General features: G+C 37.4%; 1 long non-coding RNA gene and 1 pseudogene across 1 annotated transcript; both read left to right on the top strand.

Annotated features, from left to right (window-relative positions):
* Positions 1-2,151: 2,151 nt before the first annotated feature.
* LOC147503365 (uncharacterized) lies at positions 2,152-2,642 on the top strand. The gene is made up of 3 exons (XR_015220178.1): positions 2,152-2,196; positions 2,340-2,393; positions 2,479-2,642. It is a non-coding gene; the product is annotated as an uncharacterized LOC147503365 (long non-coding RNA).
* Positions 2,643-3,560: 918 nt separating this feature from the next.
* On the top strand, positions 3,561-102,912 carry LOC147503366 (uncharacterized; annotated as a pseudogene).
* The last annotated feature ends 41,267 nt before the right edge of the window (positions 102,913-144,179 follow it).

Genomic DNA, 144,179 nt, shown 5'->3' on the forward strand with positions numbered 1-144,179 from the left:
TTGTATGAGTAGGATTAATCCTTCCCTATCTTTCTCTCTCTTTCATTTAACTATAAACAAACTTACAAATTTTAGATAACTTGTGTAAAAAAAAATCTATCTATCAAATCTTTCTCACTTAGTTCTCCAAGGTGTAGATTTCAGTTGTGATCATTTAGATTCTTGTCTTAGAAGTTGGAATGAAATCCCTACTCTAACTAGATTGGCATTCTAAAAGAAAAACATTGAGTAAGGAATTATTGAGTTTTAGCACGTAGTAAGTAAATTTCTAAAAACACTGAAAAGTGCTAAGATCACTTTCTATTGTCTAGACCTTATTTTTTAGACGGTTGTTGACAGGATGGTAATCCCAGGCTCTCATGCTTTGGTCTAATGAAGAATAGCAGAGACGGGAAGAGTTACAGTACGAACTTGGCATTTACACCTCCAGAGTACATGAGGACAGGTAAATACTACTTAACGAAGAGTACATTGTTAACTTTCTTTGCGATTTCGATTTAAAGCCTTTATGACATTCGAATTTCAGAACATGGAACCATGATCCTTTTTATCGTGATAGCTTGTGTGAAATTTTGGATGGAACATATGTATTGGTTGTTTTTGTTAATGCCACTTAAGCTAGTAAATAATTTTTAGCATGTTTGTGTTGTCCAATTAGCAAGTCTGATTCTTAAATAACCATATGACATTGTGCATATTCTTTGTTCAATCTAAGCAAATGATGTTATTCGAGAGCATATGGGTGAACAACTCTTTCTGAATAACTGTTGTGCGTTCTACAATTTATTGACTTTAGTAGAAAGGTTAAATACTGCATTACATGCGAATCTGCTTGGTTTTCAAGTCTTTATGTTTCTTATAAGCATGACCAAATCATTAAACCGTGTCTTTTAAAGCAATTCTGATTTTCAATGTTTTCCTAGATTTACATGTTGTATAGCTGAAATAAAAGTCGATCAAAATAAAGTAATGTTTTTTTGTTTATTTATTTATTTTTTTTGACAGGAAGAGTAACAGCAGAAAGTGTACTCTACAGCTTTGGAACTCTATTGCTTGACCTTCTTAGTGGCAAGAATATTCCTCCAAGCCATGTTTTTTTTGTTTATTTATTTATTTTTTTTGACAGGAAGAGTAACAGCAGAAAGTGTAGTCTACAGCTTTGGAACTCTATTGCTTGACCTTCTTAGTGGCAAGAATATTCCTCCAAGCCATGTAAGTTCCTTTTCTATCTTAGTCTTAAAAATACAGGTTCTTTTCATTATTATACTATGGTTGTTGATTGGCTATAGACAAACACTTGATAAGCATCTGACTAATGTCTTGATAGCTATAAGTAACTACTACTAGATTTCAATGCTCTTAGCTTCTGCATACATTGATATTATGTTCATTACGATGCGCAAGTGTGTTTTTAAAGTGTTATGATTGACAATGCAATATTTGAAAAGGTGAATATATGGCTTGCTACCTTTGTGTGGTTGAGGTGGTATGACAAGTTCAATACTTGTGAGGATTGTCAATTGTTAACTAAATCATCTCCTTTTGCAATGCCTAAGATGAGATATGGTGCTATATCTGAAAAATCATTGTAGTATTCCATTATTACAATGAAAATGATAATGGTCACAATCAGATAACCAAAACAAGTATGAGATCTATAAAATAAGTAGAATGAGGGAAAACAATGATATTGATCGAGAGTAAGAAAAATTATGTAGTTTTGTTCCAGAAAGAATAAAAAAGATGAAAGAGAACTCATGATGGTAACAAAATGACATGAAAACACATTAGCTATCGAAAATCCTTTCTCAGGTCTCTTGTTTCATGGTATGCTGCGCAAACTTAAGATCCTAAGCATAGAAATTGTATTGGGAAAAGAAAACTAGTTATGGTTGTTTGTCGTCTATCTGTGTTAGATAGGGGGTCAGTCACACACTGTCTTCTATTGACCTCTGTCCCTACTAGTGTCAAGCTTGGTGTTGTTTGTTCATCTCCCCAGTTTGTTAAAGAATTTGATCGCGTCCTATTTGTTAAAAGGAAATTGATTTTGACTGATTTTTTGTTTTGTTTTGAATTGGTTTGTGGTTTTGATTTTTTTTTTGTCACTCATTTGAAAGGGATTATTTCGGCTTTGAATAATTTCAAGGAGAAAAGCTCAGAAAGAGAATTGAAGAAGCATGAGGTGACGATTTCAAGGTATATTTAACTTAAAACCTGTGAATTCCAAATCGTTGAAGCTAGATTTCGTTATTTGTGCTTATTTTAACTGACAACATAATTGGGCTTATGTCTAAGTAAAAGTAAAAGTACTGACATTTTCAAATAAGTATCTTTATCAGGTTAACAGGTTTGAAGAGGTTGCCTTTAGCTTTAATGGAGGGAAAGATTCAACTGTAATTTCTCTTCCATTTGTTGTCTGAATAGGAGTTCTATTTGGGTTCTTTACACATGATTATTTGCAATTGCTTGGTTTTTCAGGTTTTGCTACATCTTCTTAGGGCTGGTTACTTTTTGCAAGTGGGAAAACCTGATGATTCAGATGGGAACGTACAAAATTGCAAACTAAAGTGTCCCATATGAACTATTTATTTTGAGACCCCATATGCTTTCCCTGAGATCAATTCATTCACTCATGAAACAGCTACAAAGTAAGAAAGCTTTTTGTTGCTTTTGATTTGTCTTTATGTCAGAGTATATTATTAACTTGTTCGACCAGTTATGGATTGAAAATAGAAACTATTCGCTTAGATTTCAAATCGGGTTTGGATGCTCTACTGAAGGAAAAACCAACCAAAGCTATATTTCTTGGTACAAGAATAGGCGACCCCAATGCGGTAAATGCATTTATTTTCACTCTTTTATTTTTCTCTCAGAAAAAATATTTCATTTTTATCCCAGCTGCATAGGCATTTCACATTGAATAACCACCTTTAATGGGATCAACATGATAAATTGGCATCCTTTGCATTTATTTTCTGTGTGCAGGTTGTCATTGTTCACAACTTCATATTACTTGAGCGGAGGGATACATATACATTTCTTCCTAGTTTGTCTGTGCAAACCTAAGAACATAGATTCATATTCATATTCAAAGAAAAGAAAAAAGAAAAAAGAAAAATCTATTAAATAGAAAGAAAGGAAGAAGAAAAAAAGTTTGTGTCAGACACATGGACATGTTGTGCATACGGTTTTTAACCAGGGGTTCTTCCATACCCTAAATGACTGGGAAAATAATCTATTAACATAGTTACAGCTCCATGATATGTTACTTTCATAAGTAATTGTTTGTAAGGACGCGTGCTTTGTAAGGTCTTTAGCCAAGAATTAGTTGTGTAACTAAAGCATGGTAAGAATTTTTTTTCCTTGTGTCCGACTTCATATAAATCGCCCAGCGTCGACACTCTCAGATCTGTGTATTGGGACAACAACATGTGTATCTGTGTCAATGTGACTTGGGTTCAGACAAATTATGAAGGTTTTAACATCATTCTATCTTTCTTACAGGGATGTATGGGCATTTCTTTTGACATGTAAAGTTCAATACTGCAGTCTTTATGATCATGGGTAAGTCTCTTTTAACTGGGCTTATAGTATTTTCTAAGTCAGTACCTCGGAAGTTCTCTTGGTGTGAGCACCACGATTTAACTTTAACCGACTCTCATTGTTTTAAATGTATATAGTGGTTCTTCTAGTTTCTTGAATTTATTTACATAGGTAATCATAAATGGTTTCTCTTTTTTACAGTTACACTTCTATCGGAAGTATATATGATACGATACCAAATTTGTTACTGTGCATCAGTGAATCTAGCAAGAGATATCACTTTAGACCTGCTTATCTACTTGTTGATGGATGATTGGAAAAAGTTGGGAGAGCAAAAAGGTATACACCTCCAGCTTCTGGAAGTGTTCCAGTTGTAAGCAATCTGATGAGTCATGCTCACCTCAAGCTCCTTGTCAAAGTAAAAACTTAAACCCCATTCTCCATTTTCTCAATTTTCAACTCATCAAGTTACTATAAGGTTTTCTTTTTATGCACCGATTTTATGTAATCATTGTTTATGTCATCGATATATGGGAGTAGACAACAAATGCTCTATCTTTAGGGGTGTCAAGTGTTTAATTAATTGCATGAATTTAATTAGTATGATTGTTTTTCTGAGTTCATTATTTGTTCTGTGATTTTTTTGGAATTAGATGGGCTTTGTGGAGCGGCACTAGGATTTATATTGAGTGAAGCCATCGTCACTAATGCTTGTTATTGCATTTTTGAAGTTAAATTTGTAACCTTTAGTAAATCTGAATTTGTAACCCTCAAAACTCTTTTGAAGTTATATATATGGTTCAATGAATAAAATATTTTTTTCAGGCGTTTGCTTGTGTTTATTTTACTTGTCAAGTGGTATGAAAAAACATTGGTAATTTTATTTGCTTCTATATAAAACCAGGAGGTGCAGGTTTAGGGCAGGATAATAACTTGTTATTTTTTCTTGTTGAATAAATTGATGTAATGAATAATTATTTTCGAATGGTTTGAAAATAAATAAGGTAGTTACTGTGGATGTTCTAGTTTTATTTTTGAGAATTTTATAGTTGTTTTATTAGTGAAATAAGTTTAAAAGTTAGGAATTGAATTACAGGTTATTATGCAGTATTTTTGGCAGGAAAAATATAATAATAATATAAATAATATAATTTAAAAAAAATAAAATAAAATAGATGACGGTTTTAGAAGAACTGTCATAGTGTAAACTATTTCTTGACATATTTTTCTTCCATAAAATGACAATTCCACAGTAGTCAATGGGCATTTCTTGACGGTTATGACATGAAGTGTTAGAAAATATTGTGAATTTCTTGACGGTTCTAACTTAATAGGAGGAACTTTTAAGATGCCTTTCTTTGAACCGTCATAATTTTAATGACAGTTTTGGTTGACTTTTTATGACACCCCCAGTAATGACAGCTAGTTTTTCAATTAGAAAGTGTCATGAGATGTATTTCATGACAGCTAAAAGCTGTCATAAAAAGCCCTTTTTTTAGTAGTGATCACAAAACTAGGGTTAAAATCCTTAATCCACTTTTAATTATGCTAAAAGACATGGACCTAGGGAAATTACAGCTAAAGCCCTCCCTGTGATTTTTTTTTTGGTCGGCAAGTAGGGTTTTTAGAGAGGTCCCTTACCCCTTTTCATATATAATAAAAAAAGCTTGTTACATGTGTAGGTATATTTTCCCATTGCCAACATCATATACCACTTTCCTAATGTCCTATGAGAAGGAGCTAGGAATAATTTCCACAAAAGTGTTATTAGTGGGTACATTAGCAGCTAATTTGTTAGTTTCTCTAAAGACGTGCTTGATCCCAAAAGATTCAAAATGACATAGGTGTCTTCTAATGCTCTTCATGATGTGTATGACCTGCCAAGGTTGCTTGCTTGTACTGTTCATAAAGGGTACCACATTTGAAGGGTCAATTTGTGCTTGAAGATGCTTTGTGTTCTCTCTGATAGCTAGCTTGAGTCCTTACTCTAGTCCTTTGATCAGTCTCCAAATGTGCATTTTATTACCTTTACAATGCTTCATATATGCCATTTTTGTGCTTAATGAACAGTCAACTTATAGCTTTTGCTACCGTAAGGACGCATATTCCTAATACGTGCATTTTGGCACAAAAAGGATGACTATTTACATTGCTTGAGAAGATTCCAGCTTCGGAGCAAAGTTGTCGGAAAGTCAAAGTCAAAAGTTAAGTTAACTGTCAAATTAAGTCAAAGACTCAAGGACTCAAAACTGAAAGCTACAGACCCAGGGACTGATAAAAGGTAAAAAGATAGTTTTACCTATGAATAAGTAACGAGACTCAAACGCAAGTAAAACTAGAACTATTTTTCTATTCTACTTATCAAAGTTTTCTACTCTCGATGCTATCGCAATAGATTTGGAGTAAAAGATTCGTTCCACTCCTAGTTTTTTAGAATTAACGTTTACTAAGATTATCAATCTATCCAAACTTAATGAGAGTATGATGGAAATTATATTAACAAGATATGACAATTCGACTACGGAATACTAAACTTGACTATATGATAAGGAATTAGGGGGGATTGATTCCACCTTAACTCAACTTAATTAACTAGCGAAGATTCGTCGTGATCCAAATTTCAATGCTTTCGCATAACAAAAATGATATTTCTAATCCCTAATTATTCATGGCAATCTCTACCAAATAATAACTAGCATGTGAAACAATCAAACTCATTCTCATGGTGAACTAATTATTTTCTAGAATTGAATAGATTATCACGACGATTTCTAAGCTAACAAAATCAAGTTTTCATCAAGGCTTCCTCAAACCCCTCTAATGGAGGTTTAGCCTTGAGTCATTAAACTATCATTTCTATACAAATTTAAGCAAGACATGATATAAAGATTGTAAATTTACTAAAATGAACTAAAACAAGATTTAAAACTAATTTGGAACTATAATTATGATTTACTAATTATCTAATGAAGACAACCTAATTTATGAATTTAAAACAACTAAAACTAAATAAGAATTTAATCAATTAAACGAAATTGAGATGAAAACTAATACTTTATTATAAAACTAATAATGATTCTAAATAATAATCTACTTTTGTTCTAACACTAATTAATTAAAAGGTAAAAACTAGATCTAAAACAAGCTATTGAAACTAATTAATGGAGTCTAAAACTAGATCTAAAATTATTGGCTAATGGCTACCTAAAAACTAGATTCTTAAGAATTAAGTCTTGTGTCTTCAAATGGAGGAGACAAGATCCACTTTTTCGTGCATGGGCTGAGGAGCCATGTTTTGGGCTGGAAAATCGAGCCCAAAACCCAATCTCTTTAGTCCACAGAGCCTTTTTCAGCTGGATTTGACTTTAGCAGACGTTTCATCTACTTCTAATCCTTTGATTTGGTCAAGACTTAGACCATTGGAAAGCTCTTTTCGAGACGGTCGTTTTGACATAAGGTAGGCCCAATTTCGAGGTCTGAGTCCAAAGATACGGTATTCGAAAGTTCTACTGACTTTTGTGAGTTGTTTCTGCCCGTGTTGACTTTGACTTTTCAACTTTGACTGGGCTTTAAAAAGACTTTTTCTCCTTGAATCTTGGCCTTTAATCACAGAACTTCTTAGCAACCAACCCTTGCTCCTTTATCTCACAAAAGTGATACATTTATGCACATAATCGACTCAAATGCCTAAAATACATAAAAGCACGTAATCAGCATTAACTCTTATTTATTACTCGCATAATTGGTCTAAAAGTATTATTGTTAAGGGGTTAAAACTACAGTTTTGGGCTCTTATCAAACCACCCCCAAATAGTATTTTGCTTGTCCTCCAGCAAATATAAGAAATTTGGATAAGTGACCAAAAATAGAGTTCTAACTAATCTCGTTTCGCCGAGTGCGATTGCATTTACCATATGCAACAAGGCTTTAAACCACTAGGAATTTCCTAGTGGACGAGTTATAGCCTCGTGAGAGTTTTCCAGTGAAGGTACTCACAAACTTCATCTATACTACAACGACTAAGAAATAAAACTATTGTTTCCTTATTTATGTCTCAATTATTTATACATCTCACTAGCAATGAATACAAAATAATCAAGTCAAAACCTAAACTAATATATGCATAATAATAAGTCATCTACGAATAAACATATATACAATGAGTAATATTATGAAATGCACTAGCAGGTCCGTTTATGAAAACTCGGAATAGCGTCCTTAAGTAGGTCCTCACATAAATGTTAAGACAAAAACCACTCTGATTTTTCCACTCAAGTTTCGCTACTCCAGTGCGCAGTGGGCACACTTTACCTTCCAATCTTAATGACACACAAGGAAGCCAAAGTCGATCAAACACATCTGCCACTTACTATCAAACTAACATATTCCTAATTGAGCTAGAGGTCTTTATTAGGTGTTGCGGGGATTAGGAGATGGTTTAAGAAGGAAGGAAATGGATATTCAAAAAGGACAAGTCTAAGATACTAAAGTCTTCATATTATGTAACTAGAGAAAACCTGACTCTTTACTTTTGCTTCTACACTTTGTTTCCATCCTTAGCCATATTTTTATTTTTCTTTGGCTTTTGACTGCTTCGATTCTATTTTTGGAGTTCTAACTCTTTATTTGCTTTTATTTATTTAATTTTATTTATTTGGATGGAAACTTTCTTTTCTTATTTGAAGCGACTAACAGATTCTTGATTTCAAATGTCTTTCTCTTTTCTATTCTTCATCTCTATTCTCAGACTCATTCAAAGAATGGGTAGGTTAGTTTTTTTTTTTTTTTTTTTTTAAAGGATTTGTGGTTATGAAAGGCTAAAGAAAGGCTAAAAAAAAATTCTTAACTAAGCGGAAAATAATTTCGTAAGGTTTGAATTTTTTGCTATATCGATTAAAAAAGGGCCTAAATTCTCGCTTAGGATATGGTATAGTGATCAAGCAAGTGGACATGTGATTTCTCTATCTGGATTTTACTTCTCCCTTATGTTATTTCTCAAATGTTTCACTCATATAAGGTTTTAGGCTATATTCTCACAGGATTTGTAGAATAAGTACTCTAGCCTAGATTTCAGAAACTTACTACCAAACAATCATAGATACTCATGTAATATATTGGCAAAGATTATTACCTACATATTAACCTAAGTTTCTAAAAACTATTCTAATGCAAACGCTACGTGAGACTTCTAGATTATTAAGAGCATAGAGAAAGAAAACAATACCAATATTCCTAAGTGTATAACATAAACTTTTTATTTATATTTTTGAAATTCTAGAATTTTTATTTAGAAAACAAGTGCATATTGTACTATCCATATCCTAACAGATGCCTTAATTACACGTGTTTCTATGCCACCCCCAAACAAGGAGCATGCTTTGTCCTCAAAGTATTGAAATAAAAAGGGTAGAAAAATACCATGGAAACGTGTGAAATTCTGGAACATCTGCAAAACAAGGTTAAAACATACTAATATAGAAAGAGAAAAACAGACGCAACTCTATATGAGTTCCACCCGTTATGGGGTTAATAAGAATTAAATTGCTTGGGACATAAGCAGACACTAACTGAAATAAAAACTTACCTTATCTCCCCCTTAAGCGTTATCCTCATCCTCATTTATAAAGAAATGAGGTTCTTTCGCATCCTGCCACGCCATGGTGATTTGCCAGGCTTCACGCCACTTATCATTTACTATAGAAAAACCTGTCAAGCGCCACTTGGTCGTATGGGGTGTAAGGTGCAACCTGATGAGGTTGTATCCTCCACCCTTGCCAAGTCATTGCACGGAAAGATCGAATAATACAATTGGTAGGTCTCACAATGTCGACCCCAACCCAATCCGTGAAACGGGCACAAAAAACAGGAAAGAAACATAGCATAATATGGCAAACTAAAACAGGCATAAGAAGGTACTTATGCCTCATACGCTGGGCTCGTGCTCAACTGGACATTAATGTCTTGGGAAGGTCATATAGCAGGTGTCCCTTAGCTAGAGCAAGGAAAACGTCGCAAGTGGCGTCATTCGCAAAAGAAAAACACCACACCCCTAATATGTTTAGTATGATAAAGAACATGACCGTGCCCACATTAAGGGACAAGCTACCAAGGGCTACGTTATATGTCCTTTGGTCCTCTACACGGAAAATGCCAGCCCCATAATTCTCATGCAAAAGCTCATAGTTGTAGGCAGAGAAATTATCAACTATGTAGGCCCATGGGTCTTGAATCTCAGCAGGCATAGGAAGGTCAACAACAAAAGCCAACAAGAACTTGGTTATTTCCATTGTTTCGTCATCAATGTTGATGGAGAACACGTGTTCTCCGTCGATCCGATAAAAGAATTTACAATGGTCATAAAAATACGAGGTATGTGCAGAAGAGTAAAATTCATCAGAACTTACCATTAAAGATTGCCATCCTGCTTGTATGATTACTTCGCGGAACCACGCACCATAGGTGTCACTTTTGAACAAGTCTTCAAAAGATTGTTCCGGTATGATATGAGGGGATGTCATCACCAAACTACTCTCTAGAATAGCTGCAAACGATCCTGGAACAACCCACAAAAAATCGGAATTTTTCGTGTCTACGGATGTAAGAGTGCGGGGAGCGCTCAAACTATGCCTTGTATGGGTGCGGGGTGCGCTATGGCTATGTTCGAGTTCCAAGCACTTAGGCATAGGGAGCGCTCACTTTTTGCTTGGGATGGGTGTAGGGTGCGCTCAGGTCTGAATGGAATTACAGTATCTTGGGTGCGGGGCGGGCTCCGATTTGGTCTGGGTAGGTCGCGGGTCGCGCTCAAGTAAATTTCGAGTTATAGGTGGTTCAAGCGCAGGTGGCGCTCAACTGAGGCACATGCATGCTTTGTGCAGCTTAAGTGTTGAAGTGAAGATGAAAAGAGGAAAAATTGGGAGTGAAAGGTGAGAGATGAAAGTGAGATGTAGTGTGGGTTGTGAGTGTAGAATGAAGGAAGTTTATATAGGTTTTGAGTTTCCAAAACGAATTAGCAAGTTGCCAAAAAGCTTTAAGGCAATTACCGAAAACAAAATATTTCCAAAATCGAAAACGGAAACAACCCATATTCTTTATTCCAAAACAAACCTAATATCTTTTAGGTTGCATTTAGGATAGTAACTGCCTAATTCATTGAGATTTCATCCTACCACAATATCTACTTATAGCCCTGCCAATATCGGCAACATTCTCAACAATCATCGCAGAATTACTTCTAAAATTGTGGATCATATAAAAACCATGCTAAAAGAAATAATACCACCCCCAAACAATTCGGGAAGGTGGGATTAACACTAAAATCAACGCATAATTTGAAAAGAACCAAATTATATTAAAATTAAAATTAAAATACAATTAACTACCGAATTCAAATTTAACTACTGAATTCAAAATCTTAACATCCGAACTAATAAAAACACATCAATCAATAAATTACCTAAACCACGCGCTACTGGTTGAAGATGGACCATGAGATGAAGATTAGGCCTGATTTCCCGATGCTCGTGCCTCATAGACATCTCCTCAGAAGAAGAACCCTCGTGGGGTGGGAAGCGTTCAAGCATTTCTTCTCGGAACTTGTGTTGTGCTTCAATCTCTGCCTTCATCTCTTCCCAACGCTCATCTTCGCACTAGGCACGAGTCTCATAGTTACGATGTATGGCAGTCTGCTGAGTGCGGAGATCTTCACAAATAGTATTAAGAGAACGCATGCCACGATGAAGCACTGACATGCGTTCTGCATCAGAAATACATCTCTCCAAGGCATCTGCATCAAAACATACCGTGTCCTCCTCATCATCTGATTCAGTCTCTCCACTACCTCTCTCCAGGCAACCTCCAAACCTTTTGAACACAGTCCATATACGTTATGACATTCCTATACAACTTAATCATAGTACGCTTAGTTTTCGGAGTTGCTCTCAAACTCATCATGATCTTTGTTATCAGAACAGGGAGAGGTGCAATACTCTTCCCAACTCCCCTAATCATATTAATAAAAAACTCGAGAATACATAATTCATAATTCCGCTCCTGGAGTATCCATAGAACGTGAAGACAGTTCAGACTGAAGTCACTGACCTTCTCTTTTCCAGTGACATTCCTACCAATCTACTGAGCTACAACCAGCTAGTTGGTTCGCAGAGACGACTGGCGAACACAATATAATCTTGCATTGTAGTTTCCCTCCAAAATTGTCTCGTTCATCAAAGGCTCGATCCCACCAAATTGGGATTCCTGCAATGTGGCGTCGAGATGGCGTCTAGGCGGGATGCCTAAAATCTTAGCCAACAACCTCCTAGATACTTCTCTCCTCATCCCAGCCACCTTAATAAAAATTTTATTCCCATCCAACTCCCTCTTCTTATATAATTATTCCACCAAATCGGAGTGGTAGAAATTATTTGTCGAATACCACAGCCTATTCCAATCCCTCCTAATCATCTCGTTACTGTAAAACGGTGCGAAATGGTCGGCCGTAAAAGCTTGTTCTGGCAAAATTCTCCATCTTTGCGCTATTGAAGTTTTGAAACGATTTGAGGGTTTAAATGCAATGTGGGCTGGAGTTTGAATCAACTCACTTAAAGTTTGGGCGGTGGCGCGGTGGTTCGGGTTTTTTCTCTAAATTTTTACTGTTTTGGTGGTTGAAATTGTTGGAGATGGGGGTGGGGATGTTGTGGGGAATGTTTGGGGTGGGTTTAAACTTTTGGCGTGGTTGTATTTAGGGTTTTTTTTTTTTTTTTTCCTATTGTTTAAAAACGTTAATGGCGGAAGTGGAAACAAAACTCGTGACTGTTTTTTTTTTGGAAGGGTGAGATTTGGGCCCAAGCCCAATTCGATTTCCGAAATTTTCTGATTTTTTTGCGCAATTTCAAACTAAAATTGCCGATTCGTTACCGGTCCGATTTTTGTGAATGAGATATGGAAACGGCCAAGAGAGAATTTCCAATCCAATGATCCGTAAAACACTCTATTCTAACTGTGGGTGACATATAAGAAGATGGAAAATGCCTCGAAGTGTGTGCGTGATGTAAGTTATGCGAACGAATGAAATCTAAATTCATAGATAATGTCAGCCCGAATCAAAATATGATTAAATGGCCTAAGTAACAAAAATGAAAAGTTTAGCAATCAAGGACGGAAAACCAACACCCCACCCCCAAACAAATTTTTGGCAACGAAGATTAGGAAATTTGTTTTAAACGGAGGTCTTTTAAAGTCAGATTCCCAAGACTTCCTAGATTACTATTTATGGTTTTAATTTTTTTAACTTTTTATGAATAAGATTTAATATAAGAAAAATGAAAAGCAATAAAGACATAATTCACACCATAGAGAAACATGACTCAAAAACTGAGAAAACATGCAAGAGTGGAAAATGTGAATTATGTTAGTCGTGGACTTAGGATCCGGTGTTTATAGCCACACACTCCATAGGGAGGGCCCAGTTACCTGAATGGTGCACTAACCAATATATGGAAGTGTAAGGAAGTACACCAAAGAATAAAATGAGTCTTTTATAGTCAGATACTCAAGACTTTATCTAACACATATGTATGTAATGAACATATAGTTTACCATATATCAATAACCAAAATAGTTGTGGATCGTTCTATAAATAATGATCACATGAAACACACTCAAACACAATCAAGCACCATGATTGCCCAAAACGTGGGGTAGCGGGATGAGAGTGAATACTAATGAATCTAGAACTTAACCTAGCATGCAAAGTCTTCTTTTTCCTCCAACGAAAAGGTGGCCTAGTGAATGAGTGTGAAAAAATGGATGGTTGTGGAAGATATGGTGGATATGGATGAATTTTAGAAGTAAGGAGTTGAAAAAATGAGAATGTGGGTTCAGCATAAAACTTATTTGTGGCATGGATTGGTATTATCACACAACTGAAAATGAAAGTGTCAGGTAGCTCCTTAGATACTATTTTCTTAACAGGAGAGTTTAGAAAGTCATGAAACACAGGAGAAACAAGAGGATCAAGTGCAAACTCTAGGTTCCTTTGAAAGGGTGGAAGGAGGGGAATCGAGGCGGATGGTGTGCAAAGTAGTTCTTGATAGGGTGAATCATTATCTGCTCTAAGAAACTCGTCGAATTCCTCATGTAGCTTGGTCACATCCACATTACTATGGTATTCCTCTATATCTTTGAGAAAGTCATCAATCTCGTCCTCATCCATAAGATGGGTATCGACTAGTGTAGTGATGAAAACATCGGAGTCTGAACTTCCAAAGGAAAGAAATTTGGGCATCTAATTATCAGGAAACGTGTTGTCGAAATAATCTTGAGAGAAGCTCTCGATCATGCTAACCTCTCCATTGACAGTCGTATCTGGGTACTGTTGAATCGCCTTAAAAATATTTATCTCAATAGAAAGATGGCCAAAGGATAAGGACATCGAACCATCGCTGCAGTTTATGAGCGCGTTGGCAGTAGCCAAGAAGGGACCCCCTAAAATGATAGGAACAGAGTCGTTAGCAACTTCTGTGTCGAGGATAACGAAGTCGGCTGGGTAGTAAAAATTTTGAACTTTAACTAGCACGTTTTCAACCACACCCTTAGGATACTTAATAGAATAATCCGCTAATTGCAACGTCATTTTCGTTGGTTGCATATCTTGTAGACCGATTTGTTTATATAAATAATAAGGGAGTAAGTTAACACTCGCCCCCAGGTCTAATAGAGCAGTTGTTGTATGATTATCCCCCAAGGTGCATTGTATAGTAGGACGACTAGGGTTCTTGTACTTAACAATTCCATTATTTTCAGATAGAGTTGGGAACTGTTTAGTTAAAAAGGCGTCTTTAGGAATATTTGTCTTACGCCTAGTAGTGCACAACTCTTTAAGAAACTTAGCATGGTGAGGTAACTTTTTTATCGCTTCAAGAAAAGGAAGGTTTATTGTTAGATTTTTGAAAACTTCCCTAATCTCATCGAAATTCGTAGACTTGGTTAACATTGCTAATCTCTGGGGAAACGGTGGTTTTTCTCTATATTTAGCATAAGGATCAATAGGATGTTTAACCTTGGCTTTTTGTTTCCTAGGTTGTGGTCTAACTGGTACCTCTACAGGGGTAGGATCTTCAGTTTCCAGTTCGGTATCTAGTAGAATATCAGGTGTAGGGACCACTAGTGGGGTAACCACAGGCATACTTATGGCGTTATCAACCACTCTGCCAGAACGGAGAGTGGTGATAGCATTTAACTCACCTACGTTTCCATTTTCATTACTAGTATTACCGATTACCTCAAAGGATGTGTTTGTTGTTTTAGGATTAGATAACGATTGACCTGGAAACACGCCTTTTGGTTGGGCTTTCTCTTGGGCTAACTGTTGGGTTAAATGATTAATGGATTGTAAAACCTGTTGGTTAGATTGAGCCATGGATTGGAAAAGTTGTTGGCTAACCTGTATGAAGGCGTCAAGACGATCCGGTTGTGTAGGTGTAGTGGTCACAAGTTGTGTGACTGGAACTATCTCACATTGATTATTAACAGGTGGTTTGTGATAGTTATTATTAACCGGAACGATACCTCTATTAGCATTATAATTATTATTGTTATAATTATTATAATTACCTTGTCCTTGTCCTTGTCCTTGTCACTGGGAACTTGGTTGTAATTGGGTGCTGGCCTAACATTTTGATTTTTATACCCTGGAGGTGTAACTTGTTGATTATTTCGCCAACCGAAATTGGGGTTTTGTCTCCAAGATGCGTTAAGTTCACTATTAATGGAATAAATATTGTTCGACTGTGCAGATGGATGTTCATAGACTAGAGGACAATAGGAGTCGGGATGCCCAGGACTCAAATAGAAATTACAGGGAATAGAGTTGACATTCATGACAGGGGTAGGCTTTTGATAAACAGAAATAGCTTCTACCTTTTTAGTGAGGGATTCAATTAGAGCTTTAAGCTCAAGATTAGATTTAACCTCAAACATACTAGTAGCCTTAACTGTTGAAGAAGAACTAGCGGAACGGGGGATATCGTCACTACCCCCAGCCATTATTACGCTTTGTTTGATCTTCTAGAAATTTATAAGCCTCTGAGGCTCCTTTACTAAGGAAACTACCCCCATTCATTATATCAAGGACTTCTTTGTGGTGGTGTAACAGTCCCTTGAAAAAGGCCCAAACTAACGTGTCTTTCGTGAGGTTATGGTGTGGACACTCTATAAGAAGATCGATGAAATGATTCCAAGCCTCTAAAAATGATTCATGAGGATTCTGTCAAAAGAAATGAATCTTGGAAAGCATTTCATCTGTCTTCAGTGGTGGGTAAAAATGTTCCATAAATAGTTGGACAAGTTCGGCCCATGAGTCCACAGAATTAGGCGCTTGGGCAGTTAACCAAGATGCCGCCTTATTGGCTAAGGTGAAAGGAAACACCCTCAATTTAATTTGTTCAGCACTAACCGTAGGATGGTGGAATATGGTAAGGACTTGTTCAATCCTACGCATGTGCTCATAAGGTTTTTCATGGTCTAACCCATGAAAAACGGGTAACAAATTAAACTTATTTGGGGGATTCGGAAATCCCCCATTGGGTCTGCAAGAACGATGCAAGATTTTGGGCTATCGTTCAAGACTTTGTAAAAGTCAGAGAGAGGAGACTCTCTTTCTTCAACCATTATTTCAGGTGTGGTGTGTGGTATACTAGCCATTATTTCAGCCAATATTATCAAGGGCATAGAGAAAAAAACAATAGCATAAACTTTTTATTTATATTTTTGAAATTTTACTAGAAAACAAGTGCATATTATACATATCTATATCCTAACAGATGCCTTAATTACACGTGTTTCTATGCCACCCCCAAACAAGAAGCATGCTTTGTCCTCAAAGTATTGCAATAAAAAGGGTAGAAAAAATACCATGGAAACGCGTGAAATTCTGGAACATCTGCAAAACAAGGTTAAAACATACTAATATAGAAGAAGAAAAACAGACGCAACTCTATATGAGTTCCACCCGTTATGGGGTTAACAAGAATTAAATTGCTTGGGACATAAGCAGACACTAACTGAAACTAAAAAACTTACCTTATCTCCCATTTAATCGTCATCCTCGTCATCTTCCTCTTCAAAGAGATGAGATTCTTTCGAGTCCTACTATGCCATGATAACTTGCTAAGCCCGCCACCGTGTGTCATCAACTCGTGCTAACCTGTCGAGTGTTGCTAGGTGTGATGGGGTGTAAGGAGCAACCAAATGAGGTTGCACCTGCCATCCCGGCCAAGTCATAACTCGAAATGAACGAACCACCCAATTGGTGGGTCTTATGACTTCAACCCTTTTCCAATCCATGAATTGGGTACATAATTCAGGTAAACAACCGCGCATGATGCGGCAAACCAAAACAGGCATAAGAAGATACTTATGCCTCATGCTTTGGACTCTCTTAAGACTAGCCACTAACACTCAGGGAATGTCATATCGGCGACGTCCCTCACCTAAAGCAAGGAAAATGTCACCAGCGGTACTATTAGCAGAATTAAACTACCACTCCCCTAAAATATTCATCAGGATAAATAACATGGTGCTGCCTACATTCAGGGACAGGCTACCAAGGGCTATGTTATATCGCCCTTGGTCCATTACACGAAACACCCTTCCCCCGTAATACTCATGGAAATATGTATAGTTATAGAGGTATGCATTATTGGTCATATATCCCCACGTGTGCATAAGATCAGGCAAAGGCAATCCCGAAACTAACGCTACCAAAGACTTACTGAATTCCATTGTCGTGTCATTAATTGCAATGGAAAATTTTTGTTCTTCGTCTTGGTTACAATAGAAAGTAATATTATTGTAGAAAAATACAGTAAGATGAGGTGAATACGAGTCGTTATCACTTACCAGTAGATGCCGCCATCCTAACTGCAAAATCCTGTCGTGGAACCAACCTCCATAAGTCTCGCTTCCCAACAAGTCTTCGGAAGACTGCTCCGGTATGACTGTAGGAGATGTCATCACAAAACTACTCTCTAGAATAGCTGCAAACAATCTTGGAACAACCCACAAAAAATTGGAATTTTTCGTGCCTACGGATGTCAGAGCACGGGGGGCTCTCAAACTATGCCTTAATTGGGTGCGGGGTGCGCTATGGCTATGTTAGAGTTCTAGGCACTTAGGCGCAGGGCGCGTTCACTTTTTGCCTGGGATGGGCGCAGGGTGCGCTTAGGTTTGAATGGAGTTACAGTGTTTTGGGCGCGGGGCGCGTGGGGCTCGCTCAGATTTGGTCTGGGTAGGGCGCGGGTCGCGCTTAGGTGAATTTCGAAGTTACAGGTGGTTCAAGCACAGGCGACGCTTAACTGAGGTGTAGGCGTGCTTCGTGCAGCTTAAGTGCTGAAGTGAAGAAGAAAAGTGGAAAAATTGGGAGTGAAAGGTGAGAGATGAAAGTCAGATATATGGCTTTTGTATGGAGAATGAAGGAAGTTTATATAGGGTTTTAGTTTCCAAAACGAATCGGCAAGTTGCCAAAAAGTTTTAAGGCAATTGCCAGAAACAAAATATTTCCAAAACCGAAAATGGAAACAACCCATATTCTTTATTCCAAACCAAACCTAATATCTTTTAGGTTGAATTTAGGATAGTAACTACCTAATTCATTGAGATTTCATCCTACCACAATATCTACTCATAGCCATGCCAATATCGGCAACATTCCCAACAATCATCGCAAAATTACATTATAAATTGTGGATCATATAAAAACCATGCTAAAAGAAATAATACCACCCCCAAACAATTTGGGAAGGTGGGATTAACACAAGAATCAACACATAATTTGAAAAGAACCACATTATATTAAAATCAAAATTCAAATACAATTAACTACCAAATACAAATTTAACTACTAAATTCAAAATTAACATCCGAATTAATAAAAACAATAAAAACAATATCGATCAATAAATTCCCTAAACCACGCACTATTAGTTGAAGATGGACCATGAGATGAAGATTGTGCATGAGTTCCCGATGGGCCCAAGCCATCCGTCCTTCGGCGACGACGCTCGTGCCTCACAGATGCCTCCTCAGAAGAAGAACCATCGTGGGGTGGGAAGTGTTCAAGCATTTCTTCTCGGAACTTGCACTGTGCTTCTATCTCTGCCTTCATTTATTCCTAACGCTCTTCCTCGTGCTGGGCACAACTCTCATAGTTATGATGTATGGTAGTCTGTTGAATCTGGAGATCTTCACAAATAGTATTAAGAGAACGCATGCCACGATAAAGCACTGACATGCGTTCTGCATCAGAAGTACATCTCTCCAAGGTATCGACATCAAAACATGTTGTGTCATCCTCATCATCTGACTCAGTCTCTTCCACTACCCTTTCTCCAGGCAACTTCCAAACCTTCTGAACACAGTCCGTATATGCTATGACATTCGTATGCAACTTAATCATAGTATGCTAAGTTTTTGGAGTTGTTCTCAAACTCATCATGATCTTTGTTATCAATACAGGGAGAGGTGCAATACTCTTCCCAACTCCCCTAATCATATTAATAAAAAACTCAAGAATACATAATTCATACTGCCGCTCCTGGAGTATCCATAGAACGTGACGACAGTTTAGACTGCTTTCACTGACCTTCTCTTTTTCAGTGACATTCCTACCAATCCACTGAGCTACAGCTAGCTGGTTGGTTCGCAGAGACGACTGGTGAACACAATGTGAGCTCGCATTGTAATTTCCCTCCAAAACCGTCTCATTCATCAAAGGCTCTATCCCACCAAATTGGGATTCCTACAATGTGGCATCGAGATCGCGTCTAGGCGGGATGCCTAAAATCTCAGCCAACAACCTCCTAGATACTTCTCTCATCGTCCCAGCCACCTTAACAAAAATTCTATTCCCATTCAACTCCCTCTTCTTATAGAATTGGTCCACCAAATTGGAGTGGTAGAAATCATCTATCGAATACCACAACCTATTCGAATCCCCCTTAATCATCTCATCACTATAAAACGGTGCGAAGCGGTCGGCCGTAAAAGCTTGTTCAGGCAAAATTCTCCGTCTTTGAGCCATTGACGGTTGTAGACGATTTGTGGAATGAAAACAATAGAGGGAGCGAGTATGAAACCAAACTCACTAAAAACAATGGGAGGTGGCGCGGTGGTTGAAATTGTTGTAGATGGTGGTGGAGGTGTTGTGGATAGTGTTTGGGGTGGGGGAATCCTAACTTCCGTGGTAGTATTTTTTTTTATTTTTTTTTTTAATTTTTTTTTCTAGGGTTTGGAAGTCGTTAATGGCAGAATATGGAGTGAGGAAGAAGAAGAACACGATGCATTCTCGGTTCGTACTGTTGACCTGGGCCCAAGTGATAAACATAAAATTAATAGTTTACCTCCTAAATGAACGATGAACTCAAAACGCAAGTAAACTAAAACTTTCTTGTGAGCCTATATTTATCAAAGTTTCTACTCTCAATTCTATCAAAATAGAGTAGAGTAACAAATTCGTTCCACTCCTAGTTCTCTAGCATAGAATGTTTTCTAATATAATTAATCAGTCTTAAGTCTAATGAGAGTTTTACGAGGGGGAATTATACTACGATGCAATATGAAATTGATTATTTGAATTTAAACTACGAATGCTATGGAAATATGATTGTTTTTGAATCTAGATAAAGGATTAGAGGGGAATTGAATCCACCTCGAATCCAACTTGATAACCTAGCATAGGTTCTTGTATCTCGATTCTTACGTTCTTATGGCAAGAATTTCGAGTTCTAATCCCTAGTGTTCATGGCATTTCTACCAAATACTAACTAGCATGTGAGGTCATCCACCCATTCTCATGGCGAATCACGACCTTCTAGAGTGGAATAGATTCTACAATGCTTCTACACTATACCACTAAGTTTTCATCAAAGCTTCATCAACCCCTCTAATGGAGGTTTTAGCCTCGAATCATCAACCCATCATTTCCCATTGAATTATAACTACACATCATATCAAAATTCTAACTTTACTAATCTAAACTAAACAATAATTGAAATCTAATTAATTAACTAAGAATGAAATAAGAACAAGAATTTAACTAGATTTATAAATGCAAATGACAAAAATCGAAATTGAATAATAATAACTATTTTATTTATCTAATTAAATGAGGAACAATCATTCAAGGAATTAAATAAAAACAAGATATGAAACTAATTAAATTAAACTAATTAAATCTAAGGAAAACTAGATCTAGAATTAATTAATGGAGGCTACTAATCTAATCTTTAATCTAGGTCTAACTATCTACTATTAACAAAGAGTGAAGCTTTGGTTTTTATACATTCAGATCCAAAAATCGTGCATGGGCTTGGAGCCATGTTTTGGGCGCAGAATCGTGCCCAAAACCCAATTCTTTCAGTCCAAAAAGGCCTCTTCAGCTGCAGTTGGCTTCAACAGACTTTTCGTCCACTTCTGCTCCTCTGATTGGGTCAAGGCTTAGACCATTGGAAAGCTCTTTCCGAGCCGGTCGTTTTGACATAAGGTAGGCCCCATTCCGAGGTCTGAGTCCAAAGATACGGCATTCGGAAGTTCTGCTGACTTGTGTGCTGTTTTTGCCCGCGTCGACTTTTCAGCTTTTGACCGGGCTTTAGAAAGGCTTTATCTTCTTGAATCTTGGCCTTTAATCATGGAACTCCTTAGTAACCGACCTTTGCTCCTTTATCTCGCTAAAGTGGCACATTTCTACACATAATGGACTTTGAAGCCTGAAATGCATAAAAACACGTGTCGGTGTTAACTCTTAATTATTACTCACATAATTGGTCTAAAAAGTACGACTGTTCTTAGGTTAAAACTACAGTTTTGGGCTCTTATCAAACCACCCCCAAACAGCATTTTGCTTGTCCTCAAGCAAAGATGAGAAATTAGAATAAGTGACCTAAAAATAGAGTTTTATCTACTCTCGTTTCGCTGAGTGCGATTGCATTGACCATATGCAACAAGGCCTTAAACCACTAGGAATTCCCTAGTGGACGAGTTATAGCCTCATGAGAGTTTTCCAGTGAAGGTACTCACAAACTTCATCTATACTACAACGACTAAGAAATAAAACTATTGTTTCCTTATTCATGCTCTAAATTAACTATTCCTCTCACTAGCAATGCATATAGAGTAATCAAGTCGAAACCTAAGCTAATATATGCATAATAATCAATCATCTACAATAAATATATATACAATGAGTAATACTATGAAATGCCTAGCAGGTTCGTTTCTGAAACTCGGAATAGCGTCCTTAAGTAGGTTCTCACAATAATAGTCAAGATACAACACTTTACCTTACAATCTCAATGACGACAAGGAAGCCGGAGTCGATCAAACACATCTGCCACTTACTATCACACTAACCTATTCCTAATTGAGCTAGAGGTCTTTATTAGGTGTTGCGGGGATTAGGAGATGATTTAAGAAGGAAAGAAATGGATATTCAAAAAGGACAAGTCTGAGATAATAGAGTTTTCATATTATGTAACTTAGAGAAAACCTTGTTATTTTCTTTTGCTTCTATACTTTGTTTCCATCCTTAGCCATATTTTTTTTTCTTTTTCTTTGGCTTTTGACTCCTTTTATTCTATTTTTTTTTTGGAGTTTTTATTTTATTTTTATTTTTATTTTTCTTTTCTTTGGATGGAAACTTTTTTTCTTTATTTTTTTTTGAAGCAATTAACTAACTTTTGTTTACACAGGTTTTTCTCTTCTTCTTTCTTCCTTATTCTATTCTCAGACTTATCTAAATTGGGTAGGTTGAATTTTTTTATTTTGTTATGTTTTGTAACAGGATAAAGGATTTGTGGTTTATGAAAGGGCTAATGAAAGGCTCGATTAGGGCTAACTAGCGGAAAATATACTTAGGTCGAATTTCTAGCTATATCGATCCAAAAAGGGCCTAAATTCTCTTTAGGACATGGTATAGTGGTCAAGCAAGTGGACGTGTGATTTCTCTATTCGGAATATACTTCTCCCTTGTGTCATTTCTCAAATGTTTCACTCATATAAGGCTTTAGGCTATATTCTCACAGATTTGTAGAATAAGTACTCTAGCCTAGATTTCAGAAACTTACTGCCAAACAATCTTAGATACTCATGTAATATATTTATAGATAGATGCAAAGATTATTACCTACATATTAACCTAAGTTTCTAAAAACTATTCTAATGCAAAAGCTACGTGAGACTTCTAGATTATTAAGAGCATAGAGAAAGAAACAATACCAATATTCCTAAGTGTATAGCATAAACTTTTTATTTTTATTTTTATTTTTTTAAGACAAATAATACGTAATATACAACCTAATATGTGCTTAACATTTACATCGTGTTTCTATACCACCCCCAAACAATTTGGGAGAAGGGGGTTCATGAAACAATTCAATAGCACAATTAAATTATGTAACTAACTAATTTTTATAATTTTTAACATTTTATAAATAAAAGTGCATAATTTACATCCTAAAAGTGTCTAATTTTTGCAAATGTTTTTATCCCACCCCTAAACAATCGAACACTTTGTCCTCAAAGTGTAAAGAGATAAAGAAAAGAATTTACCATAGAAACGCGTGGCAAAAATTGGCGACTGTAATGTAAATATTGTAAAGATGATATGATAATATGAAGCACAATTAAACTGTTATGTACTAACTAACACAAACTCTACTGGAGTAAACATGACAGGCTTAGGGTGGCAACAAGATTTGAAATGAATACAAAAATACGCCACCCCCAAACAAAATTGGAAAACTCTTTTTAAGTTTGAAATTTTTGTTTGGCCTATACTCCAGAAAGTTGGTATTGTACGAAAACTTGTGTCTTTTAAGGTCAGATTCCCGAGACTTGATAGATTACTATTTTTATAGCTTTAAACTTTTTTACTTTTTATGAATTAGGTTTAATATAAAGGAAAACAATAAGCAGTAAAGGCATAATTCACACCATAGAGAAACATGACTCAAAAACCAAGAAAACATGCAAGAGTGGAAAACGTGAATTATGTGAACCTTGGACTTATGATCCGGTACTTACAACCACACACTCCATAGGGAGGGCCCGGTTACCTGAATGGTGCATTCACCAATATATGGAAATGAAAAGAAATGCACCAAACACAAAAATTGAGTCGTTTATAGTCAGATACTCGAGACTTTATCTAAATATATGTATGAATATGCAGTTTATCATATATCAACAACCGAAATAGTTGTGGATCGTTCCATAAATAAATATCACAGAAAACATATCCAAACACAATCAAGCACCAAGATTTCCTTCGACGCAGCCTAGTGGAATGAAAGCGAAGTCGGATAGACCTATAACATAACCGAGCATGCACCTTATGTTTCATCTTTGAACGAGAGGGTGTCCTAGTGAATAAGTGTGGAAAAGTGAATGGTTGTGGAAAATATGGTGGATTGGGATAAGTTTTAGAGGAAAGCATGGAAAAAATGAGGATGTGGGTTTAGCACAAAACTCATTCATGGTGTAGTTAGGGACCGCCTCAAGTCCGAAAATGAAGGTGTCAAGTGGTTTATCCTTGGGAAGTATTTGTTTACTAGGTGGATTTAAAAAATCATGAAGCACAGGAGAAACTAAAGGATCGAGTGCAAACTCAAGGTTCCTTTGAAAAGGTGGAGGGTGGGGAATATTGGTGATGGAAGGTGAATGAATCTCAGCTAGAGCTCTTAAGTCCATATCATCAGAAATCTTGATATATGCAAGACATTCCTTAATAGGTGGGTCAAAAGGATCACTGGGATAGAGATTGAAAAATTCATCTTCCGTCCATAGCATCAAGGGATGAATGGTTGTTGGCAAGGGGACTCGCGAAAGTGGTAAAGAAGCGCAAAAAGAGTTGCGAGGAATTCTTCTTCGATTTCGCCTACTACCGTGGGAGTCATTGTTAAAGTCGAAATTTCGAAGGAAAGGAATTTGTTAACTGTTTCTCCGAAACATGTTTTTGAAGTAATCTTGAGCTAAGCTCTCGATCATGCTAACCTCGCCATTTGTAGATGAATCGATATCGCGGTCCTCGCTTTGAAAACATTTACCTCAACAGAAAGATGGCCAAAGGACAAGGACATCGAACCATCGCGGCAGTTTATGAGCGCGTTGGCAGTAGCCAAGAAGGGACGCCCTAAAATGATAGGTACAGAGTCGTTAGTGACTTCTGTGTCGAGGATAACAAAGTCGGCTGGGTAGTAAAAATTTTGGACTTTAACCAGCACGTTTTCAACCACACCCTTAGGATACTTAATAGACCGATCAACTAATTGCAATGTCATTTTAGTAGGTTGCATCTCCTCTAGACTTATTTGTTTATACAAATAAAACGGGAGTAAGTTAACACTAGCCCCCAGGTCTAGTAGCGCGGTCGTCGTGTGAGAATCTCCTAAGGTGCATTGTATAGTAGGACGACCAGGGTCCTTGTACTTAACAATTCCATTATTTTCGGATAAAGTTGGGAACTGTTCAGTTAGAAAGGCGTCTTTAGGTATGTTGGTCTTACGCCTAGTAGTGCACAACTCCTTAAGAAACTTAGCGTGGTTAGGTAGCTTTTTATAGCTTCAAGAAAAAGAAGGTTTATCGTTAGATTTTTGAAAACGTTCCTAATCTCCTCAAAGTTAGTATCCCTGGTTAGCATGGCTAATTTCTGAGGGAACGGTGGTTTCGCTCTATATTTAGCGTATGGCTCGACTTGATGTGTAACCTTGGCTTTCTGTTTCTTAGGTTGTGGTTTAACTGGTACCTCTACAGTGGTAGGTTCTTTAGTTTCTATTTCGGTATCTAGTTCGATATCCGGTGTAGGGAGTACTGATGGGGTAACTATAGGCATAGTTACTTTGTTATCAACCACTCTTCCGACGGAGAATGGTGATAGCATTTAGCTCACCTACGCTTGTAGTTTCCGTACTAGTATTACCGCTTACCTCAAAGGCTGTGGTTTGCTGTTCTAGGGTGGGTATCGCTTTGCACGAAACACGCCTTTTGTTTGGCTTTCTCTTGGGCTAACCTGTTGGTTTAAATTATTAACGGATTGTAGAATGTGTTGGTTAGATTGAGCCATGGTTTGGAAAAGTTGTTGGCTCACTTGTATGAAGGTGTCAAGACGATCCGGTTGTGTGGGTGTAGTAGTCACGGGTGGTGTGGAACTAACTATCTCGTTGATTATTTATGGGCTGATTGTGATAGTTATTATTTACCTAACGATACCTCTATTAGCATTATAATTATTATAACTACATTGACCTTGTGCTTGACTTTGTCGAGGTTGCGGTTGGTTGTTATAATTATTATAATTACCCGATCCCCGTCCTTGTTGTGGTGGAGCTTGGTTATAACCGCGGCGTTGGCCTAACATATTGATTATTGTCAGACTCGTAGGTGTGACTTGTTGGTTATTTCTCCAACCGGTTGGGATTTTGTCTCCAAGGGGCTTAGGTTCACTATTAATGGAACAAGAATGTTCATAGCCTATAGGGATTGGGAGTCGGGATGCTCGGGACTCCAAATGAAACTACATGGATTTGAATTTACATTCATGACGGGATAAGCTTTTTTAAACCGAAATGGCCTCTACCTTTTGTGAGGGATTCAATTAGAGTTTTAAGCTCGGGATCTGATTTAACCTCAAACATACCGGGTAGCCTTAATCATTTGAAGAAGAACTAGCGGAGCGGGAGTAATCGTCACTACCCCCCAATTATTATTACGCTTTAGTCCGATCTTCCAAAAATTTATATGCCTCCTCGAGGCTCCTTTACTTAGGAAACTACCCCCATTCATTATGTCTAGGACTTCTTTATGGTGGTGTAGAAGTCCTTTGAAAAGGCACCGAACTAACGTGTCTTTCGCTAGGTGATGGTGTAGACATTCTATAAGGAGATCGGTGAAACGATTCCAAGCCTCCTCGAAAATGATTCATGAGGATTCTCGTCGAAAAGAAGTGAATCTTGGAAAGCATTTCATCCGCCTTTAGGGGGGGTAAAAATGTTCCATAAACAAATGAACAAGTTTTGCCCACGAGTCCACGAAGAATTAGGCTTGGGCAAGTTAACCAAGACGCCGCCTTATCAGCTAAGGTGAAAGGGAATACCCTCAATTTAATTTGTTCCGCACCAACCGTAGGATGGTGGAATGTTGTAAGGACTTGTTCAATCCTACGCATGTGTGATACTGCCTCTTTTTGTGTGTTTAGATGTGGTATATGGATGATGTAGATAGATGATGGTCGTTGAACAAAAAGAAGCGTATCAAAACCTAATTATCCCTCAATAAGTAAAGGATGAGTAGGGTATCGTTCCACTTTTAAGTGTATGTTTATATGAAGGACAGGACTGGAAAGGGGGTTTGAGGGATTAAAAACTATAATTGTAGATATTTTAGATTCTAATGCTAAACTAAACTAAACTAACTAAACTTTTACTAAAACTAAGAATTGGAAATAAGGAGAGAATATGAGAGAGATAGATTCAAGAGATTCAAATCCACCAATGCTTTTGATTCAATGACCTTTTGCTTCATGTTGTTCTCCAAGTAGACTTCAATCGGGCAATCGAGCGAGTGCCGATGCCCTCTTGGATGAAACATCGTTAACAAATAACTCTACTCAAGGTTGTTCCTATGTTCATGTTACTAGTATCTTCTTTCCTTTTATGTGAGCTTGGGCAGCTATTCAATGAATACTTCCCTTACTCTAAAACACTACACAATTAGAAGAAAAGTAGAGAGTAATAATATAATATTCAATTACAATAAATAAAACTCTATTCTAGCATTATATTCAATTGCAATAAATAAAAGCATGTTACTAGCAAATATTCAATTGCAATAAATAAAATCCTAAACTAGCATGATATTCAATTGTAATAAATAAAAACCTTAATCTATACTTCCATCCCCTAGTGTGGGCAATGGAACTAATAACTAAAAACATAAAGAACTAACCTGATTGAAGAACACCATGAACCAGAAGAATCATTAACCCTTAAGCACTGGCTTCATCTCCTCCCTTGAAGGAGAAGATTAGCCTTCCATAAAGAAGGAAGAACACGAAGAACGAGAAAAAGAAGAGTTGAAGAACATAAGACTAGAAAGACTAATTTATTAAGACTCTCTGCCTCAAGTTCTGGAGACAAGAATATAAGTGAATTGGCCCATTACATGAGGCACTTAGGTCCTCTATTTATAGGGGTTACAATGAGTTCTAGAAGCATTCCAAACCGTCATTTGTTTCCTAATACAAATAGGTTTCTTTCGTGAGTCCGACTTCGCCTTCAAAACCGAGAAGGAATTGGCTCTGATTAATCGATTCATGCGTCCCGGACACATTATCCATGCGTCCAAGACTTAATCAATCGCGTCTGGATGCTTTCGATCTATCGTCCCGGATGCAATCAATGCGTCTGGGCCTTTCGATCCATCGTCCCGCACGATAAGCCGATTTTCTCTCTTCGCTCTATCCTTCTATCCTCTTTTGGGGCTTTGGTCCAAGCAACGAATCATTTGGCCTTGGGCTTCCAAATAGACTTTAAAATAGGTCCAAGTCGCATCTTTAATAGCTCCAATTCCTTGGCCTTCTCCATGATTGTCCACGGACCTCCCATGTGATCATTGATGCTCCGAATTGCTTCGTTTTACCCCATTTTCTCTAATATTCTACAAAACTCTCTTTTTCACCTGTAGAATCTTAAAACACAACTTATAAACACTATTAGTCCACTAAGATGGCTAAACAAGAGGCATAATCGAGGGTTAAATAGCACTTTTTGAGCACTTATCAATGTGCTGATAAGGAAACCATGAAAAACGGGTAACAAATTAAATATATTTAGGGGGATGCGGAAATCCCCCATTGGGTCTGCTAGAACGATGCAAGATTTAGGGCTATCGCTCAAGGCTTTGTAAAAGTCGGAGAGAGGAGTCTCTCTTTCTTCAGCCATTATGTCCGCCGTGGTTGGTGGAATAGTAGCTAGAGGTGTAGTGATTGGTATACTCGATAGATTTGTTTGTTGACGATGACGATTAATTACGTTCGGTGTTTTTCTCCGACCAGACCTTAATCTCATGCAAGTCTAAGTCTAAACACGACAACAATCCAAACAATCTTGATATATTAGTATGAACCTCTAACCGAGATGCGAGGTATGGAAGAAAGGAATACCTAATAAGCGTCCCTTGCTTCGCTTATGAATAGCGCCTTGTTTACGCGTGTTCGATGTAAATAACAAGTTAGAACACTGAAAAACTTAAAAATTGAAGTTCGAAACAAACCTGTAGAAATCCGGAAAATTTTGCTTAGGGCGTAGGTGCGGTCGCGCTCCGTGTTCCAGTAACTTAGTGCGGATCGCGCTCGGTATGAGGGGCTGGTCGCTGCGGGTCCAAGAACTTAGGGGTGGTCGCGCCCGTGTTCCAAGAATCTAAAGCTGGTCGCTTTCGGTATGGGCGTGGTCGCTCCGTTCCAAAGAACTTAGCGCCGGTCGTGCTTTCTGTATGAAGCTATCGCTCTCTGTGTAATTTTTCGCGAAACTTTTCAATGCTGAAATAGATAACCACAGTATGAATCAAACAAGGGTGGGTGGGTTTAATGGGACTTAAAAATGACTAATTCTACTATGAAAACAATGCTAAGGTGAACTAAGATGGCAGCGGCGCCATTTGATAAACAAAAAAAATGATAGAGTTTACCTACGAAATGAACGATGAACTCAAAACGTAAGTAAACTAAAACTAATTTACGTGTCTATATTTATCAAATTTTCTACTATCAAATCTATCGAAATAGAGTGGAGTCACAAATTCGTTCCACTCCTAGTTCTCTAGCATTTGATGTTTTCGTGTTAACTAATCAGTCTTAAGTCTAATGAGAGTTTTACGAGGGGGAATTATACTACGATGCAATATGAAATTGATTATTTGAATTTAAACTATGAATGCTATGGAAATATGATTGTTTTGGAATCTAGATAAAGGATTAGAGGGGAATTGAATCCACCTCGAATCCAACTTGATAACCTAGCATAGGTTCTTGTATCTCGATTCTTATGTTCTTACAGCAAGAATTTCGAGTTCTAATCCCTAGTGTTCATGGCATTTCTACCAAATACTAACTAGCATGTGAGGTCGTCCACCCATTCTCATGGCGAATCACGACCTTCTAGAGTGGAATAGATTCTACAATGCTTCTACACTATACCACTAAGTTTTCATCAAAGCTTCATCAACCCCTCTAATGGAGGTTTTAGCCTCGAATCATCAACCCATCATTTCCCATTGAATTATAACTACACATCATATCAAAATTCTAATTTTACTAATCTAAATTAAACAATAATTGAAATCTAATTAATTAACTAAGAATGAAATAAGAACAAGAATTTAACTAGATCAATAAATGCAAATGACAAAAATCAAAATTGAATAATAATAACTATTTTATTTATCTAATTAAATGATGGACAATCATTCAAGGAATTAAATAAAAACAAGATATGAAACTAATTAAATTAAACTAATTAAATCTAAGGAAAACTATATCTAAAATTAATTAATGGAGGCTACTAATCTAATCTTTAATCTAGGTCTAACTATCTACTATTAACAAAGAGTGAAGCTTTGGTTTTTATACATTCAGATCCAAAAATCGTGCATGGGCTTGGAGCCATGTTTTGGGCCAGAGAATCAGGCCCAAAACCCAATTCTTTCAGTCCAAAAAGGCCTCTTCAGCTGCAGTTGGTTTCAACAGACTTTTCGTCCACTTTTGCTCCTCTGATTGGGTCAAGGCTTGAACCATTGGAAAGCTCTTTCCGAGCCGGTCGTTTTGACATAAGGTAGGCCCCATTCCTAGGTCTGAGTCCAAAGATACTGGCTCGGAAGTTCTCACGACTTGTGTCTTTGCTTCTTTACCTCGCGTCGACTTTTCAGCTTTTGACCGGGCTTTAGAAAGGCTTTATCTTCTTGAATCTTGACCTTTAATCACGAACTCCTTAGTAACCGACCTTTGCTCCTTTATCTCGCTAAAGTGGCACATTTCTCGCACATAATGGACTTTGAAGCCCGAAATGCATAAAAACACGTAATCAGTGTTAACTCTTAATTATTACTCACATAATTGGTCTAAAAGTATGACTGTTACAGGGTTAAAACTACAGTTTTGGGCTCTTATCACCAAGCCCAATCAAATTCGGAAATGCCCATTTTGTCCTCATGCGCGCAAAAATTAAAATTGGAATTCTTGACTCGTTACCGGTATGATTTTTGCAAATGAGATATGAAAACGATCAGGAGAGAATTTCCAATCCAATGATCCATACCACATTCTAATCTAACCATGGATGACATATAGAAAGTGGTAAACATCTTGGAATGCGCGAATAACGTAAGTTATGCGTACGAATGAAATAAAAATTCATAGGTAATGTCAACCCGAATCAAATCACGATTAAACGGCATAAGTAACAAAAATGGAAAGTTGAACAATCAAGGACGGAAAAGCAACTACCCCCAAACAAATTTTAGACAACCGAGTTTAGAAAATTTGTTTTAAACGTGGTTCTTTTAAAGTAAGATTCCCGAGACTTCCTAGATTACTATTTATGGTTTTTAATTTTTTTTTTTGTTTAGAAAAACTAATATAAGAAAAATAAAAAACAATAAAAACATAATTCACACCATAAAGGAACATGACTAAAAAATCGAGAACACATGCAAGAGTGGAAAACGTGAATTATGTTAAACGTGGACTTAGGATCTGGTACTTACAGCCACACACTCTATAAGGAGGGCTCGGTTACCTAAATGGTGCACGTACCAATATATGGAAGTGAAATGAAGTACACCAAGCATCAAAATGAGTTTTTTATAGTCAGATACTTGATAAGTGCTCAAAAAGTGCAATTTAACCCTCGATTATGCCTCTTGTTTAGCCATCTTAGTGGACTAATAGTATTTGTAAGTTATGTTTTAAGATCTACAGGTGAAAAAGAGAGTTTTGTAGAATATTAGAGAAAAAGGGGTAAAATGGAGCAATTCGGAGCATTAAGGATCACATGGGAAGCTCGTGGACAATCATGGAGAAGGCCAAGGAATTGAAGCTATTAAAGATGCGACTTGGACCTATTTTAAAGCCTATTTGGAAGCCTAAGGACAAAAGATTCGTTGCTTGGACCAAAGCCCGCAAAAGAGGATAAAAGAATAGAGCAGAAGAGACAAAATAGGCTTACGCGTCTGGGACGCATGGATCGAGCGTCCAGACGCATTGATCAAGTCTGGGATGCATGAATAGTGCGTCCAAACGCATGAATCGACACTGTAGCCAATTCCTTCTCAGTTTTGGAGACGAAGTTGGACTCTGAAAGAAGTCTATTTGTATTAGGAAACAAATGACGGTTTGGAATGCTTCTAGAGCTCATTGTAACCCCTATAAATAGAGGACCTAAGTGCCTCATGAAGAGGGCCAATTCACTTATATTTTTGTCTCCAGAACTTGAGGCAGAGAGAGATTAATAATAAAAGACCGGTTTTAACTAGCTGAGTCTTAATAAATTAGTCTTTCTAGTCTTATGTTCTTCGACTCTTCTTCTTCTCGTTCTTCCTTCTATATGGAAGGCTAATCTTCTCCTTCAAGGGAGGAGATGAAGCTAGTGCTTAAGGTTTAATGATTTTTCTGGTTCATGGTGTTCTTCAATCAGGTTAGTTCTTTATGTTTGTAGTTATTAGTTCCATTGCCCACACCAGGGGATGGAAGTATAGAATAAGGTTTATGTTTTGCAATATTAATATCATGCTAGTGTTCTTTACTTTTCTTCTAGTAGTATAGTTCTTTATAGTTAGGGAAGTATTCTTTGTATTGCCTTAGAAGGGGTAGCTCAGGGAGTGGCTGCCTAGGGGAAGTATTCTTTGTGTTTGCCTTAAGTGGTGATTCATTGAATGGCCGCCCTATTAGGAAGTACTCCTTGATGTTGCTCTTGGTAATACATTGAATGGCTGCCCGAGCTTACATAAAAGGAAAGAAGATATTAATAGCATAAACATAGGAACAACCTTAAGTAGAGTTAATTGTTAGCGATGTTTCGTCCAAGACGGCATCGACACTCGCTGGATTGCCTAATTGTAGTCTACTTATAAGAACAACCATGAAGCAGAAGGTCATAGGTCAAAAGTATTGGTAGATTATAATCTCTTGAATTCCATCTCTTATAAATTCTCAATAGTTTAGTTAGTTTAGCTTAGTTTAGCATTTAAAATCTCTACAATCATAGTTTTTAATCCCTCAAACCCCCTTTCCAGTCCTGTCCTTCACATAACACACACTTAAAAGTGGAACGATACCCTATTCATCTTTTACTTATTGAGGTATAATTAGGTTTTGATACGCTTCTATTTGTTCAACGACCATCATCTATCTACATCATCCATACACCATCTACACACACAAAAAAGAGTGAGTGTCAAATGGCGCCGCTGCCGTTTTAAGTTGTTTATGTTTAACATTTTCTTTCAAGATTAGAAGTTTGGATCTTGAGGTAATTTTTAGCCGCATCATCCATCCTTTTAAGAAAGAGAGAAGTTTGAAGGACATCTCGAAGACAAGATCTACCATCCAGGTTAGTCGAATCTTCATTCTTTTTATTGCTTTCTTAGTATAGTTGCATCATAGTTTAGTTTTATTGCTTTCTAGTATAATTACATTTAGGACCTTTTCAACAATTGAAGTTGTAAGCCAACACAGCGAAACATCAAACTCTAGTGTTTCTTGTCTGAATCTTGACAAACGGACTATCGTCAAGCAATCCAAGTGATTCACCATAACCCTAGAAGAGACAGCTTTAGACAACGGGCGAGATACTAGCTACAAAGCCTAACCCAGTTGAAGGAAAGTAGTTTTACATTTTAGTATAACTTAGAATAATTGCATACTATTCAAGCATTGTAGGATAGTTTTTCGTTATTTTCGCATAACATTTTCTAGTGTATGCCCCGTCGTCCATATCATCGTCCGGTAAGAACACAATAGTGGATAAGGTTTAACAACCGACTCACAAGAATACTAGATGAGATTGATACAATGGCTGCAAGCAATGATGGAGGTGTTTTGGACACCAATAATCCTGAAGCTATCCCACCCATGCAAGCACAACAGAGGAAGAAGCTGAGCGATTTCTATTCGCCAATCATTGGAGACCCACCCCAAAGAAATTGTTTTTCCGAGGCGACGTAAGTTAATCAGTTTGAACTTAGAGCATCAATAATCTCTATGCTTCCAAAGTTCAATGGTTTAGACAATGTTCAACCTTATGTTCACATGAACAAATTTCTATCAGTCCTCAGAACTTTCAAGAACCAGAATATCAAGGATGAGAGTATCAAGTTAATTCTTTTCCCACTCTCACTCGAAGGTAAAGCATCTGAATGGTTAACTGCACAGCCGATCAATTCAATCAACAATTGGGAGAAGTTGAGAACAAAGTTTATGAACAAGTTCTACCCACCACAGAAGACAGATGCCATGCAGCAAGCCATCAACAAATTCAAAGGGAAGGTGACTGAAGAATATCATCAAAGCTGGGAGAAATTCAATAATCTGCTAGTCTCATGTCCACATCATGGTTATGATAAGAGCACACTGGCTCATTTTTTCTTTTGAGGACTTTCTACTATGAACAAGTAGATGATACAGTCAATGCATCAAGGTAAGTTTACATCATTGGATGGAGAGGAAGCCTACAACTTTCTCGAGAATTTAGCTAAAGACACTCAACAATGGAGTACTAGCAACGAGGACGTAGCTAGAGTGGAGGGTGCCGGGCTAATTTGGCAACCAAATTCAAGAAGACCCAAATCAAGTGATGCTATCAATTATGGCAAGCCTATCAACAGGACTTGAAAATCTGAACAAGAAGTTTGATCAGTTCTCCATGAATCCTCCAAAAGCAAACACTTTTCAAGCTAAACCTCAGCCATCCAAACCTTGTTATGCAATTTGTGAGCTATGTTCTGATGAAGGCCACACCACTGAAGAGTGTTCGTACTATCTAGATACTAATGCAGAGGCATGTAGTATCAACTCTTTAGGAAGAAATAACCAGTTCAATCAGGGACAGAATTATTGGAAGCCACAAAATACAATTCAGAGGAATTTTCCTCCAAGATTCCAGAATCAGTCAAATCAGTTCCAGAATAACCAGTATCAATTCCAAAACCGCCAAAGAACCATACGAAATCAACAAATATACCGTAATCCAAAGAATACCAAGCCAACACAAACAGAGAGTTAGTACCGGATCTTATGAGTGGATATATATATACGCCTACGGTCGCAAAGCGGTTATCCCACATCCGGAAGAAGCTATCACCACCATTGTCAATGAAATAAACGGACAAATCAAAGGACCCAAAAGTTAGAGAATAACTTTATTATCATTCAAGGCCGATAGGACAAATCGCCGCCTTGACGAAAGATCGAAAGGAACATTACCAAGCCGGTAGAGCCAAATCTGAAAGGAAGAGGTGTCCCGCAGTGGATAACCCGGAGATTACTCGGTCGAATGCCCAAGTTAATTCTCACCACACTCGAGGTCGGGCAAGAAAGTTGATAACAAGATTGTCTATGAACCAGAAAAGATTCTCAAGTGGAGCCTAAGGTAACTTATGTCCCCACCATCCCACCCAGCCTCTAACACTCCGGATATATCTAGTGTTGTGCCACCAACCCAAGTAATCGTTGAGAGAGAAGTCAAGAAACCATCTGGAAAGTAAGTAAGAAGAAGCCATCACGAGTGACTCCACCTATCACTCCACTATCTGTTACCAAGCCAAACGAAGCCGAAAGAAGAGAACCGATATTGAAGAATCCGCCAGCACCGTTTCCTTCGAAACTAGTGAATACCAGAAAACATGACCAAGATAAGGAGATTTTATGATGTATTTCAGAATTTACAGATTAATATCCCATTTCTGACTGCCATCAAGCAAGTTCCCTCGTATTCCAAGTTCCTGAAAGATTTAGTGAAGAAGAAGACCAACATTCCGAAAAAAGCTTTTATCGCTCAATGATGTTCATCGTACCTACAAAATCTATCGGTTGTGAAACTGAAAGATCCTGGAAGTCCAACTGTTACATGCAGAATTGGAGATTCTTTAGAGGAACAAGCTTTATTAGATTTGGGTGCCAGTGTGAATCTTCTACCATATTTCGTCTACGAGAAGTTGGGCTTGAAGGATCTAAAACCGACTGATGTTACTTTACAGTTGGTAGATAGATCAGTGAAGATACCTAGAGGACTAATTGAAGACGTCATAGTCAAGATCGATGATTTCTATTATCTGGTTGATTTCATAGTACTTTCGACCACGGTTACATCCGGTAGGCAGATACCAATCATTCTAGGCAGACCATTCTTGGCCACTGCAAATGCACTCATCAACTGTCGAAATGGTAATATGATGTTATCCTTTGGTAATATAAAAGTCGAGACCAATGTTTTCCATATGTTACAGCAACCATAAGAGGTGTGTACTGTGAACGAGGTATGCATGATTGAAGCGTTAGCACAGAATTATCTGACTCATTCATATCCTACTGACGAGTTATTGAAAGCTCGACAGACTCAGATTGTGAAGAACTTAGTGTTGAGGCAATCAATGCGATTTTGGATTCATCACCTGTCATGGATGACAACAAGTTCAAAGAAAAGTTTGAATCGCCTATGCCTGATGGACCACCTAAAGAGCTTAAGAAGGAGCCACCTAAGCTAGAATTGAAAACTTTACCGTCTACACTCAAGTATATTTTCTTGGGAGATTTGGGAACCTACCCAGTAGTCATTGCATCAGATTTGATTGCGGAGCAGGAATCCAGGTTAGTAGCACTTTTAAAAAAACACAAGTCAGCTATAGGTTGGACAATTGATGATATCAAGGGGATCAGCCCTATGATAGTTCAACATAGGATTCAGACTGGATGGAGAGTTTGCATCGATTACAGGAAGCTGAATAGCGCATCAAGGAAAGACCATTTTCCATTGCAATTCATCGATCAGATGTTAGAAAGATTAGCTGGACAAGCTTACTACTGCTTTCTTGATGGTTACTCAGTATATTTTCAAATCCATATTCACCCTGGGGACCAAGAGAAGACCACATTCACATGTTCGTTCGGAACATTCGCCTACCGTCGTATGCCTTTTGGTCTATGCAATGCACCAGCCACTTTTCAGTGATGCATGATGAGTATTTTTGACGACATGGTGGAGAATACATGGAAATTTTTATGGATGATTTTTCAGTTTTTAGATCATCTTTTGAGGATTGCCTACACCATCTCTCCTTAGTCCTTAAATGTTGTTGCGATACCAACTTAGTTCTGAACTGGGAAAAGTGTTACTTCATGGTAAATGAAGGGATAGTGCTAGGTCACCAAGTTTCAAAGGAAGGAATTCTAGTAGATCGAGCGAAGATTGATATTATAAAGGATCTACCCAAGCCGAGAACTGTCAAAGATATCCGTGCCTTCCTAGGTCATGTGGGATTCTACCGTCGATTTATCAAGGATTTCAGCAGAATTGCAAGACCGCTGTCACATCTGTTAGGGAAAGATATTGTCTTTGATTTTGATACATCATGTGTTGAAGCTTTTATGAAGTTAAAGGAAGCACTCACTTCAGCACCAATCATTCGTGCGCCCGATTGGAGCCAGCCATTTGAAATAATGTGTGATGCATCTGATTATGCTATAGGAGCTGTTCTAGGACAAAGAGACAAGAAAGTGTCGTATGCAATCTACTATGCTAGCAAGACTCTAAATGGAGCTCATATTAATTATTCTACCACTGAGAAGGAACTCTTAGCCGTCGTCTATTCTCTTGGCAAATTCTGACAATATCTGATAGGTTCAAAGGTGATTGTCTATACTGACCATGCTGCCTTGTGTCATTTACTCGCTAAGCAGGATTCCAAGTCTAGGTTGATCCGATGGATACTACTTTTACAAGAATTTGATTTGAAGATACGTGATAAGAAAGGAACAGAGAATGTCGTTGCTGATCACCTTTCTAGATTGCTAGTGGAGAATACGGAAGACAATTTACAAATCTGTGAGACTTTTCCTGATGAACAGTTATTCAGTATATCAGAAGTGCCATGGTACAGCCACATTGCAAATTATCTTGTGACCGACAAGGTACCATCACATTGGAGCAAGCAAGAAAAAGATTTATTCTACTCAAAGGCCATTGATAAGAGCCCAAAACTGTAGTTTTAACCCTGCAACAGTCATACTTTTAGACCAATTATGTGAGTAATAATTAAGAGTTAACATTGATTACGTGTTTTATTGCATTCCAGGTTTCAAAGTCCATTATGTGCAGAAATATGCCACTTTAGTGAGATAAAGGAGCTAAGGTCGGTTACTAAGGAGTTCCATGATTAAAGGCCAAGATTCAAGAAGACAAAGCCTTTCTAAAGCCCGGTCAAAAGTTGAAAAGTCGACGCGGGTTGAAACAGCACACAAGTCAGTAGAACTTCCGAAAGCTGTATCTTTGGACTCAGACCTCGGAATGGGGCCTACCTTATGTCAAAACAACCGGCTCGGAAAGAGCTTTCCAATGGTCCAATCCTTGACCCAATCAGAGGAGCAAAAGTGGACGAAAAGTCTATTGAAGCCAACTGCAGCAAGAAGAGGCCTTTTTGGACTGAAAGAATTGGGTTTTGGGCCTGATTCTCTGGCCCAAAACATGGCTCCAAGCCCATGCACGATTTTTGGATCTGAAAGTATAAAAACCAAAGCTTAGCTCTTTGTTAATGGTAGCTAGTTAGACCTAAAATAATATAGATAATTCTAGATCTGTTTTCATTAATTAAATTAAGTTTTAGTTCCATTTTCAATTCTTTTTTTAGATTACGTCTTTGAATCATTGTTCTTGATTGATTAGATAAATAAAATAGTTATTTTATCAATTTCGAATTGTGTTATTTCAATCTATTAGATCTAGTTTTAATTGTTGATTGGTTACCATTTCTTAGTTGTTAATTAGAATTTAATCATTGTTTAATTAGATTAGTAAATTTCGAATCTTGATAATATGTTTAGTTTAGATTCATATGTGAATGATTGCGGAATGATTTAAGGCTAAAACCTCCATTAGAGGGGTTGATGAAGCCTTGATGAAAACTTAGTGGTATAGTGTAGAAGCATTGTAGAGTCTATTCCAATCTAGAAGGTCGTGATTCGCCATGAGAATGGGTGGACGCGACCTCATATGCTAGTTAGTACTTTCGGTAGAAATGCCATGAACACTAGGGATTAGAACTTCAAATTTCTTGCCGTAGAGAACGTAAGAATCGAGATACAAGAATCTATGCTAGGCTATTAAGTTGGATTCGAGGTGGATTCAATTCCCCTCTAATCTTTTATCTAGATTCAAAACAATAATATTGCCATAACATTCGTAGTTAAATTCAACATATTGTTTTTCACATTGCATCATAGTTTAACACCTTCGTAAAGCTCTCATTGACTTTAAGATTGATCAATTAGACTAGAAAACATTCCATGCTAGAGCACTAGGAGTGGAACGAACCTCTTACTCCACTATATCTCAAGGGATTGAGAGTAGAGAAATCTTTGATAAATTAGACACATAAGATTAGTTTTAGTTTACTTACATTTTGAGTTTCATTGTTCATTTTGTAGGTAGACTATTCAAATATATCATTATCAAATGGCACAGCTGCCATCTTAGTTGCACTTTAGCATTGTTTTCATAGTAGAATTAGTCATTTTTAAGTCCCATTAAACCCACCCACCCTTGTTTGATTCATAATGTGATTATCCGTTTCAGCGTTGAAAAAGTTCCGACAAAATATACACTGAGCGCGACCGCGCCTATAAGGAGCGCGCCTGCGCCCTATACTCTGGAGCACGAGCGCGACCCACCCTCATACCAGTAGCGACCATACCTACCATACCAAAGCGACCCGCCACTTATCGGACTAGGGCCGCCGACGCCGCTATCTATGCGAGCGCATTCACTCCTAAAGCAAAAAATTTGCGGATTTCTACAGTTTGTTTCAACTTCGATTTTTTTTTTAGTTCTGCGGTGTTCTAACTTGTTATTTACACTGAACACGCGCGTAAACAAGACGCTATTCATAAAAGCGTAGCAAAACGCGCTATCGGGTATTCCTTTCTTCCATACCTCGCATCTCCGTTAGAGGTTCATACTAAATATCAAGATTGTTTGGATTGTTTTCGTGTTTAGACTTAGACTTGCATGAGATTAAGGTCCGTGGGAGAAAACACCGAACGTAATTAACCGTCAACAAACAAACATATCAAGTATACCAATCACAACACCTCTAACTACTATCCCACCAACCATACGACATAATGGTGAAGAAAGAGAGACTCCTCTCTCCGACTTCTACAAAGCTTTGGCGATAGCCCTAAATCTTGCATCGTTCTAGCAGACCCGATTGGGGATTTTGAATCCCCAAACATATTTAATTTGTTACCCGTTTTCCATGGGTTAGGACATGAAAAACCCTTACCAACACATCGTAGGATTGAACAAGTCCTTACAACATTCCATCATCCTACGGTTGGTGCGGAACAAATTAAACCGAGGGTATTTCCTTCACCTTAGCCCGATAAAGGCAAATGTCTTGGTTAACTGCCCAAGCGCCTAACTCTGTGGACTCGTGGGCTAAACTTGTTCAGCTATTTATGGAACATTTTTACCCACCCCTAAAGACGGATGAGATGCTTTCCAAGATTCATTTCTTCCGACAGAACCCTCATGAATCATTTTCTGAGGCTTGGAATCGTTCACCCGATCCGCTTATAGAGTGTCCACACCATAACCTAGCAAAAGACACATTAGTTAGGTTGCCTTTTTCAAAGGACTTCAACATCACCATAAAGAAGTCCTTGACATAATGAATGGGGGTAGTTTCCTAACTAAAGGAGCCTCGAGGCTTACAAATTTTAGAAGAACAAACTAAACGCAAATAACAATGGGGGGATGATATCCCCCCGGCCTCGCTAGTTCTTCTTCAACATTTAAGGTCACCCGGTATGTTTGAGATGAAAAGCCGATCCGAAACTTAAAAATTTAATCGAATCTCTAACTAAAAAGGTAGAGGCTATTTCTATTCAACAAAAGCCTATTCCCGTCATGAATGTCAACTCCAACCCATGTAATTTCTGTTTGAGTCCTGAGCACCCTGACTCCTATTGTCCTCTCGCCTATGAACAACAACAATTAGAGCAAGATAATGTTTGCTCCATTAATAACTATCCTATTCCTAATGCCCCATGGAGACAACATCCCAACTTTAGTTGGCGAAATAATCAACAAGTTACAACTCCAGGCTTTAATAACCAAAATGTTAGGCAAGCAAACAACTATAATCAAGCTCCACCTAGGCAAGGACAGGGACAAGGTCAAGGAAATTATAATAATTATAACAACCAAGCGCAACCACGACAAGGTGTAGCACAAGGTCAGAATAATTATAATAGTTATAATACCAATAGAGGTCTCATTCCGGTTAACAACAGTAACTATCAAAACCCACCCATAAATAATCAACGTGAGATAGTTCCAGTCGCACCACCTGTGACTACTACACCTATACAACCGGACCGTATCGACGCCTTTATACAAGTTACCCAACAACTTTTCCAATCAATGACTCAATCAAACCAACAGATCTTACAATCCATAAATCAGGGCATACAACAGTTAGCCCAAGAAAAAGCCCAACCAAAAGCGTGTTTCGGGACAAGCTATACCAAACCCTAAAATAACAAACACAGCCTTTGAGGTAAACGGTAATACTAGTAATGAAACGACAATAGTCGGTGACCTGAATGCCATCACCACTCTCCGTTCGGGAAGTGGTTGATAACAAAAATAACTATGCCTATAGTTACCCATCAAGATACTCCTACACCGGATATCGAACTAGATACCGAGGTAGAAACTGAAGAGCCTACCATTGTAGAGGTACCAGTTAAACCACAACCTAAGAAACAGAAAGCCAAGGTTACACATCAAGTCGAGCCATACACTAAATATAGAGCTAAACCACCGTTCCCTAAAAAATTAGCCATGCTAACCAGGGATACAAACTTTGAGGAGATTAGGAACCTTTTCAAGAATCTAACGATAAACCTTCCTTTTCTTGAAGCTATTAAAAAGCTACCTAATCACGCTAAGTTTCTTAAAGAGTTGTGCACTACTAGGCGTAAAACCAACATACCTAAAGACGTCTTTTTAACTGAACAATTCCCAACTTTATCCAAAAATAATGGAATTGTTAAGTACAAGGACCCCTGGTCGATCCCTATCAGAAATGCACCTTAGGAGATTCCCACACGGCGACCACTTTTATTAGACACGGGGCGAGTGTTAACTTACTCCCCAGACTTGTATAAACAAATAGGCCTACAGAAATGCAACCTACAAAAATAACATTGCAATTAGCGGACCAAAATCAATTAAGTATCCTAAAGGTGTAGTGGAAAACGCGTGCTTGTTAAGGTTCGTGATTTCTACTATCCTCGCTGATTTTGTTATCCTCGATCTGAGGAAGTCGCTAATGACTCAGACCGATCATCTTAAGGGCCCTTTTTAGCAACTGCCAACGCACTTATTAATTGCCGCGATGGTAAGATGTCCTTATCTTTTGGCCATCTCACAGTTGAGGTAAATGTTTTTAAGATGATGAAACAATTACCAGATCCGTCTATAGATGGGGAGGTTAGCATGATCGAGAGCTTAGCTCAAGATTATTTTAACAACACGTTTCCTGAAAACAATATGTACAAATTCCTTTCTTTTGGAAAGTCAGATTTTGTAAATGACTCCTACTTAGAGGAAGTCAACACCATCCTTGAGTCCACCCCAATTGTAGACACTTCGGTTGCTCCACATATTGAGTATGAAGACTTGCTACCTAAGCAAGTATTCATTATGCAAAATGAGGACCCCGGACGAAACATCTATTGATTTTCCTCCCACCCCGGTGCTTAAACCCTTCCCCCAGAGTTAAAATATATTCAACTCGATCCGATGGTAGTCATCCGTAATTATATCTTCTCTCAATCTAAGAATGAAGAGACAAGTTTAATCCGGGTGATTAGGGAACATCGGTCTGCGATTGGTTGGTCCCTAGCTGACATTAAGGGAATTGACCCTAATGTTTGCACTCATCGTATCCATTTGGAGGATAATGCGAAAACTTCTCGCGAACCTCAGCGTCGCTTGAACCCTGCCATAAAAGAGGTGGTTAGGGAAGAAGTCTTACGATTACTCGATGCGGGTATCATATACCCAATCTCTGATAGCGAATGGGTCACCCCATTCATGTAGTTCCTAAGAAATCGGGGAGTTACCATGGTTCAGAATAGCGGAAGGGTGACTATGTTGTCACACAAGGTCCTATGAAATGGAGGATCTGTATTGATTACAGATGTTTAAATGCTATGACACGAAAAGGATCACTTTCCTTTACCTTTTATAGATCAAATGCTTTCGAGCGCCTAGCTGGTCATGCTTTTTATTGTTTTCGGATGGCTACTCGGGCTATTTTCAGATTATTATTGACATTGATGACCAAGAAAAGACTACCTTCACATGTCCCTTTGGAACGTATGCCTATAAATGAATGCCTTTTGGCCTTTGTATTGCTCTGGAACCTTCCAAATGTATGCTTCATATATTTAGTGACATGGTAGAAACTTTATGGAAGTTTTCATGGATGATTTTTCTATCTATGGAGACTCCTTCACAGATCGCTCGTCTAACCCGCTAAGGGTTTTGACACGGTGTGAAGAAAAGAGCCTCGCTTTTAAACCGGAAAAAGTGTTATTTCATGGTGAAAAAGGCATAGTACTAGGTCACATTGTATCTAGTGATGGCATCGAAGTAGATAAGGCCAAACTAGATAAGATAGCGACTCTACCTAAACCACGGACCGTCCGGTGATATTAGAGCCTTTCTAGGCCATGCAGGTTTTATAGGCGATTTATTAAAGACTTCTCGAAAATAGCTAGACCTTTAACTAATCTGCTTTTGAAAGATGCAATCTTTGATTTTAATTTTAACCGTAGCGGGCTTTTGAAACTTTAAAAGTCACGCTAACCTCTCTGCACCAATTATACAGCCTCCCGATTGGTCTAAACCTTTCGAACTCATGTGTGATGCTAGTGACTATGCAGTTGGTGCGATCTTGGGACAAAAACTAGATAATAAGTCCATCACCATTTATTATGCTAGTAAAACATTAAACGATGCTCAACGAAATTATTCAACTACGAAAAATAATTCTTAGCCGTCATTTATGCTTTAGATAAGTTTCGTCCTTATTTGGTTAGTTCTAAAACTTTAGTTTACACTGCACATACGCACCAGAAGTACCTTCTTGCGAAGAAGGATGCTAAGCGAGATTAATCCGATGGATCCTTCTCCGCAAGAGTTCACATTAGAAATAAAGGACAAAGAGGGGTCGAAAACGTGGTTGCCGACCACCTATCTAGACTCACAAACGACGATCGATCGATTCTCGAGTCCATACCGACTCTTTTCCCCGATGAGCATCGATGCCATTTTTCAGCACCATGGTATCTTGACATTGTAAATTATCTAGCGGCTGATGTTATGCCTTATAATTGGCCAAGAAATGAACGTAAGAAGTTTTTGGCCGAGTTAAGTTATACTCTTGGGATGAGCCCTACCTTTTTAAGTATTGTGCGATCGATTATTCGTGGTTGTATTCCCGGTGGGAATATAATGAAGTTCTATCGTTCTGCCATGACAAAGAGTGTGGTGGACATTTTAGTGGGATGAAAACAGCCGCTAAAGTTCTTCAATGTGGATTTTATTGGCCTACCCTTTTTAAGGATGCCCAAGTGCATTGCAAGACGTGTATTCGTTGCCAACAACTTGGGCGAATTACGAAACGTAATATGATGCCAATAAATCCAATCTTGATCATAGAGATTTTCGACGTTTGGGGCATTGATTTCATGGGTCCTTTCCCAGTTTCCCACGGTTTCATTTATATTCTAGTTGCCGTGGACTACGTGTCTAAATGGATAGAGGCCCTAGCTTGCCGTAGCAATGACCATAAGACCGTTGTATTTTTTATTAAAGAATATATTTTCTCGTCGGGTTTGGCATTCCGAAGCCATCATTAGTGATGGTGGAACACATTTTTGCAACAGAGTTGTTGCATCCCTAGGGAAAAAGTATGGAGTTACACACAAAGTAGCAACTCCTTATCATCCACAAACTAGCGGACAAGTAGAAGTTTCTAATAGGGAAATCAAAAAGATTTTAGAAACAACTCAGAAACCCCGATAGGAAAGATCGGTCAAAGCGCCTATCGGATGCCTTATGGGCGATAGAACTGCTTTCAAAACTCCTATAGGTGTGTCTCCCTTTAGACTTGTATTTGGGAAACCATGTCATTTGCCCGTTGAATTAGAGCACCGTGCTCTGTGGGCTATAAAAAGCCTTAACTTCAATATTGATGAGGCAGGTGTCAAACTCAAGTTGCAATTGAATGAGCTTGAAGAAATCCGTAGCGATTCGTACGATCTCGCGAAGGATTATAAAGCTAACATGAAACGTGTTCATGATAAGCATATCTTGCGCAAAGAGTTTGTGGTCGGTCAAAAGGTTTTGCTTTACAACTCCCGTCTACATATTTTCCCAGGAAAATTAAAAACCCGTTGGTCTAGCCCCTTTCTGGTTACTGAAGTCACCCCTTACGGGGCAATCACCTTGGTAAATCCAAACGACAACAGTACCTTTCAAGTTAATGGTCAACGATTAAAACATTTTCACTTAACTTCGTCCCCTCGATGTAGAGGAAGTCCTTTTACAGACCCCTGTCTATGAGGATCGACCCTTGTCATTTGGTGTACTTACTTTCATTTCCATATACTCGATAAGTGCACCATTCAGTAACCGGCCCCTCCCTATGGAGTGTGTGGCTGTAAGTACCGGATCCTAAGTCCACGGTTAACATAATTCACGTTTTCCACTTTTGCATGTTTTCTCGGTTTTTGAGTCATGTTCCTCTATGGGGTGAATTATATATTTATTGTTTTTTCGTTTTTCTTATAATATACTAATAAAACATAAAAAAAATTAAAATAAAATTAAAATTTTAAAAAATCATAGAAATAGCAATCCAACAAGTCTTGGGAATCGACTTTAAACGACCCGCTTGTAAACAAATTTTGTGTTTAAAAATTTGTTTGGGGGGCAAATGATCTTTCCATCGGGATTGCTCGAACTTTCCATTGGTTTTGTTTAGGCCCATTACTTGTAGTTCAATTGGGTTGACGTAATCTAAACTTAGATTTCCTTTGTTCGCATAACTTACATCACACACGCACTTCGAGGCGTTCTTCCACCCTCTTATACGTCACCCATGGTTGGAATTGAGTGTTTTATGGATCATTGGATTGGAAATTCTCTACTGATCATTTCCATAACTCATTCGCCAAAATCGGGCCAGTAACGAAGCGGCAAATTGAGTTTGAATTTGCGCGAAAAATCGGAAATTTTGGAATTCAAACTGGGCTTGGGCCCAACCCGCACGCACGTTAGTGCGTCTCCTTCCTTCCCAAACCGCACGCACAGTGTTTCCACTTCAATCCCGCCGGTTACAAGTTAAATAAAATTTTGGAAACCAAAATAAAAAAATAAATATAGAGAGAGGGAAGAAAACCTAACGACACCTACAGCAAGGAAATCAAATCCACCTAAAATCTTCTCTAAACCATCATCACCACCAACCCAACTCCAAAAAACAGCAACCAATTATACTTTCTACCACCACCACCGTCACCAACGCCGTTTTTAGTAGTTTTCTTCAAACTCGCCTCCCCCACAGTCTACAAACCATTAGTAGTCTAAGAAATTTCAATGGCGCTTACGACGTGGGAATTTTTCTTTGAACACGCGTTTGCTTCCGACAGTTTCACCCCATTTTACGACGCGGAGATGTTCAAGAGACATTGGAACGGACTGTGGTACTCAACTGAGGAGTTCTATCACTATGATTTGGTAGAACAGTTTTATAAAAAGCGAGAATTGGAAAGGGATAGGATTTTCATAAAGTTAGGAGGAACGCGGAGAGAAGTAACGAGACAGTTGTTAGCTGAACTATTAGGAATTACACTTGAAAGCAACCTAGTAACGACAATTCAGGAATCCCAGTATACTGGAGTTCCTGCTTTGATGAAGGATACTGTCGTGGAGGGTGAATACAATCCGATATCCCATTGCGTCCGCCAGACCACCCTGAGAACCAATCAACTGGTTGTAGCTCAGTGGATTGGTAGGAACGTCCTCGAGAAAGACAAAGTTAGTGATATCGGCCTGCAATGTCTGCACGTTCTCTTGATTTTGCAAACAAAGAAGTATAATTTCTGCATCCTCGATTTAATGTTTAATTTGATTCGAGGAGTGGGGAAGAGTTTGGCGCCTCTTCCCATATTGATCACGAAGATCATGCTCTCCTTTAGAGCTGTCGCAAGATCTACTCCTATTAAGATCAAATTGCATTCTAATGCAAGTATCTATACGGATTGCATCCAAGAGACTTGGCCGTTGTTTGAAGAAAAAATGGATGAGTCGGAGGATGAAAGGGAGGATATGACATGTCTGGATGAAGATGCATTAGATAATTGTAATTCTAATTTAGAACGCATGCAAGTGTTGCAAACTGCCTTGCGGTGCGTTTATGGTATTTGTGAAAATATCCGAGATAGACAGAGTGTAGTTCAAAAGAAACAAGGGAACCTTCAGAGGAGATTTGAAATGCTTGAAGGGGTTCTGGACGATATCTTGTCTAACATGGAGACTATCCACCAGCAACAACAAACCCAGTATGCAGTACTCGGTACTGAGATGGAAGCCCAACGCTTGTTCCGAATAGAGATGTTACGACGCATGCCACCCGTGGAGGACTCTGTTTCAGCCGAGTCCGACAGGCATGAGCGTCGTCGCCGAAGGACAGATGGTTCAAGCCATTCTCCATCCCAGAGCCAATCTCCATCTCAGAGTACATCTTCATCACACAACTAGGTGTTCACCATCAGTTGTGTTCGCTGTTATTTCATGGTTTTGATTGTTTTATTAGTTGAATTTTAATTAGGTAGTTAAATTTAAATATTAATGTGTTTGTTTTATGTTGTTTGGATTTAAATTTTATTTTTAATATAATTGGTTAATTTCGAGTACTCCTTGTTTTTATCATTAATCCCACCTTCCCGACTTGTTTGGGGGTGGAAATATTTATACCAAGCATAAGTCGTTATATGATCATATGCTGTAAGTTGTCTTGGAGGAAAGGTTGATAATTTGGCCGATATCAGCATATCTATGATTTGTGTGGTGATAGCATGAAATCTACGAGAGTTTAGAAGTTACTATTCTAAATCCAGTATGAAAGATACCAGGATTTATAGAAACTCATGGAAATGGGTTGTTTCCGTTTTCGGTTTTGGAATTTTCCTATTTCCGGAAATTGCCTTCAAACAAATCGGAAACTTGCTGATTCGTTTTGAAAGCTCATAACCTAGTTAAACTCCCTTCTTTCTACAATAACAAACCACACTATATCCCACCATCATCCCGCACCTTCCACTCCAAGTTTTTCTTTCTTTTTGCTCTAAACTCCGGGTTCAGCACTTACGAGAGCGCCTGCACCTAATCAGAGCGCGCCTGCGCTCTTTACATTTTCGAAAAATTTTGTCAGAACGCGACCCGCACCCTCCTTGAGCGCGACCCGCGCCCAAAACACTGTAAAAGCATTAACACACGAAGAAGCGACCGCCTCCCGCCTTCGTTAACGCTGAAAATTCCAATTTTCGGATCGTCATTCCGTGATTTTTGTGGAGCTATTCAAAGAGTTATTGTGATGACATCTCCTATAGTCATACCCTGAACAGTCCTTCAAAGATGTGTTGGCACCGGTGACCTATGGACATTGGTTCCGACAAAAGAATCCTGCGATTAGGATGGCGTCATCTACCGGGTAAGTGATGACGATTCATATTCACCACGACTTCCGCTTATTTCTACGACCATGTTAAATTCTATTGTAATCGGGGATGGAGAACAAGAATTCTCTCGTCAGAAGTCGAGGACACGACACATCAATTCTATAAAAATGTGGTCGCTTCTAGTTTCGTGGATTACCAATACCGATCCTGCTCACACATGGGCGATATGACCGATAATGCATATCTTTATGATTATACATATTTCCATGAGTATTATAGGGGAGGGTATTTCGAAAGTAATGGACCGTGGGCGATATAGCATTGCCCTTGGTAGCCTTTCCCTAAACGTAGGCACCACCATGTTATTCATCCCGATGAATATTTTGGGGAATGGCGGTTCCTTTCTCGCAAACAAGATCTAGCTGGTGACATTTTCCTCGCTTTAATGAAGGGACGTCGCCGATATGACATTCCCCGAAGTTTTAGTCGCTAGTCTTAAGAGAGCCCAAAGCATGAGGCATAAGTATCTTCTTATGCCTGTTTTGGTAAGCCGCATCATCATCGTAGTTGTTTACCCTATTACGTGCACAATTCACGATTGGAAAAGGGTTGAAGTCATGAGACCCACCAATCGGGTGGTTCGCTCATTGCAAATAATGACTTGGCTCGGATGGCGGGTGCAGCCTCATTTGGTTGCCCCGTACATCCCATCGCATGATAACACTTAACAAAGTTAGCATTAGTAGATGATAACCGACGGAAACTTGGCAAATTACAATGGACCGGGGAGATGCTTAAGGAACCTCGCCTCACTAATGAGGAAGAGGATGCTTAAAAGGGAGATAAGGTAAGTTTTTAGTTTTGTTAGTGTCTGCTTATGTCCCAAGCAATTTAATTCGGTTACCCCCATAATGGATGGAACTCTTATAGAGTTGCGTCAGTTTTTATTTCCTATATTAGTACGTTCTAACTTTGTTTTGCAGATGTTCCTGAATTTCACACGTTTCAATGGTATTTTTCCTACCCTCTTTATTTACAATACTTTGAGGACAAAGCATGATTCTTGTTTTGGGGTGGGGGCATAGAAACATGTGTAATTAAGGCATCTGTGAGGATATAGATATGTATAATATGCATGCATTTGTTTCTAGTTAAAATTTCAAAAAATTTCAAAAATATAAATAAATAAGTTTATGCTATACACTTAGGAATATTGGTATTGTTTTCTTTCTCTATGCTCTTAACAATCTAGAAGTCTCAATGAGCTTTTGCATCGAGAATAATTGTTAGAAACTTAGGTTAATATGTAGGTAATAATCTTTGCATCTATCTATAAATATATTACATGAGTATCTATGATTGTTAGCAAGAAGTTTCTGAAAACTAGGCTAGAGTACTTATTCTACAAATCCTGTGAGAATATAGCCTAAAGCCTTATATGAAATTTAACATTTGAGAAATGACACAAGGGAGAAGTAAAATCCGGATAGAGAAATCACACGCCCACTTGCTTGATCACTATGCCATATCCTAAGCGAGAATTTAGGCCTTCTTTGGATCGATATAGCCAAAATTCAAACCTATGAATTATTTTCCCGCTAGTCGCCCCTCTCGAGCCTTTCTTTAGCTTTTCATAAACCACAAATCCTTTACCCCCTACAAAAACAAAACAAAAAAAAAAAAAAAAAAAATCAACCTACCCAATTTAGAATAAGTCCGAGAATAGAATGAGGAAGAAAGAAGAAGAGAAAACACGTGTAAACAAAAATTAGTTAGTTGCTTCAGAAAATAAGAAAAGAAGTTTGCATCCAAAGAAAAAAAAAAAATAGAAATAAAATAAAAACTCCAAAAAAATAGAATAAAAGAGTCAAAAGCCAAAGAAAAAGAAAAATATGGCTAAGGATGGAAACAAAGTATAGAAGCAAAAGAAAATAACAAGGTTTTCTCTAAGTTACATAATATGAAGACTCTATTATCTCAGACTTGTCCTTTTGAATATCCATTTCCTTCCTTTTTAAACCATCTCCTAATCCCCGCAACACCTAATAAAGACCTTTAGCTCAATTAGGAATAGGTTAGTGTGATAGTAAGTGGCAGATGTGTTTGATCGACTCTGGCTTCCTTGTTGTCATTGAGATTGTAAGGTAAAGTGTGCCCACTACACACTGGAGAAGCGAAACTTGAGTGGAAAAATCAGAGTGGTTTTCGTCTTGACAATTATGTGAGGACCTACTTAAAGACGCTATTCCGAGTTTTCAGAAACGAACCTGCTAGACATTTCATAGTATTACTCATAGTATATATATTTGTATCATAGATGATTGATTATTATGCATATATTAGTTTAGGTTTTTGACTTGGTTATTCTTATTCAATTGCTAGTGAGATGTATAGATAGTTGAGACATGAATGAGGAAACAATAGTTTTATTTCTTAGTCGTTGTAGTATAGTTGAAGTTTGTGAGTACCTTTCATCGAAAAACTCTCACGAGGCTATAACTTCGTCCACTAGGGGAATTCCTAGTGGTTTAAGGCCTTGTCAGTGCATATGGTCAATGCAATCGCACTCAAATAAACGAGAGATAAAACTCCATTTTTGGTCACTTATTCTAATTTCTCATCTTTGCTTGAGGACAAGCAAAATATTGTTTGGGGGTGGTTTGATAAGAGCCCAAAATTGTAGTTTTAACCCTGCAACAGTCATACTTTTAGACCAATTATGTGAGTAATAATTAAGAGTTAACACTGATTACGTGTTTTATTGCATTTCAAGTTTCAAAGTTCATTATATGCAGAAATGTGCCACTTTAGCGAGATAAAGGAGCTAAGGTCGGTTACTAAGGAGTTCCATGATTAAAGGCCAAGATTCAAGAAGACAAAGCCTTTCTAAAGCCCGGTCAAAAGCTGAAAAGTCGACGCGGGTTGAAACAGCACACAAGTTAGCAGAACATCCGAAAGCCGTATCTTTGGACTCAGACCTCGGAATGGGGCCTACCTTATGCCAAAACGACCGGCTCGGAAAGAGCTTTCCAATGGTCCAAGCCTCCAATCAGAGGAGCAAAAGTGGACGAAAATTCTATTGAAACCAACTGCAGCAGGAAGAAGCCTTTTTGGACTGAAAGAATTGGGTTTTGGGCCTGATTCTCTGGCCCAAAACATGGCTCCAAGCCCATGCACGATTTTTGGATCTGAAAGTATAAAAGCCAAAGCTTAGCTCTTTGTTAATGGTAGCTAGTTAGACCTAAAATAATATAGATAATTCTAGATCTGTTTTCATTAATTAAATTAAGTTTTAGTTCCATTTTCAATTCTTGTTTTAGATTAAGTCTTTGAATCATTGTTCTTGATTGATTAGATAAATAAAATAGTTATTTTATCAATTTCGAATTGTGTTATTTCAATCTATTAGATCTAGTTTTAATTGTTGATTGGTTACCATTTCTTAGTTGTTAATTAAAATTTAATCATTGTTTAATTAGATTAGTAAATTTCGAATCTTGATAATATGTTTAGTTTAGATTCATATGGGAATGATTGCGGAATGATTCAAGGCTAAAACCTCCATTAGAGGGGTTGATGAAACCTTGATGAAAACTTAGTGGTATAGTGTAGAAGCATTGTAGAGTCTATTCCAATCTAGAAGGTCGTGATTCGCCATGAGAATGGGTGGACGACCTCATATGCTAGTTAGTACTCGGTAGAAATGCCATGAACACTAGGGATTAGAACTCGAATTTCTTGCCGTAAGAACGTAAGAATCGAGATACAAGAATCTATGCTAGGCTATTAAGTTAGATTCGAGGTGGATTCAATTCCCCTCTAATCTTTTATCTAGATTCAAAATAATCATATTGCCATAGCATTCGTAGTTAAATTCAACATATTGTTTTTCACATTGCATCGTAGTTTAACACCTTCGTAAAGCTCTCATTGACTTTAAGATTGATCAATTAGACTAGAAAACATTCCATGCTAGAGCACTAGGAGTGGAACGAACCTCTTACTCCACTATATCTCAAGGGATTGAGAGTAGAGAAATCTTTAATAAATTAGACACATAAGATTAGTTTTAGTTTACTTACGTTTTGAGTTTCATTGTTCATTTCGTAGGTAGACTATTCAAATATACCATTATCAGCCATATATTATTTTTGGGATGATCCATACTTATTCAAGAAGTGTTCGGATCAGATTATTCGAAGATGCATCCCAGAATTGGAACAGGAATCCATTCTATCATTCTGTCATGATCAGCCTTGCGGAGGACACTTTGGCCCGTAACGTACTGCATACAAGGTATTACAAGCTGGATTCTATTGGCCTACCCTTTTCAAAGATGCAAATCTTTATTGCAAAGCATGTTCGAGATGCCAATTTTTGGGCAAGACCTCGAAAAGGTTCGAGTGGCCTCAACAACCAATCCTTATCTCAGAAATCTTTGATGTATGGGGTATAGACTTCATGGGACCATTTCCGCCTTCTTTTGGTTACACCTACATTCTATTGGCTGTGGACTATGTTTCAAAGTGGATTGAAGCAGTTCCTACAAAGACCGCCGATCATAAAGTCGTCATGGACTTTCTGAAGAAGAACATTCTACCAAGATTTGGAACACCGAGAGCCATCATCAGTGATAACGGTTCTCACTTCTGTAACCGTGTATTTGGGAATCTTATGGCAAAGTATGGAGTAATTCACAAGCTAGCTTTACCATATCATCCTCAGACTAATAGTCAAGCAAAAGTTTCGAATAGGGAAATCAAGAGTATTCGAGAAGACAAAAATCCATCTAGGAAAGATCGGGTCTCTTAGACTCCAAGATGCACTATGGGCATACGAAACAACATTCAAAACACCCATAGGGATGTCGCCCTATCGCTTGGTATATGGAAAAGCGTGTCATCTACTTGTTGAGTTAGAACATAAAAGCCTATTAGGCAGTGAAAAGAGATGAATTTCAACCTAGATCAAGCGGGAGAAAGGAGGAAGCTTCGTCGTTGAATTAAGGGGAATTGAGAAGTGATGCTTATGATAAGTCGAGGATTTACAAGGATAAGACTAAAGCATTACATGACGAAGAATTCGAAGAGAGAATTTGAACCCGACGAAGGTTCAGTCTACAACTCTCGTCTAGAAATTTTCCCTGGAAAGCTGAGATCTAGATAGACGGGACCATTTATAGTAAGACATGTCACACCTTTTGGAGCTATTGAAGTAGAAGACATAAAGAGAAGGACTTGTTCCAAAGTAAATGCTTATCGACTGAAGCCTTTTCTGGAGTTACCTACTGGAGACGTGGAGGCCATTTTTCTCAAGGATCCGGTTTATCAGACCACTGTTGAAGCGGAAAATTGGGGTAAGTTACCTACACACCTTAAAGATTACATTCTATGTCTTGCTGAACCTGTTACTCTATCTAGTTTAAGTTTTTTGCATGAAGAAGCCAAGCGTCTTAAGCTTGACTCCTTAGGATCTCATTAGTATAAGTGCCACCGATAGCTGGGCCTCAGATTTTCATAACTTTATCCTTTACTGAGATGAGTTGCAAGCGCTAGAGTCAAAGTCTCATAAATCTAGTAGACCGAGTATAAAATGTCTACAGGAAGTAAGCATGTTGTTGAGAGATCAGTTTTGAGGTGGGAGTACTAGTCTTGAGGATCTAACTATAAAGGACTCAAAAGTCTTGAGGATCTGGCTTTAAAAGACTCACATTATGTCTTGGGGATCTGACGTAAAAATACCTAAAAATTTGTTTCTTGAACTAATTCTAATATTCGGCATCAATGGTAATATCTTACCTTTTTCTCATCCATTTCATTTACTTCTTTATACATTAAGGTCAATGCATGCATAAGTAGGGGGAGGGTGTACTTGAGAAATGAATTTCGAAAATTAGTTTTCAAAAAACAAAAATATTTTTGGTTTCTATATCAGTAGCATGCGAAAAATGAATTTTAATGATGAGTCTAGGATATATATTCTATACTGCTTAGTGTTGAGTTTGATAGATAGTTAATATTATTGATTTCATTACCACTTAGACTATTTATTATGCTCGGACATAGTTCTTATTGATAGAATTCTTTATCAAGGCACCACCATAGTACTTGGTCAGTTTTGTGTACTTTTGCTAGAAAAGAGATTTAAACCCCTAGTAAACTAGAAGTAGAATTTTTAGACTTAGCTCGTGAGACTTGAGCTTTATACCAATTCTTTGGAGAGTTCTTACGAAAAATCCGAGTCTTAGTGACTCAACATCTTTCAGTTCTTTATGTCGTTGTAATATAGTCTCATTATTCGTTGATTTGGTTAATCACGAAGTGACATCAACTGGGGAGATAGCCATTAGGTCTTGTAGTTTATTCGAAACAGAGTATCATACTGATAAGTCAAGTAGTGAACCCATTCAGCCTTTATCCCACCTAGTAGGACCATCATGTTAAACCCTTTTGAGCCTTACAATAAGCCATTTTCTTTTATAAAACCCTTTACCCGTCACCCAACTCTAGACAAGTAAGGAGTATAACCAAAATCTTTATCAGCCATACCCATATATTTCTGAGAATACGAGGGGCACAAAGAGGAAGAAAGACCACAAAAGTAAGATTACAAGGAAATATCAGAGAGATACAATGAAGTCCATCATTTTGTTCAAAGTTTAAGAAGCTAGTGGAAAACAAGCATATCCAGTACTAATCAAGGATATACCACTGAGCTTTAAAAAAAAAAAAAAAAAGTTGAACATAATGGATGGAAAAGCTAAGACAAAGGAAGAATTTTCTCTGCAATACAGAATTTGAAGAAATCTTCCAAAGAAAGAAGCAAAACCCTTAGTGTTTTTCAGAAACAACCTTAGAATCCTTTTTACCTTTCCTTCATAAACCAATACCCAAGCCAAGTTACAACCCATGACTTATCACTACAGTATGGTATGAAGTCTAGAATAGGTGAGAGGATGCTAAAGTGAAGGACCCGACACTTCATATGTGATTGACATTCTTTCCATGAGACTACTTCTATTCAGAAGTCTGTTTTTCAAGGTAATATGTGGGATGTTCGTATGCATTATTCTTTTCCCCACATACATGAGGTAAAATAGTAGACCATCTTCTGAGAGATTCTTTTCTGAGAGTATGACCGGTGAGGATTGAAAGTCGAGATTATCTACCTATGGTAAACTAGGGATTCCGTTTCTTGGATAGGAGAGTATAGGAGATTGACTAAGTACACACATAAGCCTTGATTTAGAATTTTGTTAATTTTTACTATCTCCCATTATAATCTATGAGTCTTTGTAGCAATATAGTTTGCAATGGATACCGTCTGTTGGAGTAAGCACTAAGTGGGTAAGGAATTTCTCTCTCTGAAAAATACTATCATTCTTGAACATGCTATTGATTGATTTTGTGGGTATATCACCTAAAACCCTCACGAGACTATAACTCGTCCTTTTTGGGGAACTTAAAGGTTTAAAGCCTTGTTGCATATGGTAAATGCAATCGCGATGCCTGCGAAAGTGAGCTAGGATTTTATTTTTGTTATTAGGATGTGATTTTGATCACTTATCTATTTTTATCTTATTTGCTAAGAGACTAGCAAAAGGCTAGTTGGGAGCTGTGATAAGTGCTCAAAAAGTGCAATTTAACCCTTGATTATGCCTCTTGTTTAGCAATCTTAGTGGACTAATAGTGTTTGTAAGTTATGTTTTAAGATTCTACAGGTGAAAAAGAGAGTTTTGTAGAATATTAGAGAAAAAGGGGTAAAATAGAGCAATTCGGAGCATTAAGGATCACATGGGAAGCCCGTGGATAATCATGGAGAAGGCCAAGGAATTGAAGCTATTAAAGATGTGACTTGGACCTATTTTAAAGCCTATTTGGAAGCCCAAGGCCAAATGATTCGTTGCTTGGACCAAAGCCCGCAAAAGAGGAGAAAATAATAGAGCAGAAGAGACAAAATTGGCTTACGCGTTTGGGACGCATGGATCGAGCGTCCAGACGCATTGATCAAGTCTGGGACGTATGAATAGTGCGTCCAGACACATGAATCGACACTGTAGCCAATTCCTTCTCAGTTTTGGAGACGAAGTTGGACTCTAAAAGAAGTCTATTTGTATTAGGAAACAAATGACGGTTGGAATGCTTCTAGAGCTCATTATAACCCCTATAAATAGAGGACCTAAGTGCCTCATGAAGAGGGCCAATTCACTTATATTCTTGTCTCAAGAACTTGAGGCAGAGAGAGATTAATAATAAAAGATCGGTTTTAACTAGCTGAGTCTTAATAAATTAGTGTTTCTAGTCTTATGTTCTTCGACTCTTCTTCTTCTCATTCTTCGTGTTCTTCCTTCTATATGGAAGGCTAATCTTCTCCTTCAAGGGAGGAGATGAAGCCAGTGCTTAAGGTTTAATGATTCTTCTGGTTCATGGTGTTCTTCAATCAGGTTAGTTCTTTATGTTTGTAGTTATTAGTTCCATTGCCCACACTAGGGGATGAAAGTATAGAATAGGGTTTATGTTTTGCAATATTAATATCATACTAGTGTTCTTTACTTTTCTTCTAGTAGTATAGTTCTTTAGAGTTAGGTAAGTATTCTTTGTGTTGCCTTAGAAGGGGTATCTCAGGGAGTGGCTGCCTAGGGGAAGTATTCTTTGTGTTTGCCTTAAGTGGTGATTCATTGAATGGCCGCCCTATTAGGAAGTACTCCTTGATGTTGCTCTTGGTAATACATTGAATGGCTGCCCGAGCTTACATAAAAGGAAAGAAGATATTAATAGCATAAACATAGGAACAACCTTAAGTAGAGTTAATTGTTAGCGATGTTTCGTCCAAGAGGGCATCGGCACTCGCTCGATTGCCTAATTGTAGTCTACTTGTAAGAACAACCATGAAGCAGAAGGTCATAGGGCAAAAGTATTGGTGGATTCTAATCTCTTGAATTCCCTCTCTTATAAATTCTCAATAGTTTAGTTAGTTTAGCTTAGTTTAGCATTTAAAATCTCTACAATCATAGTTTTTAATCCCTCAAACCCCCTTTCCAGTCCTGTCCTTCACATAACATACACTTAAAAGTGGAACGATACCCTACTCATCCTTTACTTATTGAGGGATAATTAGGTTTTGATACGCTTCTATTTGTTCAACGACCCTCATCTATCTACATCATCCATACACCATCTACACACACAAAAAGGAGTGAGTGTCAATACTCAACACTATATTTAAAACATATGTATATAATGAACATGCAATTTACTATATATCAACAACCTAAAGTGTTGTGGGTCTTTCCATAAATAAATAACATAGAATATACCTCTAAACAGAATCAAGCACCAAGATTTTCTACGACGCAACTTAGTGAAATGAAAGCGAAGTCTGATAGATTTAGAACATAACCAAGAATGCACCTTCCTCTTCATCTTTGAACGAGAGGGTGTCCAAGTGAATGACCGTGAGAAAATGGATGTTTGTGGAAGATATATTGAATATGGATAAGTGTTAGAAGTAAGGAATCGAAGAAATGAGAATGTGGGTTTAACACAAAACTCATTCATGGTGTTGGTAGGAACTGTCTCAATTCTGAAAATGAAGGTGTCAAGTGCTTTGCCCTTGGGAGTTATTTCCGTATTAGGAGGATTTAGAAAATCATTAAGCACAGAAGAAGCAAGAGGGTCAAGCGCAAACTCAAGGTTCCTTTGAAAAGGTGGAGGGCGGGGAACATTGATGGAAGGTGAATAAGTAACAGGATGATATGAGGTAGGTAAATGGTGCTCACCTAATGCTCTCACTTCTAGATCATCAGAATCTTTTAAATATGCAAGACATTCCTCAATAGGTGGGTTAGAAGAATCACTGGGATAGAGGGTGAAAAATTCTTCTTCTGTCATGGTGTCGAGGGATGAATGGATGTTGATAAGTGGGGACTCGCGAGGTGGCAAAGAAGAGTTGCAAAAGAGTTGAAGGAAATCTTCCTCAATTTCATCTACGTCCACGGAGTCCTTGTCGAAATTAGAACTTTCGAATGAAATGAATTGGTGCATATGATTCTCAGGAAATGTGTTGTTAAAATACTCTTGAGCTAAGCTCTCTATCATGCTAACTTCTCCATTGATATTCATATCAGAAAATTGTTTCATCGTTTTAAACATATTGACCTCAACAGAAAGATGGCCAAAAGACAAGGACATCGAACAATCGCGGCAGTTTATAAGTGCGTTGGCTGTAGCCAAGAAAGGGCGCCCTAAAATGATCGGAACAGAGTCGTTAGTGACTTCTGTATCGAGGATAACAAAATCCGCAGGATAGTAGAAATCCTGAACCTTAACAAGCACGTTTTCAACTATACCCTTAGGATACTTGATAGACTGATCAGCTAATTGCAACGTCATTTTTGTAGGTTGCATCTCCTGTAGACCTATTTGTTTATATAAATAATAAGGGAGTAAGTTAACACTCGCCCCAAGGTCTAATAAAGTAGGGGTCGTGTGAGTATCCCCTAAGGTGCATTGTACAGTAGGACGACCAGGGTCCTTGTACTTAACGATTCCATTATGTTTGGTTAAAGTCGGAAACTTAGCATGGTAAGGTAATTTTTTAATTGCTTCAAGAAAAGGTAAGTTTATCGTTAGATTTTTAAAAACTTCCCTTATCTCGTCAAAATTTGTATCCTTGTTTCGATAGGGTTATATACTAAAAGCATTACTTTTGTATTAACTCTAATTCTTTATATTTTGAATGAGAATCATATGAGCAAATGTTATGCATATTATATATGTTATTAGTTATATGCATGTGTCTAATACTTTATGTTGTAGATGATATGGTGTGGACATACAGAAGATCATATCATCAGTACCTTATAAAGTATAAGTAATCGTTCACAACCTAGATGGATTTGGATAAATGATAAACATAAAAAAGATAAAGTTTACCTACGAAATGAACGATAAAACTCAAAACGTAAGTAAACTAAAAATTAATTACGTGTCTAAATTTATCAAAGATTGTTCTACTCTCGATCTATTGAACAGATATAGTGGAGTAGGAAGTTTGTTCCACTCCTAGTCCTTCCGCATGCTGTGTTTTCTAGTCTAATTACTCTACTCTAAGTTTAATGAGAGATTTATGAAATGATAACTAGACTACGATGCAACTACCCACAAGATGTAACTAGTCGACTATTTAAACAACTATGGGAATACTACGTCGATTCTATGATAAGGAATTAGAGGGGGATTGATTCCACCTTAGCTCAACTCAATCCACTAACGACGAATCGTCGTAATCCGAATTGAATCGCTTCGAGAATAACTGGTTATTCCTAATCCCTAATTACACATGGCATTTCTACCAATTCATAACTAGCATGTGAACGATTACACCCATTCTCATGGTGAACTAATCATTTCTAGAGTGGAAAGGAAATTACGACTATTCAACATTAACACGAATCAAGCCTTCATCAAGGCTTCGCAACCCCCTCTAATGGAGATTTAGCCGAGAATCATCACGCTATCATTCCCAATCAAATTCGAACAAGACATGATATAAAGATTGAAACTTTGCTTGTTTAAACTCAAATGGAAACTACTCATGCAAAAATCTATTCAATCTAATAAAGACAAATAATTGAATCTAAGAATTGAACTAAATAAGTAAATGGAAAATGAAACTAGATTACCAAGAACACTATTTTATTAATCTAATGAATAATAAAACAATGATTCAAATACTAAATTAATAATCTACTTTGTTCTAAAGTAATTAATTAAATATGAAACTAGATCTAAAACAAGATATGAAAAACTAATTAATTAACTAATTGAAATTCTAAAACTAAGTTCTAAAACTAATTAATGGAGGCTAACTAATCAAAATTTTAATATACGTCTAACTATCTACCGTTTTAGGTCTAACTAGCTACAATTTTAGGTCTAACTAGCTACCCTTAACAAAGAGTTAAGCTTTTGTTTTTATATGTTTCAGACCAAAAAATCGTGCATGGGCTTGGAGCCATGTTTTGGGCCAGAGAATCAGGCCCAAAACCCAATTCTTTCAGTCCAAAAAGGCCTCTTCAGCTGTAGTTGGCTTCAACAGACTTTTCGTCCACTTCTGCTCCTCTGATTGGGCCAAGGCTTGGACCATTGGAAAGATCTTTCCGAGCCGGTCGTTTTGACATAGGGTAGACCCAATTTCGAGGTTTGAGTCCAAAGATACGGCCTTCGGAAGTTCTGCTGACTTTGTGTGCTATTTCTGCCCGCGTTGACTTTGACTTTTCAGCTTTGACCGGGCTTTAGAAAGGCTTTATCTTCTTGAATCTTGGCCTTTAATCACAGAACTTCTTAGCAACCAACCATTGCTCCTTTATCTCATCAAAGTGGCACATTTCTACACATAATTGACTTTGAAGCCTGAAACGCATAAAAATACGTAATCAGTATTAACTCTTAATTTTTACTCACATAATTGGTCTAAAAGTATGACTGTTACAGGGTTAAAACTACAGTTTTGGGCTCTTATCAATAAACCATTGGTACGATCGTAGTATAATCTGGTATTAGTCTATCTTAACTATAAGATTACACTAGTACACTTTGTGTGTATTGAACATGACCAAGTGAGGTTGTTTCTCCTTATACTGACTATATAAGAGAACAAACGCCTCTGTTATTATGGATGCTTATCCTCCTAATCCGGATATAATAACGGGCACTTACGTGCATTGTACATTACTTTAAATTATCAATGAGTGAGATTCATTGGTGAATCAACAAACTTGATGGATTGGGTAATGACATTGTATGTAAGGTGTGCTGTTGATTATAGAAGGAATTTGTGTCCCTCAAGAAGTCGGGTTGATGATGTCCCCTTGAGGAGCTCAAAAAGATTGTCATGTAAACCCTGCAGGTGGATTTATTCCGACATGACAATGAGGTTGAGTGGTACTACTCAAGGACATAAGAAGTTGATTAATGTAGTTGTCAGTAACTTGACTTAATCAACGGACATTCGATATCTTAAACACGGGAAGATCAACGAGTATATAATATGGAGCCCATTAATGCTGACACGTAATTTGGGGTTAGGGCGGTAGTGCAACAATGGCCTTTAGTGGAATAAGCCATTTGTTGACGGACTTGGGCCGTGTGTTCGGGGCGAACATGGGAAGCCCAAGCCCGTCAGGAGACCCAACCCTAATTTCTCCTCATGGTCCCTGTTGTAGGCTATAAATAGAATACTCTCTCTCTGTCCGAAATTCACTATTCACTAGTTCTGAAAAAGAGGCAAGAAAAGTAGATATGAATTTGTTTATGATCTTAAGAGAAAGAAGGGGGTTGGTAGATCGTTGTCCACACAACGTCCAATCTATTATAAAGGAATACAACAGAAGATCAAGGGGTTGATTTTGGATTTGATAAAGCTTGGATTCTCAGAGTTATCAAAATCGGATTCAAAGGTATTTTCCAATCACAAATCGTGGACACCCATTAATTCCGCTGCGCGTGGTGTTCGCGGTTTGTAGAAATAGTCATTCTGAAATAACAGTTCCTACATGTTTAATATAGCTAATCTCTGAGGAAATAGTGGTTTCTCTCTATATTTAACATATGGATCAACATGATGTTTAACCTTAGCTTTTTGTTTCTTAGGTTGCAGTTTAACTGGTACCTCTACAGGGGTAGGATCTTCAGTTTCTATTTCGGTATCTAGTTCTATATCCGGTGTAGGGACTACTGGTGGGGTAACTATAGGCATAGTTACGGCGTTATCAACCACTCTGCCAGAACGGAGAGTGGTGATGGCATTTAGCTCACCTATGTTTGCATTTTCAGTACTAGTATTACCGTTTACCTCAAAGGCTGTGTTTGTTGTTTTAGGATTAGGTATCGCTTGACCTAGAAACACACCTTTGGGTCGTACTTTCTCTTGTGCTAACTGCTGTAAGGAAAGTTGGATGGCTTGTAATATCTGTTGTTGGGTTTGCATAAAGGCATCCAAATGATCCGGTTGTGGAGGGGTGTTAGCTATAGGTTGTGTGACAGGAACTATGTCACGTTGATTATTAATGGGTGGATTTTGATAGTTATTATTTACCGGAACGATACCTCTATTAGCATTATAATTATTATAATTCTCTTGCCCTTGTCCTTGCCTCGGTAGGGCTTGGTTGTAATTATTTGTTGGCCTAACATTTTGGTTATTAAACCTTGGAGGTTGTTGATTATTTCGCCAACCAAAGTTGGGGTTTTGTCACCAAGGTGCGTTAGGTTCGCTATTAATGGAACAAACATTATCTTGTTGTGATTGTTGTTGTTCATAGGCGAGAGGACAATAGGAGTCAGGATGCTCTGGACTCAAACATAAATTATATGGATTGGAGTTGATATTCATGACGGGGATAGGCTTTTGTTGAACAGAAATAGCCTCTACCTTTTTAGTGAGAGATTCGATTAAATTTTTAAGCTCAGGATCGGGTTTCATCTCAAACATACCGGCGGCCTTAACTGTTGTAGAAGAACTAGCGGAGTGGGAGATATCGTTACTACCCCCCCAGTTATTATTACGCTTTGTTTGATCTTCTAAAAATTTATAAGCCTTTGAGGCTCCTTTACTCAGGAAACTACCCCCATTTATTATGTCAAGGACTTCTTTATGGTGGTGTAAAAGTCATTTGAAAAAGGCACAAACTAACGTGTCTTTCGTGAGGTTATGGTGTGGACACTCTATAAGAAGTTCGGTGAAACGATTCCAAGCCTCAGAAAATGATTCATGAGGATTCTATCGAAAGAAATGAATCTTGGAAAGCATTTCATCTGTCTTCAGTGGTGGGTAAAAATATTCCATAAATAGTTGAACAAGTTTGGCCCATGAGTCCACAGAATTAGGCACTTGGGCAGTTAACCAAGATGCCGCCTTATCGGCTAAGGTGAAAGGAAACACCCTCAGTTTAATTTGTTTGGCACCAACCGTAGGATGGTGGAATGTAGTAAGGACTTGGTCAATCCTACGCATGTGCTGATAAGGTTTTTCATGGTCTAACCCATGAAAAACGAGTAACAAATTAAATATATTTGGGGGGATTCGGAAATCCCCCACTGGGTTTGATAGAACGATGCAAGATTTTGGGCTATTGTTTAAGGCTTTGTAAAAGTCAGAGAGAGGAGACTCTCTTTCTTCAGCCATTATTTCAGGTGGAGTGTGTGGTATATTAGCTAGAGGTGTAGTGAGTGGTATACTAGAAAGGCATGTTTGTTGACGTTGTCGGTTGATTACGTTAGGCATTTTTCTTTTGCCTGACCTTAATCTCATGCAAGGTTAAGACCAATCTTAACTAAACACGACAACACTCAAAACAATTATGATATGCTAGTATAAACCTCTAACAGGAGATGCAAGGAGTGTAAGAAAGAAGTACCTGAATGCCTCATTGCTTCGCTTATGAATAACATCTTGTATATGCGAGCTCAGTGTGTGTAACAAGTTAGAAACATTGAATAACTTGAAGTAATGGTAGTTTGAACTAACCTGTGGAAATCGAGCTTTTCCAGAAGAGGGCGCGGGTCGCTCTCAGAATTAGCCTAGGTAGGGCGCGGGTCGCGCTCAGGTCCAACTCAAGTTCTAGGTGCTTCAACGCGGGGGGCGCTCGAACTTTGCCTTGGTAGGGCGTGGGTGCGCTCAGGTGAAACTTAAGTTCCAGGTGCTTCAGCGCATGGGGCGCTCGAACTTTGCCTTGATAGGGCGCCGGGCCAACCTTGGCTGATGTCTAGTGTTTTAGGCGCGGGGATTGCTCCAAATTTGCCTACCAAGGGCGCGGGGTGCGCTCTGTGTATTCCTGCGAGGAAAAATTCAGTTCTGAAACAAACAACCACAGTTAGAACCAAACAAGGGTGGGTGGGTTTGATAAACGTTATCAAAATGCTAAGCTAGTTATAGCTAGTTTTATAGTATAATTTTTATCGTTTTGATAATCAAAGCGGCGCCATTTGATAAAAGGTAAAATGATAGTTTTACCTATGAATAAGCAACGAAACTCAAACACAAGTAAAACTAGAACTATTTTCGTGCTTATATTATCAAAATTTTCTACTCTCGATGCTATCGCAATAGAGTTGGAGTAGAGAATTCGTTCCACACCTAGTTCTTTAGAATTCAATGTTTTCTAAGATTATCGGTCTATCCAAAGTTAATGAGAGTATGATGGAAATTATACTACGATGTGAATTATACTAACAAGATACGAAAATTCAAACTACGGAATTTCTAATTTGACTATATGATAAGGAATTAGGGGCGATTGATTCCACCTTAACTCGACTTAATTAACTAGCAAAGATTCGTCGTAATCCGAATTGCAATGCTTTCGCATAGCAATTGGGTGTTTCTAATCCCTAATTGTTCATGGTAATTTCTACCAACTAACAACTAGCATGTGAAGTAATCAAACTCATTCTCATGGTGAATAATTACTTTCTAGATTAGAATGGAAAATTACGACTATTCTATGCTAACAACAATCAAGCTTCATCAAGACTTCTTCAAACCCCTGTAATAGAGATTTAGCCAAGAGTCATCAAACTATCATTTCTATACTAATTTAAGCAAGACATGATATAAAGATTATAAATTCACTAATTTGAACTAATCAAGAATTCAAAACAAAATTAACAACTAAGAAATGATTGATAACTAAATGATTGAAATTAGATCTAATGAATAATATTTAAAACTAGATTATGAGTAACAACTAACTTTATCGATCTATTGAAACTAAATTGAATAGAAAAAAAACTAATACTTTATTATAAAACTAAAATTGATTCTAAAATAATAATCTACTTTTGTTCTAACACTAATTAATTGAAAGGTAAAAACTAGATATAAAACAAGCTATTGAAACTAATTAATGGAGTCTAAAACTAGATCTAAAATTATTGGCTAATGGCCACCTAAAAACTAGAATACTTAAGAGTTAAGTCTTGTGTCTTGAAATGGAGGAGACAAGATCCACTTTTTCGTGCATGAGCTGAGGAGCCATGTTTTGAGCAGGAAAAATCGAGCCCAAAACTCAATTTCTTCAGTCCATAGAGGCCTTTTCAGCTTGGATTTTGCTTCAACAGACTTTTTGTCCACTTTTGCTCTTCTGATTGGGTTAAGGTTTGGACCATTGGAAATCTCTTTCCAAGATGGTCGTTTTGACATAAGGTAGTCCCAATTTCGAGGTCTGAGTCCAAAGATACCATCTTTAGAAGTTCTGTTGACTTTTGTGTGCTGTTTCTGCCCACGTTGACTTTGACTTTTCAGCTTTGACCGGGATTTTTAAAGGTTTTTTCTCCTTTAATCTTGGCCTTTAATCACAGAACTTCTTAGCAACCAACCCTTGCTCCTTTATCTCGCAAAAGTGACACATTTATGCACATAATTGACTCCAATGCCTGAAATACATAAAAGCACGTAATCAGCATTAACTCTTATTTATTACTCGCATAATTGGTCTAAAAGTATTATTGTTAAGGGGTTAAAACTACAGTTTTGGGCTCTTATCAAACCACCCCCAAACAGCATTTTGCTTGTCCTCAAGCAAATATGAGAAATTAGAATAAGTGACCAAAAATAGAGTTCTAACTACTCTCGTTTCGCCGAGTGCGATTGCATTGACCGTATGCAACAAGGCCTTAAACCACTAGGAATTCCCTAGTGGACGAGTTATAGCCTTGTGAGAGTTTTCCAGTGAAGGTACTTATAAACTTCATCTATACTACAACGACTAAGAAATAAAACTATTGTTTCCTTATTTATGCCTTAACTGTCTATACATCTCACTTAGCAATGAATACAAAATAATCAAGTCGAAACCTATGCTAATATATGCATAATAATCAATCATCTACAAATAAGCATAAATACTATGAGTAATACTCTGAAATGCACTAGCAGGTCCATTTATGAAAACTCGGAATAGCGTCCTTAAGTAGGTCCTCACATAAATGAAAAGACAAAAACCACTACGATTTTTCCGCTCAAGTTTCACTACTCCAGTGCGCAGTGGGCACACTTTACCTTACAATCTCAATGACACACAAGGAAGCCGGAGTCAATCAAACACATCTACCACTTACTATCACACTAACTTATTCCTAATTGAGTTAGAGGTCTTTATTAGGTGTTGCGGGGATTAGGATATGGTTTAAGAAGGAATGAAATGGATATTAAAAAAAGGACAAGTCTAAGATAATAGAGTTTTCATATTATGTAACTAGAGAAAACCTTGTTCTTTACTTTTGCTTCTACACTTTGTTTCCATCCTTAACTATATGTTTCTTTTCTTTTGGCTTTTGACTCCTTTGATTATATTTTTGGAGTTCTAACTCTTTATTTTATTTTATTTATTTTTGGATTTTAGCTATATTTTTCTTTTCTTTTGGCTTTTGACTCCTTTGATTATATTTTTGGAGTTCTAACTCTTTATTTTATTTTATTTATTTTTGGATGGAAACTTCTTTTCTTTTTCTTTTCTGAAACAACTAACTAACTTTTGTTTACACAGGTTTTTCCTTTCTCTTTTTTTCACTCATCCTATTCTCAGACTCATTCTATAATGGGTAGGTTGATTTTTTATTTTGTTTTGTTTTTGTAACAAGGTAAAAGATTTGCGGTTTATGAAAGGCTAATTAAAGAAAGGCTTAAAGGGGCGACTAGCGGAAAATAATTTCATAAGGGTTGAATTTCTGGCTATATCGATCCAAAGAGGGCCTAAATTCTCGCTTAGGATATGATATAGTGATCAAGCAAGTGGGTGTGTGATTTCTCTATCCGAATTTTACTTCTCCCTTGTGTCATTTCTTAAACGTTTCACTCATATAAAGCTTTAGGCTATATTCTCATAAGATTTGTAGAATAAGTACTCTAGCCTAGATTTTAGAAGCTTACTGCCAAACAATCATAGATACTCATATAATATTGTTATAGATAGATGCAAAGATTATTACCTACATATTAACCTAAGTTTCTAAAAACTATTCTCACCATGATGATTTGCCAAGCTTCACACCACTTATCATCTACTATAGCTAACTTGTCAAGCGCCACTTGGTCGTATGGGGTGTAAGGTGCAACCTGATGAGGTTGTATCCTCCACTCTTGCCACTTGGTCGTATGGGGAAAGATCGAATAATACAATTGCTGGGTCTCACATTGTCGACCCCAACCCATTTCGTGAAACGGGCACAAAAAACAAGGAAGAAACATAGCATAATACAACAAACTAAAATAGGCATAAGAAGGTACTTATGCCTCATACGCTGGGCTCATGCTAAACTAGACATTAATATCTTGGGAAGGTCATATAGCAGGCCCCCTCGACTTTGAAGCAAGGAAAAACGTCGTAAAAGTGGCGTCGGTCGCGAAAACGCCACTCCCCTAATATATTTAGCATGATAAAGAACATGACTGTGCCCACATTAAGGGACAAGTTACCAAGGGCTACATTATATGTCCCTTAGTCCTCTACACGAAAAATGCCAACCCCATAATTCTCATGCAAATGCTCATAGTTATAGGCAGAGAAATTATCAACTATGTAGGCCCATGGGTCTTGAATCTCAGCAGGCATAGGAAGGTCAACAACAAAAGCCAACAAGAACTTGGTTATTTCCATTATTTCATCATCAATGTTGATGGAGAACACGTGTTCTCCGTCCATCCGATAAAAGAATTTACAATGGTCATAAAAATACGAGGTAAGTGCCGGAGAATAAAGTTCATCAGAACTTACCATTAAAGATTGCCATCCTGCTTGTATGATTACTTCGCGGAACCACGCACCATAGGTGTCACTTTGGAACAAGTCTTCAAAAGATTGTTCTGGTATGATACCAGAGGATGTCATTACCAAACTACTCTCTAGAGTAGCTGCAAACGATCCTAGAACAACCCGCAAAAAATCGGAATTTTTCGTGCCTATGGATGTCAGAGCGTGGGGCGCGCTCAGATTTGGTCTGGGTAGGGCGCGGGTCGCGCTCAGGTGAATTTCGAGTTACAGTTTTTTGGGTGTGAGGCGTGCTCAGATTTGGTCTGGGTAGGGCCCAGGTCGCGCTAAGGTAAATTTTGAGTTACAGGTGGTTCAAGCGCAGGCGCGCTCCGTGCAGCTTAAGTGCTGAAGTGAAGAAGAAAATAAGAAAAATTGGGAGTTAAAGGTGAGAGATGAATGTGAGATGTAGTGTGGGTTGTGAGTGTAGAGTGAAGGAAGTTTATATAGGTTTTGAGTTTCCAAAACGAATCGACAAGTTGCCAAAAAGGTTTAAGGCAGTTGTCGAAAACAAAATATTTCCAAAACTTAAAACGGAAGCAACCCATATTCATTATTCTAAAACAAACCTAATATATTTAAGATTGACTTTAGAATAGTAACTTCCTAACTCTTTGAAATTTCATTCTACCACAAAATCTAATCATAGGCATTCCAATATCGGCAGCATTCCCAACAATCACCGTAAAACTACTTCTAAAAATTGTGGATCATATAAAAATCATGCTAGAAGAAATAATACCACCCCCCAAACAATTCGGGAAGGTGGGATTAACACAAAAATCAACGCATTATTTGAAAAGAACCACATTAAATTAAAATCGAAATTCAAATTAAAATTAACTACCGAATTCAAATTTAGCTACTGAATTCAACCACTTAATATCCAAACTAATAAAACAATAAAACAACTAAATAACATCAAAACAACAAATTTTTCTAAACAACTAGCCACGAGATGAAGATGGACCCTGAGATGGAGATTGGGCCTGGGATGAAGATGGGCCCGAGCCATCCGTCCTTCAGCGACGACGTTCATACCTCTCAAACTCATCTGAAACAGAACCCCAAGTGGTGGCATGCGTCGTAGAATCTCTACTCGGAACAGGCGTTGTGCTTCCATCTTTGCCTTCATCTCTGTATAATGCGCATCCTGACGCTGAACGAGAGTCTCCATGTTACACAAGAGATCCTCCTGACCCTTGTCGAGCCTTTCAAAACTCGTCTGAAGGTTCTTTTGTTTATTTCGAATTATAATCTGCCTATCCCATACATCTTCACAAATACCATAAATGTAATGCAAGCTAGTATGCAGCACTGCCATGCGTTCTAACTCAGAAGTACACCTCTCCAAGGCATTTTCATCCAAACATGTCATATCCTCCATTTCATCATCTGAATCAACCACCCTATCCTTCGGCAACTTCCAAGTCTTTTGGATACACTCCGTATAAATAATTGCATTTGAATGCAATTTTAGCATAATACGAACAAATTTTGTATTAGCTCTAAAAGACAACATGATTTTAGTGATCAATACCGGAAAGGGCACAACACTCTTTCCAACGCCTCTAATCATAGTTAAAATGAACTCGAGGATGCAGAAGTTATACCTCTTCTCCTGCAATATCCAAAGAATGTGAAGACAGTTCAGACTAATGTCACTGACCTTCTCTTTTCCAGTGACATTCCTACCAATCCACTGAGCTACAACCAGTTTCTTGGTTCGCAGAGATGACTGTCGAACACAATGAGAATTCGAATTGTACTGACCTTCCATGACAGTGTCTTTCATCAATGCAGGAACTCCCATATACTGGGATTCCTGCAAAGTGGCTTCGAGGTGGCGTTCGGGCGTAATGCCTAAAATCTCAGTGATAAATGTGAAAATTGATAAATCTACTCACAAATAAGCGATGAAACTAAATGCAAGTAAAACTAAAACCTTACGAAGACTATGTTTATCAAAGATTATTCTACTATCGAATCTATCGAAATAGAGTGGAGTAAAAGATTCGTTCCATTCCTAGTTCTTTAGCATTCAAAGTTTTCTACGACTATCAATTTATCCAAAGTTAGTGAAAGTAATGGTGAGAATTTTATACTACGATGTGAATTCAACTACAAGATACGAATAACGAAATGACGGAACACTAAGGTTTGAATCTAGATAAAGAATTAGGGGGGATTGAATCCACCTTGAATCTAACTTAATAAACTAGCATAGATTGTTATAATCTAATTCTTACGTTCTTACGATAAGAATTAGTTGTTCTAATCCCTAATCATTCATGGCAATCTCTACCAACTAATGACTAGCATGTGAGGAAGTTATATCCATTCTCATGGTGAATCAACTACCTTCTAGAGTGGAATAAACTCTTACAATGATTCTACACTACACAATCAGGTTTTCATCAAAGCTTCATCAACCCCCTCTAATGGAGGTTTAGCCTTGATTCATAAAACTATCATTTCTCATGGAATTCAAACAAGACATCATATAAAGATTCTAACTTTACTAAATTGAACTAATCAATAATTCAAATCTAAATTAACAACTAAGAAATGATTAATAACTAAGATATGAATTTAAATCTAAGTAATTTAATAAATCAAAACTGAAATTATGAAGAACTAACTATTTTTATTAATCTAACAAAGGAATAACAATGATTCAATAATCCAAATTAAAACAAGGTATGAAAACTAATTAATGGAAATCAAAACTCAAAACTAGATCTAGAAATACCTCTAATGACTCCTTGCTACCTAAAACTAAGTATCTCTTAAGAGCTAAGTCTTGTGTCTTGAAATGGAGGAGAACAGATCCACATTTTCTTGCATGGGCTGAGGAGCCATATTTTGGGCCGGAAAATCGAGCCTAAAGCCCAATTTCTTCAGTCCACAGACCCCTTTCCAGCCGGATTTGACTTCAGCAGACTCTTCGTCCACTTCTGCTCCTCTGATTGGGTCAAATCTTACACCATTTGAAAGCTCTTTCCGAGCCGGTCGTTTTGACATAAGATAGGTCCAACTCCGAGGTCTAAGTCTAAAAATATGGCATTTGGAATTTCTGCTGACTTTTGTGCGCTGTCTCTGCCCGCGTTGACTTTGACTTTTCAGCTTTTGATTGGGCTTACAAAGGCTTTTTCTCCTTGAATCTTGGCCTTTAATCACAGAACTTCTTAGCAACCAACCCTTGCTTCTTTATCTCGTCAAAGTGGTACATTTCTACACATAATTAACTTCAATGCCTGAAATACATAAAAGCACGTAATCAGCATTAACTCTTATTTATTACTCGCATAATTGGTCTAAAAGTATTATTAGGGGTTAAAACTACAGTTTTGGGCTCTTATCACTCAGCCAACAACTCTCTCGATACTTCTCTCCTCGTCGCAGCCACCTTCACAAAAATTTCTGGACCGTCCAACTCTCTCTCCTTATAGAATTGTTCGACCAAATTGGAGTGGTAGAAATCATCTGTCGAATACCACAACCTATTCCAATCCCTCCTAATCATCTCATCACAAAAAAATGGCGTAAAGCGGGTGGCAGTAAAAGCTTATATTACCAAAATTCTTCGTCTTAGCGCCATTGAAGTTTTGAAATGATTTGTGGGTTTGAATAAGGTGGAGGAGACGAGTTTGACCAAACTTACTAAATATTTGGGGGGAGGCGCGGTGGTGGTGGTGGTTCAAATTTTTGTGAATTTTTGTATCTTTTGCTGGTGCAAAAGGTCAGAATTGGTGGTGGGGATGTTTGGAGAAGTTTTTGGTGTGGGTTTAAACTTTTGGCGTGGTTGAATTTAGTTTTTTTTTTTTTTTTTTTATTTTTTATTATTATTTTTTTTTTAATTTTTGGTTAGGGTTTAAAGTTTGGTAATGACGGAAGTAAAATGAAACTCGCAATCTGTTTTGCTGAAGAAGGAAACGCACGTGCCGCGCACGTGCGTGTGGTATTTGGGCCCAAACCCAATTCGATTTCCAAAATTTTCCAATTTTTTCGCCCAACTTCAAACTAAAATTGCCGATTCGTTACCGGTCCGATTTTTGCGAATGAGATATAGAAATGATCAAGAGAGAATTTTCAATCCAATGATCTATAAAACACCCTATTCTAACTATGGGTGACATATAAGAAGATGTAAAACACCTCAAAGTGCGTGCATTTTGTAAGTTTTGGGAACGAATGAAATCTAAATTCATAGATAATGTCAACCCGAATCAAAATACGATTAAACGGCCTAAGTAACAAAAATGAAAAGTTTAGCAATCAAGGACGGAAAACCAACACCTCACCCCCAAACAAAATTTTGGCAATGAAGATTAGGAAATTTGTTTTAAACGTGGGTCTTTTAAAGTCATATTCCCGAGACTTCCTAGATTACTATTTTTATGGTTTTGATATTTTTACTTTTTATGAATAAGATTTAATATAAGAAAAATGAAAAGCAATAAAGACATAATTCACACCATAGAGAAACATGACTCAAAAATCGAGAAAACATGCAAGAGTGGAAAACGTGAATTATATTAACCGTGGACTTAGGATCCGGTATTTACAGCCACACACTCTATAGGGAGGGCCCGTTACCTGAATGGTGGACTTAAACAATATATGGAAGTGAAAAAGAATATATATATATTTAAACATATATATATATATATATAGTTTATATATATATAAGATATATATATATATCAAGACTATATTTAATGTTTGGTGTACATATATATATATATATATATATATATATATATATATATATAATGAACATGCAATTTAACATATATCAACAACCTAAAGAGTTGTGGGTCTTTCCATAAATAAATAACATAGAATGCACCCCTAAACAGAATCAAGCACCAAGATTTTCTACGACGCAACTTAGTGAAATGAAAATGTAGTCAAATAGATCTAGAACGTAACCGAGCATGCACCTTCTTCTTCATCTTTGAATGAGAGGGTGTCCAAGTGAATGATCGTGAGAAAATGGATGTTTGTAGAAGATATGTTGGATATGGATCAGTTTTAAAAGTAAGGAATGGAAGAAATGAGGATGTGGGTTTAACACAAAACTCATTCATGGTTTAGGTAGGAACTGTCTCAATTCTGAAAATGAAGGTGTCAAGTGCTTTGCCCTTGGGAGTTATTTCCATATTAGGAGGATTCAAAAAATCATTAAGCACAGAAGAAGCAAGAGGGTCAAGCGCAATCAAGGTTCCTTTGAAAAGGTGGAGGGCGGGGAACATTGATGGAAGGTGAATGAGTAACAGGATGATATGAGGTAGGTAAATGGCGCTCACCTAATGCTCTCAATTCTAGATCATCAAAATCTTTTAAATATGCAAGACATTCCTTAATAGGTGGGTTAGAATAATCACTGGGATAGAGTGTGAAAAATTCTTCTTCTGTCATGGCGTCGAGGGATGAATGGATGTTGATAAGTGGGGACTCGCGAGGTGGCAACGAAGAGTTGCAAAAGAGTTGAAGAAAATCTTCCTCAATTTCATCTACGTCCAGGGAGTCCTTGTCGAAATTAGAACTTTCAAAGGAAATGAATTGGTGGATATGATTCTCAGGAAACGTGTTGTTAAAATACTTTTGAGCTAAGCTCTCTATCATGCTAACTTCTCCATCGATATTCGTATCAAAAAATTATTTCATCGTTTTAAAAACATTGACCTCAATAGAAAGATGGCCAAAGGATAAGGACATCGAACCATCGCAGCAGTTTATAATCACGTTGGTAGTTGCTAAGAAAGGGCGCCTTAAAATGATCAGAATAGAGTTTTTAGCGACTTCTGTATCGAGGATAACGAAGTCAGCAGGATAGTAGAAATCCTGAACCTTAACAAGCATATTTTCCACTACACCCTTAGGATACTTGATAGACCTATTAGCTAATTGCAATGTCATTTTTGTAGGTTGCATATCCTGTAGACCTATTTGTTTATATAAATAATAAGGGAGTAAGTTAACACTCGACCCCAGGTCTAATAAAGCAGTGATCGTGTGAGTATCTCCTAAGGTGCACTGTATAATAGGACGACCAGGGTCCTTGTACTTAACGATTCCATTGTGTTCAGTTAAAGTTGGAAAATGTTAAGTTAAAAAAGCATCTTTAGGAATATTTGTCTTACGCCTAGTAGTGCACAACTCTTTGAGAAACTTAGCATGGTGAGGTAACTTTTTAATTGCTTCAAGAAAAGGTAAGTTTATCGTTAGATTTTTAAAAACTTCCCTAATCTCGTCAAAATTTGTATCCTTGTTTAACATAGCTAATCTCTGAGGAAACGGTGGTTTCTCTCTATATTTAACATATGGATCAACAGGATGTTTAACCTTGGCTTTCTGTTTCTTAGGTTATGGTTTAACTGGTACCTCTATAGGTGTAGGATCTTCAGTTTCTATTTCGGTATCTAGTTCAATATCCGGTGTAGGGACTACTGGTGGAGTAACTATAGGCATAGTTACGGCGTTATCAACCACTCTGCCAAAACAGAGAATGGTGATGCATTTAGCTCACCTACGTTTGCATTTTCAGTACTAGTATTACTGTTTACCTCAAAGGCTGTGTTTGTTGTTTTACGATTAGGTATCACTTGACCTAGAAACACACCTTTGGGCCGACTTTCTCTTGTGCTAACTGTTGTAAGGAAAGTTGGATAGCTTGTAAAATCTGTTGTTGGGTTTACATAAAGGCGTCGAAACAATCCAGTTGTGGAGGAGTGTTAGCTATAGGTTGTGTGACAGGAACTATGTCACGTTGATTATTAATGGGTGGATTTTGATAGTTATTATTTACAGTAACGATACCTCTATTAGCATTATAATAATTATTATAATTCCCTTGTCCTTGTCCTTGCCTCGGTGGAGCTTGGTTGTAATTGTTTGTTGGCCTAACATTTTGGTTATTAAACCTTGGAGGTTGTTGATTATTTCTCCAACCGAAGTTGGGGCTTTGTCGCCCAGGTGCGTTAGGTTCGCTATTAAAGGAACAAACATTATCTTGTTATGATTGTTGTTGTTCATAGGCAAGAGGACAATAAGAGTCGGGTTGCTCTGGACTCAAACAGAAATTACATGGATTGGAGTTGACATTCATGATGGGGATATGCTTTTCTTGTATAGAAATAGCCTCTACCTTTTTGGTGAGAGATTTGATTAAATTTTTACGCTCAGGATCGGGTTTTATCTCAAACATACAGGCGGCTTTAACTGTTGTAGAAGAACTAGCGGAGTGGGAGATATCGTTGCTACCCCCCAATTATTATAAAGCTTTGTTTGATCTTCTAAAAATTTATAAGCCTCTGAGGCTCCTTTACTGAGGAAACTACCCCCATTCATTATGTCAAGGACTTCACTATGGTGGTGTAAAAGTCCTTTGAAAAAGGCACGAACTAATGTGTCTTTTCGCGAGGTTATGGTGTGGACACTCTATAAGAAGATCGGTGAAATGATTCCAAGCCTCTGAAAATGATTCATGAGGGTTCTGTCGAAAGAAATGATTCTTGGAAAGCATTTCATCTGTCTTCAGTGGTGGGTAAAAATGTTCCATAAATAGTTGAACAAGTTTGGCCCATGAGTCCACAGAATTAGGCACTTGGGCAGTTAACCAAGACGCCGCCTTATCGGCTAAGGTGAAAGGAAACACCCTCAGTTTAATTTGTTCAGCACCAACCGTAGGATGGAGGAATGTAGTAAGGACTTGGTCAATCCTACGTATGTGCTGATAAGGTTTTTCATGGTCTAACCCATGAAAAACGGGTAACAAATTAAATATATTTGGGGGGATTTGAAAATCCCCCACTGGGTCTGATAGAATGATGCAAGATTTTGGGCTATCGTTCAAGGCTTTGTAAAAGTCAGAGAGAGGAGACTCTCTTTCTTCAGCCATTATTTCGGTGTGGTGTGTGGTATACTAGATAGGTGTGTGTGTTAACGTTCACGATAGATTTCGTTAGTAGTTTTTTCTCTACCTAACCTTAATCTCATGCAAGGCTAAGTCCAATATTGAAGAAACATGACAACAATGAAAACAACCCTGATATGCTAGTATAAGAACTCCTTTGACAGAAGATTCGAGGAGTGGAAGAAAGAAGTACCTGAATTCCTCCTTGCTTCACTTATGAATAACGTCTTGTTTACGCTAGCCCAGTGTATTTAACGAGTTAAAAACACTGAATAACTTTAAGTAATGGTAGTTTGAACTAACCTGTGGAAATCGAGCGGTTCGAATAGGGCGCGGGGTGTGCTCTGGTTAAGCCTTCGGAAGGCGCGGGTCGCGCTCAGGTGAAACTCAAGTTCCAGGCACTTCAGCGCGGGGGGTGCTTGAACTTTGCCTTGGTAGGGCGCGGGTTGTGCTCAGGTGAAATTCGAGTTCCAGGCGCTTCAGCTCGGGGGGCGCTTGAACCTTGCCTTGGTAGGGCGCGGGTCGCGCTCAAATCCAAGTCGAGTTCTAGGCACTTTAGCGTTAGGGGTGCTCGAAGTTAGCCTTGTAAGGGCACGGGTCGCACTCAGGCTTGTTCTTTGAAAAATTTTAAGTTTCTGAACCAAATAGTCACTGCTAGAAACAAACAAGGATGGGTGGGTTTAATGGGACTTTGGGAAGACTAACAATACTAAAGAACAAAAGTAAAAGGTAAAACGATAAAACTACGATTAAGTAAAATGCAACCTCCAGGACTAGCTTAGCTATCAAAACTATGAATTCTAGTTTTATCGTTTTACCTACCTTTTTTCAAAAGTAGGTAAAAAGATAAAACTAGAATTCGTAGGGAAGACTAACAATACTTCTAAGCTAACAAAATCAAGTTTTATCAAGGTTTCTTCAAACCCCTCTAATGGAGGTTTAGCCTTGAGTCATTAAACTATCATTTCTAATTGAATTTAAACAAGACATAAATATAAAGATTGTAAATTTACTTATTTGATCTAATCAATAATAATCTAATGATTCCAAATGAACTAAAACAAGATTAAGAACTAATTTGGAAGTATGATTATGATTTAACTAATTATCAAATGAAGAGAACCTAATTTATGAATTTAAACAACTAAAACTTAATAAGAATTTAGTCAATAAAATAAATGGAAATGAAAACTAATACTTTATTGTAAAACTAAATTTGATTCTAAAATAATAATCTACTTGTTCTAACTAATCTATTGCAAGGTAAAAACTAGATCTAAAACAAGCTATTGAAACTAATTAATGGAGTCTAAAACTAGATCTAAAATTCTTGGCTAATGGCTACTTAAAAACTAGATTCTTAAAAGTTAAGTCTTGTGTCTTCAAATGGAGGAGACAAGATCCACTTTTTCGTGCATGAGCTGAGGAGCCATGTTTTGGGCCGGAAAATCGAGCCCAAAACCCAATCTCTTCAGTCCACAGAGCCCTTTTCAGCTAGATTTAATTTCAGTAGACTTTTTTTGTCCACTTTTACTCCTCTGATTGGGTCAAGTTTTAGACCATTGGAAAGCTCTTTCTGAGCCGGTCGTTTTAACATAAGGTAGGCCCAATTCTAAGGTCTGAGTCCAAAGATACGGTCTTCAGAAATTATGCTGACTTTTGTACGCTGTTTCTGCCCGCGTTGACTTTGACTTTTCAGCTTTGACCGGGCTTTAAAAAGGCTTTTTCTCCTTGAATCTTGGCCTTTAATCACAGAACTTATTAGCAACCAACCCTTGCTCCTTTATCTCACAAAAGTGACACATTTATGCACATAATCGACTCCAATGTCTGAAATACATAAAAGCACATAATCAGCATTAACTTTTATTTATTACTCGCATAATTGGTCTAAAAGTATTATTGTTAAGTTATTAAAACTACAGTTTTGGGCTCTTATCAAGGACTTAAAGCAAAAATCAAGACTTCTCTTATGTGGGCTTAGGTCAAGGGCCCATAAGTTTGTTTCTAGAAGGAAGGGTATAATTGTAAATGGTGTCCTATATAAACAAAAGAGATGTAGAGAATTTCTTATCCAAGTTTTAGGGTCCAAAACATTTGGTTTGTTAGGAGTAGAAACCTTAGATCTAATCTTCGGTCATTAGGAGTAGGTTAAGTGTTTTAAAATTAAATTGTTATTTACTTATTTTCCATTTTCATGTTCTTTAAGCTTTAGTGTAAACCAAAGTTCTTAATCAATTCAATACAAGTTTTTTAATCATTTCAATACAAGTTCTAATCATTTCAATACAAGTTAATATTGAGAGTAATTCCAAAAGCCTATAGGAGAGAAGAGTTACAAAAGTTAGTGTTTTATCCATCACAAACCTTCCTCTAAACAAAGAGTCTAGGATAAACTTCAACACCCTTCTCACCACTATCAAATCACATTTTTCATCCTTGTAGTTCAATACTTGCAATCGAGGTGAATTCAGACTTGTCTTTTGTAGCTGCAATGACTCCCCTCAAATGATTTTTGATTGTTGCGGCCCAGACCCCATTACCACCCTATAAAGTTTCATCTTTATTGAGTGTGAAAGAATCAAGAGTAGGCTTCTCCCACTTGTGCTAGACATGATGTATGGTATATACTTTACCCCAACTAATCCTCCATAATTCAACGAGTCTCTGTCTTTCCATCCCCACCTCCATTTTGAAATCTAGAGCACATGATTTAGTTCAAGCATCATTAAGAATTAAGAAAACTAGTTGAGGAGCCATACAAGTTTTCTTATCAAAATTTCTATTGTTCCTCTCCTTCCATATCTAATACATGAAACCAATTAACATAAGTCTAAAGCATCTATCCTTGCTGCATCTCTTCCCAGTGTATATTCTAGTGCACTGCAGTTGTAGATTGAGAAGTTTCTTCAAAGTTGATTTGAATGTGGTTCATCCTAGATTGTTTAGAGTTTGAATGTGGGAGTTGAAAAAAAAGGAAGGTAGACTCTTAGTTTAGAACTTGTTTAGTTTTTAGCTAATGAAGAACATGAAAACTTAAGTTGTTTGAAGATTTAATGACATGAAAACATTGGAAGAAAGTGATTGAAATGATGTATTGAACCAAAGAACAACAACAAAGATTGATTGATTGATTGAAATAAAGCAAAATAACAAGATTGAAATGAAAGAAATGAAGAACAATAAAGTAAAGACTTGAAAATGTAAAAGACTAGAAATACTAGATTAAGTCTAGGTGCATTCTCTCTTCATAACTTTTAGATTATATACCCCTACTTTATGCATTTTACTGATTTGCCCTCTCTATTACATTTGAGACACCTCACACTTCACTTTATGCTTTTCCTTTTTCTTTTGCTTTTTTATTTCTTCTTGACCAAGATAGGTTTTGGAGAATGCCATATTTTGAGATAAGGGCCTCCATCTCTGGTCTTCTGAGTTGAGGGCTTTGACCTTTGACTTTGACATTTGACTTTGATTTTTTCAACACTTTTTTATAGTAGCTTCTGGTCTTCATAATAAGCGTGATTAAGGCTCCTTTCGGTGCTAAGACGTAGCTTTTAAGATAAGTGGTATGAATTTCTATGTAACCTGAAAAAGATAATAAAAGTTATGAGTTGTCTTTTCATTAAACGTAAGAAGGGCTATACTGCAGTAATATAAGGGTAATAAAACGCACATTTGGGAGATGATCACCACCCCAAAATAGCATCTTGCTTGTCCTCAAGCAAGGATGAGAGAAAAAACTAAGTTCACAAATGAGTGATTTATTATAAGTTATATTAATCTCATTTCCCAGAGTGCGATTGCATTGACCATATGCAACAAGGCTTTAAACTACTAGGAATTCCCTAGTAGACGAGCTTTAAGCCTCTTGAGAGTTTTCCAGTAAAGTTACTCACAAACTTCTTCTATTCAGTATAAAGGGTCTTGTTTCCTTATTTATTCTCAAAAGTCCATACATCTCATTAGCGTGGAATAAGGACAAGCTCCTTTAAACTTCGAATAACATATGTACAGTAATTTAATCATCTAAAGATAAATGTGCAAAATATGAGCAATGAAATGCAAAAACAGAGTTGTTTTCGAGACTTTTGGAGAGCGTCCTTAAAGTGGGTTCTCACAGGGGTGTGTTGCAATCACAACTCTTTTATATATTCACTCAAGGTTCGTTCTCGCAACTGCAGCGGGCACTTATATTACTCGCATACTCAAATAACGTCAAAAGAAACTAGGGTCGATTGATCACGCTTGCCACTTACTTTCACACCATCATATTCCTAATTGAGTTAGAGGTCTTTTATTAGGAGTTACGGGGCTAGGGTGATGGTTTATAAAGAAAAAGGAAGGGAAAAACAAAATTGGATAAGTTGAGAAGCTGGGTCTTCAAGATACTTGTAGCTAGAGAAGAACCTCATTTTGTTCTTTTGCTTCCGAACTGTGATACATTCTTTTAGCCCTTTGGCTTTGTGACTCCATATGATTTTGAATTTTTGGGAGTTCTAACTTTGCTTTTGTTTCTTTTTGTTTTTGTTTATGATATCGTCTCCCCTTCATTTTGAACTTTTGGAAAATTTGATTTTTGATTCCTTTGATTTTTTTGGAGTTTTGGTGTTTGATGGGTATTTCTTTCTTTTCTTTCTTTTTCTTTTCTTTTCGAAGAAAATAACTATCTTGTTTTTGTACAAGGACTTCTTTTCTCTTTCTTTTTTTTTTTTTTTTTTTTTTTTTATTATTATTTTTTTCTGATATCCATCCAGTCCTCAACTTGTCAGCTGGGTAAGTTTTTTTATTGTGTGTTGTAACGAGTTAGGAATTTTTGGTGAAGAATAAAAAGGCTTTTAGAAAGGGTGAAGACTCAAGAGGGGTAATTAGAGGAAAAACTATCTTTTTGGGTTTTTAACGTTTATTTGGCTATATCGATCTAAAAAGGGCCTAAATTCTCTCTTCAGATATGGCGTGGTAATCAAGCAAGTGGACGTGTGGTCTTTCTATCCAGACATCCTTTGTGTCATCACTCAATAATCATTCATATGAGGCTTTTTGCTAGATTCTCACAGGATATGTGATAAGCACGTAAATGTTACATTATTTACGCCCAATTTTATATCAGTTAGTCCGTTTATTTTATTTGTTTGATTAAGTTAGTGTATTTTCGGTGATTTTGCAGGAATTAGAATAACTTGATTAATATTGTCGATATTGAAAAGAATCGAAGATATCAGTGTGTACGTTGGTCTAGAGGTGCGAAATATATATGTTGTTCGCATTGGGGCATGGCTGTGGGTTATAGCTTACTAGCTTTGGAGCTTGTGTTGTTACTGGTGGTTTGGAATTCTTGAGTTCGGACCATGTGGGCTAAAGTCAGTTTGAAGGAATTAGTGTACCCAACTATAAAATCCCATGAGCTAAAGACCAGACCATGTGCACCAAGCCAATTCTTAGCACTTAAATAGACCAGCCCATATACACCAAAGCCCATTTAACATTTAAACCTCAACCCATTATAGTCCTTTGACCACCTGATCATTACTTTAGACTTTCTTCCCCATTCTCACGAACAGATATAGAAACTTTCCCTCCATTCAAACTTTACAAATTCGAACCAAGAGATTAAAAGCCCACATCGCTACCACTGAAGGAGGAAATCTTTAGTTTCCTTCTCCATTCATTCCGGCGAATAGGAAAGATAAAACCCAAAAACAGAAACTTTCCAAAGAGAACCAAAACTGCCGATTCCAGACCCGAACCAAAGGAGTTTCCTTTTTGAGGAGGATTCTCGCGGATAAAGGGAGGGGGCGACAGCAGTGAAAGGCTCTCGGCTAAAAGGAAAAACGCAGAACAAAAGCCAGAGAATAGAGGCTGAAGTTGGAGACCGAACCAGAGAACAGGGAGATAGCTCGAGTGGGCTGAACCAGGAGATATCTTGTGAGGCCGAGACGTTATGCGTGAACGCAAGCGACAGCAGTGAAAGGGGGTCGTTCTTGGCTGGGAAAAAGGTAGAACACAGCAGTGAAGGAAGGCTCTTGGCTGGTCTTTGAACGTGAATCGTGATGACCGCAGGAAGTGGAAGAGAAGGGAAACCTTTACGGCAGGATTTCGGTTTTGTTTTATGGGTTCTTTTACTTTTACTTTCACTGTTATATATATCATGTGTAACTAACTTTCAAACTAGGACAGACGAAGTCTAGAACAGGTTGTTTGTGTTTGGGATTGGGTATCTGATTTTCAGTATGCTTTATTTTTATATAAATTCTTCACTGTTCATGATTAATTAACAAAAGGTTTAGTCTTTCATATGGTATGTGATGCATGCGATATTGTTTGGTCACTTTTGTTATTAGTTAAACACGTTTTTACTGTTTAAGTCCAGGTTTTGTACTATTCGTGCTGTAAGAAGACGAATATTTATATGACCCTGACCTTAGTGTTGAACCGTTAGAAGATACGTATCGATTAAGAGTTACCACGTTCACGTCATCGAGACGGCAGTCAATACTCATTGCCAACGCCGCTTGTATTAAAACTAAAATAGAGAATCCAATCATACAAATACAAATAACGGTTTAAGACGGAGTCATAGTCCTAGTATTCCCTCCACGTAACAGAAACCCAATTATTTAGTTTAGTTTCGTTTTAGACCGTAGTTAAGTAAAATAGTTTTAGCAGTAATCAATTCAAATCAACAAATATTGTTCGAATTAGGATAAATAATATTTTAGTATTCAATTGTTCCTAAACAGCAATCCCTGTGGGATCGACCTCGTTCTTGCGCACCTATTACGATAGACCTCGTGCGCTTGCGAGTATTAGTATAAATAAAATAGGATTTAATTAGCCTGTTTATTTAGGCCGGTTAATTTCCTATCAAGTTTTTGGCGCCGCTGCCGGGGATTGTAGTAGTACAATTGAGTTTTAAAGTTTTATTTATCGTGATTCGTAGTTTAAGTTTAGTCGTAGTTATATTATTTCATAGTTTACGTGTCTAATTTTAGTTATTTTTGCAGATAATTAAGCATAGATTTCTTCTTACAAGGGATAGTCGTGACTTTGTTGTGGACGTTGTGAAGTGCTTGCTGTCGTCACCCGGCGTCGCAAGTAGCCCTCGAAGGCTCACGCCGGAGGTACGTCTTTTTCCTTTGTGGGGTTGAATTTTGTTTGTTTCGTGGGTTGTGCTTGTTTTATTGTTTCTTGCATTTAGGGAGGTTAAATCACATTGACCAGCCTTAGGCATCTTACATTAGGACAGGTTTTAGCCCGCTCACTAGGAAAACCTTTTTTACGCGTGGATCGAGTGACGATGCTTTTTGCACAAGAACTGGGAATTGTGTGATTTGGGTTTAGGAGCAAATATATATTAAACAAGTTTTAAAATTCAATCTGGGTTGTAATTTTTGTTTGGTATTGTTTGTGTGAATTGTCTGCATCTTTTATTAGAGTCTTAGGTTTTAGAAGTAGTTTATGGTAGTAACTCGGTCTGATAACACACCTGTTACACCGTTTGATCATGAGATTGAACGCACTCTCCTTAGGAGAAGTAGGCATCCCGAATTAGAGGTACCCGAAACTTTTGTTGGCAATACACCAATTTTTGCTGACATGGAGGGAAATAACAATAACGTGGTTGCCCAAGTTCCTAGATCTATTAAGGAATATATATATCCTACTAGGACAACCCGACCATCTTGCATCGCTCCCCTACAACCAATGCTAATCACTTTGAGTTGAAGCCCAATCTCTTTGGGGCTCCTTCCTAAGTTTAGGGGGAACGGAAGAGGAAGACCCATATCTTCATGTGAGGGAATTTGAGGATATTTGTGGGACTATTAAGCTTCAACAATTTAGTGACGGCTATAAAATTAAAATTGTTCCTTTTTCTCTTAAAAGAAAAAGCCAAGAGTTGGTTTCACACTCTCCCATCAATTCCATAACGGGATGGGAAAAGTTATGCATTGTGTTTTTAAAGAACTTTTTCCCTAATCATAAGGCGACTCGCTTTTAGAAAAGACTTGTCATCTTTTTTTGGCCAAACCGATGGAGAGTCATTATGGAAGTGTATGGAGAGGTTTAAGGACATGCTCTTGCGTGTCCTAACCACGCCTAGAAAAACGGTAGGCTAGTGCAGATTCTCTATGAGGGTCTCGATTTTAATTCTAAGGCTATGATTGAGACCATGAGTACTGGGATTTCGTGATAAGATCGTAGAAGAAGCGTGGACCTTTTAGAAGAAGTCTCCGAGAAGGTCCAAAGAATGGGAAACTAGTCGTGAGCCTAAGAAGGTGGCTAGTAGTACTACTACACGAAGGGTTTGTTCCGTGTTGACAAGGAATTCGACACGCGACGCTAGGATGGCCACTTTAATTAGAAGAGTTGAAGCTCTCGAAGCTAGAAAAAAGAGACAAAGTCTCTAGCTCCGAGCCAATGTTGAAGTCCCCGGGTGTCCGCCAGGTGAAAGTACGATCACGTTATAGATAATTGCCCCGGGTAAATGCACAAGTCAATGCTTTTAATTCATACCAAAAGCCAGCAATAATCTTTTTTCTAACACGATAACCCCCGGATGGCGTAAACCATCCCAATTTGTCTTGGTCTAAAGGTATACATCGGGGAGGCCCCGTGGTTAACTCAAACCCAAGTACCCGCGGTATGCACCTCAACCACCTAAACTTTCACCTATAGAAGAGGCCATTGCTCAATTAAGACAAAACACCATGAAATTCCAGGACACAACGCAATGACTTTATGCAAGCCACCAAACGACTACTCGGGATAATGCTCAAGCCATTAGGAAGATTGAAATCACCATAGGTCAAATTGCTAATACTTTGAATGAGAGAGACAAGGGTAGGTTTCCTAGTCAACCAAGAGCTAATCCGAGGAGTCACTGGAAATAAGTTCTAACTTAAACCAGCTCACGGGGAGCAAGCCAAGGCTATCACCGTTCTTAGGAGTGGAAAACGTGTTGACAATAGGGTTGAGATGTCTAAGGACGCTGAGGTCAGATCTGATCCTATAGAGTGTGACAAGGAGGAAGGTGAGGTGAGTGAATCTAATAGTCATAATACTTCTAGGAAGGGTGTAGAACCTCCTACTGCTGTGGAGACTAACCCTGTGCCATCTTATATACCTAAAGCTCCTTTTCCCCAACGTTTGATTCCGGCTAAGAAAGGTTCTAATCTTAATGAAATAATGGAAATGTTTAAACAGGTTCAAATAAATATTCCATTACTTGATGCTATAAAACAAGTTCCTTCCTATGCCAAGTTTCTTAAAGATTTGTGTACACAAAAACGTAAGTTGAATGTGCACAAGAAAGCTTTCCTAACTGAGCAAGTGAGTTCTATTATCCAAAACCAAACTCCACCTAAGTTTAGAGATCCAGGATGCCCTACTATTTCTTGTGTTATTGGTGATCATATGATTGAGAAAGCATTACTTGATTTAGGAGCTAGCGTTAATTTGTTGCCTTTATTCAGGTTTATTTACAGCTTGGTCTTGGTAAGGTTGAAACCTACATCAATTACTCTTCAATTGGCAGATAGGTCTATTAGGATTCCACGTGGTGTTGTTGAGGATGTTTTGATTCAGGTTGATAAATTTTATTTCCCTGTTGACTTTGTTGTTCTGGATACACAACCTGTTCAAGATCCTAAACACCATATTCCGGTCATTTTAGGTCGTCCCTTTTTAGCCACTTCTAATGCTATCATTAACTGTCGTAATGGAGTGTTAAAACTTTCTTTTGGTAATATGACTACAGAACTTAATGTGTTTAATGTGGGTCAAGAACCTCCTGAACCTGATGATTTTTGGGATGTTAATCTTATTGATAGTATAGTTCACGAGACTTTCTTGGAGGGTTATTCTGATGGCCCTCTTGAGTCTTGTTTAACTAATTCTGGTAGTGGTTGTGATGTAGATGATGTAATTTGTGAAGTTAATGCGTTGCTGGATGCAACCCCAATTTTAGAAACTGATAAGTGGAGAGCCACAATAGAGCATCTGACTCCATCTGAGTCTACCCCAGTCTCTTCAATAGAGAGTCCTCCTAAGCTAGAGTTGAAACCATTACCTGATACTCTTAAGTATGTTTTTCCGACCCGATGATTCTTTGCGGTTATTATTGCTTCTAATCTAGATAATGAACAAGAAGGTAAATTGATTAGAGTTCTTAAAGAGCATAGAGCGACTTTAGGGTGGACTATTGCGATATTAATGGTATAAGCCCAACCGATTGTATGCATCATATTCATCTTGAGAAGGATGCTAAACCAACCCGTGAGTTTCGAGACGGCTTAATCCTAACATGAAAGAGGTAGTGAGAGCCGAGGTTCTCAAGTTGTTAGATCTTGGGTATCATTTATCCCATTTTCGATAGTAAATGGGTGAGTCCTATTCGAGTTGTCCCTAAAAAGTCCGGGCTTACGAGTAGTTAAGAATGCGAGAAGGCGAAGTTAGTTCCCACCGCATGATGACTACCGGATGGCGTTTTGCATTGACTATCGTAAGTTGAATTTGGCTACTAGGAAAGATCACTTTCCTCTTCCGTTTATTGACCAGATACTCGAGAGGTTAGCCGGTCATAAATATTATTGTTTTCTTGATGGTTATTCCGGTTATTACCAAATATGTATTATCCCTGAGGATCAAGAAAAGACTACTTTTACTTGTCCTTTTGGAACTTTTGCCTATCGTCGTATGCCTTTTGGATTATGTAATGCACTGGTACCTTCCAAATGATGCATGCTTAGTATTTTTCCGATATGGTAGAAAGGTTTCTTGAGGTGTTTATGGATGACTTCTCAGTATTTGGGGATTCTTTTGATGAGGGTTTGCACCGTTTAGAATTAGTGTTAATTAGGTGCAAGGAGAAGAATCTTGTGTTGAATTGGGAGAAGTGTCATTTTATGGTTCAACAGGGTATTGTTCTTGGTCATATTGTTTCTAGTAAAGGAATTGAGGTCGATAAGCCAAGGTTGATGTCATTTCTGGCCTTCCACCACCTAAGACTGTGAAAGATATTAGGTCATTCTTAGGTCATGCTGGATTTTATAGGCGTTTCATTAAAGACTTTAACAAGATTTCACGTCCCTTATGCAATTTACTTGGTAAGGACGTCACTTTTGTCTTTGATGAAGATTGTTTGAAAGCTTTTGAGAAGCTTAAGCATTTATTGACTACCGCTCCTATCATACAACCTCCTGATTGGAGTGAGCCTTTTGAGTTAATGTGTGATGCATCTGACTATGCAGTTGGGGCTGTTTTAGGTCAACGGTTTGACAAGTTGCCCCATGTTATTTATTATGCTAGTCGAACCCTTAATGATGCACAGATGAACTACACTACAACTGAGAAAGAGTTGTTAGTCAGTTGTTGTGTTTGCTTTAGACAAATTTAGGTCTTACCTCATAGGGTCTAAGGTTGTCGTGTTTTCTTGATCATTCGGCTTTGAAATATCTCCTTACTAAGAAGGACGCTAAAAGCACGTTTGATTCATTTGGGTACTCTTGTTGCAAGAGTTTGATATAGAGATCGAGGGGATAAGAAAGGTGCGAGAGAAAGTGGTCACGACCACTTGTCTAGACTTATAGTAGAATCTTCTCGATATTTTGCCTATAAATGAATCTTTTCCTGATGAGCAACTTTTTGTTATATCACAATCGCCTTGGTATCGGATATATTGTTAATTATCTTGTAACGAAACAGTTTCCCTCTCATTGGAGACAACAAGATAAATCTAAGTTTCTTGCTGAGGTTAGGAATTTTTTCTGGGATGATCCATACTTGTTTAAGTCATGCCCTGACCATATTGTTAGGAGATGTGTCTCTGAGAGTGAATTTCATAGTATTCTCTCTTTTTGCCATGACCATGCATGTGGTGGTCACTTTGGTCCTAAAAAGACGGCAGCGAAGGTTTTGCAGTGTGGTTTTTATTGGCCTACTCTATTTAGGGATGCACATGAGTTTTGTTTGAATTGTGATAGATGCCAGCGTACAGGTAATATTTCCCTTAGGAACATGATGCCACTTTCCCCTATTCTAGTTGTGGAGCTTTTTGATGTATGGGGTATAGACTTCATGGGTCCTTTCCCTCCTTCCTTTGGTTATCTTTATATCCTTGTTGCCGTAGACTATGTTTCTAAGTGGGTTGAGGCGGTGCCATGTAAAACGAATGATCATAAAGTCGTAGTTAACTTTTTAAAATATAATATATTTTCTCGTTTTGGTACTCCTCGTGCAATTATAAGTGATAATGGTACTCATTTTACACACCGAGCATTTGAATCTTTAATGAAAAAATACTCTATTACTCATAAGCTTGCTACCCCATATCATCCTCAAACTAGTGGCCAAGTTGAAGTATCTAATAGGGAGATTAAGCGGATTTTAGAAAAGACTGTACGACCTGACCGTAAGGATTGGTCTCAACGTCTTAATGATTCTCTTTGGGCTTATAGAACTGCTTATAAAACTCCTATTGGTATGTCTCCTTATAGGCTTGTGTTTGGAAAGGCATGTCATTTGCCCTAGAAATTGGAACATCGTGCTTTTGGGCCATTAAAACGTTTAACTTCGATATGCGTAAAGCTGGTTCACAACGTAAACTTCAGTTGAATGAGTTAGCTGAGTTAAGGAATGAGGCATATGAGAATGCCAAGATTTATAAAGAGCGGACTAAGATTTTTCATGATAAATCTATTCTTCGAAAGTCTTTTGAACCTAATAAAAAAGTCTTGCTATATAATTCTCGTTTGCGTCTTTTTCCTGGTAAGTTACGTTCTAGGTGGACCGGTCCTTTCATTGTTAAAACTGTTTTTCCTCATGGTGTTTGTTGAGATAGAAGATCCTACGGATGGTCGTGTGTTTAAGGTAAATGGTCAACGTTTGAAACCATACCTTGACGGTTTGGCGGGCGGGGATGTGGAAGAGGTAAGTCCGCTTGATCCTATTTATCATGATTGATTATTATCCGGCTTGTTGATAAGCCCACATAGCACTGATCAGTTGTGTGAAGTATTCGTCTGCTAGAGACGTTAACTGTAGCGCTTGTGGGAGGCAACCCATGTTTTTAGTATTTTCGGAACTTTCAAAAAAAAAAAAAAAAAAAAATCTCGCTTCAATTTGAGCGACTTGCGCCCTAGCCATTGTCCGAAATTCAACTCTGAGCGCGCCCGCGCCCAAGTTAAGCGTGACTCGCGCCCAAAACACTGTAAATCCAAAAACTCTGAGCGTGCCCGCCGCCGGAAGAAGCGCGCCAGCGCCCGACCTCCGTGGACCGCGAAATTTTCCGGTTTTCGAGGGACCGGTCGTCGAACCCCACCAACTAAGCAAAGACAACCAAAAAGAGTTCGGTGAACGGGATGGAGCAATGAATATGGCCATAATAGTTGGGAATTTATTTTCCATTTTATTGTTCGCATTTGCTTATTATATATGCATGTTTTTATTTTTGAGTCATGTGTACCTTTCGCATATCTCATACATTCCACTTTAGCACCTTTTCTCCATGTTTTTGGAGACATGTAACTCTATGGAATGAGATATGTGCCACAGGTTAGTCGTCATAGTAAATTGGTTCCTTTTCTATTTTATCGATATTATATCTTTAGTGAGGTACTAATTTCTCACAGTGACTCGAAGTTTATTTTTTTCGTTCATGGAGCTATTGGTAACTTCTTTTCTTATTCTTTTACTTGTCCATGTTATTACTTTTTGGAATTAAGCATATCTGTCAACATTGAGGACAATGTCTGAACTAAGTGTGGGGCTGGGAACAAAATGTTTTGTTTAGCGAAAAATAAAACTTATGTATACTATGCACTTAGGGGTAGTGGTATTGTTTCCTTTTCTATGATGATTATAGTCTAGAAATCTCAGTTAGCATTAGAATTAATAAGAGTAGTTATTAAGAAACTTAGGTTAAGATATAGGTAATAGTCTCTGCATCTTTTCATAAATATCTTGCATGAACGTTATATTTGTACTTGGCAGTACTTTTCTGAGATCTAGGTTAGAGTGCTTAATTTTACATATCCGGTGAGAATTTAGCCTAAAAGCCTCATATGAGTTGATATCTGAGTGATGACACAAGGGAGAAGTTAATTCCGAGTAGAGAAAACACACGTCCACTTGCTTGATCACCATACCATATCCTAAAAGAGAATTTAGGCAATCTTTGGATCGATATAGCCAGAAATTCAAACCTAAAGAATATTTTTTCCGCTAGTAAGCCTTAATCGAGCCTTTTATTATTAGCCTTTTCATAAACCGCAAATTCCTTACCTTATATAAAAAATAATAATAATAAATAAATAAAAATAGCCTACCCATTTGATAAGTTGAGAAATAGGATGAAATGAAGAAAAGAAATGAGAAAGACTTGTAGAAAATCAAGAATTTGTTAGTTGCTTCAAAAGAAAAATAAAGAAAAGAAAGTTTCCATCCAAAGAAAAAAAAATGAATAGAAATAAAATAAAAAAGTTAGAACTCCAAAAATAGAATCAAAGGAGTCAAAAAGCCAAAACAAAAGGGCTAAGGATGGAAACAAAGTGCAGAAGCAAAGTAAGAATAGGTAGGGGTGTCCACGGTTCAGTTCGGTCCGGTTTTAAGTGAAATCTTGAGCCGAACCGTTAGTACTCGGTTCCTAAAAACAAAACCGTCAACAAACCGATGGTTCACAGAAACCGGGTGCAGACCAAACCGTAAATTCGGTTCGGTTCGGTTTAAAAACCGATGCTTAGGCCCTTTCTCCAAAAATAATTATTTACCAACGCAAGGCCTGATTTGCACCAAGCCCAAGCCCAATGTTTGGTTAATCCAAAAATAATTATTTACCAAAATAAGGCCTGATTTGCACTAAGCCCAAGCCCAATGTTTGATTAACTAACCAAGCCCATATATTTATAAACTTGTAATGTCATTATTGTTTCTAGTCTGGGCAATGTGGGACTATAAATTTACCAGCTCAAGACTTTTACGCTCATATGCTTGTACAATTATTGATGTAGTATAAACTTTTGTGCTAATACACTTTGTTTAACTCTTCAACGGTTCAACTAGCTCAGAAGCTAGAATTGTGAGCTTTGTTTTGGTGAATGTGAATTGCGACCAATATAATATACTCATCCTCTTGTCTGCATGCTTGACCAACAAAGGTTAAATGGCAATGGGTCATATAGCTTTTTTTTTAAGAAATTTTATGAAACACAATTCTCCCCTGTACTCTAGCAGGTTTAACTGCTTAAGACAAACTTATAAAACACCATCATTCTCACGTCACAGAAATGCAGAGATGCAAAAGGTGGACGATACAGAGATGCAAGATTATCAATTGAAGGTTAAGCACTTTGCCCGATCTCCCGGACTCGGGGCGTCTCATCTCCTCATTAAAATTTCGAAATGCAACCAATGAACTTGGCTCGTTTGATGAATATTCCATCCTCATAGAGTTGCAGCTCTATACAACATATGATCATCATATAAAATATCTCGTTTCACTGGTAAAGGAGCCCTCACTTCACCTCCATCCTTCCCTTCACATAAAACAACTGAATATCTTCTTCCAGCGGATTATAGAGATGGAATTAACTTTAGTCCCACATGGGCGACATGTGAGTCCATCAGAGAATAAAGTCTCAATAAATGTATTGATTCAAGCCAACTTAAAATGGTTGTCACGTGCTAAACTCTGAAATTGGTTAATCAACTATTCAACAGGCTATAAATAGTAAAATATGTTTAATATATATTCGGTTCGGTTTAAGTCGGTTAACCGAGTCTACAAACCGTAACCGAACCGGAGTCAGTCGGTTCTCATTTTTGCAAACCGATAACCGAACCGGCTATGTTAGGAGCCGACCGAACCGGCCGGTTCGGTGCGGTCCGATTCGGTTTTCCGGTTTTCCGGTTTTTGTGAACAGCCCTAAGAACAGAACTTTCTCTAGTTACGGAATTTGAAGACCTTATTTTCTCAGACTTGTCTATTTTGTTTATCCATTCCATTTATTCTTAAACTATCACCTAAGCTATACATAACACCTAATAAAGACCTTTAGCTCAATTAGGAATAGGTTGGTGTGATAATAAGTGGTAGATGTGTTTGATCGACCTCGGCTCCTTTGGATGTCATTGAGATTGAGAGGAAAAGTGTGCTCACCGCACACTGGAGTGAGCGAAACCTGAGCGGAAAAATCAGAGTATTTTTGTCTTGACATATTTGTGAGGACCTACTTAGGGACGCTATTCCGAAGTTTCAGAAACGGACCTGCCACTGCATTTCATAGTTTTGTTCATTGCATGTATGCTTATTTGTAGATGATTTGATTATTATGCATATGTTAACTTAGGTTTTAAAATGAGTATTCTTTATTCCTTACTAGTGAGATGCATGAATACCTGAGATTAAATTAAGGAAACATTACTGTTATTTCTTAGTCATTATAGTATAGATGAAGTTTGTGAGTATCTTCTCTGAAAACTCTCACGAGACTAAACTCGTCCACTAGGGTAAACCTAGGGGTTTAAAAGGCTTATTGCACATGCTAAGTGTAATCGTGATTCCTACGAAAGTGAGTTAGAATTTTTGTTTTTGTTATTAGTTTAGTTATAGTTTTGCTCGAGGACTAGCAAAATGTAAGTTTGGGGGTATTTGATAAGCACGTAAATGTTACATTATTTACGCCCAATTTTATATCAGTTAGTCCGTTTATTTTATTTGTTTGATTAAGTTAGTGTATTTTCGGTGATTTTGCAGGAATTAGAATAACTTGATTAATATTGTCGATATTGAAAAGAATCGAAGATATCGGTGTAATGCGTTGGTCTAGAGGGTGCGAGGTGCAAATATATATGTTGTTCGCATTGGGGCATGGCTGTGGGTTATAGCTTACTAGCTTTGGAGCTTGTGTTGTTACTGGTGGTTTGGAATTCTTGAGTTCGGACCATGCGGGCTAAAGTCAGTTTGAAGGAATTAGTGTACCCAACTATAAAATCCCATGAGCTAAAGACCGGACCATGTGCACCAAGCCAATTCTTAGCACTTAAATAGACCAGCCCATATGCACCAAAGCCCATTAAACATTTAAACCTCAACCCATTATAGTCCTTTGACCACCTGATCATTACTTTAGACTTTCTTCCCCATTCTCACGAACAGATATAGAAACTTTCCCTCCATTCAAACTTTACAAATTCGAACCAAGAGATTAAAAGCCCACATCGCTACCACTGAAGGAGGAAATCTTTAGTTTCCTTCTCCATTCATTCCGGCGAATAGGAAAGATAAAACCCAAAAACAGAAACTTTCCAAAGAGAACCAAAACTGCCGATTCCGGACCAACCAAAGGAGTTTCCTTTTTGAGAGGAGGATTCTCGGATAAAGGGGGGGGCGCATTGAAAGGAAAGGCTCTCGGCTGAAAGGAAAAACGCAGAACAAAAGCCAGAGAATAGAGGCTGAAGTTGGAGACCGAACCAGAGAACAGGGAGAGAGCTCGAGTGGGCTGAACCAGGAGATATCTTGTGAGGCCGAGACGTTGTGTGTGAACGCAAGCGACAGCAGTGAAAGGGGGTCGTTCTTGGCTGGGAAAAAGGTAGAACACAGCAGTGAAGGAAGGCTCTTGGCTGGTGCTGGAACGCAACTGTTGACGCAGAGGAAGTGGAAGAGAAGGGAAACCTTTACGGTAGGATTTCGGTTTTGTTTTATGGGTTCTTTTACTTTTACTTTCACTGTTATATATATCATGTGTAACTAAGTTTCAAACTAGGACAGACGAAGTCTGGAACAGGTTGTTTGTGTTTGGGATTGGGTATCGATTTTTCAAGATGCTTTATTTTTATATAAATTCTTCAATCGCTCATGATTAATTAACAAAAGGTTTAGTCTTTCATATGGTATGTGATGCATGCGATATTGTTTGGTCACTTTTGTTATTAGTTAAACACGTTTTTACTGTTTAAGTCTAGGTTGTGTACTATTCGTGCTGTAAGAAGACGAATATTTATATGACCCTGACCTTAGTGTTGAACCGTTAGAAGATACGTATCGATTAAGAGTTACCACGTTCACGTCATCGAGATGGCAGTCAATACTCATTGCCAACGCCTCTCGTATTAAAACTGAAATAGAGAATCCAATCATACAAATACAAATAACGGTTTAAGACGGAGTCATAGTCCTAGTATTCCCTCCACGTAACAGAAACCCAATTATTTAGTTTAGTTTCGTTTTAGACCGTAGTTAAGTAAAATAGTTTTAGCAGTAATCAATTCAAATCAACAAATATTGTTCGAATTAGGATAAGTAATATTTTAGTATTCAATTGTTCCTAAACAGCAATCCCTGTGGGATCGACCTCGTTCTTGCGCACCTATTACGATAGACCTCGTGCGCTTGCGAGTATTAGTATAAATAAAATAGGATTTAATTAGCCTGTTTATTTCCTATCAATATGGAACTTAATTGTTCTAACATTGGCATCGGAAACTCATTGCTATATACAAACAAATGCTGATGCATGTCATTCATGAAAAGATGCAGAAACTATTGTACCTATTTTAGTCTAAGTAAGAAGAACGAATCCTTACTCTATTGCTATAATGAGACTTCTAAACTTTTTATTCATCATAGAAAAATGAAACAAGACTTTTTAATATTAAACAGAAAAATATTTTTGGTATTTTTCAAAAACAATTTTAGAAAAGAAGAACTATACTATTATATCTACTATATAGAAAATGCATAGTTTTTGCAAAACGTTACTATATCACCTCCCAAATAGAACTATGCTTTGTCATCAAAGTATGAAGAGAAAAGGAAAGAGATTATCATAGAAACATGAGCAAAAACGGTGATGCACCTGTATTATGTTCTTCATGATGAAAATATGCCACCTCTAAATAAGTTTGGGGCGTGGGTTGTTTGATATAGAATGAGAAATACATGATTTATTATACTAAGGATAATTATTCTACTATGAAATCTTTTTGGGTTTTTGTATTTTTGAAAATATATATGAAATGCATGAAAGAAAAATGGAAAATTTTGGCATGATGTATCTGTTTTACCTTCTACTCATATACCAAATTCCACAAGCATATAATTAAACGTCATAATAAAGAAAAACAACATGATAAAACAGAAAACATAGACTATAAACTATCTATACGGACACTAGGGAGCTGCCTAGTCAGAATCCGTGCGTGACTTGTCACGACATCGAGAAGGTCCTTCTCCTTGATAACGTCGGTTCCTAGCATGTCTATCACTACGCAGGAGCACATCTCTAATGCACTGTAGTGTTCTAGTGACACTGTGCTGAACACGTCGTTGCTCCTACTAGAAGGACTGCTGCTCCTCTCTAATGGTCCGCTGTTTCGCTATAATGTTTCCCTGAGTTTCCCTGAGCTGGTGGAGGTACACATTTAGAATCCTCTGGCTTCCATGGAGGAAGTGAATTCCGTCCATGGGCTGAGTGAATTGTCGAGTGGCATCTTCATCGAACTAATCCATTTTCTCAATCGGGCGTGCTTGCTCGACGGCTCTAGCGGCAGGTGGAAGTCATAATTTCTGGACGTAGTGGGCATACATAAGACCTGTGGTAGCATCCTTGACCTCTATTAGGGCGTCTGTTTCCTCGAACCCCCAATGATGCATGATTCGGTGACTAGCACTGGTAGAGGAGTGGTGGACTTCTTGGATTTACAGAGTTTCTCCCAGACGAAGGTGACGATGCAGAAGCTGTTCTTCGATCTGCTCTTGAAAAATCCATAGAATATGGAGTATCGCCTTACCGATATCAGATGGCTTGGCTGAGTCTAGCAGGTTGTTGGCTGTCCACTGAGATACTGCCAACTGATTCCTTCGCAGCGAACTCTGAAATGCGCAATGAGACTTGCGGTTTTTCACCCCCTCGAGAAGTGTCTCTACCATCATCACATCGATGGTTTTGTTGTCTGGGGACTGTTCCGTCCGAACATAAACCTTAAGAGGAATCCCCAGAACTCCACTCACCACCTCCTTAGTAAGCTCAAGCGAGCGACTATCCTTGACAACCGTGATGCGGTCATCCTCCCTTCTAAGCATGCAGTTATAAAATGAAAGAATAAGAGATGGAGAATAAGCTGCACCTTCCAACAAAACCAAGGGTTCCCATCCTCTTCTTCTAATCTCAGCCTTGAAGTGCACTTCAAATAGATCGAAATTAAAGAGGTTTTGAAATTTTTGCTCTGGCACGATTTTAAGAACTCGAGCCATTTAGAGTACGGATTGATAAAATTGTGGTTTTGAGTTTGAATGATGGTTGAAAATGGAGCAGGCTATGAAAAAATTGGGTGGTGGTGTGTATAGGTGAATGAGAGGTTGCGTAGGCTAAAAGATGGCGGTCACGAGTGATAAGAGCCCAAAATTGTAGTTTTAACCCTGTAACAATCATACTTTTAGACCAATTATGTGAGTAATAATTAAGAGTTAATACTGATTACGTGTTTTTATGCGTTTCAGGCTTCAAAGTCAATTATATGCAGAAATGTGCCACTTTGATGAGATAAAGGAGCAATGGTTGGTTGCTAAGGAGTTCTGTGATTAAAGGCCAAGATTCATGAAGACAAAGCCTTTCTAAAGCCCGGTCAAAGCTGAAAAGTCAAAGTCAATGCGGGCAGAAACAGCACACAAAGTTAGCAGAACTTCCGAAGGCCTTATCTTTGGACTCAGACCTCGAAATTGGGTCTACCTTATGTAAAAACGACCGGCTCGGAAAGAGCTTTCCAATGGTCCAAGCCTTGGCCCAATCAGAGGAGCAGAAGTGGATGAAAAGTCTGTCGAAGTCAACTGCAGCTGAAGAGGCCTTTTTGGACTGAAAGAATTGGGTTTTGGGCCTGATTCTCTGGCCCAAAACATGGCTCCAAGCCCATACACGATTTTTGGATTTGAACATATAAAAACAAAAACTTAGCTCTTTGTTAATGGTAGCTAGTTAGACCTAAAACTATAGATAATTCTAGATCTAGTTTTCATTAAATAAAATTAAGTTTAGTTTAAATTCAATTCTTGTTTTAGATTAAACTCTTAAATCATTGATCTTCATTGATTAGATAAATAAAATAGTTTATTCTTATTCATTTCGATTTTGTCATTTACAATTGTTTAGATCTAAATTCCCTTATTACTTGTTATTCATTTCCTAGTTATTACCTGAGATTTCAATTATTGTTTAGATAAATTGCATAAAGATAGAATTTTTATATGATGTCTAGTTTTAAATCAATGGGAAATGATAGTGGTATGAATCAAGGCTAAACCTCCATTAGAGGGGTTGAAGAAGCCTTGATGACGCTTGATCTTTGTTAAACTTAGAAATCGTCGTGATAATTATGCCACTCTAGAAACGATTAATTCACCATGAGAATGGGTTTAATCGCTCACATGCTAGTTATGAATTGGTAGAAATGCCATGTATAATTAGGGATTATAATTACTATTTTGATATGCGAAGCATTCAATTTGGATCACGACGAGTCTTTCTTAGTAGGATTAAGTCGAGTTAAGGCAGATTCAATTCCCTTTAATTCTTTATCTAGATTCAAACCCTTAGCATTCTCTCATTTCGTTATTCGTAACTTGTTAATTGAATTCACCTCGTAGTATAGAATTCCCCTCATAAATCTCTCACTAGACTTAAGACCGATTAATTAGACTAGAAAACATTCCATGCTAAAGAACTAGGAGTGGAACAAATTTGTTACTCCACTCTATTTCGATAGAATTGAGAGTAGAAAACTTGATAAATTAGGCTCGTAAAAAGTTTTAGTTTACTTACGTTTTGAGTTTTATCGTTCATTTCGTAGGTAAACTATCATTTTTATGTTTATCAAATGGCGCCGCTGCCGTCTTAGTTACCTTTAGCATTGTTTTCATAGTATAATTAGTCATTTTTAAGTCCCATTAAACCTACCCACCCTTGTTTGATTCATACTGTGGTTGTCCATTTCAAGGATTGAAAAGTTCCGCGAAAAATTACACCGAAGCGACTGCTTAAAAGCGGGCGCACTGCTTAAAACGCTGGAACCTTGAGCGCGACCCGTGCCCAAACCGAGCGCGACCTGCCCTGAAACACTGTAACTTGAAGTTACACGGAGCGCACCTGCGCCCAAAGTGAGCGCACCCGCGCCCTAAGCTGAATTTTGCCGGATTTCCACAGGTTTGTTTCGAACTTCGATTTTTTAAGTTTTTCAGTGTTCTAACTTGTTATATATACCGAACAACCTAAACAAGACATTATTCATAAAGCGAAGCAGGGCCTTCAGGGTATTCCTTTCTTCCATACCTCGCATCTCCAGTTAGAGGTTTATAATAATATATCAAGATTGTTTGGAGTGTTGTCGTGTTTAGACTTAGACTTGCATGAGTTTAAGGTCTGGTCGGAGAAAAACACCAAACGTAATTAACCGTCAACGTCAACAAACAAGTATATCGAGTATACCAATCACTACACCTCTAGCTACTATCCCACCCACCACACTTGACATAATGACCGAAGAAAGAGAGACTCCTCTCTCCGACTTTTACAAAGCCTTGAGCGATAGCCCTAAATCTTGCATCGTTCTAGCAGACCCAATGGGAGATTTTTGAATTCCCCCAAACATATTTAATTTGTTACCCGTTTAGACCATGAAAAACCTTATCAGCACATCCGTAGGATTGAACAAGTCCTAACAACATTCCATCATCCTATGGTTGGTGCGGAACAAATTAAACTGAGGGTATTTCCCTTCACCTTAGCCGATAAGGCAGCATCTTGGTTAACTGCCCAAGCGCCTAACTCTGTGGACTCGTGGGCTAAACTTGTTCAGCTATTTATGGAACATTTTTACCCACCCCTAAAGACGGATGAGATGCTTTCCAAGATTCATTTTTTTCGACAAAATCCCCATGAATCATTTTCTGAGGCTTGTAATCGTTTCACCGATCTGCTTATAGAGTGTCCACACCATAACCTAGCAAAAGACATGTTAGTTCGTGCCTTTTTCAAAGGACTTCTACATCACCATAAAGAAGTCCTTGACATAATGAATGGGGTAGTTTCCTAAGTAAAGGAGCCTCGGAGGCTTACAATTTTTTAGAAGATCAAACTAAACGCAATAATAATTGGGGGGGGGGGGTAATGATGATATCACCCGCTCTGCTAGTTCTTCTTCAACAGTTAAGGCTGCTGGTATGTTTGAGATGAAACCCGATCCAGAACTTAAAAATTTAATTGAATCTCTAACTAAAAAGGTAGAGGCTATTTCTATTCAACAAAAGCATATCCCCGTCATGAATGTCAACTCCAACCCATGTAATTTCTGTTTGAGTCCTGAGCACCCTGACTCCTATTGTCCTCTCGCCTATGAACAACAACAATTAGAGCAAGATAATGTTTGCTCCATTAATAGCTATCCTATTCCTAATGCCCCATGGAGATAACATCCCAACTTTAGTTGGCGAAACAATCAACAAGTTACACCTCCAGGGTTTAATAACCAAAATGTTAGGCAAGCAAACAACTATAACCAAGCTCCACCTAGACAAGGACAAGGTCAGGGGAATTATAATAATTATAACAACCAAGCGCAACCACGACAAGGTCAAACACAAGGTCAGGGTAATTATAATAGTTATAATACCAATAGAGGTATCGTTCCGGTTAACAATAGTAACTATCACAACCCACCCATAAATAATCAACGTGAGATAGTTCCAGTCGCACCACCTGTGACTACTACACCTACACAACCGGATCGTTTTGACACCTTTATACAGGTTACCCAACAACTTTTCCAAACAATGACTCAATCAAACCAACAGATCTTAGAATCCATAAATCAGGGCATACAACAGTTAGCCCAAGAGAAAGCCCAACCAAAATGCGTGTTTCCAGGACAAGCAATACCAAACCCTAAAACAGCAAATACAACTTTTGAAGTAAACGGTAATACTAGTACAAAAACTACAATCGTAGGTGACCTAAATGCCATCACCACTCTCCGTTCTGGAAGAGTGGTTGATAACAAAGTAACTATGCCTATAGTTACCCATCAGTACTCCCTACACCGGATATCAAACCAGATACCTAAATAGAAATTGAAGAGCCTACCACTGTAGAGGTACCAGTTAAACCACAAACTAAGAAACATAAAGCAAAGGCTACACTAAATATAGAGCCATACGCTAAATATAGAGCGAAACCACCGTTCCCTCAGAAATTAGCCATGCTAACCAGGGATACAAACTTTGAAGAGATTAGGAACGTTTTCAAAAATCTAAAGATAAACCTTCCTTTTCTTGAAGTTATTAAAAAGCTACCTAACCACGCTAAGTTTCTTAAAGAGTTGTGCACTACTAGGCGTAAGACCAACATACCTAAAGACGCCTTTCTAACTGAACAGTTCCCAACTTTATCTGAAAATAATGGAATTGTTAAGTACAACAACCCTAGTCGTCCTACTGTAAAATGCACCTTAGGAGAATCCCACACAACGACCGCTTTATTAGAGTTGGGGGCGAGTGTTAACTTACTCCCGTTTTATTTGTATAAACAAATAGGTCTACAATAAATGCAACCTACAAAAATGACGTTGCAGTTAGCAGACAGGTCTATAAAGTATCCTAAGGGTGTGGTGGAAAACGTGCTTGTTAAGGTTCAGGATTTCTACTATCCTGCAGATTTTGTTATCCTCGATACAGAAGTCGCTAACGACTCTATACCGATCATCTTAGGGCGCCCCTTATTGGCAACTGCCAATGCGCTTATAAATTGCCGCGATGGTAAGATGTCCATATCTTTTGGCCATCTTTCTGTTGAGGTAAATGTTTTTAAAATGATGAAACAGTTACCAGAATCGTCTATAGATGGGGAGGTTAGCATGATTGAGAGCTTAGCTCAAGATTATTTTAACAACACGTTTCCCGAAAACCAGATGTATAAATTCCTTTCTTTTGGAACTTCAGATTTTGTAAATGACTCCTACTTAGAGGAAGTCAACACCATCCTTGAGTCCACACCAATTGGTTGCTCCATATACTGAGTATGAAGACTTGCTACCTAAGCAAGTATTCATTATGCAAAATGGAGACCCTGATGAAAAATCTATCGACATTCCTTCCACCCCAGTGCTTAAACCTCTTCCCCCGGAGTTAAAATATATTCAACTTGATCCGGATGATAGCCATTCGGCAATTATATCTTCTCTGTTATCTAAGGATGAAGAGACACGTTTAATCAGGGTGATTAGGGAACATCGGTCTGCGATTGGTTGGTCCCTAGCCGACATTAAGGGAATTGACCCTAATGTTTGCACTCATCGCATCCATTTGGAGGATAACGCGAAGACTTCTCGCGAACCTCAGCGTCATCTGAACGCTGCCATGAAAGAGGTGGTTAGGGAAGAAGTCTTACGATTACTCGATGCGGGTATCATATACCCAATCTCTGATAGCGAATGGGTAAGCCCCATTCATGTAGTTCCTAAGAAATTGGGAGTTACCATGGTACGTAACGGAAAGGGTGACTATATTGTCACACAAGGTCCTATGAAATGGAGAATCAGATTGATTCTGGACGTTTAAACGCTTATGACACGAAAGGATCACTTTCCTTTACCTTTTATAGATCGGATGCTTTCGAACGCCTAGCGGGTCATGCTTTTATTGTTTTCTGGATGGCTACTCGGGCTATTTTCAGATTATTATTGATATTGATGACCAAGAAAAGACTACCTTCACATGTCCCTTTGGACGTATGCCTATAAACGAATGCCTTTTGGCCTTTGTAATGCTCCCCGGTACCTTCCAAATGATGTATGCTTTATATATTTAGTGACATGGTAGAGCTTTATGGAAGTTTTTATGGATGATTTTTCTATCTATGGAGACTCCTTCACAGACGCTTGTCTAACCCGGGTCTAAGGTTTTGACATGGTGTGAAGAAAAGAGCCTCGTTTTTAAACCGGGAAAAGTGTCATTTCATGGTGAAAAAGGGCATAGTACTAGGTCACATTGTATCTAGTGATGGTATCGAAGTAGATAAGGCCAAACTAGATAAGATAGTGACTCTACCTAAACCACAGACTGTCCATGATATTAGAGCCTTTCTAGGCCATGCAGGTTTTTATAGGCGTTTTATTAAAGATTTCTCAAAAATAGCTAGGCCTTTAACTAATCTGCTTTTGAAGGATGCAATCTTTGATTTTAATTTTAACTGTAAGCAGGCTTTTGAAACTTTAAAAGTCGCCCTAACCTCTGCACCAATTATACAGCCTCCCGATTGGTCTAAACCTTTCGAACTCATGTGTGATGCTAGTGATTATGCAGTTGGTGCCGTCTTGGGGACGAAACTAGATAATAAGTCCACTGTTATTTATTATGCTAGTAAAACCTTAAACGATGCTCAACGGAATTATTCAACTACTGAAAAAGAATTCTTAGCTGTCATTTATGCTTTAGATAGGTTTCATCCTTATTTGGTTGGTTCTAAAACTTTAGTTTACACGGACCATGCAGCCCTTAAGTACCTTCTTGAAAAGAAGGATGCTAAGTAGAGATTAATCCGATGGATTCTTCTCCTGCAAGAGTTCACATTAGAAATAAAGGACAAAAGAGGGGTCGAAAACGTAGTTGCCGACCACTTATCTAGACTTACAAACGACGATAATAGTGATTCTGAGTCCATACCGGACTCTTTTCCTGATGAGCATCTGTATGCTATTTTTTCAAAGACCATGGTATCTTGACATTGTAAATTATTTAGCGGCTGATGTTATGCCTTATAATTGGTCAAGAAATGAACGTAAGAAGTTCTTGGCCAGAGTTAAGTTATACTACTGGGATGAGCCCTACCTTTTTAAGTATTGTGCGGATCAGATTATTCATCGTTGCATTCCCCAGTGGGAATATAATGAAGTTCTATCGTTCTGCCATGACAAAGAGTGTGGTGGTCATTTTAGTAGAATGAAAACAGCCGCTAAAGTTCTTCAATGTGGATTTTATTGGCCTACTCTTTTTAAGGATGCCCAAGTGCATTGCAAGACGTGTATTCGTTGCCAACAACTTGGGCGAATCACGAAGCGTAATATGATGCCATTAAATCCAATCTTGATAGTAGAAATTTTTGACGTTTGGGGTATTGATTTCATGGGTCCCTTCCCTGTTTCTCACGGTTATATTTATATTCTAGTTGCCGTGGACTACGTGTCTAAATAGATAGAGGCCATGGCTTTTCGTAGCAATGACCATAAGACAGTTGTATTTTTTATTAAGGAGTATATTTTCTGTCATTTTGGCATTCCTAAAGCCATCATTAGTGATGGTGGAATACATTTTTGCAACAGAATTGTTGCATCTCTAGTGAAAAAGTATGGAGTTACACACAAGGTAGCAACTCCTTATCATCCACAAACTAGCAGACAAGTAGAAGTTTCTAATAGGGAAATCAAAAAGATTTTAGAAACAACTGTAAATCCTGATAGGAAATACTGGTAGAAGCGTCTATCGGATGCCTTATGGGCGTATAGAACTGCTTTCAAAACTCCTATAGGTATGTCTCCCTTTAGACTTGTATTTGGGAAACCTTGTCATTTGCCCGTTGAAATAGAGCACCTTGCTCTGTGGGCTATAAAAAGCCTTAACTTCAATATTGATGAGGTGGGTGTCAAATGCAAGTTGCAATTGAATGAGCTTGAAGAAATCCATAGCGATTCTTACGATCTCGCGAAGGATTATAAAGCTAACATAAAACGTATTCATGATAAGCAAATCTTGTGCAAAGAGTTTGTGGTCGGTCAAAAGGTCTTGCTTTACAACTCCCGTCTACATATTTTCCCAAGGAAACTAAAAACCCGTTGGTCTGGTCCTTTTCTGGTTACTGAAGTCACCCCTTACGGGGCAATCACCTTGGTAAATCCCAAGGACAACAGTACCTTTCAAGTTAATGGTCAACGGTTAAAACATTTTCACGAACTTCGCCCCCCCACGATGTAGGGAAGTCCTTTTACAGGACCCTGTCTATGAGGATTGACCTTTGTCATTTGGTGTACTTCCTTTCACTTCCATATAGTGGTAAGTGCACCATTCAGGTAACCGGGCCCTCCCTATGGAGTGTGTGGCTGTAAGTACCGGATCCTAAGTCCACGTTTCACATAATTCACGTTTTCCACTTTTGCATGTTTTCTCAGTTTTTGAGTCATGTTCCTCTATGGGGTGAATTATGTATTTATTGTTTTTCGTGTTTCTTATAATAAACTAATAAAAAATAAAAAAATAAAATAAAAATAAACATCCTAAAATCATAGAAATAGCAATCCAACAAGTCTTGGGAATCTGACTTTAAACGACCCACGTTTAAAACAAATTTTGTGTTTAAAAATTTGTTTGGGGGTGGGCAGTCGGTCTTTCCATCCGGATTGCTCGAACTTTCTATTTGTGTTGCTTAGGCCCATTAGTTGTAGTTCATTTGGGTTGACGTTATCTAAAACTTAGATTTCCTTCGTTCGCATAACTTACGTCACACACGCACTTTGAGGCATTTTTCCACCTTTTTATACGTCACCCATGGTTGGAATTGAGTGTTTTATGGATCATTGGATTGGAAATTATCTACTGATCATTTCCATAACTCATTCGCCAAAATCGGACCAGTAACGAAGCGGCAAATTGAATTTGAAAATGCGGGAAATATCGGAAAAATTCGGAATTCGAATTGGGCTTGGGCCCAAACCGCACGCACGTCTGTGCGTCTCCTTCCTTCCCAAAAACGCACAGTTGTTTCCTTTTCCAATCCCGCCGGTCACCAAAGTTTAAAACAAAACTTAAATACCAAAAAAAAAAAAAAAATCTATTTACACCACACCTATTGTAACCAAAAGTCGAGTCCTCTCAAACAAAATTTTCCACACCACCGAAAAAAAGCCACCAATTCAAGCTCCCAACCTGCCACCGTACCCACCATCGCCACCACTGTTGTTTTTAGTTGTTTTACATCAAACTCACCTCCTCCACCGTCTACAAAACCATTGGTTGTTTCAAAAACTTCAATGGCGCTTACGAAAAAAATTTTGCGAGCACGATTTCTTTACCGACGCTTCACACCATTTTACGACGCGGAGATGATTAGGAGGGATTGAAACGGACTGTGGTACTCGACTGAGGAGTTCTATCACTATGATTTGGTAGAACAGTTTTATAAGAAGCGAGAATTGGAGGGGGATAGGATTTTCATTAAGGTAGCGAGAACGAGGAGGAAAGTAACGAGGCGGTTGTTGGGTCGAAATTTGTTAGGAATTACGCTTTGAAAGCAACCTAGAAATCGACCATTCGGGAATCCCAAGATCTTCGGAGTTCCTACTTTGGTGAAAGATACTGTCGTGGAGGGTGAATACAATCCGAGATCTCATTGCGTTCGCCAGTCAAGTCTGAGAACCAACCAACTGACTATAGCTCAGTGGATTGGTAGGAACGCCCTCGGGAAAGACAAAGTCACCCGATATCGGTGCGCAATATGTCGCGCGTTCTCTGGATTTTGCAAATGAATAAGTATAATTTCTGCATCCTCGATTTAATTTTTAATGTGATTAGAGGAGTGGGAAAGAGCATGGCGCCTCTTCCCGTATTGATCACTAAGATCATGCTCTCATTTAGAGCTGTCGCAAAATCTGCTCCTATTAAGATCAAATTGCATTCTAATGCAAGTATTTATACGGATTGCATCCAAGAGACTTGCCCGTTGTCTGAAGGAAATGTAGTTGAATTGGCGGATGAAATGGAAGATATGACATGTCTGGATGAAAATGCATTAGATAGTTGTAATTCTAATTTAGAACGCATGCAAGTGTTGCAAACTGGCTTGCGTTGCGTTTATGGTATTTGTGAAGATATCCGAGATAGACAGATTGTAGTTCGAAATAAACAAACGAACCTTCAGACAAGAGTTGAAATGCTCGAAAGGGGTCAGGAAGATATCTTGTCTAACATGGAGACTATGCACCAGTGCCAAGAGGACCACTATATAGTACTAAAGGCTGAGATGGAAGCACAGCACTTGCTTCAAATAGAGATGCTACGTTGCATGCCAACCTTGGAGGATTCTGGCTCAGACAAGTCTGAGAGGCATGAGCGTCGTCGCCGAAGGACAGATGGCTCAAGCCATTCTTCATCCCAGGACCAATCTCCATCTCAGGGTCCATCTTCATCACATGGCTAGGTGTTCACCATCAGTTTGTGTTCGCTGTTATTTCATTGTTTTTATTGTTTTATTAGTTGGATTTTAATTCAGTTGTTAAATTTAAATATTAATGTGTTTGTTTTATGTTGTTTGGATTTAAATTTTATTTTTAATATAATTGGTTATTTTCGAATTGTGCGTGTTTTTATCATTAATCCCACCTTCCCGAATTGTTTGGGGGTGGTAATATTTATACCGAGCATAGTTCGTTATATGATCATCTTTTGTAAGGTTGTCTTGGAGTAAAGGTTGAGAATTTGGCCGATATCGGTATATCTATGATTATGTGTGGTGGTAGCATGAAATCTAGGAGAGTTTAGAAGTTACTATTCTAAATCCAAGATTAAAAATAAATACTAGGGTTGTTATAAAATAAAAATATGGTTTGTTTCATTTTCGGGTTTGGAAATTTTCTATTTTCGAAATTGCCTTAAACACCTGGCCACACCCCACCATCATCTCCCTTTCACTCCAAGCTTTTCCTTCTTTTTCCTTGTAAACTTTTTCAAGACTTACGGCAACTTGCCGATTGAGTCGTTTTGGAAAACACCCGAGCTCGCTTGCTTCGAAAATTTCCTTTTCTGAGAGAGTTATTCCAAACTGACATCCCTATAGTCATCATTCTACACTCATCAAGCCACACTAAGTGATGACGACTCCCATTTCCGACCACGTTAGTTTCTATTATAATCGGGATGGAGAACAAGAATTCTCCGTCTTAATGACTTTTTCAATAAACATGTGGTCGCTTTTTTCCTTGTTACCAATACGATCCTGTTCACACATGGGGATATATGACCGATAATGCATACCTTTATGATTATACATATTTCCATGAGTATTATGGGGAATTTTAATGGACCGAGGCGATATAGCATTGCCCTTGGTAGCGTGTCCCTAAACGCGAGGCACCACCATGTTATTCATCCCCCATGAACATTTTGGGGAATGGCGGTTCACTTTTTGCAAACAATGCTCGCGGGTGACATTTTCCAAACCGATATGACATTCCTCGAGTTTAGTCGCTAAAAGAGCCCAAAGCATGAGGCGTAAGTATCTTCTTATGCCCGTTTTGGTAAAGCCGAGATTGGAAAAGGGTTGAAGTCATGAGACCCACCAATTGAGTGGTTCGTTCATTGCAAATTATGACTTGGTCGGGATGGCAAGTGCAGCCACATTTGGTCGCCCCGTACATCTCATCAGACATAATAACACTTAACAGGCTAGCATTAGTAGATGATAAATGGCGGCAAGCTTGGCAAGTTATAATGGCTTTGGCGGGGATCTTGAAGGAACCTCATCTCTTTGATGAGGAGGAGGATGCTTAAGCGGGAGATAAGGTAAGTTTTTAGTTTTGTTATTGTCTGCTTATGTCCCAAGCAATTTAATTCTGTTAACTCCATAATGGGTGGAACTCTTATAGAGTTGCGTCAGTTTTTTTTATTTCCTATATTAGTATGTTCTAACCTTGTTTTGCAGATGTTCCAGAATTTCACACGTTTCCATAGTATTTTTCTACCCTCTTTATTTAGATGCTTTGAGGACAAAGCATGCTTCTTGTTTGGGGGATAGAAACACGTGTAATTAAGGCATCTGTTAGAATATAGATATGTATAATATGCATTTGTTTTCAAGTTAAAAATTTCAAAAATATAAATAAATAAGTTTATGTTATACACTTAGGAATATTGGTATTGTTTTCTTTCTCTATGCTCTTAACAATCTAGAAGTCTCACGTAGCTTTTGCATCAGAATAATTGTTAGAAACTTAGGTTAATATGTAGGTAATAATCTTTGCACCTATCTATAAATATATTACATGAGTATCTATGATTGTTAGCAGTAAGTTTCTGAAATCTATGCTAGAGTACTTATTCTACAAATCCTGTGAGAATATAGCCTAAAGCCTTATATGAGCGAAACATTTGAAAAATGACACAAGGGAGAAGTAAAATCCGGATAGAGAAATCACACGTCCACTTGCTTGATCACTATGCCATATCCTAAGCGAGAATTTAGGCCCTCTTTGGATCGATATAGCTAGAAATTCAAACCTATGAATTTTTTTATGCTAGTCGCCGCTCTGAGCCTTTCTTTAGCCTTCCATAAACCACAATTCCTTTACCCTGTTACAAAAACAAAACAAAATAAAAAAAATTCAACTTACCCAATCTAGAATAAGTCTGAGAATAGAATGAGTAAAGAAAGAAGAAGAGAAAAACCTGTGTAAACAAAAATTAGTTAGTTGCTTCAGAAAAAAGAAAATAAGTTTCCATCCAAGGAAAAGAAAAAGAAAAATAGAAATAAATAAAAACTCCAAAAATAGAATAAAAGGGAGTCAAAAGCCAAAGAAAAGAAAAAGAAAAATATGGCTAAGGATGGAAACAAAGTATAGAAGCAAAAGAAAATAACAAGGTTTTCTCTAAGTTACATAATATGAAGACTCTATTATCTCAGACTTGTCCTTTTGAATATCCATTTCCTTCCTTCTTAAAACATCTCCTAATCCCCCGCAACACATAATAAAGACCTCTAGCTCAATTAGAAATATGTTAGTGATAGTAAGTGGCAGATGTGTTTGATCGACTCCGACTTCCTTGTTTGTCATTGAGATTGTAAGGTCAAGTGTGCCCACCTGCACCGGAGTAGAAAACTTGAACTCGGAAAAAATCGAGTGGTTTTGTCTTGACATTTATCACGGGACCTACTTAAGGACACTATTCTGAGTTTTCGGAAATGAACCTGTTAGGCATTTCATAGTATTACTCATAGTATATATATTTGTATTATAGATGATTGATTATTATGCATTTATTAGTTTAGGTTTTTGACTTGGTTATTCTTATTCATTTGCTAGTGAGAAAAATAGATAGTTGAGACATGAATGAGGAAACAATAGTTTTATTTCTTAGTCGTTGTAGTATAGATGAAGTTTGTGAGTACCTTCATCGGAAAACTCTCACGAGGGCTATAACTTCGTCTACTAGGGAATTCCTAGTGGTTTAAGGCCTTGTTGCATATGGTCAATGCAATCGCACTCAAAAATGAGAGTAGTTAGAACTCCATTTTTGTCACTTATTCTAATTTCTCATATTTGCTTGAGGGACAAGCAAAATGCTGTTTGGGGGTGGTTTGATAAGAGCCCAAAACTGTAGTTTTAACCCTGTAAAGTCATACTTTTAGACCAATTATGTGAGTAATAATTAAGAGTTAATACGATTCGTGTTTTTATCGTTTGAGGGCTTCAAAGTCAATTATGTGCAGAAATGTGCCACTTTGATGAGATAAAGGAGCAATGGTTGGTTGCTAAGGAGTTCTGTGATTAAAGGCCAAGATTCAAGAAGACAAAGCCTTTCTAAAGCCCGGTCAAAGCTAAAAAGTCAAAGTCAACGCGGGCAGAAACAACACACAAAGTCAGCAGAACTTCCAAAGGCCGTATCTTTGGACTCAAACCTCGGAATTGGGTCTACCTTATGTCAAAACGACCGGCTCGGAAAGAGCTTTCCAATGGTTCAAGCCTTGGCCCAATCAGAGGAGCAAAAGTTGACGAAAAGTCTGTCGAAGTCAACTGTAGCTGAAGAGGCCTTTTTGGACTGAAAGAATTGGGTTTTGGGCCTGATTCTCTGGCCCAAAATATGGCTCCAAGCCCATGCATGATTTTTGGATCTGAACATATAAAACAAGAGCTTGACTCTTTGTTGATGGTAGATAGTTAGACCTAGATTAGTTAGCCTCCATTAATTAGTTTTAGAATTTCAATTAGTTAATTAATTAGTTTTTCATATCTTGTTTTAGATCTAGTTTCATGTTTAATTAATTAGTTTAGAACAAAGTAGATTATTAAATTAGTATTTGAATCATTGTTTTATTATTCATTAGATAAATAAAATCGTGTTCTTGATAATCTAGTTTCATTTCCATTAATTGTTTAGTTTCAATTCTTAGATTCAATTACTTGTCATTATTAGTTTAATTCAATTATTGCATGAGTAGTTTTGAATTGAGTTTAAACAAGTAAAGTTCAAATCTTTATATCATGTCTTGTTTGAATTTCATTGGGAATGATAGCGTGATGATTCTCGGCTAAACCTCCATTAGAGGGGGTTGAGAAGCCTTGATGAAAGCTTGATTCCGATTATCGTAGAGTCGTCGTAATTTCCTTTCCACTCTAGAAATGATTAGTTCACTATGAGAATGGGTGTAATCGTTCACATGCTAGTTATGAATTGGTAGAAATGCCATGTGTAATTAGGGATTAGGAGTAACCAGATTGTTCTGCAAAGTAGTTCAATTCGGATTACGACGATTCGTCGTTAGTAGGATTAAGTCGAGTTAAGGTGGAATCAATCCCCCTCTAACTCCTTATTATAGAATCGACGTAGCATTCCCATAGTTGTTCAAATAGTCGACTAGTTGCATCTTGTGGGTAGTTGCATCGTAGTCTAGTTGCCATTTCGTAAATCTCTCATTAGACTTTAGCTAAGATTATTTATACGTAGAGAACACTGCATGCGGAAGGACTAGGAGTGGAACGAATCATCTACTCCACTATATCTCAATAGGATTGAGAGTAGAAATCTTTGATAAATCATAGGCACGTAAACAAGTTTTAGTTTACTTACGTTTTGAGTTTTATCGTTCATTTCGTAGGTAAACTATTATTTTTAGTTTTATTATTATGCTTAATGAACATACAATTTATAGCTTTTTCTACCGTTTGCGGGATACAGGCCATTTAGGACACATATTCCTAATACGTGCATTTTAGCGCAAAAAGGATTTCTATTTACGCTGCTTGGAAATATTTCAGCTTAGGAGCAAAATGTTGAAAAGTCAAAGTCAACTGTCAAGGTCAACTCTCAAATACTCAAGGACTTAAAGCTGTTCAGCTATGGACTCAGGGACCTAAAGCCAAAATCAAGACTTCAATTGTATGGGCTTAGATCAAAAGCCCAGAAGGTTGTTTCTAGAAGAAAGGGCATAGATGTAATTGGTGTCCTATATAAACCAAAGAGATGTAGAGAATTAGTTATCCATTGTTTCAGGGTCCAAACCATTTGGTTTGTTAGGAGTAGAAACCCTAGAGCTAATCTTTGGTCATTAGGAGTAGATTAAATGTTTTAATTTAATTTGTTATTTCCTTATTTTCCATTTTTATGTTCTTCATGTTTTAGTGCTTCAATACAAGTTCTTAATCTTTCAATACAAGTTATTAGTCCTTTCAATATAAGTTTTTCATCCTCTCTTATATACAAGTTTTCTCTACTTATCTCATATTGATTAATCCCACAAACACAAGTCATACTCATTTGACAAGTTCAAATGAGTATAACTTTGTGAGTAAGACAATCATCAAAACCAAATTCATTCCATATTTATCTATTGAATGTGTTTAAGATTTCAACAAGTTTAAGATAAGAACTAGTGTTTCCACTATTCAAACTTAGGAACAAAAGAGTAAGAGAGTTTAGTTAGAGATTTTCAACCCATCAAAACCATCCTCCAAACAAAGGATCTAGGATGAACAACAAAACCCTCAACACCACTACTACTAAATATCAATCAAATGGCGCCACCGTCATGGATTCAAATGGGAGAAGGAAGATGGAGAAAAAAATCACTCATTGAACCCTTCTTTTCAATCTTAATTTCAATTTTTTTGGTTTTTTTTCTTAATTTTGTTAGTGATGTTTCATTTTTGGATGTTTCTAGCACACTTCTGCGCAAACGGAGCCCGAGAATAACACGAGATGAATCACTAGAACTTGCTGTAGAAAAAAGTGCGCAAACGGAGCAAAAGAACCTGTGCCGCGCCTGTCACACGCGTGCTCGCACATGTCAGACACGCACCCGCAAATTGTTCACCCACATTCGCATATGACATGCGTCTGCACCTCATTCACCCACGCCATGCCTCGATTTTCTTTGACAAAGATTCGTGTGTAAGTCTACTTTAATTTCCCGGTCTTTTTAATTGAACTGTTAGTAGATAAAAAGTATATAGATTTGCAAGTTTGAGTAAAAGAAAAACAGAAAAAAAATTAGTTTATCTTCACTATTTGATAAATGTTTGATTTTTAGGATAATATCATATTTTGACATTATCTTTATTATGTTTTTTATTTTTTTTAGTATAAAAATAATAATAAAATAAAAATTAGGATAAATAGAAAATAGTTTAAGTTTGAAAGTTTAGTTTTTTGGTTTAAGTTTACTTACCAAGAGTTGGGGATTCAACTAACTTGGACCGGTTGGATGTGCGAGGCGAGTAGTGTAGAATCACGCTCGTACATCTCAACCCAACTTGGGGGTTGGAGTTCCAATCTTTGACGAACACTTTCCAAGCTTTTACGTATTTTATTTAATTAACTAAACGTAGTTAATTTTCGTGTTTACCGCTTTCATAGTTTTAAGCCCACGAAGGCAAATTTGTTTTAAGCCCACGAAGGCAACCAATTGTAACTTATTGGCTTTGCCAACATTTCAACCCGACTTGTGGGTCTTAGTTAGATCAAACTTGTAACCGTAAGGAAAATCTCGAATGGTGGGTTGACACAGAAGATATCAAACACTTCGTCAACCCCACCACGTCGCCTTCACCCCAAGGGTCGTGTACGCACACCTTGGGCGGTAATTTATAAACCTCCTCACTACAAAGTGTAAGAGAATACTTGTATGTTACTAAGCATGCTTGGATGATTGTGTGATTTACATTTCAGTCTCGTCTTTACATTAATGCTAAGGCTAAACCCGAGCCCTAAAAGAAAAAAAAGTGGGATTAAGCCCCACTTTAGAATGGACGTTGCGTGAAATGTTTGTTACATAAACCAAACTAAAAAGATAAAATCAATCAAGCAGAGCCAATTTAGTCATGTCCATCAGGACAAAAAGAGAGTAGTGAACTACCAGACTCCAGTGGACTAACCACCTTCCTCACTCCCCTCCCTCAGAAATACCGTGGGTGAGATTCTTGGTGGCACACCATCTGGTGAAGTAGCAATCTTCTCCCTTGACGCGAGTAGTTCCCAAAACCTAGTTCCACACCCACTGTTCGAGTCGAACAGGGCATAGTATCTAATTTATAGACATTGCATGCAAACTTTTCAAAAACTTCAAGGTCACAAATGAATTTATACAGATTATGCATCATTCTTATTTGAGCATACATATCTTATCAATATGCATCGCAACCGTCATGGAATTACAATGCAAACCCAGAACCTTGTTCCTGTTGTAATAGTCCGTATCATTGGACATCTCAATGCACATTATATACCGAGTTTGAGCCTCCTATGGAATATTCTTATGATTACGAACCTCAATTTTCAAATTTCCCTAGTACCCAATACACGCAAGAGTTTTCTAATCATGCAGACAGTTCATGGAATTCTATGACAAATAGTCAACCATCATTCATATATCCACCCGATTAGTCAGAATATGGTGATAAAGACAAATTTATGTAAACTAACTATCTATGCGTAAACACAAATAATCAATTAACTAAATAAGTGCTTAGATCAATATTCCTACTCTAAAATAATAATGAAGTAATATATAAAGAGTCAGGATTCATTCCACTCTTAAACTACCAAGACTAAATAGAATCCAATTAATCAAAGACAAAGAAACAATGATGAGAGTAATATTATGTTGAGAATTTATACTACGAGATAATACTATCAATTGATCTTATACTAATATTAACTAAAGTAATTAAATATATATGAATCAAATATGGAGAAAGCTAGAAAGAGATTGAAATCACTTTTTAATTTCTTAACATGCTAGCATATATTTGTATAGAAAGTCCTAGTCTAGATATTCTCACACAAGGTTAAAATATAAAGACTACACTTTTAATAATCCCTAATTACTTTATACTATCTCTAGTCATAAACTAATTAGCATGAGAGAAAGCTTGTTCCCATTCTCATGGCAAACTCATTATTCTCTAGTTTAGGTTAAACTCTTATTATCTCTAAGTAAAGAAAAACTTAAACTTAAACCCTAACAACAAATCTATACTAACAAATCAAGTCATCTCAAAGCTTCATTCAAACTCCCTCTAATGAGAGCTTAGCTATGAATCATGGGACTATAATGGACATAATAATAGAAAGAAGAAAACATAATGAATAACTACTTTATTAAAGATAACTTGAATTGAATTAATGGTGGCTACAAACTAAACTTATAAACTAAAACTAAAAAGGAGAGAAAGAGAGAGAACCCTAATTTTTCTAACTAATGGAAGGGAGAGAGAGAGTTTAGGGTTTTTATTCTCTTATATAATGATACAAAATTGTGCATAGATTTTTAGGTTAGGTTATGGACCCATAAATCAAGTCCATAACCTAATTGGTTGAATCCAAGACTTCCAATTATGGTCGTATTACTGTAGTACGGGCTTTCACTCACTTATATTGCTCTGATCGAGTCAAGGCTTAGACCATTGGAAAGAGCTTTCTGAGTCGGTCATTTTGATATAAAATGGGCCCAAATCTAAGGTCTGAGTCCAAAGATATGACATTTTGAAGTTCTGTTGATTTTTCTTCATCTTTGTAATCCGGTTTGACTTTCACTTAACAGTGTTGACTTGGGCTTTTTATGGGATTTTTCTCCATTAAACTTGGGCTTTCTTCATGGAACTTTCCTAGCAATCACTTTAGCTCATTTTAGCGCCTAATTAGTAATGAATTGACATTTATTCAACTTTGAATTCTGCAATACTCAAAAGCATGTAATTAGTGAGAAACATATATTATTAATAACATAATTGGCTAAATATAAATACTAACAATATTTTGCTAGTCCTCAAATAAATATATGAAATTAAAATAAGTGGCCCAAATTGTATTTTTAACTAGTCTCGTTTCGCTGAGTGCGACTGCATTGACCATATGCAATAAAGCCTTAAACCACTTAGAATTTCCTAGTGGATGAGTTATAGCCTCATGAGAGTTTTCTAGAGAAGGTACTCACAAACTTTATTTATACTACAACGACTAAGAAATGAAAGTAATTGTTCCCTAATTTTATCTCAGAATCTATACATCTCACTAGTATTTAAACAAGGCTGATCATTCTAAAACTTAAACTAATACATGCATAATAATCAAATCATCTTAAGATAAATAACTATACAATGAACTATGATATGAAATACAATGGCAGGTCTGTTTCTGAAACTTTTAGGTAGCGTGCTTAAGTAAGTTTTCACAAGGAATGTGTCTAAACACATAACACTCTGATTTTTCCACTCAAGTTTGCAAACTCTAGTGTTCAGTGGGCACACCTTTCCTCACAATCTCAATGACAATCTAAGGAAGTCGAGGTCGATCAAACACATATACCACTTACTATCACACCAACTTATTCCTAATTGAGCTAGAGGTCTTTATTAGGTGATACGGGGCGTAGGTGTTGGTTAAAGAAGGAAGGAAATGGATATTGAAAAAGACAAGTCTGAGAAAATTGGGTCTTCATATTATGAAACTAGAGAAAACCTTGTTCTTTTCCTTCTACACTTTGTTTCCATCATTACCCTTTTTATTTTGGCTTTTTGACTCCTTTTATTCTATTTTTGGAGTTTTTATTTTATTTCTATTTCTATTTTTTTTCTTTGGATGGAAACTTTCGTTTCTTTTTTCTTTTCTGAAACAACTAACTATTTTTTGTTTACGCAGGTTTTTCTCCTCTTTTCTTCACTCATCCTATTTCTCAGACCTATCCAAATAGGTAGGCTGATTTTATTTTTTTATTTTGTTTGATTGGGTAAATGATTTTTTGTTTGTGAAAAGGCTCATGAAATGCTTAGTGGGGCAACTAGCGGATAATAAATTTTATATAGGTGTGAATTTCTAGCTATATCGATCCAAAGAGGGCCTACATTCTTGCTTAGGATATAGTGTGGTGATCAAGCAAGTGGATGTGTGATTTCTCTACTCGAAATTTACTTCTCTCTTGTGTCATCACTCATATATTTCACTCTTATGAGGCTTTTAGGCTAGATGCTCATATGATATGTATTAAGTGCTCTAACCTAGGATTTAGAAAAATACTGCCAAGTACAATAAAAGATGCTCATGCAAGATGATCATGAAAAGATGCAATGACTATTACCTATATATTAACCTAAGTTTCAAAAATTAAATCCTAATTCAAGTACTACGTGAGATTTCTAGACTAATATCATCATGGAGAAGGGAACAATACCATTATCACTAAGTGCCTAATATAAACAATATTTATGATTTTTAATATTTTATAAAGAAAAGTGCATGATTTACATCCTAAAAGTGCCTATTTTTTTTCAAATATTTCTATCCCACCCCCAAACAATCGAACGCTTTGTCCTCAAAGTGTAAAGAGATAAGAAAAGAATTTACCATAGAAACATAGAAAAAATTAGCAGTACCTGTAACAGAAATATTGTAAAGATGATATGATAACATGAAACACAATTAAATTGTTACGTACTAACTAAATTGGAGTAAACATGACAGACAATGGGTGGCAAAATGTTTTGAAATGAAATACCAAAATACGCCACCCCCAAATAAAATTGGAAAACTCTTTGTAAGTTTGAAAATTTTTGTTTGGCCTATACTTTAGGAAGGTGGTATTGTACAAAAACTTGGGTCTTTTAAAGTCAGATTCCCTAGACTTACTAATATATGTTTATGTTTTTATTTTATTTAGTTTTTATATGTTTAATTTTTAGAAAAACAAAATTACGGAGAAGAAATAAAAAGGAGACTCACTCCATAGAGAAACACTACTCAAACAACAAGAAAAAGTGCAAGAGATGAATGCGTGAGTCATATGAAATGTGGACTAAGGATCCAACACTTACAACCACTCACTCCAAAAGGAGGGTCCGGTTACCTTAATGGTGCACTCCCATAACATAAGATTGGAATGGAGTACACCGAAGAATAAAATGAGTCTTTTATAGTTAGATACTCGAGACTTTATCTAATATATATGTATTAAAATGCAATTGAACATATATCAATAACCGAAAAAGTTGTGGGTCTTTCCATAAATAATTAACATGGAATGCACCCCCAAACAGAATCAAACACCAAGACTTTCTATGATGAAAATTAGTTGAATGAGAGGGTGTCCAAGTGAATGATCATGAGAAAATGAATGGCTGTGGGAAATACTTGGAATGTGAATAAGTGTTAGAAGAAAAGGGTGGGAAGAATGATTGGATTTTATGAGGGATTAGCTTAGGTGGATGGTGGTCAGGTGGTGCTCTAGGTAGTTTTTGAGAGGGTGGATCATCACAAGCTCTTAGAAACTCATAGAATTTCTCATCTAGCTTGGTCACATCCACATATTTATGGTATTCATCTGCATCTTTGAAAAAGTCATCAATCTCGCCTAAGGAGTCGAAATTGTGATCTTTGTCTTCTTCCATAAGAGGGGTATCTACTAGTGTAGGGACAAAAGCGTCAGCCACACGAATGTGAGATACAAAACTGTCAATGGACTTCACTTCTCCTTCTACAAGCAAACCTAGTTGTCACTGCTTTTATCTAACCATATTAACTTCTATAGAAAGATTTCCAAAAGAAAGAGTTATTGACCCATCCCGGCAATTGATTTGGGCATTGGCGGTTGCCATGAAAGGACGCCCTAAGATGATGGGAATAGAATCATGAGCAGCTTCTGTGTCGAGAATAATGAAGTCAACAGGGTAGTAAAAATCTTGAACTTTAACGAGAATGTTTCCAACTACGCCTTTGGGATACTTAATAGAACGATCGGCTAACTGCAAAGTCATTTTGATTGGTTGAAGTTTTGTTAGACCTAATTATTTATATAAATAAAAAGGGAGTAAGTTAACACTCGCCCCTAGGTCTAATAAAGTAGTTGTTATGAAGGTATCACCTAAGGTGCATTGTACAGTAGGACGACCAAGGTCCTTGTATTTAACAATTCCGTTATGTTCAGATAAAGAGGGATATTGTTCAGTTAAGAAGGCTTCGTGGGGTATGTTGGTTTTTCTCTTCTTGGTGCACAACTTTTTTAGAAACTTAGCGTGTCTAGGTAGACTTTTTATAACATCTAGAAAAGGGAGGTTTATAGTCAGATTTTTAAACACTTCCTTAATCTCATCAAAATTCTCGTCATTTTTAGACACAACTTGTCTCTGGGGATACAGTGGTTTATCTCTATATGTAGTATAAGGCTTAAAAGTATTATTAGTCTTTGCTTTATCGTTAGCAATTTTCCATCTAGGTGTCCATATTGGAACCTCTACAGGTGTAGGATCATCAATTTCTATGGTGGTATTTAGTAAGGTTGTACCTCTTGGTTGTGGTTGGACTGGAACTTCTACAGTTATAGGGTCTTCAGTTTCTATAACAGTATTCCGTATGGTTTCATTTTCAGCTTCCGTTTGCGGGCGATCTGTAAGCATAGTCACTTTGTTATCAACTACTCTACCTGAACGAAAGGTAGTGACTGCTTGTAGGTCCTCTTGGTTTATATCACCATTACAGTGAATACTGTTTATTTCTAAGGCGGTGTTTGCTGACTTAGGATTAGGCACTGCGTGACCTAGAAACACGCCTGTTTGGTTATTAAATTGGTTATGATACATGTCAATAACCTTTTGGCACAAAGACTACATCATTTTCATCATTTGATTCATCATATTAGAGTTTTGATCATGTAGATCTTTCATCAAGTTAGAGTTTTGTTGCATAATTTGATTTTGTTTTTCCAACAAGGTCACTACTACTTTGTTTGTAGATGGTTGGAATGGAATTAAGGCTTGTTGAGCGTTCATATCTTGATGTTGATAGTTCTGGGTCATGGGCACTAAACCTCTATTTTTGTCACCTAAGTTTCCTTGTCCTCGATATGGAGTTAACTGGTTGAAGTTTGATGGTTGTGGTAGTGGTTGTGCATTGACAAGAGGACAATAGAAGTCAGAATGCTCAAGACTAAAACAGACATTACAACGAGTAGAGTTAATGTTCATGACTGGAGTGGGCTGTTGTTGAACAGAGAGGGCATCTACCTTTTTAGTGAGGGCATCAATAAGAGTTTTAAGCTCGGGATCAGGTTTAACCTCAAAAGAAGAAGGAGTGGAGTGGGAAGAGTCGTTACCTCCCCAATTGTTGTTCCTCTTAGATTGATCTTCTAAGAATTTATAAGCCTCCAAGGCTCCTTTACTAAGAAAATTACCCCCAGTTATGATATCTAGAACCTCCTTATGACGATATAAAAGCCCCCTGAAGAAGGCATGAACAAGTGTGTCTTTCGCAAGATTATGATGCGGCCATTCAATGAGAAGATCAGTGAAATGATTCCAGGCCTCTGAAAAGGATTCATGAGGATTCTGGCAAAAGAAATGAATCTTTTGAAGCATTTCATCTATCTTCAGGGGTGGGTAAAACTGTTCCATGAACAATTGAACAAGATTAGCCCATGAGTCCACAAAGTTTGGCGTTTGGGAAGTTAACCAGGACACCGCCTTGTTGGCTAGGGTGAATGGAAACACCTTAAGTTTAAATTGATCTGGACTTATGCTAGGACGAAGGAATGTAGTGAGAACTTGTTCTATCCTACGCATGTGTTGATAAGGCTTCTCGTGGTCTAAACCATGGAACACCGATAAAAAATTAAATATATTCTGGGGAATTTGAAAAATCCCCAACTAGGTCTGCAAGAATGATGCATGACTTAGGGCCATCGTTTAGTGCTTTATAAAAATCAGATAGAAGAGTCTCTGGTTCTTTAGCCATTGATGTAGGTGTAGTATGTGAAATTCTAAATAGGCGTGTGGTATTGCATTTGCAAAAAAACAAGCCTGATTATACTAGAATTAAAATTCCTCTGACAGAAGAAACGAGGAGTGGAAGAAGGAGTACTTGAATGCCTCCTTGCTTTGCGTATGAATATCGTCTTGTATACACAATCTCAGTGTATTTAAGAAGTTGGAAATACTGAATAACTTAAATGAAGAAAATTGGAAACTAACCTGTAAAAATCGGGCTACCTCGAAAGGGGCGCGGGCGCGCTTCAGAAATAGGTGTAGAAGGGTGCGTGCGCACTCTTGCCTAACTCGGTGTCCAGTGTTTAGAGCTTGGGGGCGCTTTAGAAATAGGCTACTTAGAGCGCATACGTGCTTTAAAAAATTTGAAATTTTTTCAGTAGTTTGCTAAGAAGTCCAGTAAGTCGCCTATAAAATTTCAGATCAATCAAAGTTATGAAAGTCCTTCTACTGCCCTACAAAATTTGTGAAACAGTTTTCAGACACAACCCAAACAACCGAATGGTTAGCCAATCAAAACAGAGCCAAACATCACCAAAATTTTATTGGAGAATCCTAACAGATCATGAGTGTCCCTATAAAAACTTTAGAGCAATTGGAGTTCTACAAACCCTCCTTATCAGTTGTTATTCCATAAATTAAGTGTTGCAAAACTGCTGAAATTCACTGGAAATAATCCACTAGTTAGGTGTTCAAAACAAATAAAAAACACTTCATATTTTTACTGTAAACGCCTGACTTTTGATAGATACACCTGTAAAAATCTTAGAAATTTTGGAGCTTCCTAAGTAACCTTACTCGTCAGCTTTTCCCGCAACTTACGGTTTGAAAGTTGGAATGCAGCACTGTAAATATGGTAATAGTTCACTAGGTAAAACAACTAGGAAATATCTGAAAATATTCCAATACATCAACAACACTGTAATTATTATGCCTGAAAAATATCAGATTTTTCAGAAATTTAGAAATACCTTTACCGCAGTGTTCTTCACTGTGAATCCGCAGACACAAGGGAGGGCGGGCGTGCTCAGAACAAGGCAAAATAGAGGGCGGGCGCCTTGTGCCTAAAACAGTGAACTGTACCAAAAATGCAAGAAATAAGAAGGAAAAATTAAAAGGGTGGGTGGGTTGAGAATGGGGGATTGCCCCTTGGATTCAACCAATTGAATTCTTATCCTGAAAGAGTTTAAGATGGCAGCGACGCTAATATGCATCGCAACCATCATGAAATTACAATGCAAACCCAAAACCTTATTCTTGTTGTGGTAGTCCATATCATTGGACGTCTCAATGCACATTATATACCGAGTTCGAGCCTCCTATGGAATATTCTTATGATTACGAATCTCAATTTTCAAATTTCCCTAGTACCCAATACACACAAGAGTTTTCTAATCATGCAGACAATTCATGGAATTCCACCACAAATAGTCAACCATCATTCATATATCCACCCGGTTAGTCAGAATATGGTGATAAAGACAAATTTTATGTAAACTAACTATCTATGCGTAAACACAAATAATCAATTAACTAAATAAGTGCTTAGATCAATATTCCTACTCTCAAATAATAATGAAGTAATATATAAAGAGACAGGATTCATTCCACTCCTAAACTACCAAGGCTAAATAGAATCTAATTAATCAAACATAAAGAAACAATGGTGAGAGTAATATTATGTTGAGAATTTATACTACGAGATAATACTATCAATTCATTTTATACTAATATTAACTAAAGTAATTAAATATAGATGGATCAAATATGGAGAAAGCTAGAGAGAGATTGAAATCACTTTTTAATTTCTTAACATGCTAGCATAGATTTGTATAGAAAGTCCTAGTCTAGATATTCTCACACAAGGTTAAAATATAAAGACTAGACTTTTAATGATCCCTAATTACTTTATACTATCTCTAGTCATAAACTAATTAGCATGAGAGAAAGTTTGTTCCCATTCCCATGGGAAACTCACTATTCTCTAGTTTAGGTTAAACTCTTTTTATCTCTAAGTCAAGAAAAACCTAAACTTAAACCCTAACAACAAATCTATGCTAACAAATCAAGTCTTCTCAAAGCTTCATTCAAACTTCCTCTAATGGGAGTTTAGCTATGAATCATGGGACTCTCATGGATATAACAATAGAAAGAAAAAAACATAATGAATAACTACTTTATTAAAGATAACTTGAATTGAATTAATGGTGGCTTTAAACTAAACTCAAACTAAAACTAAAAAGGAGAGAAAGAGAGAGAACCCTAATTTTTCTAACTAATGGAAGGGAGAGAGCGAGTTTAGGGTTTTTATTCTCTTATATAATGATACAAAATCATGCATGGCTTTTTAGGTTAGGTTATGGACCCATAAATCAAGTCCATAACCCAATTAGTTGAATCCAAGACTTCCAATTCTGGTCGTATTACTATAACTCGGGTTTTCATTTACTTATACTGCTCTAATTGAGTTAAGGCCTAGACCATTGGAAAGAGCTTTCTGAGCAGGGCATTTTGATATAAAATGGGTCCAAAGCCGAGGCCTGAGTCCAAAGATATGGCATTTTGAAGTTCTATTGACTTTTCTTTAGCTCTTTAATCCAGTTTGACTTTCACTTAACAGTGTTGACTTGGGCTTTTTAAGGGCTTTTTCGCCATTAAAATTGGGCTTTCTTCATGGAGCTTCCCTAGCAATCACTTTAGCTCCTTTTAGCGCCTAATTAGTAACGAATTGATATTTATTCAACTTCGAAACCTGCAATACTCAAAAGCACGTAATTAGTAAGAAACCTATATTATTAATAACATAATTGGCTAAATATAAATACTATTAAAGGGTTTAAACTATTGTTTTGGGCTCTTATCATATGGGTTCACTAACAGTCCATTACCATTCACATCACTATCCATTTCAAATTCGTATTCCACCCCACCATCTATCAGAGATCAACTTTACCAAGCAATGGCCGAGCAAACAATTCAAATACAACAAATAACAAAGACTTTATGTTCTCTCTAATCTATTTTAATCAATACCACCTCTTAGACTAATATTCTTTCTATCAGTCCAGAACCCAACCAAAAAGAGGAACAAGGTGTTGCTATAACAGAGCTAATTACTAAAGCCCATCCTGATATTTATGACTAATTAAAACCACATCACCATCCACCTGACTATCGTGTGAATTCCATATTCTATGATGATAACTATATGCATGAGAACACTTCAACAAAAGAAACTCTAGAACCTGTGTCGAAGAGTAACTCGACAAACTTGGACAAAGACATTGAGAAAATTTATGAAGTTCTAGATAAAGAGGACAAAGAAAACGAAGTGCCTGGAGAAGAGAATATAAATTCTATAGTGGAAAGTGGATCTAATTTTAGTTTGGCCGTGAAAGACTTATCGATAGAACAAATTTGTGACATCCATAATATTGCCGATATGAACCACAAATTTGTGGAAACGCCAAAGCTAGATGAAGGATTCTCTGAGTCCTCAAGACCATATGAAGAACCACCGCCCGACCATCATTCCCCCAAGTTAACACTTCTCGGAAGCCAACCTCCATTCATAAAAAATCCACCAAATTCTGAGGACTGCACCACTAAACCATTTAAAGAAAACCTCAAGCTCGCACTTAAGCCAATTGCCTTTGAAATCCTTCACAATTTTCTAAACCTTCCCAATAAAGAGACTTTGCCCAACATACAAACTCCCGAGATTATCATTCCAGTTGAGAAAAGCCCCGCATTGATTGAACTACCAGAAAAAGAGTAAATAGAATCTAAGGTGGAATATGAGTTTTTGAGAGCATACTATGATCCTTTTATTCAAGTGGTTGAAAAACCTAGTTTGCCATATCTTGCATCATCTAAGTCTCATGAAGAATAACTACTACCACACTCACGATCTCTTGGACAATTCAATGATGGGTTACTGCATAAGTTCCATGATACGTTACATAAGCTTTCTCTTATCATTCTACATCTTACACTCCAAATGCATTATTTAATTCTGTTTGGGGATAAATGCTTTCATATGTTTTTCTATAAAGATCCCTAACTATTTAGACTAGTAGTATATAGTTAACAGCATATCATTCACCTCATATGCATAGTCTTGGGGAATCTGACTTAAAACGACCCCACATATAGTCTTGAATATCTGACTATAAAAGATTCATGTTATGTTTTCTCGATGCATTCCATGGGAGTGTATCATTAAGGTAACTGGACCACTCCACTAGGAGTATATGGTTGTAAGTGCCAGAGCCTTGAGTCCACGTATACTTGCATATTCCTTGTTAGCACTTTTACTCGCAGTTTGAGTAGTGTACCCCTATGGAGCAAGTATACAATTTTATTTTTCTTTATTTTACACTCTTTTTAGAATAACTTTTTTATTCATGTCATTTACAATTCCTATCTTTATTTTCATTTCCCTGTTTTCTATTTTTACATAAGCATTTTTCTTTCAATATCACCTTTGACGCTGAGTAGTCTTTCCTCTATAAATAAGAGATGTTAAACAAAGCAGAAGGCGATAGGGATTGATTTAAGGTGTCTTACGGTTGTCTCTCATGGCTGTTTAGCATGTCTCGTCTTCCATAGGCATGCCAAACCATGGGATGGTTGGCAACTTGAGCCCTTTGTTTTCGAAAAGATTTTCCTTCTATGGGTGATTTCTAGTTGTTTCGAGTTTCATCTTGCAATCTAGTTGGAATAACTTTAATGAGGGCTAACTAGAGAGTAGGAGAGGTGAGACTAGATTATCTAGAAATAGAGCTAGTCTTCTTCACTATATTTGCTAACTTGCAAACAAGAGGTGGAAGATCTAGGGAGGCCAAACCATGGGATGGTTCGCAATTTGAGTAACCTAAATTCAAAAATCTTTTCCTTCTATTAGAAAGATCACTCTCCTTATAGTGATTTTTCTTAGTAGTTTTCTCTTTTTCTGTTATAATAATTTAGGAACAAAAACCCAAAAAACCAAAAAGAAAAACCCTTCTCTCACACTTTCATAAAAGTTATTGTTTTTCATGTGCTTATAATAGAGTTTCTCGGTACAACACTAGTCATGTGATTTTCTAAAACGGGCAATGGATTCCACATAGACCAACCATTAGAAGTACGCAATCTCCATTCTTCTAAGGGCGGTTTGAGGATCAGTTATGTGTTACTAAGGGTCGCCCATATCACCATGATATTTGATATTTCTAAAATAACACTTTACCTAATCTTAACTAATTACGCTATGAATAAGTAAAGCTAAATTATTCTACGTTTAAATCAAAGTTTCTACTTTTGATTACCATGCAATAACTTGAATAAAGATTCGTTCCACTCCTAATTGCTTAGAACGTAATAATTTCACTAACTTAACAATTCAACAATATTAATGAGAGCAATGTTTTTAATAAGACTAATATGTGGGAATAACTAATTAAGATATTCTAAATTATACTATGACAATTAAATACGAAGATGTGAATGAGAAGAAGGGATTAGCGAGATTTGATATCCACTTTGATTTGTCCCTAACATGCTAGTATAGATTTTTGCAACCCTAATCTTTTTGTTTTCACACAAGGTTCAAGATAAAGATTAGGTCTTTTTATCCCCAATTATTTATGACATCTCTAACCAACTAATAATTAGCATGAGAGGAAGTTTAAACCCATTCTCATGGTGAATGAGCTACCCTCTAGAATTGAAACTCTTAAAACAATAATTCTATACTAACACATTAAGTCTTCATCAAAGCTTCAATCAAACCGCTCTAATAGAGGTTTAGCTATGAATCACGGGATTATCATGGATAAAAGAATAAGAATAAGAAGACATAATAGAAGCAATATAACTAACTTTGATTTTATTAATGGTGGTTAGGCTAAAAAACAATAATTAGGTTTAGACTAAAGAGAAAAGAGAAAGCTAATTAAAATTAAACTAATGAGGGTTATGTTTAGAGTTTTACCTTAGTCTTCCTTATATAAGAGAGGGCTAGGTATACAATTTCGTGCATGGGCTTTGGAGCTATGCTTTGGGCCACTAAATCAAGCCAAAAACCTAATTACTTAAGTCTAAAAAGGGATTCTCTGATAGAAATAATTGCAACAGCCTTTTTATCCACTTTTACTCCTCTTATTGGATCAATGCTTAGACCATTAGAAAGCTATTTCCGAGCCGGTCATTTTGACATATAATAGGCCCCAATTCTGAGGTCTGAGTCCAAATATACGGTCTACGGAAGTTCTGTTGAATTTTATGCTCTATTTCTGCCTGCGTTGACTTTGACTTTTCAGCTTTGACTAGGCTTTAAAAATGTTTTTTCTCCTTGAAACTTGGGCTTTAATCATAGAACTTCTTAGTAACCAACATTTGCTCCTTTCTCTTACAAAACTGACATATTTCTTCACATAGCTGACTCCAAGACCTGAAATACAGAAAAGTACGTAAACAGTACTAACTCTTATTTATTATAAACATAATTGGTCTAAATGTAATATTATTAAGGGGTTAAAACTACAGTTTTGGGCTCTTATCAAACCACCCCCAAACAACATTTTGTTTGTCTTCAAGCAAGTATGAGAAATTAAAATAAATGGCCAAAAATGGAGTTCTAACTAATCTCGTTTTGTCGAGTGCAATTGTATTGACCATATGCAATAAGGCCTTAAACCACTAGGAATTCCCTAGTGGACGAGTTATAGCCTCGTGAGAGTTTTACAGAGAAGATACTCACAAACTTCATTTATACTACAATGACTGAGAAATAAAATTACTGTTTGCTTATTTATTCTCAGATATCTATACATTTCACTAGCAATGAATAAAGAATAATCTATTCAAAACCTATGCTAATAGGTGCATAATAATCAATCATCTATGGATAAGCATATATATAATGAACTATGCTATGAAATGCAATAACAGATCCGTTTCTGAAACTTTGGAATAGCGTCATTAAGTAGGTCCTTACAAATATGTCAAGACAAAAACACTCTAATTTTTTCACTCAAGTTTCGTTCACTCCAATGTGCAATGGGCACACTTTTCCTTACAAACTCAATGACGTACAAGGAAGTCAAAGTCGACCAAACACATATGCTACTTACTATCACACTAACATATTCCTAATTGAGCTAGAGGTCTTTATTAGGTATTACGGGGATTATGTGATGATTTTAAGAAAGAAGGAGATGGATATTCAAAAGTACAAGTCTGAGATAATAAGATCTTCAAAATATGTAACTAGAGAAAACTTTGTTCTTATTTTGCTTCTACACTTTGTTTCCATCCTTAGCCATTTTTTTCTTTTTCTTTTGGCTTTTGACTCCTTTGATTATGTTTTTGGAGTTTTAACTTTTTATTTTATTTATTTTTTTTTTTTCTTTGGATGGAATCTTTCTTTTCTTTTCTTATTTGGAGCAACTAACAAATTCTTGGTTTTCCACAGGTTTTTCTCTTTTCTTTTCTTTATTTTATCTCTATTCTCAGACTCATTCAAAAATAGGTAGGCTGATTTTATTTTTATTTTGTTTTTTGTAAAAGGGTAAAGGATTTGTGGTTTATGAAAAGGCTAATAAACAAAGGCTCAGATGGGCGACTAGCGGAAAATAATTTCATATAGGTTTGAATTTCTGGCTATATCGATCCAAAAGGGCCTAAATTCTCACTTAGGATATATTTATGGAAAGATGTAATGACTATTACCTACATATTAACATACATTTTTAAAAACTATTCTAATTTAAGAGTTAACATGAAACTTCTAGACTACTATCATCACAGAAAAAGAAACAATACCAATATTCCTAAGTGCATAGTATAAATACTTATTATTTATATATTTTTTATTTTTTTACTAGAAAGCAAGTGCATATTATACATATATATATCCTAATAGGTTCCTTAAATTACACGTGTTTCTATGCCATCCCCAAACAAAAACATGCTTTGTCCTACAAAGTATAGAAATAAGAAGGATAGGAAATTTCATGGAAATGCGTGAAAATTTAGAACACCTGCAAAACAAATTTAGAACATACTAATATAGATAAAGAAAAATAGACGCAACTCTATATGAGTTCTACCCATTATGGGAATAACAAAAATTAAATTGCTTGGGACATAAGCAGACACTAACAGAAAGTAAAACTTACCTCATATCCATCACTAGTTCTCTCCTTCTATAAAGAAGTGAGGTTCCTTTGCATCCTGCCAAGCCATGATAATTTGTCAGGCCTAATGCCATTTATCATCAACTCGTGCTAACCTGTTAAGCGTTACTCATTCTGATGGGGTGTAAGGGGCAACTGATACTACTTAAAATTGAATAGTCTACCTACGAAATGAACGATGAAACTCAAAACGTAAGTAAACTAAAACTTTCTTATGAGCCTTATATTTTTATCAAAGTTTCTACTCTCAATTCTATCGAAATAGAGTGGAGTAACAAATTCGTTCCACTCCTAGTGCTCTAACATGGAATTGTTTTCTAATCTAATTAATCAGTCTTAAGTCAATGAGAGCTTTACGAAGGTGAATTATACTACGATGCAATATGAAATTGATTATTTTAATTTAAACTACGAATGCTATGGAAACCCAAAACTGTTTTTGAATCTAGATAAAGGATTAGAGGGGAATTGAATCCACCTCGAATCCAACTTAATAACCTAGCATAGATTGTTGTATCTCGATTCTTACGTTCTTACGGCAAGAATTTCGAGTTCTAATCCCTAGTGTTCATGGCATTTCTACCAAATACTAACTAGCATGTGAGGTCGTCCACCCATTCTCATGGCGAAACACGACCTTCTAGAGTGGAATAGAATCTACAAACAATTCTACACTAACAACTAAGTTTCATCAAGGCTTCATCAACCCCTCTAATGGAGGTTTTAGCCTTGATTCATCAAACTAACATTTCCCATTGAATCTAAACTAAACATAATGTAAAGAATTGAAATTTACTTAATCAAACAATAATGACATCTAATTTAATGACTAAAATGAAATAAGAACAAGAATTGAAATTAGATCTAGAAATGGAAATGACAAAAATCGAAATTGATAAAAATACTACTTTATTGATCTAATCAAATGAAGAACAAGATTCAAAGGTTTAATCTAATACAATGAATTGAAACTAATTAAACTAAGTTCTAAAACTAATTAATGGAGGCTAACTAATCTAGGTCTAACTATCTACCATTAACAAGAGTGAAGCTTTGGTTTTTATACTCTCAGATCCAAAAATCGTGCATGGGCTTGGAGCCATGTTTTGGGCCAGAGAATCAGGCCCAAAACCCAATTCTTTCAGTCCAAAAAGGCCTCTTCAGCTGCAGTTTTCTTCAACAGACTTTTCGTCCTCTTCTGCTACTCTGATTGGGTCAAGGCTTGGACCATTGGAAACCTCTTTCCGAGCCGGTCGGTTTGACATAAGGTAGGCCCAATTCCGAGGTCTGAGTCCAAAGATATGGTCTTCGGAAGTTCTGTTGACTTTGTGCACTATTTCTGCCTGCGTGGACTTTGACTTTTCAGCTTTGACCGGGCTTTAGAAAGGCTTTGTATTCTTGAATCTTGACCTTTAATCACGGAACTCCTTAGTAACCGACCTTTGCTCCTTTATCTCGCTAAAGTGGCACATTTCTGTACATAATGGACTTTGAAGCCTGAAATGCATAAAAACACATAATCAGTGTTAACTCTTAATTATTACTCACATAATTGGTCTAAAAGTATGATCATTATGGTTAAAACTACAGTTTTGGGCTCTTATCAAACCACCCCCAAATAGCATTTTGCTTGTCCTCAAGCAAAGATGAGAAATTAGAATAAGTGACCAAAAATGGAGTTCTATTTCCTCTCGTTTCGCTGAGTGCGATTGCATTTACCATATGCAACAAGGCCTTAAACCACTAGGAATTCCCTAGTGGACGAGTTATAGCCTCGTGAGAGTTTTCCAGTGAAGGTACTCACAAACTTCATCTATACTACAACGACTAAGAAATAAAACTATTGTTTCCTTATTCATGCTCTAAATTAACTATACCTCTCACTAGCAATGCATATAGAGTAATCAAGTCGAAACCTAAGCTATTCATACAATGAGTAATACTATGAAATGCAATAGCAGGTCCGTTTCTGAAACTCGGAATAGCGTCCTTAAGTAGGTTCTCACAATAATAGTCAAGATACAACACTCTGATTTTTCCACTCAAGTTTATTTACTCTAGTCTTGCATGGGCACACTTTTTACCTTACAATCTCAATGACACACAAGGAAGCCGGAGTCGATCAAACACATCTGCCACTTACTATCACACTAACCTATTCCTAATTGAGCTAGAGGTCTTTATTAGGTGTTTCGGGGATTAGGAGATGGTTTAAGAAGGAAGGAAATGGATATTCAAAAAGGACAAGTCTGAGATAAAAGAGTCTTCATATTATGTAACTATAGAAAACCTTGTTATTTACTTTTGCTTCTACACTTTGTTTCCATCCTTAGCCATATTTTTTTCTTTTTCTTTGGCTTTTGAATCCTTTTATTCTATTTTTTTGGAGTTTTTATTTTATTTCTATTTTTATTTTTCTTTTCTTTGGATGTAAACTTCTTTTCTTTATTTTCTGAAGCAACTAACTAATTTTTGTTTACACATGTTTTTCTCTTCTTCTTTCTTCCTCATTCTATTCTCAGACTTATTCTAAATTGGGTAGGTTGTTTTTTTTTTTTTTTTTTTTTTTTTTTTTTTTTTGTAACAGGGTAAAGGATTTGTGGTTTATGAAAGGCTAAAGAAAGGCTCAGAGCGGCGACTAGCGGAAAATAATTCATAGGTTTGAATTTCTGGCTATATCGATCCAAAGAGGGCCTAAATTCTCGCTTAGGATATGGTTTAGTGATCAAGCAAGTGGACGTGTGATTTCTCTATCCGGATTTTACTTCTCCCTTGTGTCATTTCTTAAATGTTTCACTCTTATAAGGCTTTAGGCTATATTCTCACAGGATTTGTAGAATAAGTACTCTAGCCTAGATTTCAGAAACTTACTGCTAACAATCATAGATACTCATGTAATATATTTATAGATAGATGCAAAGATTATTACCTACATATGAACCTAAGTTTCTAAAAATTATTCTAATGCAAAAGCTACGTGAGACTTCTAGATTGTTAAGAGCATAGAGAAAGAAAACAATACCAATATTCCTAAGTGTATAGCATAACTTATTTATTTATATTTTGGAATTTTTGAAATTTTAACTAGAAAACAAATGCATATTATACATATCTATATCCTAACAGATGCCTTAATTACACGTGTTTCTATGCCCCCCCCAATACCATTGAAGCACGTGAAATTCAGGAACATCTGCAAAACAAGGTTAGAACGTACTAATATAGGAAATAAAAAACTGAAGCAACTTTATAAGAGTTCCACCCATTATGGGGTTAACAAGAATCAAATTGCTCGGGACATAAGCAGACACTAACTAGAATTAAAACTTACCTTATCTCCCGGACATGCATATTATCTACCCAATAGCATCATGGGTCTTGTATTTCAGCGGGCATGGCAAGTCCAAGAACAATTGCTAGCAAGAACCATAAGCGGTTCCCAGCCTACGTGTGTGATCACCTCGTGAAACCAAGCACCATAAGTAGTGCTTTGAAACAAATCTTTGAAAGACTGTTCCGGTATTAATGTAGGAGATGTCATCTCAAAATACGCTCTGGAACAGCTGCAAATCACCCGGGAACAACCTGCAAAAAATTGGAATTTTTCGTGTTCACAGAAGGCAGGGCGCGGGTGCGCTCAACTTTAGCTGGTCATTGCCTCGATGATTTTTTTGATTCCAAGTGTTTGAACGCTGAGTCACGCCACCTTGGGAGCGCCTCCTCTGTATTTTTTTTTTTTTTTTTTTTTTTCAAGGGAGCGAGGTGGGGGTAAGAATAGGAAGTTTAGTGATCAAGCATGGAAAAACCAAACACCCCACCCCCAAACAAATTTTTGAAAATAGGTTTGTAAAAATTTGTTTTAAAACGTGGGTCTTTTAAAGTCAGATTCCCGAGACTTGCTAGATTACTATTTTTATAGCTTTGAACTTTTTTTTTTTTACTTTTTATGAATTAGGTTTAATATAAAGGAAAATAATAAGCAGTAAAGACATAATTCACACCATAGAGAAACATGACTTAAAAACTAAGAAAACATGCAAGAGTGGAAAACGTGAATTATGTGAACCGTGGACTTAGGATCCGGTACTTACAGCCACACACTCCATAGGGAGGTCCCGGTTACCTGAATGGTGCATTCACCAATATATGGAAATGAAAGGAAATGCACCAAACACAAAATTTGAGTCATTTATAGTCAGATACTCGAGACTTTATCTAAATATATGTATGAATATGCAGTTTATCATATATCAATAACCGAAATAGTTGTGGATCGCTCCATAAATAAATATCACAGAAAACATATCCAACACCAATCAAGCACCAAGATTTCCTACGACGCAGCCTAGTGGAATGAAAGCGAAGTCGGATAGACCTATAACATAACCGAGCATGCACCTTATGTTTCATCTTTGAACGAGAGGGTGTCCTAGTGAATAAGTATGAAAAAGTGAATGGTTGGGGAAGATATGGTGGATTGGGATAAGTTTTAGAGGGAAAGCATGGAAAAAATGAGGATGTGGGTTTAGCACAAAACTCATTCATGGTGTAGTTAGGGACTGTCTCAAGTCTGAAAATGAAGGTATCAAGTGGTTTATCCTTGGGAAGTATTTGTTTACTAGGTGGATTTAAAAATCATGAAGCCGCGGAGAAACTAAAGGATCGAGTGCAAACTCGAGGTTCCTTTGAAAAGGTGGAGGGTGGAGAATATTGGTGATGGAAGGTGAATGATTCTCAGCTAGAGCTCTCAAGTCCATATCATCGAAAATCTTGATATATGCAAGACATTCCTCAATAGGTGGGTCAAAAGGATCACCGGGATAGAGATTGAAAAATTCATCTTCCGTCATAGCATCAATGGATGAATGGTTGTTGCCAAGGGGGACTCGCAAAAAGTGGTAAAGAAGCGGTGCAAAAGAGTTGCAGGAATTCTTCTTCGATTTAAAATCCTACTACCGGGAGTCATTGTTAAAGTCGGAATTTTCAAGGAAAGGAATTTGTTAATCTGTTTCTCCGAAACATGTTTTTGATGTAATCTTGAGCTAAGCTCTCGATCATGCTAACCTCTCCATTTGTAGATGAATCGATATCTTGTGTCCTCGCTTTTGAAAACATTTACCTCAACGAAAGATGGCCAAAGGACAAGGACATCGAACCATCGCGGCGTTTATGAGTCGTTAGCGATAGCCAAGAAGGGACGCCCTAAAATGATAGGTACAGAGTCGTTAGTGACTTCGTGGTCGAGGATAACGGTCGGCCGGGTAGTAAAAATTTTGGACTTTAACCAAAGACGTTTTCAACCACACCCCTAGGATACTTAATAGACCGATCGCTAATTGCAATGTCATTTTAGTAGGTTGCATCTCCTCTAGACCTATTTGTTTATACAAATAAAACGGGGAGTAAGTTAACACTAGCCCCCGTGTCTAGTAGTAGCCGGTCGTCGTCGTGTGAGAATCTCCTAAGGTGCATTGACATGGAGGGATCTAACCCGTGGTCCTTGTACTTAACAATTCCATTATCTTCGGATAAAGTTGGGAATTGTTCAGTTAGAAAGGTGTCTTTAGGTATGTTAGTCTTACGCCTAGTAGTGCACAACTCCTTAAGAAACTTAGCGTAGTTAGGTAGCTTTTTTATAGCTTCGAGAAAAGGAAGGTTTATCGTTAGATTTTTGAAAACGTTCCTAATCTCCTCAAAGTTAGTATCCCTGGTTAGCATTGGTAATTTCTGAGGGAACGGTGGTTTTGCTCTATATTTAGCGTATGGCTCAACTTGATGTGTAACCTTGGCTTTCTGTTTCTTAGGTTGTGGTTTAACTAGTACCTCTACAGTGGTAGGTTCTTCAATTTCTATTTCGCATCTAGTTCGATATCCGGTGTAGGAGAATCTTGATGGGGTAACTATAGGCATAGTTACTTTGTTATCAATCACTCTTCCGAACGGAGAGTGGTGATGGCATTTAGCTTCACCTACGGTTGTAGTTTTCGCATTACTAGTATTACCGCTTACCTCAAAGGCTGTGTTTTGCCGCTCTAGGGTTGGGTATCGTTTGGCCCGAAACACGCCTTTTGGTTGGAAACTTTCTCTTGGGCTAACTGTTGGTTTAAATTATTAACGGATTGTAGAATGTGTTGGTTAGATTGAGCCATGGTTTGGAAAAGTTGTTGGCTCACTTGTATGAAGGTGTCAAGACGATCCGGTTGTGTGGGTGTAGTAGTCTCGGGTGGTGTTACTGGAACTATCTCACGTTGATTATTTATGGGCGGATTGTGATAGTTATTATTTACCGGAATGATACCTCTATTAGCATTATAATTATTATAACTACATTGAGCTTGTGCTTGACTTTGTCGAGGTTGCGCTTGGTTGATATAATTATTATAATTACCCTGATCCTATCCTTGTTGTGGTGGAGCTTGGTTATAACTGTGCGTTGGCCTAACATATTGATTATTGTACCCTGTAGGTGTGACTTGTTGGTTATTTCTCCAACCGAAGTTGGGATTTTGTCTCCAAGGGGTTAGGTTCACTATTAATGGAACAAGAATGTTCATAGGCTATAGGACCGGTGGGAGCCGGGATGCTCAGGACTCCAAATGAAACTACATGGATTTGAATTTACATTCATGACGGGGATAGGCTTTTGTTGTATAGAAATGGCCTCTACCTTTTTAGTGAGGGATTCAATTAGAGTTTTAAGCTCAGGATCTGATTTAACCTCAAACATACTGGTAGCCTTAACTGTTGAAGAAGAACTAGCGGAGCGGGAGTAATCGTCACTACCCCCCCAATTATTATTACGCTTAGTCTGATCTTCCAAAAATTTATATGCCTCTGAGGCTCCTTTACTTAGGAAACTACCCCCATTCATTATGTCTAGGACTTCTTTATGGTGGTGTAGAAGTCCTTTGAAAAAGGTACGAACTAACATGTCTTTTGCTAGGTGATGGTGTTGACACTCTATAAGGAGATCGGTGAAACGATTCCAAGCCTCTGAAAATGATTCATGAGGATTCTGTCGAAAGAAGTGAATCTTGGAAAGCATTTCATCCGCCTTTAGGGGTGGGTAAAAATGTTCCATAAACAAATTGTACAAGTTTGGCCCATGAGTCCACAGAATTAGGCTTTGGGCTTAACCAAGACGCCGCCTTATCAGCTAAGGTGAAAGGGAATACCCTCAATTTAATTTGTTCCGCACCAACCGTAGGATGGTGGAATGTTGTAAGGACTTGTTCAATCCTACGCATGTGCTGATAAGGTTTTTCATGGTCTAAACCATGAAAAAAAACGGTAACAAATTAAATATGTTTGGGGAATTCAAAAATCCCCACCGGGTCCGCTAGAACGATGCAAGATTTAGGGCTATCGCCAAGGCTTTATAAAAGTCAAAGAGAGGAGTCTCTTTTCTTCACCATAATATCGGTGGTGTGTGTGAAATAGTAGCTAGAGGTGTAGTGGGTGGTATACTAGATAGAATTGTTTGTTGACGTTGTTGTGTGATTACGCTTTGGTGTTTTGTTCGACCGACCTTACTCTCATGCAAGACTAAGTTAAACTTAACTAAACATGCAACACTCCAAACAATTACGATATACTAGTAGAAACCTCTAACCGAGATCACGAGGTGTGGAAGAAAGGAATACCGATTGCGGCCCTTGCTTCGCTTATGAATAAGCGTCTTGTTTACGCGTGTTTAGTGTAAATAACAAGTTAGAACACTGAAAAATTTGAAAAATCAAAGTTCGAAACAAACCTGTAGAAATCCGGAAATTTTAACAAAGGGCGCGGGTGCGCTCGCATAGGGCGCGGTCGCGCTCTTTGGTCCAGTGACTTAGCGCGGGTCGCGCTCGGTAAGGGGGTGGGTCGCGCTCAAGGAAGGCGCGGGCGCGCTCGTGTTCCAGGCTATAGGGCGCAGGCGCGCTCCTTATAGGCGCGGTCACGCTCCGTGTATATTTTTGCGGAACTTTTTCAACGCTGAAATGGACAACCACAGTATGAATCAAACAAGGGTGGGTGGGTTTAATGGGACGTAAAAATGACTAATTCTACTATGAAAACAATGCTAAAGTGCAACTAAGATGGCAGCGGCGCCATTTGATAATATAAAAAATGAATAGTCTACCTACGAAATGAACGATGAACTCAAAACTTAAGTAAACTAAAACTTTCTTATGAGCCTTATATTTTTATCAAAGTTTCTACTCTCAATTCTATCGAAATAGAGTGGAGTAACAAATTCGTTCCACTCCTAGTGCTCTAACATGGAATTGTTTTCTAATCTAATTAATCAGTCTTAAGTCAATGAGAGCTTTACGAAGGTGAATTATATTACGATGCAATATGAAATTGATTATTTTAATTTAAACTACGAATGTTATGGAAACCCAAAACTGTTTTTGAATCTAGATAAAGGATTAGAGGGGAATTGAATCCACCTCGAATCCAACTTAATAACCTAGCATAGATTGTTGTATCTCGATTCTTACGTTCTTACGGCAAAAATTTCGAGTTCTAATCCCTAGTGTTCATGGCATTTCTACCAAATACTAACTAGCATGTGAGGCCGTCCACCCATTCTCATGGCGAAACACGACCTTCTAGAGTGGAATAGAATCTACAAACAATTCTACACTAACAACTAAGTTTCATCAAGGCTTCATCAACCCCTCTAATGGAGGTTTTAGCCTTGATTCATCAAACTAACATTTCCCATTGAATCTAAACTAAACATAATGTAAAGAATTGAAATTTACTTAATCAAACAATAATGACATCTAATTTAATGACTAAAATGAAATAAGAACAAGAATTGAAATTAGATCTAGAAATGGAAATGACAAAAATCGAAATTGATAAAAATACTACTTTATTGATCTAATCAAATGAAGAACAAGATTCAAAGGTTTAATCTAATACAATGAATTGAAACTAATTAAACTAAGTTCTAAAACTAATTAATGGAGGCTAACTAATCTAGGTCTAACTATCTACCATTAACAAGAGTGAAGCTTTGGTTTTTATACTCTCAGATCCAAAAATCGTGCATGGACTTGGAGCCATGTTTTGGGCCAGAGAATCAGGCCCAAAACCCAATTCTTTCAGTCCAAAAAGGCCTCTTCAGCTGCAGTTTTCTTCAACAGACTTTTCGTCCACTTTTGCTCCTCTGATTGGGTCAAGGCTTGAACCATTGGAAATCTCTTTCCGAGTCGGTCGTTTTGACATAAGGTAGGCCCAATTCCGAGGTCTGAGTCCAAAGATATGGTCTTCGGAAGTTCTGTTGACTTTGTTACCAATTAAGCTTCGTGGACTTTAACTTTTCAGCTTTGACCGGGCTTTAGAAAGGCTTTGTCTTCTTGAATCTTGGCCTTTAATCACAGAACTCCTTAGTAACCGACCTTTGCTCCTTTATCTCGCTAAAGTGGCACATTTCTGCACATAATGGACTTTGAAGCCTGAAATGCATAAAAACACGTAATCAGTGTTAACTCTTAATTATTACTCACATAATTGGTCTAAAAGTATGACTGTTACATGGTTAAAACTACAGTTTTGGGCTTTTATCAGCAACCCAATGAGGTTGTAGCCTCCACCCCGGCCGAGTCATACCACGAAAAGTGCGTATAATGCAATTGGTGGGTTGCATAATATCAACCCCAACCCAATCCATGTAGTGGGTACATAAATCAGGAAAGAAACATACCAAGATGCGGCAAACCAAGACAGGCATAAGAAGGTTTTTATGCTTCATACTATGGGCTCGTGCTAAACTTGACACTAAGGTCTGGGGAAGGTCATATAGCATACATCTCCCAGCTAAAGCAAGGAAGACGTCACCAGCGACGTTATTCGCAGAAGAAAACCGCCATTCCCCTAAGATATTCAGCATGATAAATAACATGATAGTGCCTACGTTAAGAGACATGCTACCAAGGGCTACGTTATATTGCCCTTGGTCCTCTACACGAAAAATCTCTGCCCCATAAGTCTCATGGAAATACTCATACTTATAGAGGTATATATTATCAGACATATAGCCCCATGAGTTTTTGGGAGCAGGCAGAGCCATTCCAACAACAAAGGCTACCAAAAACTTACTGAAATCCATTATCTTATCATTAATGGTGACAAAGAACACTTGTTCCCCATCTGATCGATAAAAGAACTTATAATTATCATAGAAATAAACATTAAGTTTAGGAGAATAAGAGTCATCAACACTTACCAGTAGATTCTGCCATCTTGACTACACAATCCTGTCACGGAACTAGTATTTATAGGTGTCACTCTCGAGCAATTCTTCAAAGGACTGCTCCGGTATGATTTGAGGAGATTTCATAGCAATCAAATACACTACTGAACTCCTGGAAGTGACTGCGGAAAACCCCAGAAAAAATAACTGGAGGTATGTTGAGGTCAGGGTGTGGGCGCGCTCAAAATGGCTTATGTCAGAAGGCGGGCGCGCTCAACTTTGACAAAAGGAAATTCTGCGATACTGGAAATTGGGCACGGGCGCTCTGTGTCAATGCAAAATAAGGGCGTGCGCTCTCTGAGTAAGTCTTGTGTGATGAAAAATAATGGTGCAGAGTGAAGTCTAGAGCAAACCATGTATTTATATAATACAAGTTTCTTAATCTAAGTTCCGTAAGTTGCCCAAATTGTTAAGGCAAGATGATGGAAAAAGAAAATTTCTAAATCCATAATAGAAACAGACAAGATGTAGAGTCCAGAGTCAAACCGATATATTTTAGGCTGGAATTAAAAATAGCAATCATACAATTTCTAATCCTTAAGGTTGTACAAACCAAGAGTAGCTAATTCTAGCGACATCCTATTGCCATGATGCGCATACCAACGATAGTTATCAAGCAGGACAATAATTTTGACAAAAAAAGTGTGGATATGATAACGACATTGCTAAACAAATAATGTCACCCCCAAACAAGTCAGAAAGGTGGGATTCACGAAAAAAAAACATAGCATATGTTAAAAATTAAACCAACTTTAAATTTAAATAATAATGAAATACAAAATTCAATATTAACTACTTAACTAACAACTGGGAATAAAAATTCTACTAAAACAGGGAAATATTCCTAAACATAATACAACTAATGATCTAGCCACAAGATGAGGAAGGGCCATAGCCATCCGTCTTGCGTCGACGACGCTCACGCCTTCCTGAGTCAGCAGAAGAAGAACCATCATGAAATGGCAGGCGTCGTAGGACTTCTTCTTGAAATGCACTCTGTTGCTCCATTAAGATATCCATGGCTTCCCAACGCTCTTGATGAGTCTGAGCGAGAGTCTCCATGTTAGCATGAAGATCCTGGTGACCATCACCTAGCAACTAAATATTGTTCTGAAGCTTCTCTTGGTTACGTTGAATGTGACTTTGCTTAATCCGAATAGCCTCACAGAGCTCATTAAGAGAACGTTGGCCTATAGGAATCGTCTCATACTGGTTATGGAGAGTTCGCAGGCCACAATGAAGTAAGAGACACGGGCTACATCCGTAGTAGCCCTTTCCAAAGCTCCTATATCAAAATAGGTTGTATTTTCCTCCTCTTCCTCATCCAATTCCATCTCAGCAGCCAAAACCTCAGGCAAATTCCACTCCTTCTGAATACACTCCCTATAAATACGTGCATTCTCATACACCTTCAACTTAACTTTACTCGACTCCGAAATACATCCCCAAAACAACATAATCTTCGTGATTAATGTATGGAAAGCTACATTAAGTGCACCAACTGCTATAATCTCATGTATCATAAAATCAGGGATGCAAAACTCATACCTCCTGTTTTGAAGGATCCAGAGAATATGCAAACAATTTGCATTGATGTCGCTGGCTTCCATGGTGGCAATCACATTCTTACTAATCCACTGAGCCACAGCTAGCTAGGTTCTTCTCAGAGATGTCTGACTAACACAATGTGAGCCTAGATTGTACCAACACTGCTATAGTCAATTCCTTCCGACTACCATTCACCTCCACAAAAATCCTACGACCATTAATCACCCTCTTCTTGTAAAAAGAGAACACCAAATCCAGGTAATAAAAATCCTCTGTAGAATACCACAACCCTTCCCACTTCCTAATACGCATTTCAGTATCATAGAAAGGTGCAAACTGTGGAGCAGTAAAAACTTGCTCAGGAAGGATTTTATGGGTTTTAGGAGCCATCGAGATCTGGATTTGAAATTTGTGGTGAAAGTAAAGTGGGGGATAGTGAACCAATCACTCGGTTTAAACTGGAACTGTAATGGAGGCGAGGAACAGAAGAAGAAAAATCGCGTGGGGTTTATTTTTAAAAGGGAGTCACGTGCTCCAGCATGTGACCGTGTAGGGTTTTAAAATGTCGGGCCCAAGCCCAAAACAAATCTGTAATACCCATCCTTTCCTATGCCTCGTATAACTTAAAACTAAAATTCTCGATTCGTTAACGGTCCGATTTTTGAGAATGAGCTATGAAAATGATCAGTAGAGAAATTACAATCCAATGATCTATAAAAAAAAAAAAAAAAAAACTCAAATCTAACCGTGGTTGACATATAAGAAGATGGAAAACACCTCATAACGCGTGAATGACATAAGTTATATGATCAAAAGAAATCTAAATTCAAAGATAGTGTCAACCTGAATCAAAGTACTACTAAACGGCATAAACCACAAGAATAAGAAACTGAGCAATCAAGAATGGAAAGACCAAACACCCCACCCCCAAACAAAATTTTGAAAATAGGGTTTAGAAAATTTGTTTAAAAATGTGGGCCTTTTAAAGTCAGATTCCCGAGACTTGCTAGATTACTATTTATAAGGTTTTAATATTTTTTTTACTTTTTATGAATAAGGTTTAATATAAAAGAAAACAATAAAGTAATAAAGACGTAAATCACTCCATAGAGAAACATGACTCAAAAATGAGAAAACATGCAAGAGTGGAAAGCGTGAATTACGTTAAACGTGGAATTATGATCCGGTACTTATAGCCACACACTCCAAAGGGAGGGCCCAGTTACCTTAATGGTGCACTTACCAATATATGGAAATGAAAGGAAGTATACCAAACATCAAAGGTTAGTCCTCATAGACAGGGTCCTGTAAAAGGACATTCTCCACATTTTGGGACATTAACTCGTGAAAATGTTTTAACCGTTGGCCTTTGACTTGAAAGGTACTATTGTCTTTGGGATTTACCAAGGTGATTGCCCTATAATGGTTGACTTCAGTAATCATAAAAGGACCAGACCAACGGGTTTTTAATTCAGGATTTGGGTATAATCTCCCTGGTCCATACACATCCTGTATAAAAACCCCCTCACTGCGTACTAACCCATAAAATCCCCCTCTTTTTCTAAAACACCAGAACTGACTAAAATACCCCCACACATAAAAACCTAGATCTCAAATTTCTCTTCTCTCTTTCTTCTCACTGCATCCTCTCTTCTTGCAAACCTGAAACTCAAATATGAAACTCAAAATTAACAATCATTCCAACCATTCCAACCCAGGTTTTCAGATCTAAAACTCGAAATTAACAAAACCCCAAAAAAATGAAGAAAAAATCTAAAACTATTCTTCAAGCTTCGCTTGACAACGTTGATGAAATGGTCAAAGGAGAGAAACAAGCTAAAAGGAAGCAATGTTCGAATTCTAAGAAAGAAAGAAAGAAAGAAGAAGGTTGGTAGTGAGGCATCAGGAGTAAAGTTATTAGAAGTCACATATCTGATAATAATTGTTATCCGCATATGTAAATTGGCATTAACATAGCCTAGCAGATGTAACAAGTCAGAACAAGAATGCTATCAAAATTCATATTTGCATATGTATGCATTCATCAGTACTGTTTTGGTTTCTATTTTCATATGTAAAAGTTTACTTGCATAGCTTTATTTGCTATGTAAATTTGTATTTTCATATGTGAAAGTAAATTTTGAAATGTTAGTTTAACAGATCGAGTTATTTATTACAACCCCTTATTGCAACAGGAGATAAAACCTACTAGCTCTACCAAGGTGTTCCGTTCTTCTGCTTTGCCTATGCTAGCACTTTTTCAAGAGTTCAAAGGAAGAATTAGAGATGTTCATATTGCCAAGATGAAAGAAACTCCTTTTGGCAACCTTTTTTTATGGGTTTTGTTGAAGGAAAGGTGGATAAAAAAAAAGTTAGAAAATTGTTAGGCAGTTGGTGCAAGGAGAAGCATAAGTTCAAGATTGGAAATAAGTTAGTGCCCTTAGCTCCATCTGATGTAGCTGTAACATACCAAAGAAAGAAGATCATGAAATGATGTACTGCATTTTATTGGTGGATCACTTTGGGATACTAATTTTGTTTGAATTATGGACGTAAATCTTTGATTTTTCATGTAATGTCAGTTTGTCTTTGAATTCTGGATGAAACTTTTGAATACTATCTTTGAATTCTGGATATAATGCAAGAAATGAGCCTGATTAATTAGTTTGTCAGTTTGTTAAATTTTCATAGCTATGCCAGAAAACAGTTTATTAGAATTCATATTTGCATATGTAAATTTACATTTCATAGCCTATGTCACCAGTCAGATGATAGGAAAAAACGTATGTGAAAATCAATGTGTAAATGTAAATTCATATTTAGATATGAAAATTAATATTTTCATATCTGTATTCATATTTACATAACCTGTGTCACCTGTCAGATGTCAGAAAAAATGTCTATGAAATTTCATATTTGCATATGTAAATTTGTATTCATATATGTAAATTCATATTTGCATATGCCAATTCATATTTTCATATGTAAATTCATATTTCCATAACCCGCGTCACCTGGTTCGAACTCAAATGTCAAAAAACACGTCTATAAAAATTCAGTGACTGTAAATATAGTTTTACAAAATGTGTCTATATAACATCAAAATATAAAATCCAAACAAGAAAAAAAATGAAAGTTCATCGACATCCAACATAAGAAGAAAAAAGAAAAAAGAAAACTATTCAATAAATTGAATCGTTGAATCAATGAATCGGTGAAGAGCATGTCGTAGGAGTGGAGCCCACTCTTGGATTGCAGTGGTCATAGCAAAGACACTTGTTCTTCTTCCTACTTCTTGCAGCATCCGTGGTGTGTTTCCGTTTCTTGTCTGGTCACACACTAGCATATTTTATATATTCAGTTCCACAAGTATTAGTATGTTAACACTCAAAGTTTACAACAATTTAGAAGTTATAACATAAAAATTATGGATATTTCAACAAACTAGTTAGTAAAACTCTTCATTTTCTATGTATAGCGATTTACAGCCAGTATCAACATAATGTATACCTTATGAATTTGGCATTGTGAATTTGTGACACATCAATCATCATTGAAAACAAAATATTACAGAGATATTGCTCAACTAAACATTACAATTTAGTTTGTTTCTTACTCAAGAACATGTCAAAACTCAACCATCAATGACAAATAGGGCACTATACTAGCCCATTTTCATTCCACTGAGCACATTGTTCCTTCTTATCCACGATCAACACCTTACAACTTCATCCACATTCCAAACATGGAACAAACCTAGATCCTCCACAGCCCTCATAGACACCACTCCCAGGTTCCCTACTTCTTGCCAA

The sequence above is a fragment of the Coptis chinensis genome, chromosome 4 (genome assembly GCF_015680905.1).
Source record: "Coptis chinensis isolate HL-2020 chromosome 4, ASM1568090v1, whole genome shotgun sequence".
Lineage (NCBI taxonomy): Eukaryota > Viridiplantae > Streptophyta > Magnoliopsida > Ranunculales > Ranunculaceae > Coptis > Coptis chinensis.